Genomic DNA, 143728 nt, shown 5'->3' with positions numbered 1-143728 from the left:
GGGTTGCAGGAGACACTTTTTCTCTGCTTTCTCAGTCTGTTTCCTAGTGCCGGTTTGAAGTTCCTGCAGTTTTCACTGTCAAACCGAGTTGGAGCTAGTTCCTCCCCATATATATGTATGGAATGGAGTTTGCAACTGAAAAGAAACTTTGTGTTCCCAACAAGCTATGTGAAGGACGGCTTTCACACACACTTATCTCTCAGAACTGAGCAAGTGGAGAGACGTTCTTTCATCTAGCACCAAGGGAACGGGTTGCAGGAGACACTTTTTCTCTGCTTTCTCAGTCTGTTACCTAGTGCCGGTTTGAAGTTCCTGCAGTTTTCACTGTCAAACCGAGTTGGAGCTAGTACCTCCTCATATATATGTATGGAATGGAGTTTGCAACTGAAAAGAAACTTTGTGTTCCCAACAAGCTAGGTGAAGGACGGCTTTCACACACACTTATCTCTCAGAACTGAGCAAGTGGAGAGACGTTCGTTCATCTAGCACCAAGGGAACGGGTTGCAGGAGACACTTTTTCTCTGCTTTCTCAGTCTGTTTCCTAGTGCCGGTTTGAAGTTCCTGCAGTTTTCACTGTCAAACCGAGTTGGAGCTAGTACCTCCCCATATATATGTATGGAATGGAGTTTGCAACTGAAAAGAAACTTTGTGTTCCCAACAAGCTAGGTGAAGGACGGCTTTCACACACACTTATCTCTCAGAACTGAGCAAGTGGAGAGACGTTCGTTCATCTAGCACCAAGGGAACGGGTTGCAGGAGACACTTTTTCTCTGCTTTCTCAGTCTGTTTCCTAGTGCCGGTTTGAAGTTCCTGCAGTTTTCACTGTCAAACCGAGTTGGAGCTAGTACCTCCCCATATAAATGTATGGAATGGAGTTTGCAACTGAAAAGAAACTTTGTGTTCCCAACAAGCTAGGTGAAGGACGGCTTTCACACACACTTATCTCTCAGAACTGAGCAAGTGGAGAGACGTTCGTTCATCTAGCACCAAGGGAACGGGTTGCAGGAGACACTTTTTCTCTGCTTTCTCAGTCTGTTTCCTAGTGCCGGTTTGAAGTTCCTGCAGTTTTCACTGTCAAACCGAGTTGGAGCTAGTTCCTACCCATATATATGTATGGAATGGAGTTTGCAACTAAAAAGAAACTTTGTGTTCCCAACAAGCTAGGTGAAGGACGGCTTTCACACACACTTATCTCTCAGAACTGAGCAAGTGGAGAGACGTTCGTTCATCTAGCACCAAGGGAACGGGTTGCAGGAGACACTTTTTCTCTGCTTTCTCAGTCTGTTTCCTAGTGCCGGTTTGAAGTTCCTGCCGTTTTCACTGTCAAACCGAGTTGGAGCTAGTACCTCCCCATATATATGTATGGAATGGAGTTTGCAACTGAAAAGAAACTTTGTGTTCCCAACAAGCTAGGTGAAGGACGGCTTTCACACACACTTATCTCTCAGAACTGAGCAAGTGGAGAGACGTTCGTTCATCTAGCACCAAGGGAACGGGTTGCAGGAGACACTTTTTCTCTGCTTTCTCAGTGTGTTTCCTAGTGCCGGTTTGAAGTTCCTGCATTTTCACTGTCAAACCGAGTTGGAGCTAGTTCCTCCCCATATATATGTATGGAATGGAGTTTGCAACTGAAAAGAAACTTTGTGTTCCCAACAAGCTAGGTGAAGGACGGCTTTCACACACACTTATCTCTCAGAATTGAGCAAGTGGAGAGACGTTCGTTCATCTAGCACCAAGGGAACGGGTTGCAGGAGACACTTTTTCTCTGCTTTCTCAGTCTGTTTCCTAGTGCCGGTTTGAAGTTCCTGCAGTTTTCACTGTCAAACCGAGTTGGAGCTAGTACCTCCCCATATAAATGTATGGAATGGAGTTTGCAACTGAAAAGAAACTTTGTGTTCCCAACAAGCTAGGTGAAGGACGGCTTTCACACACACTTATCTCTCAGAACTGAGCAAGTGGAGAGACGTTCGTTCATCTAGCACCAAGGGAACGGGTTGCAGGAGACACTTTTTCCCTGCTTTCTCAGTCTGTTTCCTAGTGCCGGTTTGAAGTTCCTGCAGTTTTCACTGTCAAACCGAGTTGGAGCTAGTACCTCCCCATATATATGTATGGAATGGAGTTTGCAACTGAAAAGAAACTTTGTGTTCCCAACAAGCTAGGTGAAGGACGGCTTTCACACACACTTATCTCTCAGAACTGAGCAAGTGGAGAGACGTTCGTTCATCTAGCACCAAGGGAACGGGTTGCAGGAGACACTTTTTCTCTGCTTTCTCAGTCTGTTTCCTAGTGCCGGTTTGAAGTTCCTGCAGTTTTCACTGTCAAACCGAGTTGGAGCTAGTACCTCCCCATATAAATGTATGGAATGGAGTTTGCAACTGAAAAGAAACTTTGTGTTCCCAACAAGCTAGGTGAAGGACGGCTTTCACACACACTTATCTCTCAGAACTGAGCAAGTGGAGAGACGTTCGTTCATCTAGCACCAAGGGAACGGGTTGCAGGAGACACTTTTTCTCTGCTTTCTCAGTCTGTTTCCTAGTGCCGGTTTGAAGTTCCTGCATTTTCACTGTCAAACCGAGTTGGAGCTAGTTCCTCCCCATATATATGTATGGAATGGAGTTTGCAACTGAAAAGAAACTTTGTGTTCCCAACAAGCTAGGTGAAGGACGGCTTTCACACACACTTATCTCTCAGAATTGAGCAAGTGGAGAGACGTTCGTTCATCTAGCACCAAGGGAACGGGTTGCAGGAGACACTTTTTCTCTGCTTTCTCAGTCTGTTTCCTAGTGCCGGTTTGAAGTTCCTGCAGCTTTCACTGTCAAACCGAGTTGGAGCTAGTACCTCCCCATATAAATGTATGGAATGGAGTTTGCAACTGAAAAGAAACTTTGTGTTCCCAACAAGCTAGGTGAAGGACGGCTTTCACACACACTTATCTCTCAGAACTGAGCAAGTGGAGAGACGTTCGTTCATCTAGCACCAAGGGAACGGGTTGCAGGAGACACTTTTTCCCTGCTTTCTCAGTCTGTTTCCTAGTGCCGGTTTGAAGTTCCTGCAGTTTTCACTGTCAAACCGAGTTGGAGCTAGTACCTCCCCATATATATGTATGGAATGGAGTTTGCAACTGAAAAGAAACTTTGTGTTCCCAACAAGCTAGGTGAAGGACGGCTTTCACACACACTTATCTCTCAGAACTGAGCAAGTGGAGAGACGTTCGTTCATCTAGCACCAAGGGAACGGGTTGCAGGAGACACTTTTTCTCTGCTTTCTCAGTCTGTTTCCAAGTGCCGGTTTGAAGTTCCTGCAGTTTTCACTGTCAAACCGAGTTGGAGCTAGTACCTCCCCATATAAATGTATGGAATGGAGTTTGCAACTGAAAAGAAACTTTGTGTTCCCAACAAGCTAGGTGAAGGACGGCTTTCACACACACTTATCTCTCAGAACTGAGCAAGTGGAGAGACGTTCGTTCATCTAGCACCAAGGGAACGGGTTGCAGGAGACACTTTTTCTCTGCTTTCTCAGTCTGTTTCCTAGTGCCGGTTTGAAGTTCCTGCAGTTTTCACTGTCAAACCGAGTTGGAGCTAGTTCCTACCCATATATATGTATGGAATGGAGTTTGCAACTGAAAAGAAACTTTGTGTTCCCAACAAGCTAGGTGAAGGACGGCTTTCACACACACTTATCTCTCAGAACTGAGCAAGTGGAGAGACGTTCGTTCATCTAGCACCAAGGGAACGGGTTGCAGGAGACACTTTTTCTCTGCTTTCTCAGTCTGTTTCCTAGTGCCGGTTTGAAGTTCCTGCAGTTTTCACTGTCAAACCGAGTTGGAGCTAGTTCCTCCCCATATATATGTATGGAATGGAGTTTGCAACTGAAAAGAAACTTTGTGTTCCCAACAAGCTAGGTGAAGGACGGCTTTCACACACACTTATCTCTCAGAACTGAGCAAGTGGAGAGACGTTCGTTCATCTAGCACCAAGGGAACGGGTTGCAGGAGACACTTTTTCTCTGCTTTCTCAGTCTGTTTCCTAGTGCCGGTTGGAAGTTCCTGCAGTTTTTACTGTCAAACCGAGTTGGAGCTAGTACCTCCCCATATAAATGTATGGAATGGAGTTTGCAACTGAAAAGAAACTTTGTGTTCCCAACAAGCTAGGTGAAGGTCGGCTTTCACACACACTTATCTCTCAGAACTGAGCAAGTGGAGAGACGTTCGTTCATTTAGCACCAAATGAACGGGTTGCAGGAGACACTTTTTCTCTGCTTTCTCAGTCTGTTTCCTAGTGCCGGTTTGAAGTTCCTGCAGTTTTCACTGTCAAACCGAGTTGGAGCTAGTACCTCCCCATATAAATGTATGGAATGGAGTTTGCAACTGAAAAGAAACTTTGTGTTCCCAACAAGCTAGGTGAAGGACGGCTTTCACACACACTTATCTCTCAGAACTGAGCAAGTGGAGAGACGTTCGTTCATCTAGCACCAAGGGAACGGGTTGCAGGAGACACTTTTTCTCTGCTGTCTCAGTCTGTTTCCTAGTGCCGGTTTGAAGTTCGTGCAGTTTTCACTGTCAAACCGAGTTGGAGCTAGTACCTCCCCATATATATGTATGGAATGGAGTTTGCAACTGAAAAGAAACTTTGTGTTCCCAACAAGCTAGGTGAAGGACGGCTTTCACACACACTTATCTCTCAGAACTGAGCAAGTGGAGAGACGTTCGTTCATCTAGCACCAAGGGAACGGGTTGCAGTAGACACTTTTTCTCTGCTTTCTCAGTCTGTTTCCTAGTGCCGGTTTGAAGTTCCTGCAGTTTTCACTGTCAAACCGAGTTGGAGCTAGTACCTCCCCATATATATGTATGGAATGGAGTTTGCAACTGAAAATAAACTTTGTGTTCCCAACAAGCTAGGTGAAGGACGGGTTTCACACACACATACCTCTCCGAACTGAGCAAGTGGAGAGACGTTCGTTTATGTAGCACCAAGGGAACGGGTTGCAGGTGACAATTTTTCCCTGCTTTCTCAGTCTGTTTCCTAGTGCCGGTTTGTAGTTCCTGCAGTTTTCACTGTCAAACCGAGTTGGAGCTAGTACCTCCCCATATATATCTATGGAATGGAGTTTGCAACTGAAAAGAAACTTTGTGTTCCCAACAAACTAGGTGAAGGACGGCTTTCACACACACTTATCTCTCAGAACTGAGCAAGTGGAGAGACGTTCGTTCATCTAGCACCAAGGGAACGGGTTGCAGGAGACACTTTTTCTCTGCTTTCTCACTCTGTTACCTAGTGCCGGTTTGAAGTTCCTGCAGTTTTCACTTTAAAACTGAGTTGGAGCTAGTACCTCCCCATATATATGTATGGAATGGAGTTTGCAACTGAAATAAACTTTGTGTTCCCAACAAGCTAGGTGAAGGACGGCTTTCACACACACTTATCTCTCAGAACTGAGCAAGTGGAGAGACGTTCGTTCATCTAGCACCAAATGAACGGGTTGCAGGAGACACTTTTTCTCTGCTTTCTCAGTCTGTTTCCTAGTGCCGGTTTGAAGTTCCTGCAGTTTTCACTGTCAAACTGAGTTGGAGCTTGTACCTCCCCATATATATGTATGGAATGGAGTTTGCAACTGAAAAGAAACTTTGTGTTCCCAAAAAGCTAGGTGAAGGACGGCTTTCACACACACTTATCTCTCAGAACTGAGCAAGTGGAGAAACGTTCGTTCATCTAGCACCAAGGGAACGGGTTGCAGGAGACACTTTTTCTCTGCTTTCTCAGTCTGTTTCCTAGTGCCGGTTTGAAGTTCCTGCAGTTTTCACTGTAAAACCGATTTGGAGCTAGTACCTCCCCATATATATGTATGGAATGGAGTTTGCAACTGAAAAGAAACTTTGTGTTCCCAACAAGCTAGGTGAAGGACGGCTTTCACACACACTTATCTCTCAGAACTGAGCAAGTGGAGAGACGTTCGTTCATCTAGCACCAAGGGAACGGGTTGCAGGAGACACTTTTTCTCTGCTTTCTCACTCTGTTACCTAGTGCCGGTTTGAAGTTCCTGCCGTTTTCACTGTCAAACCGAGTTGGAGCTAGTACCTCCCCATATATATGTATGGAATGGAGTTTGCAACTGAAAAGAAACTTTGTGTTCCCAACAAGCTAGGTGAAGGACGGGTTTCACACACACTTATCTCTCAGAACTGAGCAAGTGGAGAGACGTTCGTTCATCTAGCACCAAGGGAACGGGTTGCAGGAGACACTTTTTCTCTGCTTTCTCAGTCTGTTTCCTAGTGCCGGTTTGAAGTTCCTGCAGTTTTCACTGTCAAAACGAGTTGGAGCTATTACCTCCCCATATAAATGTATGGAATGGAGTTTGCAACTGAAAAGAAACTTTGTGTTCCCAACAAGCTAGGTGAAGGACGGCTTTCACACACACATACCTCTCCGAACTGAGCAAGTGGAGAGACGTTCGTTTATGTAGCAACAAGGGAACGGGTTGAAGGAGACAATTTTTCCCTGCTTTCTCAGTCTGTTTCCTAGTGCCGGTTTGAAGTTCCTGCATTTTTCACTGTCAAACCGAGTTGGAGCTTGTACCTCCCCATATATATGTATGGAATGGAGTTTGCAACTGAAAAGAAACTTTGTGTTCCCAACAAGCTAGGTGAAGTACGGCTTTCACACACACTTATCTCTCAGAACTGAGCAAGTGGAGAGACGTTCGTTCATCTAGCACCAAGGGAACGGGTTGCAGGAGACACTTTTTCTCTGCTTTCTCAGTCTGTTTGCTAGTGCCGGTTTGAAGTTCCTGCAGTTTTCACTGTCAAACCGAGTTGGAGCTAGTACCTCCCCATATATATGTATGGAATGGAGTTTGCAACTGAAAAGAAACTTTGTGTTCCCAACAAGCTAGGTGAAGGACGGCTTTCACACACACTTATCTCTCAGAACTGAGCAAGTGGAGAGACGTTCGTTCATCTAGCACCAAGGGAACGGGTTGCAGGAGACACTTTTTCTCTGCTTTCTCAGTCTGTTTCCTAGTGCCGGTTTGAAGTTCCTGCAGTTTTCACTGTCAAAACGAGTTGGAGCTAGTACCTCCCCATATAAATGTATGGAATGGAGTTTGCAACTGAAAAGAAACTTTGTGTTCCCAACAAGCTAGGTGAAGGACGGCTTTCACACACACTTATCTCTCAGAACTGAGCAAGTGGAGAGACGTTCGTTCATCTAGCACCAAGGGAACGGGTTGCAGGAGACACTTTTTCTCTGCTTTCTCAGTCTGTTTCCTAGTGCCGGTTTGAAGTTCCTGCAGTTTTCACTGTCAAACCGAGTTGGAGCTAGTTCCTCCCCATATATATGTATGGAATGGAGTTTGCAACTGAAAAGAAACTTTGTGTTCCCAACAAGCTATGTGAAGGACGGCTTTCACACACACTTATCTCTCAGAACTGAGCAAGTGGAGAGACGTTCTTTCATCTAGCACCAAGGGAACGGGTTGCAGGAGACACTTTTTCTCTGCTTTCTCAGTCTGTTACCTAGTGCCGGTTTGAAGTTCCTGCAGTTTTCACTGTCAAACCGAGTTGGAGCTAGTACCTCCTCATATATATGTATGGAATGGAGTTTGCAACTGAAAAGAAACTTTGTGTTCCCAACAAGCTAGGTGAAGGACGGCTTTCACACACACTTATCTCTCAGAACTGAGCAAGTGGAGAGACGTTCGTTCATCTAGCACCAAGGGAACGGGTTGCAGGAGACACTTTTTCTCTGCTTTCTCAGTCTGTTTCCTAGTGCCGGTTTGAAGTTCCTGCAGTTTTCACTGTCAAACCGAGTTGGAGCTAGTACCTCCCCATATATATGTATGGAATGGAGTTTGCAACTGAAAAGAAACTTTGTGTTCCCAACAAGCTAGGTGAAGGACGGCTTTCACACACACTTATCTCTCAGAACTGAGCAAGTGGAGAGACGTTCGTTCATCTAGCACCAAGGGAACGGGTTGCAGGAGACACTTTTTCTCTGCTTTCTCAGTCTGTTTCCTAGTGCCGGTTTGAAGTTCCTGCAGTTTTCACTGTCAAACCGAGTTGGAGCTAGTACCTCCCCATATAAATGTATGGAATGGAGTTTGCAACTGAAAAGAAACTTTGTGTTCCCAACAAGCTAGGTGAAGGACGGCTTTCACACACACTTATCTCTCAGAACTGAGCAAGTGGAGAGACGTTCGTTCATCTAGCACCAAGGGAACGGGTTGCAGGAGACACTTTTTCTCTGCTTTCTCAGTCTGTTTCCTAGTGCCGGTTTGAAGTTCCTGCAGTTTTCACTGTCAAACCGAGTTGGAGCTAGTTCCTACCCATATATATGTATGGAATGGAGTTTGCAACTAAAAAGAAACTTTGTGTTCCCAACAAGCTAGGTGAAGGACGGCTTTCACACACACTTATCTCTCAGAACTGAGCAAGTGGAGAGACGTTCGTTCATCTAGCACCAAGGGAACGGGTTGCAGGAGACACTTTTTCTCTGCTTTCTCAGTCTGTTTCCTAGTGCCGGTTTGAAGTTCCTGCCGTTTTCACTGTCAAACCGAGTTGGAGCTAGTACCTCCCCATATATATGTATGGAATGGAGTTTGCAACTGAAAAGAAACTTTGTGTTCCCAACAAGCTAGGTGAAGGACGGCTTTCACACACACTTATCTCTCAGAACTGAGCAAGTGGAGAGACGTTCGTTCATCTAGCACCAAGGGAACGGGTTGCAGGAGACACTTTTTCTCTGCTTTCTCAGTGTGTTTCCTAGTGCCGGTTTGAAGTTCCTGCATTTTCACTGTCAAACCGAGTTGGAGCTAGTTCCTCCCCATATATATGTATGGAATGGAGTTTGCAACTGAAAAGAAACTTTGTGTTCCCAACAAGCTAGGTGAAGGACGGCTTTCACACACACTTATCTCTCAGAATTGAGCAAGTGGAGAGACGTTCGTTCATCTAGCACCAAGGGAACGGGTTGCAGGAGACACTTTTTCTCTGCTTTCTCAGTCTGTTTCCTAGTGCCGGTTTGAAGTTCCTGCAGTTTTCACTGTCAAACCGAGTTGGAGCTAGTACCTCCCCATATAAATGTATGGAATGGAGTTTGCAACTGAAAAGAAACTTTGTGTTCCCAACAAGCTAGGTGAAGGACGGCTTTCACACACACTTATCTCTCAGAACTGAGCAAGTGGAGAGACGTTCGTTCATCTAGCACCAAGGGAACGGGTTGCAGGAGACACTTTTTCCCTGCTTTCTCAGTCTGTTTCCTAGTGCCGGTTTGAAGTTCCTGCAGTTTTCACTGTCAAACCGAGTTGGAGCTAGTACCTCCCCATATATATGTATGGAATGGAGTTTGCAACTGAAAAGAAACTTTGTGTTCCCAACAAGCTAGGTGAAGGACGGCTTTCACACACACTTATCTCTCAGAACTGAGCAAGTGGAGAGACGTTCGTTCATCTAGCACCAAGGGAACGGGTTGCAGGAGACACTTTTTCTCTGCTTTCTCAGTCTGTTTCCTAGTGCCGGTTTGAAGTTCCTGCAGTTTTCACTGTCAAACCGAGTTGGAGCTAGTACCTCCCCATATAAATGTATGGAATGGAGTTTGCAACTGAAAAGAAACTTTGTGTTCCCAACAAGCTAGGTGAAGGACGGCTTTCACACACACTTATCTCTCAGAACTGAGCAAGTGGAGAGACGTTCGTTCATCTAGCACCAAGGGAACGGGTTGCAGGAGACACTTTTTCTCTGCTTTCTCAGTCTGTTTCCTAGTGCCGGTTTGAAGTTCCTGCAGTTTTCACTGTCAAACCGAGTTGGAGCTAGTACCTCCCCATATAAATGTATGGAATGGAGTTTGCAACTGAAAAGAAACTTTGTGTTCCCAACAAGCTAGGTGAAGGACGGCTTTCACACACACTTATCTCTCAGAACTGAGCAAGTGGAGAGACGTTCGTTCATCTAGCACCAAGGGAACGGGTTGCAGGAGACACTTTTTCTCTGCTGTCTCAGTCTGTTTCCTAGTGCCGGTTTGAAGTTCGTGCAGTTTTCACTGTCAAACCGAGTTGGAGCTAGTACCTCCCCATATATATGTATGGAATGGAGTTTGCAACTGAAAAGAAACTTTGTGTTCCCAACAAGCTAGGTGAAGGACGGCTTTCACACACACTTATCTCTCAGAACTGAGCAAGTGGAGAGACGTTCGTTCATCTAGCACCAAGGGAACGGGTTGCAGTAGACACTTTTTCTCTGCTTTCTCAGTCTGTTTCCTAGTGCCGGTTTGAAGTTCCTGCAGTTTTCACTGTCAAACCGAGTTGGAGCTAGTACCTCCCCATATATATGTATGGAATGGAGTTTGCAACTGAAAATAAACTTTGTGTTCCCAACAAGCTAGGTGAAGGACGGGTTTCACACACACATACCTCTCCGAACTGAGCAAGTGGAGAGACGTTCGTTTATGTAGCACCAAGGGAACGGGTTGCAGGTGACAATTTTTCCCTGCTTTCTCAGTCTGTTTCCTAGTGCCGGTTTGTAGTTCCTGCAGTTTTCACTGTCAAACCGAGTTGGAGCTAGTACCTCCCCATATATATCTATGGAATGGAGTTTGCAACTGAAAAGAAACTTTGTGTTCCCAACAAACTAGGTGAAGGACGGCTTTCACACACACTTATCTCTCAGAACTGAGCAAGTGGAGAGACGTTCGTTCATCTAGCACCAAGGGAACGGGTTGCAGGAGACACTTTTTCTCTGCTTTCTCACTCTGTTACCTAGTGCCGGTTTGAAGTTCCTGCAGTTTTCACTTTAAAACTGAGTTGGAGCTAGTACCTCCCCATATATATGTATGGAATGGAGTTTGCAACTGAAAAGAAACTTTGTGTTCCCAACAAGCTAGGTGAAGGACGGCTTTCACACACACTTATCTCTCAGAACTGAGCAAGTGGAGAGACGTTCGTTCATCTAGCACCAAATGAACGGGTTGCAGGAGACACTTTTTCTCTGCTTTCTCAGTCTGTTTCCTAGTGCCGGTTTGAAGTTCCTGCAGTTTTCACTGTCAAACTGAGTTGGAGCTTGTACCTCCCCATATATATGTATGGAATGGAGTTTGCAACTGAAAAGAAACTTTGTGTTCCCAAAAAGCTAGGTGAAGGACGGCTTTCACACACACTTATCTCTCAGAACTGAGCAAGTGGAGAAACGTTCGTTCATCTAGCACCAAGGGAACGGGTTGCAGGAGACACTTTTTCTCTGCTTTCTCAGTCTGTTTCCTAGTGCCGGTTTGAAGTTCCTGCAGTTTTCACTGTAAAACCGATTTGGAGCTAGTACCTCCCCATATATATGTATGGAATGGAGTTTGCAACTGAAAAGAAACTTTGTGTTCCCAACAAGCTAGGTGAAGGACGGCTTTCACACACACTTATCTCTCAGAACTGAGCAAGTGGAGAGACGTTCGTTCATCTAGCACCAAGGGAACGGGTTGCAGGAGACACTTTTTCTCTGCTTTCTCACTCTGTTACCTAGTGCCGGTTTGAAGTTCCTGCCGTTTTCACTGTCAAACCGAGTTGGAGCTAGTACCTCCCCATATATATGTATGGAATGGAGTTTGCAACTGAAAAGAAACTTTGTGTTCCCAACAAGCTAGGTGAAGGACGGGTTTCACACACACTTATCTCTCAGAACTGAGCAAGTGGAGAGACGTTCGTTCATCTAGCACCAAGGGAACGGGTTGCAGGAGACACTTTTTCTCTGCTTTCTCAGTCTGTTTCCTAGTGCCGGTTTGAAGTTCCTGCAGTTTTCACTGTCAAAACGAGTTGGAGCTATTACCTCCCCATATAAATGTATGGAATGGAGTTTGCAACTGAAAAGAAACTTTGTGTTCCCAACAAGCTAGGTGAAGGACGGCTTTCACACACACATACCTCTCCGAACTGAGCAAGTGGAGAGACGTTCGTTTATGTAGCAACAAGGGAACGGGTTGAAGGAGACAATTTTTCCCTGCTTTCTCAGTCTGTTTCCTAGTGCCGGTTTGAAGTTCCTGCATTTTTCACTGTCAAACCGAGTTGGAGCTTGTACCTCCCCATATATATGTATGGAATGGAGTTTGCAACTGAAAAGAAACTTTGTGTTCCCAACAAGCTAGGTGAAGTACGGCTTTCACACACACTTATCTCTCAGAACTGAGCAAGTGGAGAGACGTTCGTTCATCTAGCACCAAGGGAACGGGTTGCAGGAGACACTTTTTCTCTGCTTTCTCAGTCTGTTTGCTAGTGCCGGTTTGAAGTTCCTGCAGTTTTCACTGTCAAACCGAGTTGGAGCTAGTACCTCCCCATATATATGTATGGAATGGAGTTTGCAACTGAAAAGAAACTTTGTGTTCCCAACAAGCTAGGTGAAGGACGGCTTTCACACACACTTATCTCTCAGAACTGAGCAAGTGGAGAGACGTTCGTTCATCTAGCACCAAGGGAACGGGTTGCAGGAGACACTTTTTCTCTGCTTTCTCAGTCTGTTTCCTAGTGCCGGTTTGAAGTTCCTGCAGTTTTCACTGTCAAAACGAGTTGGAGCTAGTACCTCCCCATATAAATGTATGGAATGGAGTTTGCAACTGAAAAGAAACTTTGTGTTCCCAACAAGCTAGGTGAAGGACGGCTTTCACACACACTTATCTCTCAGAACTGAGCAAGTGGAGAGACGTTCGTTCATCTAGCACCAAGGGAACGGGTTGCAGGAGACACTTTTTCTCTGCTTTCTCAGTCTGTTTCCTAGTGCCGGTTTGAAGTTCCTGCAGTTTTCACTGTCAAACCGAGTTGGAGCTAGTTCCTCCCCATATATATGTATGGAATGGAGTTTGCAACTGAAAAGAAACTTTGTGTTCCCAACAAGCTATGTGAAGGACGGCTTTCACACACACTTATCTCTCAGAACTGAGCAAGTGGAGAGACGTTCTTTCATCTAGCACCAAGGGAACGGGTTGCAGGAGACACTTTTTCTCTGCTTTCTCAGTCTGTTACCTAGTGCCGGTTTGAAGTTCCTGCAGTTTTCACTGTCAAACCGAGTTGGAGCTAGTACCTCCTCATATATATGTATGGAATGGAGTTTGCAACTGAAAAGAAACTTTGTGTTCCCAACAAGCTAGGTGAAGGACGGCTTTCACACACACTTATCTCTCAGAACTGAGCAAGTGGAGAGACGTTCGTTCATCTAGCACCAAGGGAACGGGTTGCAGGAGACACTTTTTCTCTGCTTTCTCAGTCTGTTTCCTAGTGCCGGTTTGAAGTTCCTGCAGTTTTCACTGTCAAACCGAGTTGGAGCTAGTACCTCCCCATATATATGTATGGAATGGAGTTTGCAACTGAAAAGAAACTTTGTGTTCCCAACAAGCTAGGTGAAGGACGGCTTTCACACACACTTATCTCTCAGAACTGAGCAAGTGGAGAGACGTTCGTTCATCTAGCACCAAGGGAACGGGTTGCAGGAGACACTTTTTCTCTGCTTTCTCAGTCTGTTTCCTAGTGCCGGTTTGAAGTTCCTGCAGTTTTCACTGTCAAACCGAGTTGGAGCTAGTACCTCCCCATATAAATGTATGGAATGGAGTTTGCAACTGAAAAGAAACTTTGTGTTCCCAACAAGCTAGGTGAAGGACGGCTTTCACACACACTTATCTCTCAGAACTGAGCAAGTGGAGAGACGTTCGTTCATCTAGCACCAAGGGAACGGGTTGCAGGAGACACTTTTTCTCTGCTTTCTCAGTCTGTTTCCTAGTGCCGGTTTGAAGTTCCTGCAGTTTTCACTGTCAAACCGAGTTGGAGCTAGTTCCTACCCATATATATGTATGGAATGGAGTTTGCAACTAAAAAGAAACTTTGTGTTCCCAACAAGCTAGGTGAAGGACGGCTTTCACACACACTTATCTCTCAGAACTGAGCAAGTGGAGAGACGTTCGTTCATCTAGCACCAAGGGAACGGGTTGCAGGAGACACTTTTTCTCTGCTTTCTCAGTCTGTTTCCTAGTGCCGGTTTGAAGTTCCTGCCGTTTTCACTGTCAAACCGAGTTGGAGCTAGTACCTCCCCATATATATGTATGGAATGGAGTTTGCAACTGAAAAGAAACTTTGTGTTCCCAACAAGCTAGGTGAAGGACGGCTTTCACACACACTTATCTCTCAGAACTGAGCAAGTGGAGAGACGTTCGTTCATCTAGCACCAAGGGAACGGGTTGCAGGAGACACTTTTTCTCTGCTTTCTCAGTGTGTTTCCTAGTGCCGGTTTGAAGTTCCTGCATTTTCACTGTCAAACCGAGTTGGAGCTAGTTCCTCCCCATATATATGTATGGAATGGAGTTTGCAACTGAAAAGAAACTTTGTGTTCCCAACAAGCTAGGTGAAGGACGGCTTTCACACACACTTATCTCTCAGAATTGAGCAAGTGGAGAGACGTTCGTTCATCTAGCACCAAGGGAACGGGTTGCAGGAGACACTTTTTCTCTGCTTTCTCAGTCTGTTTCCTAGTGCCGGTTTGAAGTTCCTGCAGTTTTCACTGTCAAACCGAGTTGGAGCTAGTACCTCCCCATATAAATGTATGGAATGGAGTTTGCAACTGAAAAGAAACTTTGTGTTCCCAACAAGCTAGGTGAAGGACGGCTTTCACACACACTTATCTCTCAGAACTGAGCAAGTGGAGAGACGTTCGTTCATCTAGCACCAAGGGAACGGGTTGCAGGAGACACTTTTTCCCTGCTTTCTCAGTCTGTTTCCTAGTGCCGGTTTGAAGTTCCTGCAGTTTTCACTGTCAAACCGAGTTGGAGCTAGTACCTCCCCATATATATGTATGGAATGGAGTTTGCAACTGAAAAGAAACTTTGTGTTCCCAACAAGCTAGGTGAAGGACGGCTTTCACACACACTTATCTCTCAGAACTGAGCAAGTGGAGAGACGTTCGTTCATCTAGCACCAAGGGAACGGGTTGCAGGAGACACTTTTTCTCTGCTTTCTCAGTCTGTTTCCTAGTGCCGGTTTGAAGTTCCTGCAGTTTTCACTGTCAAACCGAGTTGGAGCTAGTACCTCCCCATATAAATGTATGGAATGGAGTTTGCAACTGAAAAGAAACTTTGTGTTCCCAACAAGCTAGGTGAAGGACGGCTTTCACACACACTTATCTCTCAGAACTGAGCAAGTGGAGAGACGTTCGTTCATCTAGCACCAAGGGAACGGGTTGCAGGAGACACTTTTTCTCTGCTTTCTCAGTCTGTTTCCTAGTGCCGGTTTGAAGTTCCTGCAGTTTTCACTGTCAAACCGAGTTGGAGCTAGTTCCTACCCATATATATGTATGGAATGGAGTTTGCAACTAAAAAGAAACTTTGTGTTCCCAACAAGCTAGGTGAAGGACGGCTTTCACACACACTTATCTCTCAGAACTGAGCAAGTGGAGAGACGTTCGTTCATCTAGCACCAAGGGAACGGGTTGCAGGAGACACTTTTTCTCTGCTTTCTCAGTCTGTTTCCTAGTGCCGGTTTGAAGTTCCTGCCGTTTTCACTGTCAAACCGAGTTGGAGCTAGTACCTCCCCATATATATGTATGGAATGGAGTTTGCAACTGAAAAGAAACTTTGTGTTCCCAACAAGCTAGGTGAAGGACGGCTTTCACACACACTTATCTCTCAGAACTGAGCAAGTGGAGAGACGTTCGTTCATCTAGCACCAAGGGAACGGGTTGCAGGAGACACTTTTTCTCTGCTTTCTCAGTCTGTTTCCTAGTGCCGGTTTGAAGTTCCTGCATTTTCACTGTCAAACCGAGTTGGAGCTAGTTCCTCCCCATATATATGTATGGAATGGAGTTTGCAACTGAAAAGAAACTTTGTGTTCCCAACAAGCTAGGTGAAGGACGGCTTTCACACACACTTATCTCTCAGAATTGAGCAAGTGGAGAGACGTTCGTTCATCTAGCACCAAGGGAACGGGTTGCAGGAGACACTTTTTCTCTGCTTTCTCAGTCTGTTTCCTAGTGCCGGTTTGAAGTTCCTGCAGCTTTCACTGTCAAACCGAGTTGGAGCTAGTACCTCCCCATATAAATGTATGGAATGGAGTTTGCAACTGAAAAGAAACTTTGTGTTCCCAACAAGCTAGGTGAAGGACGGCTTTCACACACACTTATCTCTCAGAACTGAGCAAGTGGAGAGACGTTCGTTCATCTAGCACCAAGGGAACGGGTTGCAGGAGACACTTTTTCCCTGCTTTCTCAGTCTGTTTCCTAGTGCCGGTTTGAAGTTCCTGCAGTTTTCACTGTCAAACCGAGTTGGAGCTAGTACCTCCCCATATATATGTATGGAATGGAGTTTGCAACTGAAAAGAAACTTTGTGTTCCCAACAAGCTAGGTGAAGGACGGCTTTCACACACACTTATCTCTCAGAACTGAGCAAGTGGAGAGACGTTCGTTCATCTAGCACCAAGGGAACGGGTTGCAGGAGACACTTTTTCTCTGCTTTCTCAGTCTGTTTCCAAGTGCCGGTTTGAAGTTCCTGCAGTTTTCACTGTCAAACCGAGTTGGAGCTAGTACCTCCCCATATAAATGTATGGAATGGAGTTTGCAACTGAAAAGAAACTTTGTGTTCCCAACAAGCTAGGTGAAGGACGGCTTTCACACACACTTATCTCTCAGAACTGAGCAAGTGGAGAGACGTTCGTTCATCTAGCACCAAGGGAACGGGTTGCAGGAGACACTTTTTCTCTGCTTTCTCAGTCTGTTTCCTAGTGCCGGTTTGAAGTTCCTGCAGTTTTCACTGTCAAACCGAGTTGGAGCTAGTTCCTACCCATATATATGTATGGAATGGAGTTTGCAACTGAAAAGAAACTTTGTGTTCCCAACAAGCTAGGTGAAGGACGGCTTTCACACACACTTATCTCTCAGAACTGAGCAAGTGGAGAGACGTTCGTTCATCTAGCACCAAGGGAACGGGTTGCAGGAGACACTTTTTCTCTGCTTTCTCAGTCTGTTTCCTAGTGCCGGTTTGAAGTTCCTGCAGTTTTCACTGTCAAACCGAGTTGGAGCTAGTTCCTCCCCATATATATGTATGGAATGGAGTTTGCAACTGAAAAGAAACTTTGTGTTCCCAACAAGCTAGGTGAAGGACGGCTTTCACACACACTTATCTCTCAGAACTGAGCAAGTGGAGAGACGTTCGTTCATCTAGCACCAAGGGAACGGGTTGCAGGAGACACTTTTTCTCTGCTTTCTCAGTCTGTTTCCTAGTGCCGGTTGGAAGTTCCTGCAGTTTTTACTGTCAAACCGAGTTGGAGCTAGTACCTCCCCATATAAATGTATGGAATGGAGTTTGCAACTGAAAAGAAACTTTGTGTTCCCAACAAGCTAGGTGAAGGACGGCTTTCACACACACTTATCTCTCAGAACTGAGCAAGTGGAGAGACGTTCGTTCATTTAGCACCAAATGAACGGGTTGCAGGAGACACTTTTTCTCTGCTTTCTCAGTCTGTTTCCTAGTGCCGGTTTGAAGTTCCTGCAGTTTTCACTGTCAAACCGAGTTGGAGCTAGTACCTCCCCATATAAATGTATGGAATGGAGTTTGCAACTGAAAAGAAACTTTGTGTTCCCAACAAGCTAGGTGAAGGACGGCTTTCACACACACTTATCTCTCAGAACTGAGCAAGTGGAGAGACGTTCGTTCATCTAGCACCAAGGGAACGGGTTGCAGGAGACACTTTTTCTCTGCTGTCTCAGTCTGTTTCCTAGTGCCGGTTTGAAGTTCGTGCAGTTTTCACTGTCAAACCGAGTTGGAGCTAGTACCTCCCCATATATATGTATGGAATGGAGTTTGCAACTGAAAAGAAACTTTGTGTTCCCAACAAGCTAGGTGAAGGACGGCTTTCACACACACTTATCTCTCAGAACTGAGCAAGTGGAGAGACGTTCGTTCATCTAGCACCAAGGGAACGGGTTGCAGTAGACACTTTTTCTCTGCTTTCTCAGTCTGTTTCCTAGTGCCGGTTTGAAGTTCCTGCAGTTTTCACTGTCAAACCGAGTTGGAGCTAGTACCTCCCCATATATATGTATGGAATGGAGTTTGCAACTGAAAATAAACTTTGTGTTCCCAACAAGCTAGGTGAAGGACGGGTTTCACACACACATACCTCTCCGAACTGAGCAAGTGGAGAGACGTTCGTTTATGTAGCACCAAGGGAACGGGTTGCAGGTGACAATTTTTCCCTGCTTTCTCAGTCTGTTTCCTAGTGCCGGTTTGTAGTTCCTGCAGTTTTCACTGTCAAACCGAGTTGGAGCTAGTACCTCCCCATATATATCTATGGAATGGAGTTTGCAACTGAAAAGAAACTTTGTGTTCCCAACAAACTAGGTGAAGGACGGCTTTCACACACACTTATCTCTCAGAACTGAGCAAGTGGAGAGACGTTCGTTCATCTAGCACCAAGGGAACGGGTTGCAGGAGACACTTTTTCTCTGCTTTCTCACTCTGTTACCTAGTGCCGGTTTGAAGTTCCTGCAGTTTTCACTTTAAAACTGAGTTGGAGCTAGTACCTCCCCATATATATGTATGGAATGGAGTTTGCAACTGAAAAGAAACTTTGTGTTCCCAACAAGCTAGGTGAAGGACGGCTTTCACACACACTTATCTCTCAGAACTGAGCAAGTGGAGAGACGTTCGTTCATCTAGCACCAAATGAACGGGTTGCAGGAGACACTTTTTCTCTGCTTTCTCAGTCTGTTTCCTAGTGCCGGTTTGAAGTTCCTGCAGTTTTCACTGTCAAACTGAGTTGGAGCTTGTACCTCCCCATATATATGTATGGAATGGAGTTTGCAACTGAAAAGAAACTTTGTGTTCCCAAAAAGCTAGGTGAAGGACGGCTTTCACACACACATTCCTCTCCGAACTGAGCAAGTGGAGAGACGTTCGTTCATCTAGCACCAAGGGAACGGGTTGCAGGAGACACTTTTTCCCTGCTTTCTCAGTCTGTTACCTAGTGCCGGTTTGTAGTTCCTGCAGTTTTCACTGTCAAACCGAGTTGGAGCTAGTACCTCCCCATATATATGTATGGAATGGAGTTTGCAACTGAAAAGAAACTTTGTGTTCCCAACAAGCTAGGTGAAGGACGGCTTTCACACACACTTATCTCTCAGAACTGAGCAAGTGGAGAGACGTTCGGTCATCTAGCACCAAGGGAACGGGTTGCAGGAGACACTTTTTCTCTGCTTTCTCAGTCTGTTTCCTAATGCCGGTTTGAAGTTCCTGCAGTTTTCACTGTAAAACCGATTTGGAGCTAGTACCTCCTCATATATATGTATGGAATGGAGTTTGCAACTGAAAAGAAACTTTGTGTTCCCAACAAGCTAGGTGAAGGACGGCTTTCACACACACTTATCTCTCAGAACTGAGCAAGTGGAGAGACGTTCGTTCATCTAGCACCAAGGGAACGGGTTGCAGGAGACACTTTTTCTCTGCTTTCTCAGTCTTTTACCTAGTGCCGGTTTGAAGTTCCTGCAGTTTTCACTGTCAAACCGAGTTGGAGCTAGTACCTCCCCATATATATGTATGGAATGGAGTTTGCAACTGAAAAGAATCTTTGTGTTCCCAACAAGCTAGGTGAAGGACGGCTTTCACACACACTTATCTCTCAGAACTGAGCAAGTTGAGAGACGTTCGTTCATCTAGCACCAAGGGAACGGGTTGCAGGAGACACTTTTTCTCTGCTTTCTCAGTCTGTTTCCTAGTGCCGGTTTGAAGTTCCTGCAGTTTTCACTGTCAAACCGAGTTGGAGCTAGTACCTCCCCATATAAATGTATGGAACGGAGTTTGCAACTGAAAAGAAACTTTGTGTTCCCAACAAGCTAGGTGAAGGACGGCTTTCACACACACATACCTCTCCGAACTGAGCAAGTGGAGAGACGTTCGTTCATGTAGCACCAAGGGAACGGGTTGCAGGAGACACTTTTTCCCTGCTTTCTCAGTCTGTTTCCTAGTGCCGGTTTGAAGTTCCTGCAGTTTTCACTGTCAAACCGAGTTGGAGCTAGTACCTCCCCATATATATGTATGGAATGGAGTTTGCAACTGAAAAGAAACTTTGTGTTCCCAACAAGCTAGGTGAAGGACGGCTTTCACACACACTTATCTCTCAGAACTGAGCAAGTGGAGAGACGTTCGTTCATCTAGCACCAAGGGAACGGGTTGCAGGAGACAGTTTTTCTCTGCTTTCTCAGTCTGTTTCCTAGTGCCGGTTTGAAGTTCCTGCAGTTTTCACTGTCAAACTGAGTTGGAGCTTGTACCTCCCCATATATATGTATGGAATGGAGTTTGCAACTGAAAAGAAACTTTGTGTTCCCAAAAAGCTAGGTGAAGGACGGCTTTCACACACACATACCTCTCCGAACTGAGCAAGTGGAGAGACGTTCGTTCATCTAGCACCAAGGGAACGGGTTGCAGGAGACACTTTTTCCCTGCTTTCTCAGTCTGTTACCTAGTGCCGGTTTGCAGTTCCTGCAGTTTTCACTGTCAAACCGAGTTGGAGCTAGTACCTCCCCATATATATGTATGGAATGGAGTTTGCAACTGAAAAGAAACTTTGTGTTCCCAACAAGCTAGGTGAAGGACGGCTTTCACACACACTTATCTCTCAGAACTGAGCAAGTGGAGAGACGTTCGTTCATCTAGCACCAAGGGAACGGGTTGCAGGAGACACTTTTTCTCTGCTTTCTCAGTCTGTTTCCTAATGCCGGTTTGAAGTTCCTGCAGTTTTCACTGTAAAACCGATTTGGAGCTAGTACCTCCTCATATATATGTATGGAATGGAGTTTGCAACTGAAAAGAAACTTTGTGTTCCCAACAAGCTAGGTGAAGGACGGCTTTCACACACACTTATCTCTCAGAACTGAGCAAGTGAAGAGACGTTCGTTCATCTAGCACCAAGGGAACGGGTTGCAGGAGACACTTTTTCTCTGCTTTCTCAGTCTTTTACCTAGTGCCGGTTTGAAGTTCCTGCAGTTTTCACTGTCAAACCGAGTTGGAGCTAGTACCTCCCCATATATATGTATGGAATGGAGTTTGCAACTGAAAAGAATCTTTGTGTTCCCAACAAGCTAGGTGAAGGACGGCTTTCACACACACTTATCTCTCAGAACTGAGCAAGTTGAGAGACGTTCGTTCATCTAGCACCAAGGGAACGGGTTGCAGGAGACACTTTTTCTCTGCTTTCTCAGTCTGTTTCCTAGTGCCGGTTTGAAGTTCCTGCAGTTTTCACTGTCAAACCGAGTTGGAGCTAGTACCTAACCATATAAATGTATGGAACGGAGTTTGCAACTGAAAAGAAACTTTGTGTTCCCAACAAGCTAGGTGAAGGACGGCTTTCACACACACATACCTCTCCGAACTGAGCAAGTGGAGAGACGTTCGTTCATGTAGCACCAAGGGAACGGGTTGCAGGAGACACTTTTTCCCTGCTTTCTCAGTCTGTTTCCTAGTGCCGGTTTGAAGTTCCTGCAGTTTTCACTGTCAAACCGAGTTGGAGCTAGTACCTCCCCATATATATGTATGGAATGGAGTTTGCAACTGAAAAGAAACTTTGTGTTCCCAACAAGCTAGTTGAAGGACGGCTTTCACACACACTTATCTCTCAGAACTGAGCAAGTGGAGAGACGTTCGTTCATCTAGCACCAAGGGAACGGGTTGCAGGAGACACTTTTTCTCTGCTTTCTCAGTCTGTTTCCTAGTGCCGGTTTGAAGTTCCTGCAGTTTTCACTGTCAAACCGAGTTGGAGCTAGTACCTCCCCATATAAATGTATGGAATGGAGTTTGCAACTGAAAAGAAACTTTGTGTTCCCAACAAGCTAGGTGAAGGACGGCTTTCACACACACTTATCTCTCAGAACTGAGCAAGTGGAGAGACGTTCGTTCATCTAGCACCAAGGGAACGGGTTGCAGGAGACACTTTTTCTCTGCTTTCTCAGTCTGTTTCCTAGTGCCGGTTTGAAGTTCCTGCAGTTTTCACTGTCAAACCGAGTTGGAGCTAGTTCCTACCCATATATATGTATGGAATGGAGTTTGCAACTGAAAAGAAACTTTGTGTTCCCAACAAGCTAGGTGAAGGACGGCTTTCACACACACTTATCTCTCAGAATTGAGCAAGTGGAGAGACGTTCATTCATCTAGCACCAAGGGAACGGGTTGCAGGAGACACTTTTTCTCTGCTTTCTCAGTCTGTTTCCTAGTGCCGGTTTGAAGTTCCTGCAGTTTTCACTGTCAAACCGAGTTGGAGCTAGTTCCTCCCCATATATATGTATGGAATGGAGTTTGCAACTGAAAAGAAACTTTGTGTTCCCAACAAGCTAGGTGAAGGACGGCTTTCACACACACTTATCTCTCAGAACTGAGCAAGTGGAGAGACGTTCGTTCATCTAGCACCAAGGGAACGGGTTGCAGGAGACACTTTTTCTCTGCTTTCTCAGTCTGTTACCTAGTGCCGGTTGGAAGTTCCTGCAGTTTTCACTGTCAAACCGAGTTGGAGCTAGTACCTCCCCATATAAATGTATGGAATGGAGTTTGCAACTGAAAAGAAACTTTGTGTTCCCAACAAGCTAGGTGAAGGACGGCTTTCACACACAATTATCTCTCAGAACTGAGCAAGTGGAGAGACGTTCGTTCATTTAGCACCAAATGAACGGGTTGCAGGAGACACTTTTTCTCTGCTTTCTCAGTCTGTTTCCTAGTGCCGGTTTGAAGTTCCTGCAGTTTTCACTGTCAAACCGAGTTGGAGCTAGTACCTCCCCATATAAATGTATGGAATGGAGTTTGCAACTGAAAAGAAACTTTGTGTTCCCAACAAGCTAGGTGAAGGACGGCTTTCACACACACTTATCTCTCAGAACTGAGCAAGTGGAGAGACGTTCGTTCATCTAGCACCAAGGGAACGGGTTGCAGGAGACACTTTTTCTCTGCTTTCTCAGTCTGTTTCCTAGTGCCGGTTTGAAGTTCCTGCAGTTTTCACTGTCAAACCGAGTTGGAGCTAGTACCTCCCCATATATATGTATGGAATGGAGTTTGCAACTGAAAAGAAACTTTGTGTTCCCAACAAGCTAGGTGAAGGACGGCTTTCACACACACTTATCTCTCAGAACTGAGCAAGTGGAGAGACGTTCGTTCATCTAGCACCAAGGGAACGGGTTGCAGGAGACACTTTTTCTCTGCTTTCTCAGTCTGTTTCCTAGTGCCGGTTTGAAGTTCCTGCAGTTTTCACTGTCAAACCGAGTTGGAGCTAGTTCCTACCCATATATATGTATGGAATGGAGTTTGCAACTAAAAAGAAACTTTGTGTTCCCAACAAGCTAGGTGAAGGACGGCTTTCACACACACTTATCTCTCAGAACTGAGCAAGTGGAGAGACGTTCGTTCATCTAGCACCAAGGGAACGGGTTGCAGGAGACAATTTTTCTCTGCTTTCTCAGTCTGTTTCCTAGTGCCGGTTTGAAGTTCCTGCCGTTTTCACTGTCAAACCGAGTTGGAGCTAGTACCTCCCCATATATATGTATGGAATGGAGTTTGCAACTGAAAAGAAACTTTGTGTTCCCAACAAGCTAGGTGAAGGACGGCTTTCACACACACTTATCTCTCAGAACTGAGCAAGTGGAGAGACGTTCGTTCATCTAGCACCAAGGGAACGGGTTGCAGGAGACACTTTTTCTCTGCTTTCTCAGTCTGTTTCCTAGTGCCGGTTTGAAGTTCCTGCATTTTCACTGTCAAACCGAGTTGGAGCTTGTTCCTCCCCATATATATGTATGGAATGGAGTTTGCAACTGAAAAGAAACTTTGTGTTCCCAACAAGCTAGGTGAAGGACGGCTTTCACACACACTTATCTCTCAGAATTGAGCAAGTGGAGAGACGTTCGTTCATCTAGCACCAAATGAACGGGTTGCAGGAGACACTTTTTCTCTGCTTTCTCAGTCTGTTTCCTAGTGCCGGTTTGAAGTTCCTGCAGCTTTCACTGTCAAACCGAGTTGGAGCTAGTACCTCCCCATATAAATGTATGGAATGGAGTTTGCAACTGAAAAGAAACTTTGTGTTCCCAACAAGCTAGGTGAAGGACGGCTTTCACACACACTTATCTCTCAGAACTGAGCAAGTGGAGAGACGTTCGTTCATCTAGCACCAAGGGAACGGGTTGCAGGAGACACTTTTTCCCTGCTTTCTCAGTCTGTTTCCTAGTGCCGGTTTGAAGTTCCTGCAGTTTTCACTGTCAAACCGAGTTGGAGCTAGTACCTCCCCATATATATGTATGGAATGGAGTTTGCAACTGAAAAGAAACTTTGTGTTCCCAACAAGCTAGGTGAAGGACGGCTTTCACACACACTTATCTCTCAGAACTGAGCAAGTGGAGAGACGTTCGTTCATCTAGCACCAAGGGAACGGGTTGCAGGAGACACTTTTTCTCTGCTTTCTCAGTCTGTTTCCAAGTGCCGGTTTGAATTTCCTGCAGTTTTCACTGTCAAACCGAGTTGGAGCTAGTACCTCCCCATATAAATGTATGGAATGGAGTTTGCAACTGAAAAGAAACTTTGTGTTCCCAACAAGCTAGGTGAAGGACGGCTTTCACACACACTTATCTCTCAGAACTGAGCAAGTGGAGAGACGTTCGTTCATCTAGCACCAAGGGAACGGGTTGCAGGAGACACTTTTTCTCTGCTTTCTCAGTCTGTTTCCTAGTGCCGGTTTGAAGTTCCTGCAGTTTTCACTGTCAAACCGAGTTGGAGCTAGTTCCTACCCATATATATGTATGGAATGGAGTTTGCAACTGAAAAGAAACTTTGTGTTCCCAACAAGCTAGGTGAAGGACGGCTTTCACACACACTTATCTCTCAGAACTGAGCAAGTGGAGAGACGTTCGTTCATCTAGCACCAAGGGAACGGGTTGCAGGAGACACTTTTTCTCTGCTTTCTCAGTCTGTTTCCTAGTGCCGGTTTGAAGTTCCTGCAGTTTTCACTGTCAAACCGAGTTGGAGCTAGTTCCTCCCCATATATATGTATGGAATGGAGTTTGCAACTGAAAAGAAACTTTGTGTTCCCAACAAGCTAGGTGAAGGACGGCTTTCACACACACTTATCTCTCAGAACTGAGCAAGTGGAGAGACGTTCGTTCATCTAGCACCAAGGGAACGGGTTGCAGGAGACACTTTTTCTCTGCTTTCTCAGTCTGTTTCCTAGTGCCGGTTGGAAGTTCCTGCAGTTTTCACTGTCAAACCGAGTTGGAGCTAGTACCTCCCCATATAAATGTATGGAATGGAGTTTGCAACTGAAAAGAAACTTTGTGTTCCCAACAAGCTAGGTGAAGGACGGCTTTCACACACACTTATCTCTCAGAACTGAGCAAGTGGAGAGACGTTCGTTCATTTAGCACCAAATGAACGGGTTGCAGGAGACACTTTTTCTCTGCTTTCTCAGTCTGTTTCCTAGTGCCGGTTTGAAGTTCCTGCAGTTTTCACTGTCAAACCGAGTTGGAGCTAGTACCTCCCCATATAAATGTATGGAATGGAGTTTGCAACTGAAAAGAAACTTTGTGTTCCCAACAAGCTAGGTGAAGGACGGCTTTCACACACACTTATCTCTCAGAACTGAGCAAGTGGAGAGACGTTCGTTCATCTAGCACCAAGGGAACGGGTTGCAGGAGACACTTTTTCTCTGCTGTCTCAGTCTGTTTCCTAGTGCCGGTTTGAAGTTCCTGCAGTTTTCACTGTCAAACCGAGTTGGAGCTAGTACCTCCCCATATATATGTATGGAATGGAGTTTGCAACTGAAAAGAAACTTTGTGTTCCCAACAAGCTAGGTGAAGGACGGCTTTCACACACACTTATCTCTCAGAACTGAGCAAGTGGAGAGACGTTCGTTCATCTAGCACCAAGGGAACGGGTTGCAGTAGACACTTTTTCTCTGCTTTCTCAGTCTGTTTCCTAGTGCCGGTTTGAAGTTCCTGCAGTTTTCACTGTCAAACCGAGTTGGAGCTAGTACCTCCCCATATATATGTATGGAATGGAGTTTGCAACTGAAAATAAACTTTGTGTTCCCAACAAGCTAGGTGAAGGACGGGTTTCACACACACATACCTCTCCGAACTGAGCAAGTGGAGAGACGTTCGTTTATGTAGCACCAAGGGAACGGGTTGCAGGTGACAATTTTTCCCTGCTTTCTCAGTCTGTTTCCTAGTGCCGGTTTGTAGTTCCTGCAGTTTTCACTGTCAAACCGAGTTGGAGCTAGTACCTCCCCATATATATCTATGGAATGGAGTTTGCAACTGAAAAGAAACTTTGTGTTCCCAACAAACTAGGTGAAGGACGGCTTTCACACACACTTATCTCTCAGAACTGAGCAAGTGGAGAGACGTTCGTTCATCTAGCACTAAGGGAACGGGTTGCAGGAGACACTTTTTCTCTGCTTTCTCACTCTGTTACCTAGTGCCGGTTTGAAGTTCCTGCAGTTTTCACTTTAAAACTGAGTTGGAGCTAGTACCTCCCCATATATATGTATGGAATGGAGTTTGCAACTGAAAAGAAACTTTGTGTTCCCAACAAGCTAGGTGAAGGACGGCTTTCACACACACTTATCTCTCAGAACTGAGCAAGTGGAGAGACGTTCGTTCATCTAGCACCAAATGAACGGGTTGCAGGAGACACTTTTTCTCTGCTTTCTCAGTCTGTTTCCTAGTGCCGGTTTGAAGTTCCTGCAGTTTTCACTGTCAAACTGAGTTGGAGCTTGTACCTCCCCATATATATGTATGGAATGGAGTTTGCAACTGAAAAGAAACTTTGTGTTCCCAAAAAGCTAGGTGAAGGAAGGCTTTCACACACACATTCCTCTCCGAACTGAGCAAGTGGAGAGACGTTCGTTCATCTAGCACCAAGGGAACGGGTTGCAGGAGACACTTTTTCCCTGCTTTCTCAGTCTGTTACCTAGTGCCGGTTTGTAGTTCCTGCAGTTTTCACTGTCAAACCGAGTTGGAGCTAGTACCTCCCCATATATATGTATGGAATGGAGTTTGCAACTGAAAAGAAACTTTGTGTTCCCAACAAGCTAGGTGAAGGACGGCTTTCACACACACTTATCTCTCAGAACTGAGCAAGTGGAGAGACGTTCGGTCATCTAGCACCAAGGGAACGGGTTGCAGGAGACACTTTTTCTCTGCTTTCTCAGTCTGTTTCCTAATGCCGGTTTGAAGTTCCTGCAGTTTTCACTGTAAAACCGATTTGGAGCTAGTACCTCCTCATATATATGTATGGAATGGAGTTTGCAACTGAAAAGAAACTTTGTGTTCCCAACAAGCTAGGTGAAGGACGGCTTTCACACACACTTATCTCTCAGAACTGAGCAAGTGGAGAGACGTTCGTTCATCTAGCACCAAGGGAACGGGTTGCAGGAGACACTTTTTCTCTGCTTTCTCAGTCTTTTACCTAGTGCCGGTTTGAAGTTCCTGCAGTTTTCACTGTCAAACCGAGTTGGAGCTAGTACCTCCCCATATATATGTATGGAATGGAGTTTGCAACTGAAAAGAATCTTTGTGTTCCCAACAAGCTAGGTGAAGGACGGCTTTCACACACACTTATCTCTCAGAACTGAGCAAGTTGAGAGACGTTCGTTCATCTAGCACCAAGGGAACGGGTTGCAGGAGACACTTTTTCTCTGCTTTCTCAGTCTGTTTCCTAGTGCCGGTTTGAAGTTCCTGCAGTTTTCACTGTCAAACCGAGTTGGAGCTAGTACCTCCCCATATAAATGTATGGAACGGAGTTTGCAACTGAAAAGAAACTTTGTGTTCCCAACAAGCTAGGTGAAGGACGGCTTTCACACACACATACCTCTCCGAACTGAGCAAGTGGAGAGACGTTCGTTCATGTAGCACCAAGGGAACGGGTTGCAGGAGACACTTTTTCCCTGCTTTCTCAGTCTGTTTCCTAGTGCCGGTTTGAAGTTCCTGCAGTTTTCACTGTCAAACCGAGTTGGAGCTAGTACCTCCCCATATATATGTATGGAATGGAGTTTGCAACTGAAAAGAAACTTTGTGTTCCCAACAAGCTAGGTGAAGGACGGCTTTCACACACACTTATCTCTCAGAACTGAGCAAGTGGAGAGACGTTCGTTCATCTAGCACCAAGGGAACGGGTTGCAGGAGACAGTTTTTCTCTGCTTTCTCAGTCTGTTTCCTAGTGCCGGTTTGAAGTTCCTGCAGTTTTCACTGTCAAACTGAGTTGGAGCTTGTACCTCCCCATATATATGTATGGAATGGAGTTTGCAACTGAAAAGAAACTTTGTGTTCCCAAAAAGCTAGGTGAAGGACGGCTTTCACACACACATACCTCTCCGAACTGAGCAAGTGGAGAGACGTTCGTTCATCTAGCACCAAGGGAACGGGTTGCAGGAGACACTTTTTCCCTGCTTTCTCAGTCTGTTACCTAGTGCCGGTTTGCAGTTCCTGCAGTTTTCACTGTCAAACCGAGTTGGAGCTAGTACCTCCCCATATATATGTATGGAATGGAGATTGCAACTGAAAAGAAACTTTGTGTTCCCAACAAGCTAGGTGAAGGACGGCTTTCACACACACTTATCTCTCAGAACTGAGCAAGTGGAGAGACGTTCGTTCATCTAGCACCAAGGGAACGGGTTGCAGGAGACACTTTTTCTCTGCTTTCTCAGTCTGTTTCCTAATGCCGGTTTGAAGTTCCTGCAGTTTTCACTGTAAAACCGATTTGGAGCTAGTACCTCCTCATATATATGTATGGAATGGAGTTTGCAACTGAAAAGAAACTTTGTGTTCCCAACAAGCTAGGTGAAGGACGGCTTTCACACACACTTATCTCTCAGAACTGAGCAAGTGAAGAGACGTTCGTTCATCTAGCACCAAGGGAACGGGTTGCAGGAGACACTTTTTCTCTGCTTTCTCAGTCTTTTACCTAGTGCCGGTTTGAAGTTCCTGCAGTTTTCACTGTCAAACCGAGTTGGAGCTAGTACCTCCCCATATATATGTATGGAATGGAGTTTGCAACTGAAAAGAATCTTTGTGTTCCCAACAAGCTAGGTGAAGGACGGCTTTCACACACACTTATCTCTCAGAACTGAGCAAGTTGAGAGACGTTCGTTCATCTAGCACCAAGGGAACGGGTTGCAGGAGACACTTTTTCTCTGCTTTCTCAGTCTGTTTCCTAGTGCCGGTTTGAAGTTCCTGCAGTTTTCACTGTCAAACCGAGTTGGAGCTAGTACCTAACCATATAAATGTATGGAACGGAGTTTGCAACTGAAAAGAAACTTTGTGTTCCCAACAAGCTAGGTGAAGGACGGCTTTCACACACACATACCTCTCCGAACTGAGCAAGTGGAGAGACGTTCGTTCATGTAGCACCAAGGGAACGGGTTGCAGGAGACACTTTTTCCCTGCTTTCTCAGTCTGTTTCCTAGTGCCGGTTTGAAGTTCCTGCAGTTTTCACTGTCAAACCGAGTTGGAGCTAGTACCTCCCCATATATATGTATGGAATGGAGTTTGCAACTGAAAAGAAACTTTGTGTTCCCAACAAGCTAGTTGAAGGACGGCTTTCACACACACTTATCTCTCAGAACTGAGCAAGTGGAGAGACGTTCGTTCATCTAGCACCAAGGGAACGGGTTGCAGGAGACACTTTTTCTCTGCTTTCTCAGTCTGTTTCCTAGTGCCGGTTTGAAGTTCCTGCAGTTTTCACTGTCAAACCGAGTTGGAGCTAGTACCTCCCCATATAAATGTATGGAATGGAGTTTGCAACTGAAAAGAAACTTTGTGTTCCCAACAAGCTAGGTGAAGGACGGCTTTCACACACACTTATCTCTCAGAACTGAGCAAGTGGAGAGACGTTCGTTCATCTAGCACCAAGGGAACGGGTTGCAGGAGACACTTTTTCTCTGCTTTCTCAGTCTGTTTCCTAGTGCCGGTTTGAAGTTCCTGCAGTTTTCACTGTCAAACCGAGTTGGAGCTAGTTCCTACCCATATATATGTATGGAATGGAGTTTGCAACTGAAAAGAAACTTTGTGTTCCCAACAAGCTAGGTGAAGGACGGCTTTCACACACACTTATCTCTCAGAATTGAGCAAGTGGAGAGACGTTCGTTCATCTAGCACCAAGGGAACGGGTTGCAGGAGACACTTTTTCTCTGCTTTCTCAGTCTGTTTCCTAGTGCCGGTTTGAAGTTCCTGCAGTTTTCACTGTCAAACCGAGTTGGAGCTAGTTCCTCCCCATATATATGTATGGAATGGAGTTTGCAACTGAAAAGAAACTTTGTGTTCCCAACAAGCTAGTTGAAGGACGGCTTTCACACACACTTATCTCTCAGAACTGAGCAAGTGGAGAGACGTTCGTTCATCTAGCACCAAGGGAACGGGTTGCAGGAGACACTTTTTCTCTGCTTTCTCAGTCTGTTACCTAGTGCCGGTTGGAAGTTCCTGCAGTTTTCACTGTCAAACCGAGTTGGAGCTAGTACCTCCCCATATAAATGTATGGAATGGAGTTTGCAACTGAAAAGAAACTTTGTGTTCCCAACAAGCTAGGTGAAGGACGGCTTTCACACACAATTATCTCTCAGAACTGAGCAAGTGGAGAGACGTTCGTTCATTTAGCACCAAATGAACGGGTTGCAGGAGACACTTTTTCTCTGCTTTCTCAGTCTGTTTCCTAGTGCCGGTTTGAAGTTCCTGCAGTTTTCACTGTCAAACCGAGTTGGAGCTAGTACCTCCCCATATAAATGTATGGAATGGAGTTTGCAACTGAAAAGAAACTTTGTGTTCCCAACAAGCTAGGTGAAGGACGGCTTTCACACACACTTATCTCTCAGAACTGAGCAAGTGGAGAGACGTTCGTTCATCTAGCACCAAGGGAACGGGTTGCAGGAGACACTTTTTCTCTGCTTTCTCAGTCTGTTTCCTAGTGCCGGTTTGAAGTTCCTGCAGTTTTCACTGTCAAACCGAGTTGGAGCTAGTACCTCCCCATATATATGTATGGAATGGAGTTTGCAACTGAAAAGAAACTTTGTGTTCCCAACAAGCTAGGTGAAGGACGGCTTTCACACACACTTATCTCTCAGAACTGAGCAAGTGGAGAGACGTTCGTTCATCTAGCACCAAGGGAACGGGTTGCAGGAGACACTTTTTCTCTGCTTTCTCAGTCTGTTTCCTAGTGCCGGTTTGAAGTTCCTGCAGTTTTCACTGTCAAACCGAGTTGGAGCTAGTACCTCCCCATATATATGTATGGAATGGAGTTTGCAACTGAAAATAAACTTTGTGTTCCCAACAAGCTAGGTGAAGGACGGCTTTCACACACACATACCTCTCCGAACTGAGCAAGTGGAGAGACGTTCGTTTATGTAGCACCAAGGGAACGGGTTGCTGGAGACACTTTTTCCCTGCTTTCTCAGTCTGTTTCCTAGTGCCGGTTTGTAGTTCCTGCAGTTTTCACTGTCAAACCGAGTTGGAGCTAGTACCTCCCCATATATATGTATGGAATGGAGTTTGCAACTGAAAAGAAACTTTGTGTTCCCAACAAACTAGGTGAAGGACGGCTTTCACACACACTTATCTCTCAGAACTGAGCAAGTGGAGAGACGTTCGTTCATCTAGCACCAAGGGAACGGGTTGCAGGAGACACTTTTTCTCTGCTTTCTCACTCTGTTACCTAGTGCCGGTTTGAAGTTCCTGCAGTTTTCACTTTAAAACTGAGTTGGAGCTAGTACCTCCCCATATATATGTATGGAATGGAGTTTGCAACTGAAAAGAAACTTTGTGTTCCCAACAAGCTAGGTGAAGGACGGCTTTCACACACACTTATCTCTCAGAACTGAGCAAGTGGAGAGACGTTCGTTCATCTAGCACCAAGGGAACGGGTTGCAGGAGACACTTTTTCTCTGCTTTCTCAGTCTGTTTCCTAGTGCCGGTTTGAAGTTCCTGCAGTTTTCACTGTCAAACTGAGTTGGAGCTTGTACCTCCCCATATATATGTATGGAATGGAGTTTGCAACTGAAAAGAAACTTTGTGTTCCCAAAAAGCTAGGTGAAGGACGGCTTTCACACACACATACCTCTCCGAACTGAGCAAGTGGAGAGACGTTCGTTCATCTAGCACCAAGGGAACGGGTTGCAGGAGACACTTTTTCCCTGCTTTCTCAGTCTGTTACCTAGTGCCGGTTTGTAGTTCCTGCAGTTTTCACTGTCAAACCGAGTTGGAGCTAGTACCTCCCCATATATATGTATGGAATGGAGTTTGCAACTGAAAAGAAACTTTGTGTTCCCAACAAGCTAGGTGAAGGACGGCTTTCACACACACTTTTCTCTCAGAACTGAGCAAGTGGAGAGACGTTCGTTCATCTAGCACCAAGGGAACGGGTTGCAGGAGACACTTTTTCTCTGCTTTCTCAGTCTGTTTCCTAATGCCGGTTTGAAGTTCCTGCAGTTTTCACTGTAAAACCGATTTGGAGCTAGTACCTCCTCATATATATGTATGGAATGGAGTTTGCAACTGAAAAGAAACTTTGTGTTCCCAACAAGCTAGGTGAAGGACGGCTTTCACACACACTTATCTCTCAGAACTGAGCAAGTGGAGAGACGTTGGTTCATCTAGCACCAAGGGAACGGGTTGCAGGAGACACTTTTTCTCTGCTTTCTCAGTCTTTTACCTAGTGCCGGTTTGAAGTTCCTGCAGTTTTCACTGTCAAACCGAGTTGGAGCTAGTACCTCCCCATATATATGTATGGAATGGAGTTTGCAACTGAAAAGAATCTTTGTGTTCCCAACAAGCTAGGTGAAGGACGGCTTTCACACACACTTATCTCTCAGAACTGAGCAAGTTGAGAGACGTTCGTTCATCTAGCACCAAGGGAACGGGTTGCAGGAGACACTTTTTCTCTGCTTTCTCAGTCTGTTTCCTAGTGCCGGTTTGAAGTTCCTGCAGTTTTCACTGTCAAACCGAGTTGGAGCTAGTACCTCCCCATATATATGTATGGAATGGAGTTTGCAACTGAAAATAAACTTTGTGTTCCCAACAAGCTAGGTGAAGGATGGCTTTCACACACAAATACCTCTCCGAACTGAGCAAGTGGAGAGACGTTCGTTTATGTAGCACCAAGGGAACGGGTTGCAGGAGACACTTTTTCCCTGCTTTCTCAGTCTGTTTCCTAGTGCCGGTTTGTAGTTCCTGCAGTTTTCACTGTCAAACCGAGTTGGAGCTAGTACCTCCCCATATATATGTATGGAATGGAGTTTGCAACTGAAAAGAAACTTTGTGTTCCCAACAAACTAGGTGAAGGACGGCTTTCACACACACTTATCTCTCAGAACTGAGCAAGTGGAGAGACGTTCGTTCATCTAGCACCAAGGGAACGGGTTGCAGGAGACACTTTTTCTCTGCTTTCTCACTCTGTTACCTAGTGCCGGTTTGAAGTTCCTGCAGTTTTCACTTTAAAACTGAGTTGGAGCTAGTACCTCCCCATATATATGTATGGAATGGAGTTTGCAACTGAAAAGAAACTTTGTGTTCCCAACAAGCTAGGTGAAGGACGGCTTTCACACACACTTATCTCTCAGAACTGAGCAAGTGGAGAGACGTTCGTTCATCTAGCACCAAGGGAACGGGTTGCAGGAGACACTTTTTCTCTGCTTTCTCAGTCTGTTTCCTAGTGCCAGTTTGAAGTTCCTGCAGTTTTCACTGTCAAACTGTGTTGGAGCTTGTACCTCCCCATATATATGTATGGAATGGAGTTTGCAACTGAAAAGAAACTTTGTGTTCCCAAAAAGCTAGGTGAAGGACGGCTTTCACACACACATACCTCTCCGAACTGAGCAAGTGGAGAGACGTTCGTTCATCTAGCACCAAGGGAACGGGTTGCAGGAGACACTTTTTCCCTGCTTTATCAGTCTGTTACCTAGTGCCGGTTTGTAGTTCCTGCAGTTTTCACTGTCAAACCGAGTTGGAGCTAGTACCTCCCCATATATATGTATGGAATGGAGTTTGCAACTGAAAAGAAACTTTGTGTTACCAACAAGCTAGGTGAAGGACGGCTTTCACACACACTTATCTCTCAGAACTGAGCAAGTGGAGAGACGTTCGTTCATCTAGCACCAAGGGAACGGGTTGCAGGAGACACTTTTTCTCTGCTTTCTCAGTCTGTTTCCTAATGCCGGTTTGAAGTTCCTGCAGTTTTCACTGTAAAACCGATTTGGAGCTAGTACCTCCTCATATATATGTATGGAATGGAGTTTGCAACTGAAAAGAAACTTTGTGTTCCCAACAAGCTAGGTGAAGGACGGCTTTCACACACACTTATCTCTCAGAACTGAGCAAGTGGAGAGACGTTCGTTCATCTAGCACCAAGGGAACGGGTTGCAGGAGTCACTTTTTCTCTGCTTTCTCAGTCTTTTACCTAGTGCCGGTTTGACGTTCCTGCAGTTTTCACATTAAAACCGAGTTGGAGCTAGTACCTCCCCATATATATGTATGGAATGGAGTTTGCAACTGAAAAGAATCTTTGTGTTCCCAACAAGCTAGGTGAAGGACGGCTTTCACACACACTTATCTCTCAGAACTGAGCAAGTTGAGAGACGTTCGTTCATCTAGCACCAAGGGAACGGGTTGCAGGAGACACTTTTTCTCTGCTTTCTCAGTCTCTTTCCTAGTGCCGGTTTGAAGTTCCTGCAGTTTTCACTGTCAAACCGAGTTGGAGCTAGTACCTCCCCATATAAATGTATGGAACGGAGTTTGCAACTGAAAAGAAACTTTGTGTTCCCAACAAGCTAGGTGAAGGACGGCTTTCACACACACATACCTCTCCGAACTGAGCAAGTGGAGAGACGTTCGTTTATGTAGCACCAAGGGAACGGGTTGCAGGAGACACTTTTTCCCTGCTTTCTCAGTCTGTTACCTAGTGCCGGTTTGTAGTTCCTGCAGTTTTCACTGTCAAACCGAGTTGGAGCTAGTACCTCCCCATATATATGTATGGAATGGAGTTTGCAACTGAAAAGAAACTTTGTGTTACCAACAAGCTAGGTGAAGGACGGCTTTCACACACACTTATCTCTCAGAACTGAGCAAGTGGAGAGACGTTCGTTCATCTAGCACCAAGGGAACGGGTTGCAGGAGACACTTTTTCCCTGCTTTCTCAGTCTGTTACCTAGTGCCGGTTTGTAGTTCCTGCAGTTTTCACTGTCAAACCGAGTTGGAGCTAGTACCTCCCCATATATATGTATGGAATGGAGTTTGCAACTGAAAAGAAACTTTGTGTTCCCAACAAGCTAGGTGAAGGACGGCTTTCACACACACTTTTCTCTCAGAACTGAGCAAGTGGAGAGACGTTCGTTCATCTAGCACCAAGGGAACGGGTTGCAGGAGACACTTTTTCTCTGCTTTCTCAGTCTGTTTCCTAATGCCGGTTTGAAGTTCCTGCAGTTTTCACTGTAAAACCGATTTGGAGCTAGTACCTCCTCATATATATGTATGGAATGGAGTTTGCAACTGAAAAGAAACTTTGTGTTCCCAACAAGCTAGGTGAAGGACGGCTTTCACACACACTTATCTCTCAGAACTGAGCAAGTGGAGAGACGTTCGTTCATCTAGCACCAAGGGAACGGGTTGCAGGAGACACTTTTTCTCTGCTTTCTCAGTCTTTTACCTAGTGCCGGTTTGAAGTTCCTGCAGTTTTCACTGTCAAACCGAGTTGGAGCTAGTACCTCCCCATATATATGTATGGAATGGAGTTTGCAACTGAAAAGAATCTTTGTGTTCCCAACAAGCTAGGTGAAGGACGGCTTTCACACACACTTATCTCTCAGAACTGAGCAAGTTGAGAGACGTTCGTTCATCTAGCACCAAGGGAACGGGTTGCAGGAGACACTTTTTCTCTGCTTTCTCAGTCTGTTTCCTAGTGCCGGTTTGAAGTTCCTGCAGTTTTCACTGTCAAACCGAGTTGGAGCTAGTACCTCCCCATATATATGTATGGAATGGAGTTTGCAACTGAAAATAAACTTTGTGTTCCCAACAAGCTAGGTGAAGGACGGCTTTCACACACAAATACCTCTCCGAACTGAGCAAGTGGAGAGACGTTCGTTTATGTAGCACCAAGGGAACGGGTTGCAGGAGACACTTTTTCCCTGCTTTCTCAGTCTGTTTCCTAGTGCCGGTTTGTAGTTCCTGCAGTTTTCACTGTCAAACCGAGTTGGAGCTAGTACCTCCCCATATATATGTATGGAATGGAGTTTGCAACTGAAAAGAAACTTTGTGTTCCCAACAAACTAGGTGAAGGACGGCTTTCACACACACTTATCTCTCAGAACTGAGCAAGTGGAGAGACGTTCGTTCATCTAGCACCAAGGGAACGGGTTGCAGGAGACACTTTTTCTCTGCTTTCTCACTCTGTTACCTAGTGCCGGTTTGAAGTTCCTGCAGTTTTCACTTTAAAACTGAGTTGGAGCTAGTACCTCCCCATATATATGTATGGAATGGAGTTTGCAACTGAAAAGAAACTTTGTGTTCCCAACAAGCTAGGTGAAGGACGGCTTTCACACACACTTATCTCTCAGAACTGAGCAAGTGGAGAGACGTTCGTTCATCTAGCACCAAGGGAACGGGTTGCAGGAGACACTTTTTCTCTGCTTTCTCAGTCTGTTTCCTAGTGCCAGTTTGAAGTTCCTGCAGTTTTCACTGTCAAACTGTGTTGGAGCTTGTACCTCCCCATATATATGTATGGAATGGAGTTTGCAACTGAAAAGAAACTTTGTGTTCCCAAAAAGCTAGGTGAAGGACGGCTTTCACACACACATACCTCTCCGAACTGAGCAAGTGGAGAGACGTTCGTTCATCTAGCACCAAGGGAACGGGTTGCAGGAGACACTTTTTCCCTGCTTTCTCAGTCTGTTACCTAGTGCCGGTTTGTAGTTCCTGCAGTTTTCACTGTCAAACCGAGTTGGAGCTAGTACCTCCCCATATATATGTATGGAATGGAGTTTGCAACTGAAAAGAAACTTTGTGTTACCAACAAGCTAGGTGAAGGACGGCTTTCACACACACTTATCTCTCAGAACTGAGCAAGTGGAGAGACGTTCGTTCATCTAGCACCAAGGGAACGGGTTGCAGGAGACACTTTTTCTCTGCTTTCTCAGTCTGTTTCCTAATGCCGGTTTGAAGTTCCTGCAGTTTTCACTGTAAAACCGATTTGGAGCTAGTACCTCCTCATATATATGTATGGAATGGAGTTTGCAACTGAAAAGAAACTTTGTGTTCCCAACAAGCTAGGTGAAGGACGGCTTTCACACACACTTATCTCTCAGAACTGAGCAAGTGGAGAGACGTTCGTTCATCTAGCACCAAGGGAACGGGTTGCAGGAGACACTTTTTCTCTGCTTTCTCAGTCTTTTACCTAGTGCCGGTTTGACGTTCCTGCAGTTTTCACATTAAAACCGAGTTGGAGCTAGTACCTCCCCATATATATGTATGGAATGGAGTTTGCAACTGAAAAGAATCTTTGTGTTCCCAACAAGCTAGGTGAAGGACGGCTTTCACACACACTTATCTCTCAGAACTGAGCAAGTGGAGAGACGTTCGTTCATCTAGCACCAAGGGAACGAGTTGCAGGAGACACTTTTTCTCTGCTTTCTCAGTCTCTTTCCTAGTGCCGGTTTGAAGTTCCTGCAGTTTTCACTGTCAAACCGAGTTGGAGCTAGTACCTCCCCATATAAATGTATGGAACGGAGTTTGCAACTGAAAAGAAACTTTGTGTTCCCAACAAGCTAGGTGAAGGACGGCTTTCACACACACATACCTCTCCGAACTGAGCAAGTGGAGAGACGTTCGTTTATGTAGCACCAAGGGAACGGGTTGCAGGAGACACTTTTTCCCTGCTTTCTCAGTCTGTTACCTAGTGCCGGTTTGTAGTTCCTGCAGTTTTCACTGTCAAACCGAGTTGGAGCTAGTACCTCCCCATATATATGTATGGAATGGAGTTTGCAACTGAAAAGAAACTTTGTGTTACCAACAAGCTAGGTGAAGGACGGCTTTCACACACACTTATCTCTCAGAACTGAGCAAGTGGAGAGACGTTCGTTCATCTAGCACCAAGGGAACGGGTTGCAGGAGACACTTTTTCTCTGCTTTCTCAGTCTGTTTCCTAATGCCGGTTTGAAGTTCCTGCAGTTTTCACTGTAAAACCGATTTGGAGCTAGTACCTCCTCATATATATGTATGGAATGGAGTTTGCAACTGAAAAGAAACTTTGTGTTCCCAACAAGCTAGGTGAAGGACGGCTTTCACACACACTTATCTCTCAGAACTGAGCAAGTGGAGAGACGTTCGTTCATCTAGCACCAAGGGAACGGGTTGCAGGAGACACTTTTTCCCTGCTTTCTCAGTCTGTTTCCTAGTGCCGGTTTGAAGTTCCTGCAGTTTTCACTGTCAAACCGAGTTGGAGCTAGTACCTCCCCATATATATGTATGGAATGGAGTTTGCAACTGAAAAGAAACTTTGTGTTCCCAACAAGCTAGGTGAAGGACGGCTTTCACACACACTTATCTCTCAGAACTGAGCAAGTGGAGAGACGTTCGTTCATCTAGCACCAAGGGAACGGGTTGCAGGAGACACTTTTTCTCTGCTTTCTCAGTCTGTTTCCTAGTGCCGGTTTGAAGTTCCTGCAGTTTTCACTGTCAAACCGAGTTGGAGCTAGTACCTCCCCATATATATGTATGGAATGGAGTTTGCAACTGAAAAGAAACTTTGTGTTCCCAACAAGCTAGGTGAAGGACGGCTTTCACACACACTTATCTCTCAGAACTGAGCAAGTGGAGAGACGTTCGTTCATCTAGCACCAAGGGAACGGGTTGCAGGAGACACTTTTTCTCTGCTTTCTCAGTCTGTTTCCTAGTGCCGGTTTGAAGTTCCTGCAGTTTTCACTGTCAAACCGAGTTGGAGCTAGTACCTCCCCATATAAATGTATGGAATGGAGTTTGCAACTGAAAAGAAACTTTGTGTTCCCAACAAGCTAGGTGAAAGACGGCTTTCACACACACTTATCTCTCAGAACTGAGCAAGTGGAGAGACGTTCGTTCATCTAGCACCAAGGGAACGGGTTGCAGGAGACACTTTTTCTCTGCTTTCTCAGTCTGTTTCCTAGTGCCGGTTTGAAGTTCCTGCAGTTTTCACTGTCAAACCGAGTTGGAGCTAGTACCTCCCCATATAAATGTATGGAATGGAGTTTGCAACTGAAAAGAAACTTTGTGTTCCCAACAAGCTAGGTGAAGGACGGCTTTCACACACACTTATCTCTCCGAACTGAGCAAGTGGAGAGACGTTCGTTCATCTAGCACCAAGGGAACGGGTTGCAGGAGACACTTTTTCCCTGCTTTCTCAGTCTGTTACCTAGTGCCGGTTTGTAGTTCCTGCAGTTTTCACTGTCAAACCGAGTTGGAGCTAGTACCTCCCCATATATATGTATGGAATGGAGTTTGCAACTGAAAAGAAACTTTGTGTTCCCAACAAGCTAGGTGAAGGACGGCTTTCACACACACTTTTCTCTCAGAACTGAGCAAGTGGAGAGACGTTCGTTCATCTAGCACCAAGGGAACGGGTTGCAGGAGACACTTTTTCTCTGCTTTCTCAGTCTGTTTCCTAATGCCGGTTTGAAGTTCCTGCAGTTTTCACTGTAAAACCGATTTGGAGCTAGTACCTCCTCATATATATGTATGGAATGGAGTTTGCAACTGAAAAGAAACTTTGTGTTCCCAACAAGCTAGGTGAAGGACGGCTTTCACACACACTTATCTCTCAGAACTGAGCAAGTGGAGAGACGTTGGTTCATCTAGCACCAAGGGAACGGGTTGCAGGAGACACTTTTTCTCTGCTTTCTCAGTCTTTTACCTAGTGCCGGTTTGAAGTTCCTGCAGTTTTCACTGTCAAACCGAGTTGGAGCTAGTACCTCCCCATATATATGTATGGAATGGAGTTTGCAACTGAAAAGAATCTTTGTGTTCCCAACAAGCTAGGTGAAGGACGGCTTTCACACACACTTATCTCTCAGAACTGAGCAAGTTGAGAGACGTTCGTTCATCTAGCACCAAGGGAACGGGTTGCAGGAGACACTTTTTCTCTGCTTTCTCAGTCTGTTTCCTAGTGCCGGTTTGAAGTTCCTGCAGTTTTCACTGTCAAACCGAGTTGGAGCTAGTTCCTCCCCATATATATGTATGGAATGGAGTTTGCAACTGAAAATAAACTTTGTGTTCCCAACAAGCTAGGTGAAGGACGGCTTTCACACACACATACCTCTCCGAACTGAGCAAGTGGAGAGACGTTCGTTTATGTAGCACCAAGGGAACGGGTTGCAGGAGACACTTTTTCCCTGCTTTCTCAGTCTGTTTCCTCGTGCCGGTTTGTAGTTCCTGCAGTTTTCACTGTCAAACCGAGTTGGAGCTAGTACCTCCCCATATATATGTATGGAATGGAGTTTGCAACTGAAAAGAAACTTTGTGTTCCCAACAAACTAGGTGAAGGACGGCTTTCACACACACTTATCTCTCAGAACTGAGCAAGTGGAGAGACGTTCGTTCATCTAGCACCAAGGGAACGGGTTGCAGGAGACACTTTTTCTCTGCTTTCTCACTCTGTTACCTAGTGCCGGTTTGAAGTTCCTGCAGTTTTCACTTTAAAACTGAGTTGGAGCTAGTACCTCCCCATATATATGTATGGAATGGAGTTTGCAACTGAAAAGAAACTTTGTGTTCCCAACAAGCTAGGTGAAGGACGGCTTTCACACACACTTATCTCTCAGAACTGAGCAAGTGGAGAGACGTTCGTTCATCTAGCACCAAGGGAACGGGTTGCAGGAGACACTTTTTCTCTGCTTTCTCAGTCTGTTTCCTAGTGCCAGTTTGAAGTTCCTGCAGTTTTCACTGTCAAACTGTGTTGGAGCTTGTACCTCCCCATATATATGTATGGAATGGAGTTTGCAACTGAAAAGAAACTTTGTGTTCCCAAAAAGCTAGGTGAAGGACGGCTTTCACACACACATACCTCTCCGAACTGAGCAAGTGGAGAGACGTTCGTTCATCTAGCACCAAGGGAACGGGTTGCAGGAGACACTTTTTCCCTGCTTTCTCAGTCTGTTACCTAGTGCCGGTTTGTAGTTCCTGCAGTTTTCACTGTCAAACCGAGTTGGAGCTAGTACCTCCCCATATATATGTATGGAATGGAGTTTGCAACTGAAAAGAAACTTTGTGTTCCCAACAAGCTAGGTGAAGGACGGCTTTCACACACACTTATCTCTCAGAACTGAGCAAGTGGAGAGACGTTCGTTCATCTAGCACCAAGGGAACGGGTTGCAGGAGACACTTTTTCTCTGCTTTCTCAGTCTGTTTCCTAGTGCCGGTTTGAAGTTCCTGCAGTTTTCACTGTAAAACCGATTTGGAGCTAGTACCTCCTCATATATATGTATGGAATGGAGTTTGCAACTGAAAAGAAACTTTGTGTTCCCAACAAGCTAGGTGAAGGACGGCTTTCACACACACTTATCTCTCAGAACTGAGCAAGTGGAGAGACGTTCGTTCATCTAGCACCAAGGGAACGGGTTGCAGGAGACACTTTTTCTCTGCTTTCTCAGTCTTTTACCTAGTGCCGGTTTGACGTTCCTGCAGTTTTCACATTAAAACCGAGTTGGAGCTAGTACCTCCCCATATATATGTATGGAATGGAGTTTGCAACTGAAAAGAATCTTTGTGTTCCCAACAAGCTAGGTGAAGGACGGCTTTCACACACACTTATCTCTCAGAACTGAGCAAGTTGAGAGACGTTCGTTCATCTAGCACCAAGGGAACGGGTTGCAGGAGACACTTTTTCTCTGCTTTCTCAGTCTCTTTCCTAGTGCCGGTTTGAAGTTCCTGCAGTTTTCACTGTCAAACCGAGTTGGAGCTAGTACCTCCCCATATAAATGTATGGAACGGAGTTTGCAACTGAAAAGAAACTTTGTGTTCCCAACAAGCTAGGTGAAGGACGGCTTTCACACACACATACCTCTCCGAACTGAGCAAGTGGAGAGACGTTCGTTTATGTAGCACCAAGGGAACGGGTTGCAGGAGACACTTTTTCCCTGCTTTCTCAGTCTGTTACCTAGTGCCGGTTTGTAGTTCCTGCAGTTTTCACTGTCAAACCGAGTTGGAGCTAGTACCTCCCCATATATATGTATGGAATGGAGTTTGCAACTGAAAAGAAACTTTGTGTTACCAACAAGCTAGGTGAAGGACGGCTTTCACACACAATTATCTCTCAGAACTGAGCAAGTGGAGAGACGTTCGTTCATCTAGCACCAAGGGAACGGGTTGCAGGAGACACTTTTTCTCTGCTTTCTCAGTCTGTTTCCTAATGCCGGTTTGAAGTTCCTGCAGTTTTCACTGTAAAACCGATTTGGAGCTAGTACCTCCTCATATATATGTATGGAATGGAGTTTGCAACTGAAAAGAAACTTTGTGTTCCCAACAAGCTAGGTGAAGGACGGCTTTCACACACACTTATCTCTCAGAACTGAGCAAGTGGAGAGACGTTCGTTCATCTAGCACCAAGGGAACGGGTTGCAGGAGACACTTTTTCCCTGCTTTCTCAGTCTGTTTCCTAGTGCCGGTTTGAAGTTCCTGCAGTTTTCACTGTCAAACCGAGTTGGAGCTAGTACCTCCCCATATATATGTATGGAATGGAGTTTGCAACTGAAAAGAAACTTTGTGTTCCCAACAAGCTAGGTGAAGGACGGCTTTCACACACACTTATCTCTCAGAACTGAGCAAGTGGAGAGACGTTCGTTCATCTAGCACCAAGGGAACGGGTTGCAGGAGACACTTTTTCTCTGCTTTCTCAGTCTGTTTCCTAGTGCCGGTTTGAAGTTCCTGCAGTTTTCACTGTCAAACCGAGTTGGAGCTTGTACCTCCCCATATATATGTATGGAATGGAGTTTGCAACTGAAAAGAAACTTTGTGTTCCCAACAAGCTAGGTGAAGGACGGCTTTCACACACACTTATCTCTCAGAACTGAGCAAGTGGAGAGACGTTCGTTCATCTAGCACCAAGGGAACGGGTTGCAGGAGACACTTTTTCTCTGCTTTCTCAGTCTGTTTCCTAGTGCCGGTTTGAAGTTCCTGCAGTTTTCACTGTCAAACCGAGTTGGAGCTAGTACCTCCCCATATAAATGTATGGAATGGAGTTTGCAACTGAAAAGAAACTTTGTGTTCCCAACAAGCTAGGTGAAAGACGGCTTTCACACACACTTATCTCTCAGAACTGAGCAAGTGGAGAGACGTTCGTTCATCTAGCACCAAGGGAACGGGTTGCAGGAGACACTTTTTCTCTGCTTTCTCAGTCTGTTTCCTAGTGCCGGTTTGAAGTTCCTGCAGTTTTCACTGTCAAACCGAGTTGGAGCTAGTACCTCCCCATATAAATGTATGGAATGGAGTTTGCAACTGAAAAGAAACTTTGTGTTCCCAACAAGCTAGGTGAAGGACGGCTTTCACACACACTTATCTCTCAGAACTGAGCAAGTGGAGAGACGTTCGTTCATCTAGCACCAAGGGAACGGGTTGCAGGAGACACTTTTTCTCTGCTTTCTCAGTCTGTTTCCTAGTGCCCGTTTGAAGTTCCTGCAGTTTTCACTGTCAAACCGAGTTGGAGCTAGTACCTCCCCATATAAATGTATGGAATGGAGTTTGCAACTGAAAAGAAACTTTGTGTTCCCAACAAGCTAGGTGAAGGACGGCTTTCACACACACATACCTCTCCGAACTGAGCAATTGGAGAGACGTTCGTTTATGTAGCACCAAGGGAACGGGTTGCAGGAGACACTTTTTCCCTGCTTTCTCAGTCTGTTTCCTAGTGCCGGTTTGAAGTTCCTGCAGTTTTCACTGTCAAACCGAGTTGGAGCTAGTACCTCCCCATATATATGTATGGAATGGAGTTTGCAACTGAAAAGAAACTTTGTGTTCCCAACAAGCTAGGTGAAGGACGGCTTTCACACACACATATCTCTCAGAACTGAGCAAGTGGAGAGACGTTCGTTCATCTAGCACCAAGGGAACGGGTTGCAGGAGACACTTTTTCTCTGCTTTCTCAGTCTGTTTCCTAGTGCCGGTTTGAAGTTCCTGCAGTTTTCACTGTCAAACCGAGTTGGAGCTAGTTCCTCCCCATATATATGTATGGAATGGGGTTTGCAACTGAAAAGAAACTTTGTGTTCCCAACAAGCTAGGTGAAGGACGGCTTTCACACACACTTATCTCTCAGAACTGAGCAAGTGGAGAGACGTTCGTTCATCTAGCACCAAGGGAACGGGTTGCAGGAGACACTTTTTCTCTGCTTTCTCAGTCTGTTTCCTAGTGCCGGTTTGAAGTTCCTGCAGTTTTCACTGTCAAACCGAGTTGGAGCTAGTACCTCCCCATATAAATGTATGGAATGGAGTTTGCAACTGAAAAGAAACTTTGTGTTCCCAACAAGCTAGGTGAAGGACGGCTTTCACACACACTTATCTCTCAGAAGTGAGCAAGTGGAGAGACGTTCGTTCATCTAGCACCAAGGGAACGGGTTGCAGGAGACACTTTTTCTCTGCTTTCTCAGTCTGTTTCCTAGTGCCGGTTTGAAGTTCCTGCAGTTTTCACTGTCAAACCGAGTTGGAGCTAGTTCCTCCCCATATATATGTATGGAATGGAGTTTGCAACTGAAAAGAAACTTTGTGTTCCCAACAAGCTAGGTGAAGGACGGCTTTCACGCACACTTATCTCTCAGAACTGAGCAAGTGGAGAGACGTTCGTTCATCTAGCACCAAGGGAACGGGTTGCAGGAGACACTTTTTCTCTGCATTCTCAGTCTGTTTCCTAGTGCCGGTTTGAAGTTCCTGCAGTTTTCACTGTCAAACCGAGTTGGAGCTAGTTCCTCCCCATATATATGTATGGAATGGGGTTTGCAACTGAAAAGAAACTTTGTGTTCCCAACAAGCTAGGTGAAGGACGGCTTTCACACACACTTATCTCTCAGAACTGAGCAAGTGGAGAGACGTTCGTTCATCTAGCACCAAGGGAACGGGTTGCAGGGGACACTTTTTCTCTGCTTTCTCAGTCTGTTTCCTAGTGCCGGTTTGAAGTTCCTGCAGTTTTCACTGTCAAACCGAGTTGGAGCTAGTACCTCCCCATATAAATGTATGGAATGGAGTTTGCAACTGAAAAGAAACTTTGTGTTCCCAACAAGCTAGGTGAAGGACGGCTTTCACACACAATTATCTCTCAGAAGTGAGCAAGTGGAGAGACGTTCGTTCATCTAGCACCAAGGGAACGGGTTGCAGGAGACACTTTTTCTCTGCTTTCTCAGTCTGTTTCCTAGTGCCGGTTTGAAGTTCCTGCAGTTTTCACTGTCAAACCGAGTTGGAGCTAGTTCCTCCCCATATATATGTATGGAATGGAGTTTGCAACTGAAAAGAAACTTTGTGTTCCCAACAAGCTAGGTGAAGGACGGCTTTCACACACACTTATCTCTCAGAACTGAGCAAGTGGAGAGACGTTCGTTCATCTAGCACCAAGGGAACGGGTTGCAGGAGACACTTTTTCTCTGCTTTCTCAGTCTGTTTCCTAGTGCCGGTTTGAAGTTCCTGCAGTTTTCACTGTCAAACCGAGTTGGAGCTAGTACCTCCCCATATATATGTATGGAATGGAGTTTGCAACTGAAAAGAAACTTTGTGTTCCCAACAAGCTAGGTGAAGGACGGCTTTCACACACACTTATCTCTCAGAACTGAGCAAGTGGAGAGACGTTCGTTCATCTAGCACCAAGGGAACGGGTTGCAGGAGACACTTTTTCTCTGCTTTCTCAGTCTGTTTCCTAGTGCCGGTTTGAAGTTCCTGCAGTTTTCACTGTCAAACCGAGTTGGAGCTAGTTCCTCCCCATATATATGTATGGAATGGAGTTTGCAACTGAAAAGAAACTTTGTGTTCCCAACAAGCTAGGTGAAGGACGGCTTTCACACAGACTTATCTCTCAGAACTGAGCAAGTGGAGAGACGTTCGTTCATCTAGCACCAAGGGAACGGGTTGCAGGAGACACTTTTTCTCTGCTTTCTCAGTCTGTTTCCTAGTGCCGGTTTGAAGTTCCTGCAGTTTTCACTGTAAAACCGAGTTGGAGCTGGTACCTCCCCATATATATGTATGGAATGGAGTTTGCAACTGAAAAGAAACTTTGTGTTCCCAACAAGCTATGTGAAGGACGGCTTTCACACACACTTATCTCTCAGAACTGAGCAAGTGGAGAGACGTTCGTTCATCTAGCACCAAGGGAACGGGTTGCAGGAGACACTTTTTCTCTGCTTTCTCAGTCTGTTACCTAGTGCCGGTTTGAAGTTCCTGCAGTTTTCACTGTCAAACCGAGTTGGAGCTAGTTCCTCCCCATATATATGTATGGAATGGAGTTTGCAACTGAAAAGAAACTTTGTGTTCCCAACAAGCTAGGTGAAGGACGGCTTTCACACACACTTATCTCTCAGAACTGAGCAAGTGGAGAGACGTTCGTTCATCTAGCACCAAGGGAACGGGTTGCAGGAGACACTTTTCCTCTGCTTTCTCAGTCTGTTACCTAGTGCCGGTTTGAAGTTCCTGCAGTTTTCACTGTAAAACCGAGTTGGAGCTGGTAGCTCCCCATATATATGTATGGAATGGAGTTTGCAACTGAAAAGAAACTTTGTGTTCCCAACAAGCTAGGTGAAGGACGGCTTTCACACACAATTATCTCTCAGAACTGAGCAAGTGGAGAGACGTTCGTTCATCTAGCACCAAGGGAAAGGGATGCAGGAGACACGTTTTCTCTGCTTTCTCAGTCTGTTTCCTAGTGCCGGTTTGAAGTTCCTGCAGTTTTCACTGTCAAACCGAGTTGGAGCTAGTACCTCCCCATATATATGTATGGAATGGAGTTTGCAACTGAAAAGAAACTTTGTGTTCCCAACAAGCTAGGTGAAGGACGGCTTTCACACACACATATCTCTCAGAACTGAGCAAGTGGAGAGACGTTCGTTCATCTAGCACCAAGGGAATGGGTTGCAGGAGACACTTTTCCTCTGCTTTCTCAGTCTGTTTCCTAGTGCCGGTTTGAAGTTCCTGCAGTTTTCACTGTCAAACCGAGTTGGAGCTAGTACCTCCCCATATATATGTATGGAATGGAGTTTGCAACTGAAAAGAAACTTTGTGTTCCCAACAAGCTATGTGAAGGACGGCTTTCACACACACTTATCTCTCAGAACTGAGCAAGTGGAGAGACGTTCGTTCATCTAGCACCAAGGGAACGGGTTGCAGGAGACACTTTTCCTCTGCTTTCTTAGTCTGTTACCTAGTGCCGGTTTGAAGTTCCTGCAGTTTTCACTGTCAAACCGAGTTGGAGCTAGTACCTCCCCATATATATGTATGGAATGGAGTTTGCAACTGAAAAGAAACTTTGTGTTCCCAACAAGCTAGGTGAAGGACGGCTTTCACACACAATTATCTCTCAGAACTGAGCAAGTGGAGAGACGTTCGTTCATCTAGCACCAAGGGAACGGGTTGCAGGAGACACTTTTTCTCTGCTTTCTCAGTCTGTTTCCTAGTGCCGGTTTGAAGTTCCTGCAGTTTTCACTGTCAAACCGAGTTGGAGCTAGTACCTCCCCATATATATGTATGGAATGGAGTTTGCAACTGAAAAGAAACTTTGTGTTCCCAACAAGCTAGGTGAAGGACGGCTTTCACACACACATATCTCTCAGAACTGAGCAAGTGGAGAGACGTTCGTTCATCTAGCACCAAGGGAACGGGTTGCAGGAGACACTTTTTCTCTGCTTTCTCAGTCTGTTTCCTAGTGCCGGTTTGAAGTTCCTGCAGTTTTCACTGTCAAACCGAGTTGGAGCTAGTACCTCCCCATATATATGTATGGAATGGAGTTTGCAACTGAAAATAAACTTTGTGTTCCCAACAAGCTAGGTGAAGGACGGCTTTCACACACACATACCTCTCCGAACTGAGCAAGTGGAGAGACGTTCGTTTATGTAGCACCAAAGGAACGGGTTGCAGGAGACACATTTTCCCTGCTTTCTCAGTCTGTTTCCTAGTGCCTGTTTGATGTTCCTGCAGTTTTCACTGTCAAACCGAGTTGGAGCTAGTACCTCCCCATATATATGTATGGAATGGAGTTTGCAACTGAAAAGAAACTTTGTGTTCCCAACAAGCTAGGTGAAGGACGGCTTTCACACACACTTATCTCTCAGAACTGAGCAAGTGGAGAGACGTTCGTTCATCTAGCACCAAGGGAACGGGTTGCAGGAGACACTTTTTCTCTGCTTTCTCAGTCTGTTTCCTAGTGCCCGTTTGAAGTTCCTGCAGTTTTCACTGTAAAACCGAGTTGGAGCTGGTAGCTCCCCATATATATGTATGGAATGGAGTTTGCAACTGAAAAGAAACTTTGTGTTCCCAACAAGCTAGGTGAAGGACGGCTTTCACACACAATTATCTCTCAGAACTGAGCAAGTGGAGAGACGTTCGTTCATCTAGCACCAAGGGAAAGGGATGCAGGAGACACGTTTTCTCTGCTTTCTCAGTCTGTTTCCTAGTGCCGGTTTGAAGTTCCTGCAGTTTTCACTGTCAAACCGAGTTGGAGCTAGTACCTCCCCATATATATGTATGGAATGGAGTTTGCAACTGAAAAGAAACTTTGTGTTCCCAACAAGCTAGGTGAAGGACGGCTTTCACACACACATATCTCTCAGAACTGAGCAAGTGGAGAGACGTTCGTTCATCTAGCACCAAGGGAATGGGTTGCAGGAGACACTTTTCCTCTGCTTTCTCAGTCTGTTTCCTAGTGCCGGTTTGAAGTTCCTGCAGTTTTCACTGTCAAACCGAGTTGGAGCTAGTACCTCCCCATATATATGTATGGAATGGAGTTTGCAACTGAAAAGAAACTTTGTGTTCCCAACAAGCTATGTGAAGGACGGCTTTCACACACACTTATCTCTCAGAACTGAGCAAGTGGAGAGACGTTCGTTCATCTAGCACCAAGGGAACGGGTTGCAGGAGACACTTTTCCTCTGCTTTCTTAGTCTGTTACCTAGTGCCGGTTTGAAGTTCCTGCAGTTTTCACTGTCAAACCGAGTTGGAGCTAGTACCTCCCCATATATATGTATGGAATGGAGTTTGCAACTGAAAAGAAACTTTGTGTTCCCAACAAGCTAGGTGAAGGACGGCTTTCACACACAATTATCTCTCAGAACTGAGCAAGTGGAGAGACGTTCGTTCATCTAGCACCAAGAGAACGGGTTGCAGGAGACACTTTTCTCTGCTTTCTCAGTCTGTTTCCTAGTGCCGGTTTGAAGTTCCTGCAGTTTTCACTGTCAAACCGAGTTGGAGCTAGTACCTCCCCATATATATGTATGGAATGGAGTTTGCAACTGAAAAGAAACTTTGTGTTCCCAACAAGCTAGGTGAAGGACGGCTTTCACACACACATATCTCTCAGAACTGAGCAAGTGGAGAGACGTTCGTTCATCTAGCACCAAGGGAACGGGTTGCAGGAGACACTTTTTCTCTGCTTTCTCAGTCTGTTTCCTAGTGCCGGTTTGAAGTTCCTGCAGTTTTCACTGTCAAACCGAGTTGGAGCTAGTACCTCCCCATATATATGTATGGAATGGAGTTTGCAACTGAAAATAAACTTTGTGTTCCCAACAAGCTAGGTGAAGGACGGCTTTCACACACACATACCTCTCCGAACTGAGCAAGTGGAGAGACGTTCGTTTATGTAGCACCAAAGGAACGGGTTGCAGGAGACACATTTTCCCTGCTTTCTCAGTCTGTTTCCTAGTGCCTGTTTGATGTTCCTGCAGTTTTCACTGTCAAACCGAGTTGGAGCTAGTACCTCCCCATATATATGTATGGAATGGAGTTTGCAACTGAAAAGAAACTTTGTGTTCCCAACAAGCTAGGTGAAGGACGGCTTTCACACACACTTATCTCTCAGAACTGAGCAAGTGGAGAGACGTTCGTTCATCTAGCACCAAGGGAACGGGTTGCAGGAGACACTTTTTCTCTGCTTTCTCAGTCTGTTTCCTAGTGCCCGTTTGAAGTTCCTGCAGTTTTCACTGTCAAACCGAGTTGGAGCTAGTACCTCCCCATATAAATGTATGGAATGGAGTTTGCAACTGAAAAGAAACTTTGTGTTCCCAACAAGCTAGGTGAAGGACGGCTTTCACACACACTTATCTCTCAGAAGTGAGCAAGTGGAGAGACGTTCGTTCATCTAGCACCAAGGGAACGGGTTGCAGGAGACTCTTTTTCTCTGCTTTCTCAGTCTGTTTCCTAGTGCCGGTTTGAAGTTCCTGCAGTTTTCACTGTCAAACCGAGTTGGAGCTAGTACCTCCCCATATATATGTATGGAATGGAGTTTGCAACTGAAAAGAAACTTTGTGTTCCCAACAAGCTAGGTGAAGGACGGCTTTCACACACACTTATCTCTCAGAACTGAGCAAGTGGAGAGACGTTCGTTCATCTAGCACCAAGGGAACGGGTTGCAGGAGACACTTTTTCTCTGCTTTCTCAGTCTGTTTCCTAGTGCCGGTTTGAAGTTCCTGCAGTTTTCACTGTCAAACCGAGTTGGAGCTAGTACCTCCCCATATATATGTATGGAATGGAGTTTTCAACTGAAAAGAAACTTTGTGTTCCCAACAAGCTAGGTGAAGGACGGCTTTCACACACACTTATCTCTCAGAACTGAGCAAGTGGAGAGACGTTCGTTCATCTAGCACCAAGGGAACGGGTTGCAGGAGACACTTTTTCTCTGCTTTCTCAGTCTGTTTCCTAGTGCCGGTTTGAAGTTCCTGCAGTTTTCACTGTCAAACCGAGTTGGAGCTAGTACCTCCAAATATATACGTATGGAATGGAGTTTGCAACTGAAAAGAAACTTTGTGTTCCCAACAAGCTAGGTGAAGGACGGCTTTCACACACACTTATCTCTCAGAACTGAGCAAGTGGAGAGACGTTCGTTCATCTAGCACCAAGGGAACGGGTTGCAGGAGACACTTTTTCTCTGCTTTGTCAGTCTGTTTCCTAGTGCCGGTGTGAAGTTCCTGCAGTTTTCACTGTAAAACCGAGTTGGAGCTGGTAGCTCCCCATATATATGTATGGAATGGAGTTTGCAACTGAAAAGAAACTTTGTGTTCCCAACAAGCTAGGTGAAGGACGGCTTTCACACACACTTATCTCTCAGAACTGAGCAAGTGGAGAGACGTTCGTTCATCTAGCACCAAGGGAACGGGTTGCAGGAGACACTTTTTCTCTGCTTTCTCAGTCTGTTTCCTAGTGCCGGTTTGAAGTTCCTGCAGTTTTCACTGTAAAACCGAGTTGGAGCTAGTACCTCCCCATATATATGTATGGAATGGAGTTTGCAACTGAAAAGAAACTTTGTGTTCCCAACAAGCTAGGTGAAGGACGGCTTTCACACACACTTATCTCTCAGAACTGAGCAAGTGGAGAGACGTTCGTTCATCTAGCACCAAGGGAACGGGTTGCAGGAGACACTTTTTCTCTGCTTTCTCAGTCTGTTTCCTAGTGCCGGTTTGAAGTTCCTGCAGTTTTCACTGTCAAACCGAGTTGGAGCTAGTACCTCCCCATATATATGTATGGAATGGAGTTTGCAACTGAAAAGAAACTTTGTGTTCCCAACAAGCTAGGTGAAGGACGGCTTTCACACACACTTATCTCTCAGAACTGAGCAAGTGGAGAGACGTTCGTTCATCTAGCACCAAGGGAACGGGTTGCAGGAGACACTTTTTCTCTGCTTTCTCAGTCTGTTTCCTAGTGACGGTTTGAAGTTCCTGCAGTTTTCACTGTAAAACCGAGTTGGAGCTGGTAGCTCCCCATATATATGTATGGAATGGAGTTTGCAACTGAAAAGAAACTTTGTGTTCCCAACAAGCTAGGTGAAGGACGGCTTTCACACACACTTATCTCTCAGAACTGAGCAAGTGGAGAGACGTTCGTTCATCTAGCACCAAGGGAACGGGTTGCAGGAGACACTTTTTCTCTGCTTTCTCAGTCTGTTTCCTAGTGCCGGTTTGAAGTTCCTGCAGTTTTCACTGTAAAACCGAGTTGGAGCTAGTACCTCCCCATATATATGTATGGAATGGAGTTTGCAACTGAAAAGAAACTTTGTGTTCCCAACAAGCTAGGTGAAGGACGGCTTTCACACACACTTATCTCTCAGAACTGAGCAAGTTGAGAGACGTTCGTTCATCTAGCACCAAGGGAACGGGTTGCAGGAGACACTTTTCCTCTGCTTTCTCAGTCTGTTACCTAGTGCCGGTTTGAAGTTCCTGCAGTTTTCACTGTCAAACCGAGTTGGAGCTAGTTCCTCCCCATATATATGTATGGAATGGAGTTTGCAACTGAAAAGAAACTTTGTGTTCCCAACAAGCTAGGTGAAGGACGGCTTTCACACACACTTATCTCTCAGCACTGAGCAAGTGGAGAGACGTTCGTTCATCTAGCACCAAGGGAACGGGTTGCAGGAGACACTTTTTCTCTGCTTTCTCAGTCTGTTTCCTAGTGCCGGTTTGAAGTTCCTGCAGTTTTCACTGTCAAACCGAGTTGGAGCTAGTACCTCCCCATATATATGTATGGAATGGAGTTTGCAACTGAAAAGAAACTTTGTGTTCCCAACAAGCTAGGTGAAGGACGGCTTTCACACACACATATCTCTCAGAACTGAGCAAGTGGAGAGACGTTCGTTCATCTAGCACCAAGGGAACGGGTTGCAGGAGACACTTTTTCTCTGCTTTCTCAGTCTGTTTCCTAGTGCCGGTTTGAAGTTCCTGCAGTTTTCACTGTCAAACCGAGTTGGAGCTAGTACCTCCCCATATATATGTATGGAATGGAGTTTGCAACTGAAAATAAACTTTGTGTTCCCAACAAGCTAGGTGAAGGACGGCTTTCACACACACATACCTCTCCGAACTGAGCAAGTGGAGAGACGTTCGTTTATGTAGCACCAAAGGAACGGGTTGCAGGAGACACTTTTTCCCTGCTTTCTCAGTCTGTTTCCTAGTGCCGGTTTGAAGTTCCTGCAGTTTTCACTGTCAAACCGAGTTGGAGCTAGTACCTCCCCATATAAATGTATGGAATGGAGTTTGCAACTGAAAAGAAACTTTGTGTTCCCAACAAGCTAGGTGAAGGACGGCTTTCACACACACTTATCTCTCAGAACTGAGCAAGTGGAGAGACGTTCGTTCATCTAGCACCAAGGGAACGGGTTGCAGGAGACACTTTTTCTCTGCTTTCTCAGTCTGTTTCCTAGTGCCGGTTTGAAGTTCCTGCAGTTTTCACTGTCAAACCGAGTTGGAGCTAGTTCCTCCCCATATAAATGTATGGAATGGAGTTTGCAACTGAAAAGAAACTTTGTGTTCCCAACAAGCTAGGTGAAGGACGGCTTTCACACACACTTATCTCTCAGAACTGAGCAAGTGGAGAGACGTTCGTTCATCTAGCACCAAGGGAACGGGTTGCAGGAGACACTTTTTCTCTGCTTTCTCAGTCTGTTTCCTAGTGCCGGTTTGAAGTTCCTGCAGTTTTCACTGTCAAACCGAGTTGGAGCTAGTTCCTCCCCATATATATGTATGGAATGGAGTTTGCAACTGAAAAGAAACTTTGTGTTCCCAACAAGCTAGGTGAAGGACGGCTTTCACACACACTTATCTCTCAGAACTGAGCAAGTGGAGAGACGTTCGTTCATCTAGCACCAAAGGAACGGGTTGCAGGAGACACTTTTTCTCTGCTTTCTCAGTCTGTTACCTAGTGCCGGTTTGAAGTTCCTGCAGTTTTCACTGTCAAACCGAGTTGGAGCTAGTACCTCCCCATATATATGTATGGAATGGAGTTTGCAACTGAAAAGAAACTTTGTGTTCCCAACAAGCTAGGTGAAGGACGGCTTTCACACACACTTATCTCTCAGAACTGAGCAAGTGGAGAGACGTTCGTTCATCTAGCACCAAGGGAACGGGTTGCAGGAGACACTTTTTCTCTGCTTTCTCAGTCTGTTTCCTAGTGCCGGTTTGAAGTTCCTGCAGTTTTCACTGTCAAACCGAGTTGGAGCTAGTACCTCCCCATATATATGTATGGAATGGAGTTTGCAACTTAAAAGAAACTTTGTGTTCCCAACAAGCTAGGTGAAGGACGGCTTTCACACACACTTATCTCTCAGAACTGAGCAAGTGGAGAGACGTTCGTTCATCTAGCACCAAGGGAACGGGTTGCAGGAGACACTTTTTCTCTGCTTTCTCAGTCTGTTACCTAGTGCCGGTTTGAAGTTCCTGCAGTTTTCACTGTCAAACCGAGTTGGAGCTAGTTCCTCCCCATATATATGTATGGAATGGAGTTTGCAACTGAAAAGAAACTTTGTGTTCCCAACAAGCTAGGTGAAGGACGGCTTAGACACACACTTATCTCTCAGAACTGAGCAAGTGGAGAGACGTTCGTTCATCTAGCACCAAGGGAACGGGTTGCAGGAGACACTTTTTCTCTGCTTTCTCAGTCTGTTTCCTAGTGCCGGTTTGAAGTTCCTGCAGTTTTCACTGTCAAACCGAGTTGTAGCTAGTAACTCCCCATATAAATGTATGGAATGGAGTTTGCAACTGAAAAGAAACTTTGTGTTCCCAACAAGCTAGGTGAAGGACGGCTTTCACACACACTTATCTCTCAGAACTGAGCAAGTGGAGAGACGTTCGTTCATCTAGCACCAAGGGAACGGGTTGCAGGAGACACTTTTTCTCTGCTTTCTCAGTCTGTTTCCTAGTGCCGGTTTGAAGTTCCTGCAGTTTTCACTGTCAAACAGAGTTGGAGCTAGTACCTCCCCATATAAATGTATGGAATGGTTTTTGCAACTGAAAAGAAACTTTGTGTTCCCAACAAGCTAATTGAAGGACGGCTTTCACACACACTTATCTCTCAGAACTGAGCAAGTGGAGAGACGTTCGTTCATCTAGCACCAAGGGAACGGGTTGCAGGAGACACTTTTTCTCTGCTTTCTCAGTCTGTTTCCTAGTGCCGGTTTGAAGTTCCTGCAGTTTTCACTGTCAAACCGAGTTGGAGCTAGTACCTCCCCATATATATGTATGGAATGGAGTTTGCAACTGAAAAGAAACTTTGTGTTCCCAACAAGCTAGGTGAAGGACGGCTTTCACACACACTTATCTCTCAGAACTGAGCAAGTGGAGAGACGTTCGTTCATCTAGCACCAAGGGAACGGGTTGCAGGAGACACTTTTTCTCTGCTTTCTCAGTCTGTTTCCTAGTGCCGGTTTGAAGTTCCTGCAGTTTTCACTGTCAAACCGAGTTGGAGCTAGTACCTCCCCATATATATGTATGGAATGGAGTTTGCAACTGAAAAGAAACTTTGTGTTCCCAACAAGCTAGGTGAAGGACGGCTTTCACACACACTTATCTCTCAGAACTGAGAAAGTAGAGAGACGTTCGTTCATCTAGCACCAAGGGAACGGGTTGCAGGAGACACTTTTTCTCTGCTTTCTCAGTCTGTTTCCTAGTGCCGGTTTGAAGTTCCTGCAGTTTTCACTGTCAAACCGAGTTGGAGCTAGTACCTCCCCATATATATGTATGGAATGGAGTTTGCAACTGAAAAGAAACTTTGTGTTCCCAACAAGCTAGGTGAAGGACGGCTTTCACACACACTTATCTCTCAGAACTGAGCAAGTGGAGAGACGTTCGTTCATCTAGCACCAAGGGAACGGGTTGCAGGAGACACTTTTTCTCTGCTTTCTCAGTCTGTTTCCTAGTGCCGGTTTGAAGTTCCTGCAGTTTTCACTGTCAAACCGAGTTGGAGCTAGTTCCTCCCCATATATATGTATGGAATGGAGTTTGCAACTGAAAAGAAACTTTGTGTTCCCAACAAGCTAGGTGAAGGACGGCTTTCACACACACTTATCTCTCAGAACTGAGCAAGTGGAGAGACGTTCGTTCATCTAGCACCAAGGGAACGGGTTACAGGAGACACTTTTTCTCTGCTTTCTCAGTCTGTTTCCTAGTGCCGGTTTGAAGTTCCTGCAGTTTTCACTGTAAAACCGAGTTGGAGCTAGTACCTCCCCATATATATGTATGGAATGGAGTTTGCAACTGAAAAGAAACTTTGTGTTCCCAACAAGCTAGGTGAAGGACGGCTTTCACACACACAAATCTCTCAGAAATGAGCAAGTGGAGAGACGTTCGTTCATCTAGCACCAAGGGAAAGGGTTGCGGGAGACACTTTTTCTCTGCTTTCTCAGTCTGTTACCTAGTGCCGGTTTGAAGTTCCTGCAGTTTTCACTGTCAAACCGAGTTGGAGCTAGTTCCTCCCCATATATATGTATGGAATGGAGTTTGCAACTGAAAAGAAACTTTGTGTTCCCAACAAGCTAGGTGAAGGACGGCTTTCACACACACTTATCTCTCAGAACTGAGCAAGTGGAGAGACGTTCGTTCATCTAGCACCAAGGGAACGGGTTGCAGGAGACACTTTTTCTCTGCTTTCTCAGTCTGTTTCCTAGTGCCGGTTTGAAGTTCCTGCAGTTTTCACTGTAAAACCGAGTTGGAGCTAGTTCCTCCCCATATATATGTATGGAATGGAGTTTGCAACTGAAAAGATACTTTGTGTTCCCAACAAGCTATGTGAAGGACGGATTTCACACACACTTATCTCTCAGAACTGAGCAAGTGGAGAGACGTTCGTTCATCTAGCACCAAGGGAACGGGTTGCAGGAGACACTTTTTCTCTGCTTTCTCAGTATTTTTCCTAGTGCCGGTTTGAAGTTCCTGCAGTTTTCACTGTCAAACCGAGTTGGAGCTAGTACCTCCCCATATAAATGTATGGAATGGAGTTTGCAACTGAAAAGAAACTTTGTGTTCCCAACAAGCTAGGTGAAGGACGGCTTTCACACACACTTATCTCTCAGAACTGAGCAAGTGGAGAGACGTTCGTTCATCTAGCACCAAGGGAACGGGTTGCAGGAGACACTTTTTCTCTGCTTTCTCAGTCTGTTTCCTAGTGCCGGTTTGAAGTTCCTGCAGTTTTCACTGTCAAACCGAGTTGGAGCTAGTACCTCCCCATATATATGTATGGAATGGAGTTTGCAACTGAAAAGAAACTTTGTGTTACCAACAAGCTATGTGAAGGACGGCTTTCACACACACTTATCTCTCAGAACTGAGCAAGTGGAGAGACGTTCGTTCATCTAGCACCAAGGGAACGGGTTGCAGGAGACACTTTTTCTCTGCTTTCTCAGTCTGTTACCTAGTGCCGGTTTGAAGTTCCTGCAGTTTTCACTGTCAAACCGAGTTGGAGCTAGTTCCTCCCCATATATATGTATGGAATGGAGTTTGCAACTGAAAAGAAACTTTGTGTTCCCAACAAGCTAGGTGAAGGACGGCTTTCACACACACTTATCTCTCAGAACTGAGCAAGTGGAGAGACGTTCGTTCATCTAGCACCAAGGGAACGGGTTGCAGGAGACACTTTTTCTCTGCTTTCTCAGTCTGTTACCTAGTGCCGGTTTGAAGTTCCTGCAGTTTTCACTGTCAAACCGAGTTGGAGCTAGTTCCTCCCCATATATATGTATGGAATGGAGTTTGCAACTGAAAAGAAACTTTGTGTTCCCAACAAGCTAGGTGAAGGACGGCTTTCACACACACTTATCTCTCAAAACTGAGCAAGTGGAGAGACGTTCGTTCATCTAGCACCAAGGGAACGGTTTGCAGGAGACACTTTTTCTCTGCTTTCTCAGTCTGTTTCCTAGTGCCGGTTTGAAGTTCCTGCAGTTTTCACTGTCAAACCGAGTTGGAGCTAGTTCCTCCCCATATATATGTATGGAATGGAGTTTGCAACTGAAAAGAAACTTTGTGTTCCCAACAAGCTAGGTGAAGGACGGCTTTCACACACACTTATCTCTCAGAACTGAGCAAGTGGAGAGACGTTCGTTCATCTAGCACCAAGGGAACGGGTTACAGGAGACACTTTTTCTCTGCTTTCTCAGTCTGTTTCCTAGTGTCGGTTTGAAGTTCCTGCAGTTTTCACTGTCAAACCGAGTTGGAGCTAGTACCTCCCCATATATATGTATGGAATGGAGTTTGCAACTGAAAAGAAACTTTGTGTTCCCAACAAGATAGGTGAAGGACGGCTTTCACACACACTTATCTTAAGAACTGAGCAAGAGGAGAGACGTTCGTTCATCTAGCACCAAGGGAACGGGTTGCAGGAGACACTTTTTCTCTGCTTTCTCAGTCTGTTTCCTAGTGCCGGTTTGAAGTTCCTGCAGTTTTCACTCTAAAACCGAGTTGGAGCTAGTACCTCCCCATATATATGTATGGAATGGAGTTTGCAACTGAAAAGAAACTTTGTGTTCCCAACAAGCTAGGTGAAGGAGGGCTTTCACACACACTTATCTCTCAGAACTGAGCAAGTGGAGAGACGTTCGTTCATCTAGCACCAAGGGAACGGGTTGCGGGAGACACTTTTTCTCTGCTTTCTCAGTCTGTTACCTAGTGCCGGTTTGAAGTTCCTGCAGTTTTCACTGTCAAACCGAGTTGGAGCTAGTTCCTCCCCATATATATGTATGGAATGGAGTTTGCAACTGAAAAGAAACTTTGTGTTCCCAACAAGCTAGGTGAAGGACGGCTTTCACACACACTTATCTCTCAGAACTGAGCAAGTGGAGAGACGTTCGTTCATCTAGCACCAAGGGAACGGGTTGCAGGAGACACTTTTTCTCTGCTTTCTCAGTCTTTTTCCTAGTGCCGGTTTGAAGTTCCTGCAGTTTTCACTGTCAAACCGAGTTGGAGCTAGTTCCTCCCCATATATATGTATGGAATGGAGTTTGCAACTGAAAAGAAACTTTGTGTTCCCAACAAGCTAGGTGAAGGACGGCTTTCACACACACTTATCTCTCAGAACTGAGCAAGTGGAGAGACGTTCGTTCATCTAGCACCAAGGGAACGGGTTGCAGGAGACACTTTTTCTCTGCTTTCTCAGTCTGTTACCTAGTGCCGGTTTGAAGTTCCTGCAGTTTTCACTGTCAAACCGAGTTGGAGCTAGTTCCTCCCCATATATATGTATGGAATGGAGTTTGCAACTGAAAAGAAACTTTGTGTTCCCAACAAGCTAGGTGAAGGACGGCTTTCACACACACTTATCTCTCAAAACTGAGCAAGTGGAGAGACGTTCGTTCATCTAGCACCAAGGGAACGGTTTGCAGGAGACACTTTTTCTCTGCTTTCTCAGTCTGTTTCCTAGTGCCGGTTTGAAGTTCCTGCAGTTTTCACTGTCAAACCGAGTTGGAGCTAGTTCCTCCCCATATATATGTATGGAATGGAGTTTGCAACTGAAAAGAAACTTTGTGTTCCCAACAAGCTAGGTGAAGGACGGCTTTCACACACACTTATCTCTCAGAACTGAGCAAGTGGAGAGACGTTCGTTCATCTAGCACCAAGGGAACGGGTTACAGGAGACACTTTTTCTCTGCTTTCTCAGTCTGTTTCCTAGTGTCGGTTTGAAGTTCCTGCAGTTTTCACTGTCAAACCGAGTTGGAGCTAGTACCTCCCCATATATATGTATGGAATGGAGTTTGCAACTGAAAAGAAACTTTGTGTTCCCAACAAGATAGGTGAAGGACGGCTTTCACACACACTTATCTTCAGAACTGAGCAAGAGGAGAGACGTTCGTTCATCTAGCACCAAGGGAACGGGTTGCAGGAGACACTTTTTCTCTGCTTTCTCAGTCTGTTTCCTAGTGCCGGTTTGAAGTTCCTGCAGTTTTCACTCTAAAACCGAGTTGGAGCTAGTACCTCCCCATATATATGTATGGAATGGAGTTTGCAACTGAAAAGAAACTTTGTGTTCCCAACAAGCTAGGTGAAGGAGGGCTTTCACACACACTTATCTCTCAGAACTGAGCAAGTGGAGAGACGTTCGTTCATCTAGCACCAAGGGAACGGGTTGCGGGAGACACTTTTTCTCTGCTTTCTCAGTCTGTTACCTAGTGCCGGTTTGAAGTTCCTGCAGTTTTCACTGTCAAACCGAGTTGGAGCTAGTTCCTCCCCATATATATGTATGGAATGGAGTTTGCAACTGAAAAGAAACTTTGTGTTCCCAACAAGCTAGGTGAAGGACGGCTTTCACACACACTTATCTCTCAGAACTGAGCAAGTGGAGAGACGTTCGTTCATCTAGCACCAAGGGAACGGGTTGCAGGAGACACTTTTTCTCTGCTTTCTCAGTCTGTTTCCTAGTGCCGGTTTGAAGTTCCTGCAGTTTTCACTGTCAAACCGAGTTGGAGCTAGTTCCTCCCCATATATATGTATGGAATGGAGTTTGCAACTGAAAAGAAACTTTGTGTTCCCAACAAGCTAGGTGAAGGACGGCTTTCACACACACTTATCTCTCAAAACTGAGCAAGTGGAGAGACGTTCGTTCATCTAGCACCAAGGGAACGGGTTGCAGGAGACACTTTTTCTCTGCTTTCTCAGTCTGTTTCCTAGTGCCGGTTTGAAGTTCCTGCAGTTTTCACTGTCAAACCGAGTTGGAGCTAGTACCTCCCCATATATATGTATGGAATGGAGTTTGCAACTGAAAAGAAACTTTGTGTTCCCAACAAGCTAGGTGAAGGAGGGCTTTCACACACACTTATCTCTCAGAACTGAGCAAGTGGAGAGACGTTCGTTCATGTAGCACCAAGGGAACGGGTTGCAGGAGAAACTTTTTCCCTGCTTTCTCAGTCTGTTACCTAGTGCCGGTTTGAAGTTCCTGCAGTTTTCACTGTCAAACCGAGTTGGAGCTAGTACCTTCCCATATATATGTATGGAATGTAGTTTGCAACTGAAAAGAAACTTTGTGTTCCCAACAAGCTAGGTGAAGGACGGCTTTCACACACACTTATCTCTCAGAACTGAGCAAGTGGAGAGACGTTCGTTCATCTAGCACCAAGGGAACGGTTTGCAGGAGACACTTTTTCTCTGCTTTCTCAGTCTGTTTCCTAGTGCCGGTTTGAAGTTCCTGCAGTTTTCACTGTCAAACCGAGTTGGAGCTAGTACCTCCCCATATATATGTATGGAATGGAGTTTGCAACTGAAAAGAAACTTTGTGTTCCCAACAAGCTAGGTGAAGGACGGCTTTCACACACACTTATCTCTCAGAACTGAGCAAGTGGAGAGACGTTCGTTCATCTAGCACCAAGGGAACGGGTTGCAGTAGACACTTTTTCTCTGCTTTCTCAGTCTGTTTCCTAGTGCCGGTTTGAAGTTCCTGCAGTTTTCACTGTCAAACCGAGTTGGAGCTAGTACCTCCCCATATATATGTATGGAATGGAGTTTGCAACTGAAAATAAACTTTGTGTTCCCAACAAGCTAGGTGAAGGACGGCTTTCACACACACATACCTCTCCGAACTGAGCAAGTGGAGAGACGTTCGTTTATGTAGCACCAAGGGAACGGGTTGCAGGAGACACTTTTTCCCTGCTTTCTCAGTCTGTTTCCTAGTGCCGGTTTGAAGTTCCTGCAGTTTTCACTGTCAAACCGAGTTGGAGCTAGTACCTCCCCATATATATGTATGGAATGGAGTTTGCAACTGAAAAGAAACTTTGTGTTCCCAACAAGCTAGGTGAAGGACGGCTTTCACACACCCTTATCTCTCAGAACTGAGCAAGTGGAGAGACGTTCGTTCATCTAGCACCAAGGGAACGGGTTGCAGGAGACACTTTTTCTCTGCTTTCTCACTCTGTTACCTAGTGCCGGTTTGAAGTTCCCGCAGTTTTCACATTAAAACCGAGTTGGAGCTAGTACCTCCCCATATATATGTATGGAATGGAGTTTGCAACTGAAAAGAAACTTTGTGTTCCCAACAAGCTAGGTGAAGGACGGCTTTCACACACACTTATCTCTCAGAACTGAGCAAGTGGAGAGACGTTCGTTCATCTAGCACCAAGGGAACGGGTTGCAGGAGACACTTTTTCTCTGCTTTCTCAGTCTGTTTCCTAGTGCCGGTTTGAAGTTCCTGCAGTTTTCACTGTCAAACCGAGTTGGAGCTAGTACCTCCCCATATATATGTATGGAATGGAGTTTGCAACTGAAAAGAAACTTTGTGTTCCCAACAAGCTAGGTGAAGGACGGCTTTCACACACACTTATCTCTCAGAACTGAGCAAGTGGAGAGACGTTCGTTCATCTAGCACCAAGGGAACGGGTTGCAGGAGACACTTTTTTCTGCTTTCACAGTCTGTTACCTAGTGCCGGTTTGAAGTTCCTGCAGTTTACACTTTAAAACCGAGTTGGAGCTAGTACCTCCCCATATATATGTATGGAATGGAGTTTGCAACTGAAAAGAAACTTTGTGTTCCCAACAAGCTAGGTGAATGACGGCTTTCACACACACTTATCTCTCAGAACTGAGCAAGTGGAGAGACGTTCGTTCATCTAGCACCAAGGGAACGGTTTGCAGGAGACACTTTTTCTCTGCTTTCTCAGTCTGTTTCCTAGTGCCGGTTTGAAGTTCCTGCAGTTTTCACTGTCAAACCGAGTTGGAGCTAGTACCTCCCCATATATATGTATGGAATGGAGTTTGCAACTGAAAAGAAACTTTGTGTTCCCAACAAGCTAGGTGAAGGACGGCTTTCACACACACTTATCTCTCAGAACTGAGCAAGTGGAGAGACGTTCGTTCATCTAGCACCAAGGGAACGGGTTGCAGGAGACACTTTTTCTCTGCTTTCTCAGTCTGTTTCCTAGTGCCGGTTTGAAGTTCCTGCAGTTTTCACTGTCAAACCGAGTTGACCGAGTTGGAGCTAGTACCTCCCCATATATATGTATGGAATGGAGTTTGCAACTGAAAATAAACTTTGTGTTCCCAACAAGCTAGGTGAAGGACGGCTTTCACACACACATACCTCTCCGAACTGAGCAAGTGGAGAGACGTTCGTTTATGTAGCACCAAGGGAACGGGTTGCAGGAGACACTTTTTCCCTGCTTTCTCAGTCTGTTTCCTAGTGCCGGTTTGAAGTTCCTGCAGTTTTCACTGTCAAACCGAGTTGGAGCTAGTACCTCCCCATATATATGTATGGAATGGAGTTTGCAACTGAAAAGAAACTTTGTGTTCCCAACAAGCTAGGTGAAGGACGGCTTTCACACACCCTTATCTCTCAGAACTGAGCAAGTGGAGAGACGTTCGTTCATCTAGCACCAAGGGAACGGGTTGCAGGAGACACTTTTTCTCTGCTTTCTCACTCTGTTACCTAGTGCCGGTTTGAAGTTCCTGCAGTTTTCACATTAAAACCGAGTTGGAGCTAGTACCTCCCCATATATATGTATGGAATGGAGTTTGCAACTGAAAAGAAACTTTGTGTTCCCAACAAGCTAGGTGAAGGACGGCTTTCACACACACTTATCTCTCAGAACTGAGCAAGTGGAGAGACGTTCGTTCATCTAGCACCAAGGGAACGGGTTGCAGGAGACACTTTTTCTCTGCTTTCTCAGTCTGTTTCCTAGTGCCGGTTTGAAGTTCCTGCAGTTTTCACTGTCAAACCGAGTTGGAGTTAGTACCTCCCCATATATATGTATGGAATGGAGTTTGCAACTGAAAAGAAACTTTGTGTTCCCAACAAGCTAGGTGAAGGACGGCTTTCACACACACTTATCTCTCAGAACTGAGCAAGTGGAGAGACGTTCGTTCATCTAGCACCAAGGGAACGGGTTGCAGGAGACACTTTTTTCTGCTTTCACAGTCTGTTACCTAGTGCCGGTTTGAAGTTCCTGCAGTTTACACTTTAAAACCGAGTTGGAGCTAGTACCTCCCCATATATATGTATGGAATGGAGTTTGCAACTGAAAAGAAACTTTGTGTTCCCAACAAGCTAGGTGAAGGACGGCTTTCACACACACTTATCTCTCAGAACTTAGCAAGTGGAGAGACGTTCGTTCATCTAGCACCAAGGGAACGTTTTGCAGGAGACACTTTTTCTCTGCTTTCTCAGTCTGTTTCCTAGTGCCGGTTTGAAGTTCCTGCAGTTTTCACTGTAAAACCGAGTTGGAGCTAGTACCTCCCCATATATATGTATGGAATGGAGTTTGCAACTGAAAAGAAACTTTGTGTTCCCAACAAGCTAGGTGAAGGACGGCTTTCACACACACTTATCTCTCAGAACTGAGCAAGTGGAGAGACGTTCGTTCATCTAGCACCAAGGGAACGGGTTGCAGGAGACACTTTTTCTCTGCTTCCTCAGTCTTTTACCTAGTGCCGGTTTGAAGTTCCTGCAGTTTTCACTGTCAAACCGAGTTGGAGCTAGTTCCTCCCCATATATATGTATGGAATGGAGTTTGCAACTGAAAAGAAACTTTGTGTTCCCAACAAGCTAGGTGAAGGACGGCTTTCACACACACTTATCTCTCAGAACTGAGCAAGTGGAGAGACTTTCGTTCATCTAGCACCAAGGGAACGGGTTGCAGGAGACACTTTTTCTCTGCTTTCTCAGTCTGTTTCCTAGTGCCGGTTTGAAGTTCCTGCAGTTTTCACTGTCAAACCGAGTTGGAGCTAGTACCTCCCCATATAAATGTATGGAATGGAGTTTGCAACTGAAAAGAAACTTTGTGTTCCCAACAAGCTAGGTGAAGGACGGCTTTCACACACACATACATCTCCGAACTGAGCAAGTGGAGAGACTTTCGTTTATGTAGCACCAAGGGAACGGGTTACAGGAGACACTTTTTCTCTGCTTTCTCAGTCTGTTTCCTAGTGCCGGTTTGAAGTTCCTGCAGTTTTCACTGTCAAACCGAGTTGGAGCTAGTACCTCCCCATATATATGTACGGAATGGAGTTTGCAACTGAAAAGAAACTTTGTGTTCCCAACAAGCTAGGTGAAGGACGGCTTTCACACACACTTATCTCTCAGAACTGAGCAAGAGGAGAGACGTTCGTTCATCTAGCACCAAGGGAACGGGTTGCAGGAGACACTTTTTCTCTGCTTTCTCAGTCTGTTTCCTAGTGCCGGTTTGAAGTTCCTGCAGTTTTCACTGTCAAACCGAGTTGGAGCTAGTTCCTCCCCATATATATGTATGGAATGGAGTTTGCAACTGAAAAGAAACTTTGTGTTCCCAACAAGCTAGGTGAAGGACGGCTTTCACACACACTTATCTCTCAGAACTGAGCAAGTGGAGAGACGTTCGTTCATCTAGCACCAAGGGAACGGGTTGCAGGAGACACTTTTTCTCTGCTTTCTCAGTCTGTTACCTAGTGCCGGTTTGAAGTTCCTGCAGTTTTCACTGTCAAACCGAGTTGGAGCTAGTACCTCCCCATATATATGTATGGAATGGAGTTTGCAACTGAAAAGAAACTTTGTGTTCCCAACAAGCTAGGTGAAGGACGGCTTTCACACACACTTATCTCTCAGAACTGAGCAAGTGGAGAGACGTTCGTTCATCTAGCACCAAGGGAACGGGTTGCAGGAGACACTTTTTCTCTGCTTTCTCAGTCTGTTTCCTAGTGCCGGTTTGAAGTTCCTGCAGTTTTCACTCTAAAACCGAGTTGGAGCTAGTACCTCCCCATATATATGTATGGAATGGAGTTTGCAACTGAAAAGAAACTTTGTGTTCCCAACAAGCTAGGTGAAGGAGGGCTTTCACACACACTTATCTCTCAGAACTGAGCAAGTGGAGAGACGTTCGTTCATCTAGCACCAAGGGAACGGGTTGCAGGAGACACTTTTTCTCTGCTTTCTCAGTCTGTTACCTAGTGCCGGTTTGAAGTTCCTGCAGTTTTCACTGTCAAACCGAGTTTGAGCTAGTTCCTCCCCATATATATGTATGGAATGGAGTTTGCAACTGAAAAGAAACTTTGTGTTCCCAACAAGCTAGGTGAAGGACGGCTTTCACACACACTTATCTCTCAGAACTGAGCAAGTGGAGAGACGTTCGTTCATCTAGCACCAAGGGAACGGGTTGCAGGAGACACTTTTTCTCTGCTTTCTCAGTCTGTTTCCTAGTGCCGGTTTGAAGTTCCTGCAGTTTTCACTGTCAAACCGAGTTGGAGCTAGTTCCTCCCCATATATATGTATGGAATGGAGTTTGCAACTGAAAAGAAACTTTGTGTTCCCAACAAGCTAGGTGAAGGACGGCTTTCACACACACTTATCTCTCAAAACTGAGCAAGTGGAGAGACGTTCGTTCATCTAGCACCAAGGGAACGGGTTGCAGGAGACACTTTTTCTCTGCTTTCTCAGTCTGTTTCCTAGTGCCGGTTTGAAGTTCCTGCAGTTTTCACTCTAAAACCGAGTTGGAGCTAGTACCTCCCCATATATATGTATGGAATGGAGTTTGCAACTGAAAAGAAACTTTGTGTTCCCAACAAGCTAGGTGAAGGAGGGCTTTCACACACACTTATCTCTCAGAACTGAGCAAGTGGAGAGACGTTCGTTCATCTAGCACCAAGGGAACGGGTTGCAGGAGACACTTTTTCTCTGCTTTCTCAGTCTGTTACCTAGTGCCGGTTTGAAGTTCCTGCAGTTTTCACTGTCAAACCGAGTTGGAGCTAGTACCTCCCCATATAAATGTATGGAAAGGAGTTTGCAACTGAAAAGAAACTTTGTGTTCCCAACAAGCTAGGTGAAGGACGGCTTTCACACACACTTATCTCTCAGAACTGAGCAAGTGGAGAGACGTTCGTTCATCTAGCACCAAGGGAACGGGTTGCAGGAGACACTTTTTCTCTGCTTTCTCAGTCTGTTTCCTAGTGCCGGTTTGAAGTTCCTGCAGTTTTCACTGTCAAACCGAGTTGGAGCTAGTTCCTCCCCATATATATGTATGGAATGGAGTTTGCAACTGAAAAGAAACTTTGTGTTCCCAACAAGCTAGGTGAAGGACGGCTTTCACACACACTTATCTCTCAAAACTGAGCAAGTGGAGAGACTTTCGTTCATCTAGCACCAAGGGAACGGGTTGCAGGAGACACTTTTTCTCTGCTTTCTCAGTCTGTTTCCTAGTGCCGGTTTGAAGTTCCTGCAGTTTTCACTCTAAAACCGAGTTGGAGCTAGTACCTCCCCATATATATGTATGGAATGGAGTTTGCAACTGAAAAGAAACTTTGTGTTCCCAACAAGCTAGGTGAAGGAGGGCTTTCACACACACTTATCTCTCAGAACTGAGCAAGTGGAGAGACGTTCGTTCATCTAGCACCAAGGGAACGGTTTGCAGGAGACACTTTTTCTCTGCTTTCTCAGTCTGTTACCTAGTGCCGGTTTGAAGTTCCTGCAGTTTTCACTGTCAAACCGAGTTTGAGCTAGTTCCTCCCCATATATATGTATGGAATGGAGTTTGCAACTGAAAAGAAACTTTGTGTTCCCAACAAGCTAGGTGAAGGACGGCTTTCACACACACTTATCTCTCAGAACTGAGCAAGTGGAGAGACGTTCGTTCATCTAGCACCAAGGGAACGGGTTGCAGGAGACACTTTTTCTCTGCTTTCTCAGTCTGTTTCCTAGTGCCGGTTTGAAGTTCCTGCAGTTTTCACTGTCAAACCGAGTTGGAGCTAGTTCCTCCCCATATATATGTATGGAATGGAGTTTGCAACTGAAAAGAAACTTTGTGTTCCCAACAAGCTAGGTGAAGGACGGCTTTCACACACACTTATCTCTCAAAACTGAGCAAGTGGAGAGACGTTCGTTCATCTAGCACCAAGGGAACGGGTTGCAGGAGACACTTTTTCTCTGCTTTCTCAGTTTGTTTCCTAGTGCCGGTTTGAAGTTCCTGCAGTTTTCACTCTAAAACCGAGTTGGAGCTAGTACCTCCCCATATATATGTATGGAATGGAGTTTGCAACTGAAAAGAAACTTTGTGTTCCCAACAAGCTAGGTGAAGGAGGGCTTTCACACACACTTATCTCTCAGAACTGAGCAAGTGGAGAGACGTTCGTTCATCTAGCACCAAGGGAACGGGTTGCAGGAGACACTTTTTCTCTGCTTTCTCAGTCTGTTACCTAGTGCCGGTTTGAAGTTCCTGCAGTTTTCACTGTCAAACCGAGTTGGAGCTAGTACCTCCCCATATAAATGTATGGAATGGAGTTTGCAACTGAAAAGAAACTTTGTGTTCCCAACAAGCTAGGTGAAGGACGGCTTTCACACACAATTATCTCTCAGAACTGAGCAAGTGGAGAGACGTTCGTTCATCTAGCACCAAGGGAACGGGTTGCAGGAGACACTTTTTCTCTGCTTTCTCAGTCTGTTTCCTAGTGCCGGTTTGAAGTTCCTGCAGTTTTCACTGTCAAACCGAGTTTGAGCTAGTTCCTCCCCATATATATGTATGGAATGGAGTTTGCAACTGAAAAGAAACTTTGTGTTCCCAACAAGCTAGGTGAAGGACGGCTTTCACACACACTTATCTCTCAGAACTGAGCAAGTGGAGAGACGTTCGTTCATCTAGCACCAAGGGAACGGGTTGCAGGAGACACTTTTTCTCTGCTTTCTCAGTCTGTTTCCTAGTGCCGGTTTGAAGTTCCTGCAGTTTTCACTGTCAAACCGAGTTGGAGCTAGTTCCTCCCCATATATATGTATGGAATGGAGTTTGCAACTGAAAAGAAACTTTGTGTTCCCAACAAGCTAGGTGAAGGACGGCTTTCACACACACTTATCTCTCAAAACTGAGCAAGTGGAGAGACGTTCGTTCATCTAGCACCAAGGGAACGGGTTGCAGGAGACACTTTTTCTCTGCTTTCTCAGTCTGTTTCCTAGTGCCGGTTTGAAGTTCCTGCAGTTTTCACTCTAAAACCGAGTTGGAGCTAGTACCTCCCCATATATATGTATGGAATGGAGTTTGCAACTGAAAAGAAACTTTGTGTTCCCAACAAGCTAGGTGAAGGAGGGCTTTCACACACACTTATCTCTCAGAACTGAGCAAGTGGAGAGACGTTCGTTCATCTAGCACCAAGGGAACGGGTTGCAGGAGACACTTTTTCTCTGCTTTCTCAGTCTGTTACCTAGTGCCGGTTTGAAGTTCCTGCAGTTTTCACTGTCAAACCGAGTTGGAGCTAGTACCTCCCCATATAAATGTATGGAAAGGAGTTTGCAACTGAAAAGAAACTTTGTGTTCCCAACAAGCTAGGTGAAGGACAGCTTTCACACACACTTATCTCTCAGAACTGAGCAAGTGGAGAGACGTTCGTTCATCTAGCACCAAGGGAACGGGTTGCAGGAGACACTTTTTCTCTGCTTTCTCAGTCTGTTTCCTAGTGCCGGTTTGAAGTTCCTGCAGTTTTCACTGTCAAACCGAGTTGGAGCTAGTTCCTCCCCATATATATGTATGGAATGGAGTTTGCAACTGAAAAGAAACTTTGTGTTCCCAACAAGCTAGGTGAAGGACGGCTTTCACACACACTTATCTCTCAAAACTGAGCAAGTGGAGAGACTTTCGTTCATCTAGCACCAAGGGAACGGGTTGCAGGAGACACTTTTTCTCTGCTTTCTCAGTCTGTTTCCTAGTGCCGGTTTGAAGTTCCTGCAGTTTTCACTCTAAAACCGAGTTGGAGCTAGTACCTCCCCATATATATGTATGGAATGGAGTTTGCAACTGAAAAGAAACTTTGTGTTCCCAACAAGCTAGGTGAAGGAGGGCTTTCACACACACTTATCTCTCAGAACTGAGCAAGTGGAGAGACGTTCGTTCATCTAGCACCAAGGGAACGGTTTGCAGGAGACACTTTTTCTCTGCTTTCTCAGTCTGTTACCTAGTGCCGGTTTGAAGTTCCTGCAGTTTTCACTGTCAAACCGAGTTTGAGCTAGTTCCTCCCCATATATATGTATGGAATGGAGTTTGCAACTGAAAAGAAACTTTGTGTTCCCAACAAGCTAGGTGAAGGACGGCTTTCACACACACTTATCTCTCAGAACTGAGCAAGTGGAGAGACGTTCGTTCATCTAGCACCAAGGGAACGGGTTGCAGGAGACACTTTTTCTCTGCTTTCTCAGTCTGTTTCCTAGTGCCGGTTTGAAGTTCCTGCAGTTTTCACTGTCAAACCGAGTTGGAGCTAGTTCCTCCCCATATATATGTATGGAATGGAGTTTGCAACTGAAAAGAAACTTTGTGTTCCCAACAAGCTAGGTGAAGGACGGCTTTCACACACACTTATCTCTCAAAACTGAGCAAGTGGAGAGACGTTCGTTCATCTAGCACCAAGGGAACGGGTTGCAGGAGACACTTTTTCTCTGCTTTCTCAGTCTGTTTCCTAGTGCCGGTTTGAAGTTCCTGCAGTTTTCACTGTCAAACCGAGTTTGAGCTAGTTCCTCCCCATATATATGTATGGAATGGAGTTTGCAACTGAAAAGAAACTTTGTGTTCCCAACAAGCTAGGTGAAGGACGGCTTTCACACACACTTATCTCTCAGAACTGAGCAAGTGGAGAGACGTTCGTTCATCTAGCACCAAGGGAACGGGTTGCAGGAGACACTTTTTCTCTGCTTTCTCAGTCTGTTTCCTAGTGCCGGTTTGAAGTTCCTGCAGTTTTCACTGTCAAACCGAGTTGGAGCTAGTTCCTCCCCATATATATGTATGGAATGGAGTTTGCAACTGAAAAGAAACTTTGTGTTCCCAACAAGCTAGGTGAAGGACGGCTTTCACACACACTTATCTCTCAAAACTGAGCAAGTGGAGAGACGTTCGTTCATCTAGCACCAAGGGAACGGGTTGCAGGAGACACTTTTTCTCTGCTTTCTCAGTCTGTTTCCTAGTGCCGGTTTGAAGTTCCTGCAGTTTTCACTCTAAAACCGAGTTGGAGCTAGTACCTCCCCATATATATGTATGGAATGGAGTTTGCAACTGAAAAGAAACTTTGTGTTCCCAACAAGCTAGGTGAAGGAGGGCTTTCACACACACTTATCTCTCAGAACTGAGCAAGTGGAGAGACGTTCGTTCATGTAGCACCAAGGGAACGGGTTGCAGGAGAAACTTTTTCCCTGCTTTCTCAGTCTGTTACCTAGTGCCGTTTTGAAGTTCCTGCAGTTTTCACTGTCAAACCGTGTTGGAGCTAGTTCCTCCCCATATATATGTATGGAATGGAGTTTGCAACTGAAAAGAAACTTTGTGTTCCCAACAAGCTAGGTGAAGGACGGCTTTCACACACACTTATCTCTCAAAACTGAGCAAGTGGAGAGACTTTCGTTCATCTAGCACCAAGGGAACGGGTTGCAGGAGACACTTTTTCTCTGCTTTCTCAGTCTGTTTCCTAGTGCCGGTTTGAAGTTCCTGCAGTTTTCACTCTAAAACCGAGTTGGAGCTAGTACCTCCCCATATATATGTATGGAATGGAGTTTGCAACTGAAAAGAAACTTTGTGTTCCCAACAAGCTAGGTGAAGGAGGGCTTTCACACACACTTATCTCTCAGAACTGAGCAAGTGGAGAGACGTTCGTTCATCTAGCACCAAGGGAACGGGTTGCAGGAGACACTTTTTCTCTGCTTTCTCAGTCTGTTACCTAGTGCCGGTTTGAAGTTCCTGCAGTTTTCACTGTCAAACCGAGTTTGAGCTAGTTCCTCCCCATATATATGTATGGAATGGAGTTTGCAACTGAAAAGAAACTTTGTGTTCCCAACAAGCTAGGTGAAGGACGGCTTTCACACACACTTATCTCTCAGAACTGAGCAAGTGGAGAGACGTTCGTTCATCTAGCACCAAGGGAACGGGTTGCAGGAGACACTTTTTCTCTGCTTTCTCAGTCTGTTTCCTAGTGCCGGTTTGAAGTTCCTGCAGTTTTCACTGTCAAACCGAGTTGGAGCTAGTTCCTCCCCATATATATGTATGGAATGGAGTTTGCAACTGAAAAGAATCTTTGTGTTCCCAACAAGCTAGGTGAAGGACGGCTTTCACACACACTTATCTCTCAAAACTGAGCAAGTGGAGAGACGTTCGTTCATCTAGCACCAAGGGAACGGGTTGCAGGAGACACTTTTTCTCTGCTTTCTCAGTCTGTTTCCTAGTGCCGGTTTGAAGTTCCTGCAGTTTTCACTCTAAAACCGAGTTGGAGCTAGTACCTCCCCATATATATGTATGGAATGGAGTTTGCAACTGAAAAGAAACTTTGTGTTCCCAACAAGCTAGGTGAAGGAGGGCTTTCACACACACTTATCTCTCAGAACTGAGCAAGTGGAGAGACGTTCGTTCATCTAGCACCAAGGGAACGGGTTGCAGGAGACACTTTTTCTCTGCTTTCTCAGTCTGTTTCCTAGTGCCGGTTTGAAGTTCCTGCAGTTTTCACTGTCAAACCGAGTTGGAGCTAGTTCCTCCCCATATATATGTATGGAATGGAGTTTGCAACTGAAAAGAAACTTTGTGTTCCCAACAAGCTAGGTGAAGGACGGCTTTCACACACACTTATCTCTCAAAACTGAGCAAGTGGAGAGACGTTCGTTCATCTAGCACCAAGGGAACGGGTTGCAGGAGACACTTTTTCTCTGCTTTCTCAGTCTGTTTCCTAGTGCCGGTTTGAAGTTCCTGCAGTTTTCACTGTCAAACCGAGTTTGAGCTAGTTCCTCCCCATATATATGTATGGAATGGAGTTTGCAACTGAAAAGAAACTTTGTGTTCCCAACAAGCTAGGTGAAGGACGGCTTTCACACACACTTATCTCTCAGAACTGAGCAAGTGGAGAGACGTTCGTTCATCTAGCACCAAGGGAACGGGTTGCAGGAGACACTTTTTCTCTGCTTTCTCAGTCTGTTTCCTAGTGCCGGTTTGAAGTTCCTGCAGTTTTCACTGTCAAACCGAGTTGGAGCTAGTTCCTCCCCATATATATGTATGGAATGGAGTTTGCAACTGAAAAGAAACTTTGTGTTCCCAACAAGCTAGGTGAAGGACGGCTTTCACACACACTTATCTCTCAAAACTGAGCAAGTGGAGAGACGTTCGTTCATCTAGCACCAAGGGAACGGGTTGCAGGAGACACTTTTTCTCTGCTTTCTCAGTCTGTTTCCTAGTGCCGGTTTGAAGTTCCTGCAGTTTTCACTCTAAAACCGAGTTGGAGCTAGTACCTCCCCATATATATGTATGGAATGGAGTTTGCAACTGAAAAGAAACTTTGTGTTCCCAACAAGCTAGGTGAAGGAGGGCTTTCACACACACTTATCTCTCAGAACTGAGCAAGTGGAGAGACGTTCGTTCATGTAGCACCAAGGGAACGGGTTGCAGGAGAAACTTTTTCCCTGCTTTCTCAGTCTGTTACCTAGTGCCGTTTTGAAGTTCCTGCAGTTTTCACTGTCAAACCGTGTTGGAGCTAGTTCCTCCCCATATATATGTATGGAATGGAGTTTGCAACTGAAAAGAAACTTTGTGTTCCCAACAAGCTAGGTGAAGGACGGCTTTCACACACACTTATCTCTCAAAACTGAGCAAGTGGAGAGACTTTCGTTCATCTAGCACCAAGGGAACGGGTTGCAGGAGACACTTTTTCTCTGCTTTCTCAGTCTGTTTCCTAGTGCCGGTTTGAAGTTCCTGCAGTTTTCACTCTAAAACCGAGTTGGAGCTAGTACCTCCCCATATATATGTATGGAATGGAGTTTGCAACTGAAAAGAAACTTTGTGTTCCCAACAAGCTAGGTGAAGGAGGGCTTTCACACACACTTATCTCTCAGAACTGAGCAAGTGGAGAGACGTTCGTTCATCTAGCACCAAGGGAACGGGTTGCAGGAGACACTTTTTCTCTGCTTTCTCAGTCTGTTACCTAGTGCCGGTTTGAAGTTCCTGCAGTTTTCACTGTCAAACCGAGTTTGAGCTAGTTCCTCCCCATATATATGTATGGAATGGAGTTTGCAACTGAAAAGAAACTTTGTGTTCCCAACAAGCTAGGTGAAGGACGGCTTTCACACACACTTATCTCTCAGAACTGAGCAAGTGGAGAGACGTTCGTTCATCTAGCACCAAGGGAACGGGTTGCAGGAGACACTTTTTCTCTGCTTTCTCAGTCTGTTTCCTAGTGCCGGTTTGAAGTTCCTGCAGTTTTCACTGTCAAACCGAGTTGGAGCTAGTTCCTCCCCATATATATGTATGGAATGGAGTTTGCAACTGAAAAGAAACTTTGTGTTCCCAACAAGCTAGGTGAAGGACGGCTTTCACACACACTTATCTCTCAAAACTGAGCAAGTGGAGAGACGTTCGTTCATCTAGCACCAAGGGAACGGGTTGCAGGAGACACTTTTTCTCTGCTTTCTCAGTCTGTTTCCTAGTGCCGGTTTGAAGTTCCTGCAGTTTTCACTGTCAAACCGAGTTTGAGCTAGTTCCTCCCCATATATATGTATGGAATGGAGTTTGCAACTGAAAAGAAACTTTGTGTTCCCAACAAGCTAGGTGAAGGACGGCTTTCACACACACTTATCTCTCAGAACTGAGCAAGTGGAGAGACGTTCGTTCATCTAGCACCAAGGGAACGGGTTGCAGGAGACACTTTTTCTCTGCTTTCTCAGTCTGTTTCCTAGTGCCGGTTTGAAGTTCCTGCAGTTTTCACTGTCAAACCGAGTTGGAGCTAGTTCCTCCCCATATATATGTATGGAATGGAGTTTGCAACTGAAAAGAAACTTTGTGTTCCCAACAAGCTAGGTGAAGGACGGCTTTCACACACACTTATCTCTCAGAACTGAGCAAGTGGAGAGACGTTCGTTCATCTAGCACCAAGGGAACGGGTTGCAGTAGACACTTTTTCTCTGCTTTCTCAGTCTGTTTCCTAGTGCCGGTTTGAAGTTCCTGCAGTTTTCACTGTCAAACCGAGTTGGAGCTAGTACCTCCCCATATATATGTATGGAATGGAGTTTGCAACTGAAAATAAACTTTGTGTTCCCAACAAGCTAGGTGAAGGACGGCTTTCACACACACATACCTCTCCGAACTGAGCAAGTGGAGAGACGTTCGTTTATGTAGCACCAAGGGAACGGTTTGCAGGAGACACTTTTTCCCTGCTTTCTCAGTCTGTTTCCTAGTGCCGGTTTGAAGTTCCTGCAGTTTTCACTGTCAAACCGAGTTGGAGCTAGTACCTCCCCATATATATGTATGGAATGGAGTTTGCAACTGAAAAGAAACTTTGTGTTCCCAACAAGCTAGGTGAAGGACGGCTTTCACACACACTTATCTCTCAGAACTGAGCAAGTGGAGAGACGTTCGTTCATCTAGCACCAAGGGAACGGGTTGCAGGAGACACTTTTTCTCTGCTTTCTCACTCTGTTACCTAGTGCCGGTTTGAAGTTCCTGCAGTTTTCACATTAAAACCGAGTTGGAGCTAGTACCTCCCCATATATATGTATGGAATGGAGTTTGCAACTGAAAAGAAACTTTGTGTTCCCAACAAGCTAGGTGAAGGACGGCTTTCACACACACTTATCTCTCAGAACTGAGCAAGTGGAGAGACGTTCGTTCATCTAGCACCAAGGGAACGGGTTGCAGGAGACACTTTTTCTCTGCTTTCTCAGTCTGTTTCCTAGTGCCGGTTTGAAGTTCCTGCAGTTTTCACTGTCAAACCGAGTTGGAGCTAGTACCTCCCCATATATATGTATTAAATGGAGTTTGCAACTGAAAAGAAACTTTGTGTTCCCAACAAGCTAGGTGAAGGACGGCTTTCACACACACTTATCTCTCAGAACTGAGCAAGTGGAGAGACGTTCGTTCATCTAGCACCAAGGGAACGGGTTGCAGGAGACACTTTTTCTCTGCTTTCACAGTCTGTTACCTAGTGCCGGTTTGAAGTTCCTGCAGTTTTCACTGTAAAACCGATTTGGAGCTAGTACCTCCCCATATATATGTATGGAATGGAGTTTGCAACTGAAAAGAAACTTTGTGTTCCCAACAAGCTAGGTGAAGGACGGCTTTCACACACATTTATCTCTCAGAACTGAGCAAGTGGAGAGACGTTCGTTCATCTAGCACCAAGGGAACGGGTTGCAGGAGACACTTTTTCTCTGCTTTCTCAGTCTGTTTCCTAGTGCCGGTTTGAAGTTCCTGCAGTTTTCACTCTAAAACCGAGTTGGAGCTAGTACCTCCCCATATATATGTATGGAATGGAGTTTGCAACTGAAAAGAAACTTTGTGTTCCCAACAAGCTAGGTGAAGGAGGGCTTTCACACACACTTATCTCTCAGAACTGAGCAAGTGGAGAGACGTTCGTTCATCTAGCACCAAGGGAACGGGTTGCAGGAGACACTTTTTCTCTGCTTTCTCAGTCTGTTACCTAGTGCCGGTTTGAAGTTCCTGCAGTTTTCACTGTCAAACCGAGTTGGAGCTAGTACCTCCCCATATAAATGTATGGAATGGAGTTTGCAACTGAAAAGAAACTTTGTGTTCCCAACAAGCTAGGTGAAGGACGGCTTTCACACACACTTATCTCTCAGAACTGAGCAAGTGGAGAGACGTTCGTTCATCTAGCACCAAGGGAACGGGTTGCAGGAGACACTTTTTCTCTGCTTTCTCAGTCTGTTTCCTAGTGCCGGTTTGAAGTTCCTGCAGTTTTCACTGTCAAACCGAGTTGGAGCTAGTTCCTCCCCATATATATGTATGGAATGGAGTTTGCAACTGAAAAGAAACTTTGTGTTCCCAACAAGCTAGGTGAAGGACGGCTTTCACACACACTTATCTCTCAAAACTGAGCAAGTGGAGAGACTTTCGTTCATCTAGCACCAAGGGAACGGGTTGCAGGAGACACTTTTTCTCTGCTTTCTCAGTCTGTTTCCTAGTGCCGGTTTGAAGTTCCTGCAGTTTTCACTCTAAAACCGAGTTGGAGCTAGTACCTCCCCATATATATGTATGGAATGGAGTTTGCAACTGAAAAGAAACTTTGTGTTCCCAACAAGCTAGGTGAAGGAGGGCTTTCACACACACTTATCTCTCAGAACTGAGCAAGTGGAGAGACGTTCGTTCATCTAGCACCAAGGGAACGGGTTGCAGGAGACACTTTTTCTCTGCTTTCTCAGTCTGTTACCTAGTGCCGGTTTGAAGTTCCTGCAGTTTTCACTGTCAAACCGAGTTTGAGCTAGTTCCTCCCCATATATATGTATGGAATGGAGTTTGCAACTGAAAAGAAACTTTGTGTTCCCAACAAGCTAGGTGAAGGACGGCTTTCACACACACTTATCTCTCAGAACTGAGCAAGTGGAGAGACGTTCGTTCATCTAGCACCAAGGGAACGGGTTGCATGAGACACTTTTTCTCTGCTTTCTCAGTCTGTTTCCTAGTGCCGGTTTGAAGTTCCTGCAGTTTTCACTGTCAAACCGAGTTGGAGCTAGTTCCTCCCCATATATATGTATGGAATGGAGTTTGCAACTGAAAAGAAACTTTGTGTTCCCAACAAGCTAGGTGAAGGACGGCTTTCACACACACTTATCTCTCAAAACTGAGCAAGTGGAGAGACGTTCGTTCATCTAGCACCAAGGGAACGGGTTGCAGGAGACACTTTTTCTCTGCTTTCTCAGTCTGTTTCCTAGTGCCGGTTTGAAGTTCCTGCAGTTTTCACTCTAAAACCGAGTTGGAGCTAGTACCTCCCCATATATATGTATGGAATGGAGTTTGCAACTGAAAAGAAACTTTGTGTTCCCAACAAGCTAGGTGAAGGAGGGCTTTCACACACACTTATCTCTCAGAACTGAGCAAGTGGAGAGACGTTCGTTCATCTAGCACCAAGGGAACGGGTTGCAGGAGACACTTTTTCTCTGCTTTCTCAGTCTGTTACCTAGTGCCGGTTTGAAGTTCCTGCAGTTTTCACTGTCAAACCGAGTTGGAGCTAGTACCTCCCCATATAAATGTATGGAATGGAGTTTGCAACTGAAAAGAAACTTTGTGTTCCCAACAAGCTAGGTGAAGGACGGCTTTCACACACACTTATCTCTCAGAACTGAGCAAGTGGAGAGACGTTCGTTCATCTAGCACCAAGGGAACGGGTTGCAGGAGACACTTTTTCTCTGCTTTCTCAGTCTGTTTCCTAGTGCCGGTTTGAAGTTCCTGCAGTTTTCACTGTCAAACCGAGTTGGAGCTAGTTCCTCCCCATATATATGTATGGAATGGAGTTTGCAACTGAAAAGAAACTTTGTGTTCCCAACAAGCTAGGTGAAGGACGGCTTTCACACACACTTATCTCTCAAAACTGAGCAAGTGGAGAGACTTTCGTTCATCTAGCACCAAGGGAACGGGTTGCAGGAGACACTTTTTCTCTGCTTTCTCAGTCTGTTTCCTAGTGCCGGTTTGAAGTTCCTGCAGTTTTCACTCTAAAACCGAGTTGGAGCTAGTACCTCCCCATATATATGTATGGAATGGAGTTTGCAACTGAAAAGAAACTTTGTGTTCCCAACAAGCTAGGTGAAGGAGGGCTTTCACACACACTTATCTCTCAGAACTGAGCAAGTGGAGAGACGTTCGTTCATCTAGCACCAAGGGAACGGGTTGCAGGAGACACTTTTTCTCTGCTTTCTCAGTCTGTTACCTAGTGCCGGTTTGAAGTTCCTGCAGTTTTCACTGTCAAACCGAGTTTGAGCTAGTTCCTCCCCATATATATGTATGGAATGGAGTTTGCAACTGAAAAGAAACTTTGTGTTCCCAACAAGCTAGGTGAAGGACGGCTTTCACACACACTTATCTCTCAGAACTGAGCAAGTGGAGAGACGTTCGTTCATCTAGCACCAAGGGAACGGGTTGCAGGAGACACTTTTTCTCTGCTTTCTCAGTCTGTTTCCTAGTGCCGGTTTGAAGTTCCTGCAGTTTTCACTGTCAAACCGAGTTGGAGCTAGTTCCTCCCCATATATATGTATGGAATGGAGTTTGCAACTGAAAAGAAACTTTGTGTTCCCAACAAGCTAGGTGAAGGACGGCTTTCACACACACTTATCTCTCAAAACTGAGCAAGTGGAGAGACGTTCGTTCATCTAGCACCAAGGGAACGGGTTGCAGGAGACACTTTTTCTCTGCTTTCTCAGTCTGTTTCCTAGTGCCGGTTTGAAGTTCCTGCAGTTTTCACTCTAAAACCGAGTTGGAGCTAGTACCTCCCCATATATATGTATGGAATGGAGTTTGCAACTGAAAAGAAACTTTGTGTTCCCAACAAGCTAGGTGAAGGAGGGCTTTCACACACACTTATCTCTCAGAACTGAGCAAGTGGAGAGACGTTCGTTCATGTAGCACCAAGGGAACGGGTTGCAGGAGAAACTTTTTCCCTGCTTTCTCAGTCTGTTACCTAGTGCCGGTTTGAAGTTCCTGCAGTTTTCACTGTCAAACCGAGTTGGAGCTAGTACCTCCCCATATATATGTATGGAATGTAGTTTGCAACTGAAAAGAAACTTTGTGTTCCCAACAAGCTAGGTGAAGGACGGCTTTCACACACACTTATCTCTCAGAACTGAGCAAGTGGAGAGACGTTCGTTCATCTAGCACCAAGGGAACGGTTTGCAGGAGACACTTTTTCTCTGCTTTCTCAGTCTGTTTCCTAGTGCCGGTTTGAAGTTCCTGCAGTTTTCACTGTCAAACCGAGTTGGAGCTAGTACCTCCCCATATATATGTATGGAATGGAGTTTGCAACTGAAAAGAAACTTTGTGTTCCCAACAAGCTAGGTGAAGGACGGCTTTCACACACACTTATCTCTCAGAACTGAGCAAGTGGAGAGACGTTCGTTCATCTAGCACCAAGGGAACGGGTTGCAGTAGACACTTTTTCTCTGCTTTCTCAGTCTGTTTCCTAGTGCCGGTTTGAAGTTCCTGCAGTTTTCACTGTCAAACCGAGTTGGAGCTAGTACCTCCCCATATATATGTATGGAATGGAGTTTGCAACTGAAAATAAACTTTGTGTTCCCAACAAGCTAGGTGAAGGACGGCTTTCACACACACATACCTCTCCGAACTGAGCAAGTGGAGAGACGTTCGTTTATGTAGCACCAAGGGAACGGGTTGCAGGAGACACTTTTTCCCTGCTTTCTCAGTCTGTTTCCTAGTGCCGGTTTGAAGTTCCTGCAGTTTTCACTGTCAAACCGAGTTGGAGCTAGTACCTCCCCATATATATGTATGGAATGGAGTTTGCAACTGAAAAGAAACTTTGTGTTCCCAACAAGCTAGGTGAAGGACGGCTTTCACACACACTTATCTCTCAGAACTGAGCAAGTGGAGAGACGTTCGTTCATCTAGCACCAAGGGAACGGGTTGCAGGAGACACTTTTTCTCTGCTTTCTCACTCTGTTACCTAGTGCCGGTTTGAAGTTCCTGCAGTTTTCACTGTAAAACCGAGTTGGAGCTAGTACCTCCCCATATATATGTATGGAATGGAGTTTGCAACTGAAAAGAAACTTTGTGTTCCCAACAAGCTAGGTGAAGGACGGCTTTCACACACACTTATCTCTCAGAACTGAGCAAGTGGAGAGACGTTCGTTCATCTAGCACCAAGGGAACGGGTTGCAGGAGACACTTTTTCTCTGCTTTCTCAGTCTGTTACCTAGTGCCGGTTTGAAGTTCCTGCAGTTTTCACTGTCAAACCGAGTTTGAGCTAGTTCCTCCCCATATATATGTATGGAATGGAGTTTGCAACTGAAAAGAAACTTTGTGTTCCCAACAAGCTAGGTGAAGGACGGCTTTCACACACACTTATCTCTCAGAACTGAGCAAGTGGAGAGACGTTCGTTCATCTAGCACCAAGGGAACGGGTTGCAGGAGACACTTTTTCTCTGCTTTCTCAGTCTGTTTCCTAGTGCCGGTTTGAAGTTCCTGCAGTTTTCACTGTCAAACCGAGTTGGAGCTAGTTCCTCCCCATATATATGTATGGAATGGAGTTTGCAACTGAAAAGAAACTTTGTGTTCCCAACAAGCTAGGTGAAGGACGGCTTTCACACACACTTATCTCTCAAAACTGAGCAAGTGGAGAGACGTTCGTTCATCTAGCACCAAGGGAACGGGTTGCAGGAGACACTTTTTCTCTGCTTTCTCAGTCTGTTTCCTAGTGCCGGTTTGAAGTTCCTGCAGTTTTCACTCTAAAACCGAGTTGGAGCTAGTACCTCCCCATATATATGTATGGAATGGAGTTTGCAACTGAAAAGAAACTTTGTGTTCCCAACAAGCTAGGTGAAGGAGGGCTTTCACACACACTTATCTCTCAGAACTGAGCAAGTGGAGAGACGTTCGTTCATGTAGCACCAAGGGAACGGGTTGCAGGAGAAACTTTTTCCCTGATTTCTCAGTCTGTTACCTAGTGCCGGTTTGAAGTTCCTGCAGTTTTCACTGTCAAACCGAGTTGGAGCTAGTACATCCCCATATATATGTATGGAATGTAGTTTGCAACTGAAAAGAAACTTTGTGTTCCCAACAAGCTAGGTGAAGGACGGCTTTCACACACACTTATCTCTCAGAACTGAGCAAGTGGAGAGACGTTCGTTCATCTAGCACCAAGGGAACGGTTTGCAGGAGACACTTTTTCTCTGCTTTCTCAGTCTGTTTCCTAGTGCCGGTTTGAAGTTCCTGCAGTTTTCACTGTCAAACCGAGTTGGAGCTAGTACCTCCCCATATATATGTATGGAATGGAGTTTGCAACTGAAAAGAAACTTTGTGTTCCCAACAAGCTAGGTGAAGGACGGCTTTCACACACACTTATCTCTCAGAACTGAGCAAGTGGAGAGACGTTCGTTCATCTAGCACCAAGGGAACGGGTTGCAGTAGACACTTTTTCTCTGCTTTCTCAGTCTGTTTCCTAGTGCCGGTTTGAAGTTCCTGCAGTTTTCACTGTCAAACCGAGTTGGAGCTAGTACCTCCCCATATATATGTATGGAATGGAGTTTGCAACTGAAAAGAAACTTTGTGTTCCCAACAAGCTAGGTGAAGGACGGCTTTCACACACACATACCTCTCCGAACTGAGCAAGTGGAGAGACGTTCGTTTATGTAGCACCAAGGGAACGGGTTGCAGGAGACACTTTTTCCCTGCTTTCTCAGTCTGTTTCCTAGTGCCGGTTTGAAGTTCCTGCAGTTTTCACTGTCAAACCGAGTTGGAGCTAGTACCTCCCCATATATATGTATGGAATGGAGTTTGCAACTGAAAAGAAACTTTGTGTTCCCAACAAGCTAGGTGAAGGACGGCTTTCACACACACTTATCTCTCAGAACTGAGCAAGTGGAGAGACGTTCGTTCATCTAGCACCAAGGGAACGGGTTGCAGGAGACACTTTTTCTCTGCTTTCTCACTCTGTTACCTAGTGCCGGTTTGAAGTTCCTGCAGTTTTCACATTAAAACCGAGTTGGAGCTAGTACCTCCCCATATATATGTATGGAATGGAGTTTGCAACTGAAAAGAAACTTTGTGTTCCCAACAAGCTAGGTGAAGGACGGCTTTCACACACACTTATCTCTCAGAACTGAGCAAGTGGAGAGACGTTCGTTCATCTAGCACCAAGGGAACGGGTTGCAGGAGACACTTTTTCTCTGCTTTCTCAGTCTGTTTCCTAGTGCCGGTTTGAAGTTCCTGCAGTTTTCACTGTCAAACCGAGTTGGAGCTAGTACCTCCCCATATATATGTATGGAATGGAGTTTGCAACTGAAAAGAAACTTTGTGTTCCCAACAAGCTAGGTGAAGGACGGCTTTCACACACACTTATCTCTCAGAACTGAGCAAGTGGAGAGACGTTCGTTCATCTAGCACCAAGGGAACGGATTGCAGGAGACACTTTTTCTCTGCTTTCACAGTCTGTTACCTAGTGCCGGTTTGAAGTTCCTGCAGTTTACACTTTAAAACCGAGTTGGAGCTAGTACCTCCCCATATATATGTATGGAATGGAGTTTGCAACTGAAAAGAAACTTTGTGTTCCCAACAAGCTAGGTGAAGGACGGCTTTCACACACACTTATCTCTCAGAACTTAGCAAGTGGAGAGACGTTCGTTCATCTAGCACCAAGGGAACGGGTTGCAGGAGACACTTTTTCTCTGCTTTCTCAGTCTGTTTCCTAGTGCCGGTTTGAAGTTCCTGCAGTTTTCACTGTAAAACCGAGTTGGAGCTAGTACCTCCCCATATATATGTATGGAATGGAGTTTGCAACTGAAAAGAAACTTTGTGTTCCCAACAAGCTAGGTGAAGGACGGCTTTCACACACACTTATCTCTCAGAACTGAGCAAGTGGAGAGACGTTCGTTCATCTAGCACCAAGGGAACGGGTTGCAGGAGACACTTTTTCTCTGCTTCCTCAGTCTTTTACCTAGTGCCGGTTTGAAGTTCCTGCAGTTTTCACTGTCAAACCGAGTTGGAGCTAGTTCCTCCCCATATATATGTATGGAATGGAGTTTGCAACTGAAAAGAAACTTTGTGTTCCCAACAAGCTAGGTGAAGGACGGCTTTCACACACATTTATCTCTCAGAACTGAGCAAGTGGAGAGACGTTCGTTCATCTAGCACCAAGGGAACGGGTTGCAGGAGACACTTTTTCTCTGCTTTCTCAGTCTGTTTCCTAGTGCCGGTTTGAAGTTCCTGCAGTTTTCACTGTCAAACCGAGTTGGAGCTAGTACCTACCCATATAAATGTATGGAATGGAGTTTGCAACTGAAAAGAAACTTTGTGTTCCCAACAAGCTAGGTGAAGGACGGCTTTCACACACACATACCTCTCCGAACTGAGCAAGTGGAGAGACTTTCGTTTATGTAGCACCAAGGGAACGGGTTGCAGGAGACACTTTTTTCCTGCTTTCTCAGTCTGTTTCCTAGTGCCGGTTTGAAGTTCCTGAAGTTTTCACTGTCAAACCGAGTTGGAGCTAGTACCTCCCCATATATATGTATGGAATGGAGTTTGCAACTGAAAAGAAACTTTGTGTTCCCAACAAGCTAGTTGAAGGACGGCTTTCACACACACTTATCTCTCAAAACTGAGCAAGTGGAGAGACGTTCGTTCATCTAGCACCAAGGGAACGGGTTGCAGGAGACACTTTTTCTCTGCTTTCTCAGTCTGTTTCCTAGTGCCGGTTTGAAGTTCCTGCAGTTTTCACTGTAAAACCGAGTTGGAGCTAGTACCTCCCCATATATATGTATGGAATGGAGTTTGCAACTGAAAAGAAACTTTGTGTTCCCAACAAGCTAGGTGAAGGACGGCTTTCACACACACTTATCTCTCAGAACTAAGCAAGTGGAGAGACGTTCGTTCATCTAGCACCAAGGGAACGGGTTGCAGGAGACACTTTTTCTCTGCTTTCTCAGTCTGTTTCCTAGTGCTGGTTTGAAGTTCCTGCAGTTTTAACTGTCAAACCGAGTTGGAGCTAGTACCTCCCCATATAAATGTATGGAATGGAGTTTGCAACTGAAAAGAAAGTTTGTGTTCCCAACAAGCTAGGTGAAGGACGGCTTTCACACACACTTATCTCTCAGAACTGAGCAAGTGGAGAGACGTTCGTTCATCTAGCACCAAGGGAACGGGTTGCAGGAGACACTTTTTCTCTGCTTTCTCAGTCTGTTTCCTAGTGCCGGTTTGAAGTTCCTGCATTTTTCACTGTCAAACCGAGTTGGAGCTAGTACCTCCCCATATAAATGTATGGAATGGAGTTTGCAACTGAAAAGAAACTTTGTGTTCCCAACAAGCTAGGTGAAGGACGGCTTTCACACACACTTATCTCTCAAAACTGAGCAAGTGGAGAGACGTTCGTTCATCTAGCACCAAGGGAACGGGTTGCAGGAGACACTTTTTCTCTGCTTTCTCAGTCTGTTTCCTAGTGCCGGTTTGAAGTTCCTTCAGTTTTCACTGTCAAACCGAGTTGGAGCTAGTACCTCCCCATATATATGTATGGAATGGAGTTTGCAACTGAAAAGAAACTTTGTGTTCCCAACAAGCTAGGTGAAGGACGGCTTTCACACACACATACCTCTCCGAACTGAGCAAGTGGAGAGACGTTCGTTTATGTAGCACCAAGGGAACGGGTTGCAGGAGACACTTTTTCCCTGCTTTCTCAGTCTGTTTCCTAGTGCCGGTTTGAAGTTCCTGCAGTTTTCACTGTCAAACCGAGTTGGAGCTAGTACCTCCCCATATATATGTATGGAATGGAGTTTGCAACTGAAAAGAAACTTTGTGTTCCCAACAAGCTAGGTGAAGGACGGCTTTCACACACACTTATCTCTCAGAACTGAGCAAGTGGAGAGACGTTCGTTCATCTAGCACCAAGGGAACGGGTTGCAGGAGACACTTTTTCTCTGCTTTCTCACTCTGTTACCTAGTGCCGGTTTGAAGTTCCTGCAGTTTTCACATTAAAACCGAGTTGGAGCTAGTACCTCCCCATATATATGTATGGAATGGAGTTTGCAACTGAAAAGAAACTTTGTGTTCCCAACAAGCTAGGTGAAGGACGGCTTTCACACACACTTATCTCTCAGAACTGAGCAAGTGGAGAGACGTTCGTTCATCTAGCACCAAGGGAACGGGTTGCAGGAGACACTTTTTCTCTGCTTTCTCAGTCTGTTTCCTAGTGCCGGTTTGAAGTTCCTGCAGTTTTCACTGTCAAACCGAGTTGGAGCTAGTACCTCCCCATATATATGTATGGAATGGAGTTTGCAACTGAAAAGAAACTTTGTGTTCCCAACAAGCTAGGTGAAGGACGGCTTTCACACACACTTATCTCTCAGAACTGAGCAAGTGGAGAGACGTTCGTTCATCTAGCACCAAGGGAACGGATTGCAGGAGACACTTTTTCTCTGCTTTCACAGTCTGTTACCTAGTGCCGGTTTGAAGTTCCTGCAGTTTACACTTTAAAACCGAGTTGGAGCTAGTACCTCCCCATATATATGTATGGAATGGAGTTTGCAACTGAAAAGAAACTTTGTGTTCCCAACAAGCTAGGTGAAGGACGGCTTTCACACACACTTATCTCTCAGAACTTAGCAAGTGGAGAGACGTTCGTTCATCTAGCACCAAGGGAACGGGTTGCAGGAGACACTTTTTCTCTGCTTTCTCAGTCTGTTTCCTAGTGCCGGTTTGAAGTTCCTGCAGTTTTCACTGTAAAACCGAGTTGGAGCTAGTACCTCCCCATATATATGTATGGAATGGAGTTTGCAACTGAAAAGAAACTTTGTGTTCCCAACAAGCTAGGTGAAGGACGGCTTTCACACACACTTATCTCTCAGAACTGAGCAAGTGGAGAGACGTTCGTTCATCTAGCACCAAGGGAACGGGTTGCAGGAGACACTTTTTCTCTGCTTCCTCAGTCTTTTACCTAGTGCCGGATTGAAGTTCCTGCAGTTTTCACTGTCAAACCGAGTTGGAGCTAGTTCCTCCCCATATATATGTATGGAATGGAGTTTGCAACTGAAAAGAAACTTTGTGTTCCCAACAAGCTAGGTGAAGGACGGCTTTCACACACATTTATCTCTCAGAACTGAGCAAGTGGAGAGACGTTCGTTCATCTAGCACCAAGGGAACGGGTTGCAGGAGACACTTTTTCTCTGCTTTCTCAGTCTGTTTCCTAGTGCCGGTTTGAAGTTCCTGCAGTTTTCACTGTCAAACCGAGTTGGAGCTAGTACCTACCCATATAAATGTATGGAATGGAGTTTGCAACTGAAAAGAAACTTTGTGTTCCCAACAAGCTAGGTGAAGGACGGCTTTCACACACACATACCTCTCCGAACTGAGCAAGTGGAGAGACTTTCGTTTATGTAGCACCAAGGGAACGGGTTGCAGGAGACACTTTTTTCCTGCTTTCTCAGTCTGTTTCCTAGTGCCGGTTTGAAGTTCCTGAAGTTTTCACTGTCAAACCGAGTTGGAGCTAGTACCTCCCCATATATATGTATGGAATGGAGTTTGCAACTGAAAAGAAACTTTGTGTTCCCAACAAGCTAGGTGAAGGACGGCTTTCACACACACTTATCTCTCAAAACTGAGCAAGTGGAGAGACGTTCGTTCATCTAGCACCAAGGGAACGGGTTGCAGGAGACACTTTTTCTCTGCTTTCTCAGTCTGTTTCCTAGTGCCGGTTTGAAGTTCCTGCAGTTTTCACTGTAAAACCGAGTTGGAGCTAGTACCTCCCCATATATATGTATGGAATGGAGTTTGCAACTGAAAAGAAACTTTGTGTTCCCAACAAGCTAGGTGAAGGACGGCTTTCACACACACTTATCTCTCAGAACTGAGCAAGTGGAGAGACGTTCGTTCATCTAGCACCAAGGGAACGGGTTGCAGGAGACACTTTTTCTCTGCTTTCTCACTCTGTTACCTAGTGCCGGTTTGAAGTTCCTGCAGTTTTCACATTAAAACCGAGTTGGAGCTAGTACCTCCCCATATATATGTATGGAATGGAGTTTGCAACTGAAAAGAAACTTTGTGTTCCCAACAAGCTAGGTGAAGGACGGCTTTCACACACACTTATCTCTCAGAACTGAGCAAGTGGAGAGACGTTCGTTCATCTAGCACCAAGGGAACGGGTTGCAGGAGACACTTTTTCTCTGCTTTCTCAGTCTGTTTCCTAGTGCCGGTTTGAAGTTCCTGCAGTTTTCACTGTCAAACCGAGTTGGAGCTAGTACCTCCCCATATATATGTATGGAATGGAGTTTGCAACTGAAAAGAAACTTTGTGTTCCCAACAAGCTAGGTGAAGGACGGCTTTCACACACACTTATCTCTCAGAACTGAGCAAGTGGAGAGACGTTCGTTCATCTAGCACCAAGGGAACGGATTGCAGGAGACACTTTTTCTCTGCTTTCACAGTCTGTTACCTAGTGCCGGTTTGAAGTTCCTGCAGTTTACACTTTAAAACCGAGTTGGAGCTAGTACCTCCCCATATATATGTATGGAATGGAGTTTGCAACTGAAAAGAAACTTTGTGTTCCCAACAAGCTAGGTGAAGGACGGCTTTCACACACACTTATCTCTCAGAACTTAGCAAGTGGAGAGACGTTCGTTCATCTAGCACCAAGGGAACGGGTTGCAGGAGACACTTTTTCTCTGCTTTCTCAGTCTGTTTCCTAGTGCCGGTTTGAAGTTCCTGCAGTTTTCACTGTAAAACCGAGTTGGAGCTAGTACCTCCCCATATATATGTATGGAATGGAGTTTGCAACTGAAAAGAAACTTTGTGTTCCCAACAAGCTAGGTGAAGGACGGCTTTCACACACACTTATCTCTCAGAACTGAGCAAGTGGAGAGACGTTCGTTCATCTAGCACCAAGGGAACGGGTTGCAGGAGACACTTTTTCTCTGCTTCCTCAGTCTTTTACCTAGTGCCGGATTGAAGTTCCTGCAGTTTTCACTGTCAAACCGAGTTGGAGCTAGTTCCTCCCCATATATATGTATGGAATGGAGTTTGCAACTGAAAAGAAACTTTGTGTTCCCAACAAGCTAGGTGAAGGACGGCTTTCACACACATTTATCTCTCAGAACTGAGCAAGTGGAGAGACGTTCGTTCATCTAGCACCAAGGGAACGGGTTGCAGGAGACACTTTTTCTCTGCTTTCTCATTCTGTTTCCTAGTGCCGGTTTGAAGTTCCTGCAGTTTTCACTGTCAAACCGAGTTGGAGCTAGTACCTACCCATATAAATGTATGGAATGGAGTTTGCAACTGAAAAGAAACTTTGTGTTCCCAACAAGCTAGGTGAAGGACGGCTTTCACACACACATACCTCTCCGAACTGAGCAAGTGGAGAGACTTTCGTTTATGTAGCACCAAGGGAACGGGTTGCAGGAGACACTTTTTTCCTGCTTTCTCAGTCTGTTTCCTAGTGCCGGTTTGAAGTTCCTGAAGTTTTCACTGTCAAACCGAGTTGGAGCTAGTACCTCCCCATATATATGTATGGAATGGAGTTTGCAACTGAAAAGAAACTTTGTGTTCCCAACAAGCTAGGTGAAGGACGGCTTTCACACACACTTATCTCTCAAAACTGAGCAAGTGGAGAGACGTTCGTTCATCTAGCACCAAGGGAACGGGTTGCAGGAGACACTTTTTCTCTGCTTTCTCAGTCTGTTTCCTAGTGCCGGTTTGAAGTTCCTGCAGTTTTCACTGTAAAACCGAGTTGGAGCTAGTACCTCCCCATATATATGTATGGAATGGAGTTTGCAACTGAAAAGAAACTTTGTGTTCCCAACAAGCTAGGTGAAGGACGGCTTTCACACACATTTATCTCTCAGAACTAAGCAAGTGGAGAGACGTTCGTTCATCTAGCACCAAGGGAACGGGTTGCAGGAGACACTTTTTCTCTGCTTTCTCAGTCTGTTTCCTAGTGCCGGTTTGAAGTTCCTGCAGTTTTAACTGTCAAACCGAGTTGGAGCTAGTACCTCCCCATATAAATGTATGGAATGGAGTTTGCAACTGAAAAGAAAGTTTGTGTTCCCAACAAGCTAGGTGAAGGACGGCTTTCACACACACTTATCTCTCAGAACTGAGCAAGTGGAGAGACGTTCGTTCATCTAGCACCAAGGGAACGGGTTGCAGGAGACACTTTTTCTCTGCTTTCTCAGTCTGTTTCCTAGTGCCGGTTTGAAGTTCCTGCATTTTTCACTGTCAAACCGAGTTGGAGCTAGTACCTCCCCATATAAATGTATGGAATGGAGTTTGCAACTGAAAAGAAACTTTGTGTTCCCAACAAGCTAGGTGAAGGACGGCTTTCACACACACTTATCTCTCAAAACTGAGCAAGTGGAGAGACGTTCGTTCATCTAGCACCAAGGGAACGGGTTGCAGGAGACACTTTTTCTCTGCTTTCTCAGTCTGTTTCCTAGTGCCGGTTTGAAGTTCCTTCAGTTTTCACTGTCAAACCGAGTTGGAGCTAGTACCTCCCCATATATATGTATGGAATGGAGTTTGCAACTGAAAAGAAACTTTGTGTTCCCAACAAGCTAGTTGAAGGGCGGCTTTCAAACACACTTATCTCTCAAACTGAGCAAGTGGAGAGACGTTCGTTCATCTAGCACCAAGGGAACGGGTTGCAGGAGACACTTTTTCTCTGCTTTCTCAGTCTGTTTCCTAGTGCCGGTTTGAAGTTCCTGCAGTTTTCACTGTCAAACCGAGTTGGAGCTAGTACCTCCCCATATAAATGTATGGAATGGAGTTTGCAACTGAAAAGAAACTTTGTGTTCCCAACAAGCTAGTTGAAGGACGGCTTTCACACACACTTATCTCTCAGAACTGAGCAAGTGGAGAGACGTTCGTTCATCTAGCACCAAGGGAACGGTTTGCAGGAGACACTTTTTCTCTGCTTTCTCAGTCTGTTTCCTAGTGCCGGTTTGAAGTTCCTGCAGTTTTCACTGTCAAACCGAGTTGGAGCTAGTACCTCCCCATATAAATGTATGGAATGGAGTTTGCAACTGAAAAGAAACTTTGTGTTCCCAACAAGCTAGGTGAAGGACGGCTTTCACACACACTTATCTCTCAAAACTGAGCAAGTGGAGAGACGTTCGTTCATCTAGCACCAAGGGAACGGGTTCCAGGAGACACTTTTTCTCTGCTTTCTCAGTCTGTTTCATAGTGCCGGTTTGAAGTTCCTTCAGTTTTCACTGTCAAACCGAGTTGGAGCTAGTACCTCCCCATATAAATATATGGAATGGAGTTTGCAACTGAAAAGAAACTTTGTGTTCCCAACAAGCTAGGTGAAGGACGGCTTTCACACACACTTATCTCTCAAAACTGAGCAAGTGGAGAGACGTTCGTTCATCTAGCACCAAGGGAACGGGTTGCAGGAGACACTTTTTCTCTGCTTTCTCAGTCTCTTTCCTAGTGCCGGTTTGAAGTTCCTGCAGTTTTCACTGTCAAACCGAGTTGGAGCTAGTACCCCCCCATATAAATGTATGGAATGGAGTTTGCAACTGAAAAGAAACTTTGTGTTCCCAACAAGCTAGTTGAAGGACGGCTTTCACACACACTTATCTCTCAGAACTGAGCAAGTGGAGAGACGTTCGTTCATCTAGCACCAAGGGAACGGTTTGCAGGAGACACTTTTTCTCTGCTTTCTCAGTCTGTTTCATAGTGCCGGTTTGAAGTTCCTGCAGTTTTCACTGTCAAACCGAGTTGGAGCTAGTACCTCCCAATATAAATGTATGGAATGGAGTTTGCAACTGAAAAGAAACTTTGTGTTCCCAACAAGCTAGGTGAAGGACGGCTTTCACACACACTTATCTCTCAAAACTGAGCAAGTGGAGAGACGTTCGTTCATCTAGCACCAAGGGAACGGGTTGCAGGAGACACTTTTTCTCTGCTTTCTCAGTCTGTTTCCTAGTGCCGGTTTGAAGTTCCTGCAGTTTTCACTGTCAAACCGAGTTGGAGCTAGTACCTCCCCATATAAATGTATGGAATGGAGTTTGCAACTGAAAAGAAACTTTGTGTTCCCAACAAGCTAGGTGAAGGACGGCTTTCACACACACATATCTCTCAGAACATAGCAAGTGGAGAGATGTTCGTTCATCTAGCACCAAGGGAACGGGTTGCAGGAGACACTTTTTCTCTGCTTTCTCAGTCTGTTTCCTAGTGCCGGTTTGAAGTTCCTGCAGTTTTCACTGTCAAACCGAGTTGGAGCTAGTTCCTCCCCATATATATGTATGGATTGGAGTTTGCAACTGAAAAGAAACTTTGTGTTCCCAACAAGCTAGGTGAAGGACGGCTTTCACACACACTTATCTCTCAAAACTGAGCAAGTGGAGAGACGTTCGTTCATCTAGCACCAAGGGAACGGGTTACAGGAGACACTTTCTCTCTGCTTTCTCAGTCTGTTTCCTAGTGCCGGTTTGAAGTTCCTGCAGTTTTCACTGTCAAACCGAGTTGGAGCTAGTACCTCCCCATATAAATGTATGGAATGGAGTTTGCAACTGAAAAGAAACTTTGTGTTCCCAACAAGCTAGGTGAAGGACGGCTTTCACACACACTTATCTCTCAGAACTGAGCAAGTGGAGAGACGTTCGTTCATCTAGCACCAAGGGAACGGGTTGCAGGAGACACTTTTTCTCTGCTTTCTCAGTCTGTTTCCTAGTGCCGGTTTGAAGTTCCTGCAGTTTTCACTGTCAAACCGAGTTGGAGCTAGTACCTCCCCATATAAATGTATGGAATGGAGTTTGCAACTGAAAAGAAACTTTGTGTTCCCAACAAGCTAGGTGAAGGACGGCTTTCACACACACATATCTCTCAGAACTGAGCAAGTGGAGAGATGTTCGTTCATCTAGCACCAAGGGAACGGGTTGCAGGAGACACTTTTTCTCTGCTTTCTCAGTCTGTTTCCTAGTGCCGGTTTGAAGTTCCTGCAGTTTTCACTGTCAAACCGAGTTGGAGCTAGTTCCTCCCCATATATATGTATGGAATGGAGTTTGCAACTGAAAAGAAACTTTGTGTTCCCAACAAGCTAGGTGAAGGATGGCTTTCACACACACTTATCTCTCAGAACTGAGCAAGTGGAGAGACGTTCGTTCATCTAGCACCAAGGGAACGGGTTGCAGGAGACACTTTTTCTCTGCTTTCTCAGTCTGTTACCTAGTGCCGGTTTGAAGTTCCTGCAGTTTTCACTGTCAAACCGAGTTGGAGCTAGTTCCTCCCCATATATATGTATGGAATGGAGTTTGCAACTGAAAAGAAACTTTGTGTTCCCAACAAGCTAGGTGAAGGACGGCTTTCACACACACTTATCTCTCAAAACTGAGCAAGTGGAGAGACGTTCGTTCATCTAGCACCAAGGGAACGGGTTGCAGGAGACACTTTTTCTCTGCTTTCTCAGTCTGTTTCCTAGTGCCGGTTTGAAGTTCCTGCAGTTTTCACTGTCAAACCGAGTTGGAGCTAGTACCTCCCCATATAAATGTATGGAATGGAGTTTGCAACTGAAAAGAAACTTTGTGTTCCCAACAAGCTAGGTGAAGGACGGCTTTCACACACACTTATCTCTCAAAACTGAGCAAGTGGAGAGACGTTCGTTCATCTAGCACCAAGGGAACGGGTTGCAGGAGACACTTTTTCTCTGCTTTCTCAGTCTGTTTCCTAGTGCCGGTTTGAAGTTCCTTCAGTTTTCACTGTAAAACCGAGTTGGAGCTAGTACCTCCCCATATATATGTATGGAATGGAGTTTGCAACTGAAAAGAAACTTTGTGTTCCCAACAAGCTAGGTGAAGGACGGCTTTCACACACACATACCTCTCCGAACTGAGCAAGTGGAGAGACGTTCGTTCATCTAGCACCAAGGGAACGGGTTGCAGGAGACACTTTTTCCCTGCTTTCTCAGTCTGTTTCCTAGTGCCGTTTTGAAGTTCCTGCAGTTTTCACTGTCAAACCGAGTTGGAGCTAATACCTCCCCATATATATGTATGGAATGGAGTTTGCAACTGAAAAGAAACTTTGTGTTCCCAACAAGCTAGGTGAAGGACGGCTTTCACACACACTTATCTCTCAGAACTGAGCAAGTGGAGAGACGTTCGTTCATCTAGCACCAAGGGAACGGGTTGCAGGAGACACTTTTTCTCTGCTTTCTCAGTCTGTTTCCTAGTGCCGGTTTGAAGTTCCTGCAGTTTTCACTGTCAAACCGAGTTGGAGCTAGTACCTCCCCATATAAATGTATGGAATGGAGTTTGCAACTGAAAAGAAACTTTGTGTTCCCAACAAGCTAGGTGAAGGACGGCTTTCACACACACTTATCTCTCAGAACTGAGCAAGTGGAGAGACGTTCGTTCATCTAGCACCAAGGGAACGGGTTGCAGGAGACACTTTTTCTCTGCTTTCTCAGTCTGTTTCCTATTGCCGGTTTGAAGTTCCTGCAGTTTTCACTGTCAAACCGAGTTGGAGCTAGTACCTCCCCATATAAATGTATGGAATGGATTTTGCAACTGAAAAGAAACTTTGTGTTCCCAACAAGCTAGGTGAAGGACGGCTTTCACACACACATATCTCTCAGAACTGAGCAAGTGGAGAGATGTTCGTTCATCTAGCACCAAGGGAACGGGTTGCAGGAGACACTTTTTCTCTGCTTTCTCAGTCTGTTTCCTAGTGCCGGTTTGAAGTTCCTGCAGTTTTCACTGTCAAACCGAGTTGGAGCTAGTACCTCCCCATATATATGTATGGAATGGGGTTTGCAACTGAAAAGAAACTTTGTGTTCCCAACAAGCTAGGTGAAGGACGGCTTTCACACACACTTATCTCTCAGAACTGAGCAAGTGGAGAGACGTTCGTTCATCTAGCACCAAGGGAACGGGTTGCAGGAGACACTTTTTCTCTGCTTTCTCAGTCTTTTACCTAGTGCCGGTTTGAAGTTCCTGCAGTTTTCACTGTCAAACCGAGTTGGAGCTAGTTCCTCCCCATATATATGTATGGAATGGAGTTTGCAACTGAAAAGAAACTTTGTGTTCCCAACAAGCTAGGTGAAGGACGGCTTTCACACACACTTATCTCTCAAAACTGAGCAAGTGGAGAGACGTTCGTTCATCTAGCACCAAGGGAACGGGTTGCAGGAGACACTTTTTCTCTGCTTTCTCAGTCTGTTTCCTAGTGCCGGTTTGAAGTTCCTGCAGTTTTCACTGTAAAACCGAGTTGGAGCTAGTACCTCCCCATATATATGTATGGAATGGAGTTTGCAACTGAAAAGAAACTTTGTGTTCCCAACAAGCTAGGTGAAGGACGGCTTTCACACACACTTATCTCTCAGAACTGAGCAAGTGGAGAGACGTTCGTTCATCTAGCACCAAGGGAACGGGTTGCAGGAGACACTTTTTCTCTGCTTTCTCAGTCTGTTACCTAGTGCCGGTTTGAAGTTCCTGCAGTTTTCACTGTCAAACCGAGTTGGAGCTAGTTCCTCCCCATATATATGTATGGAATGGAGTTTGCAACTGAAAAGAAACTTTGTGTTCCCAACAAGCTAGGTGAAGGACGGCTTTCACACACACTTATCTCTCAGAACTGAGCAAGAGGAGAGACGTTCGTTCATCTAGCACCAAGGGAACGGGTTGCAGGAGACACTTTTTCTCTGCTTTCTCAGTCTGTTACCTAGTGCCGGTTTGAAGTTCCTGCAGTTTTCACTGTCAAACCGAGTTGGAGCTAGTTCCTCCCCATATATATGTATGGAATGGAGTTTGCAACTGAAAAGAAACTTTCTGTTCCCAACAAGCTAGGTGAAGGACGGCTTTCACACACACTTATCTCTCAAAACTGAGCAAGTGGAGAGACGTTCGTTCATCTAGCACCAAGGGAACGGGTTGCAGGAGACACTTTTTCTCTGCTTTCTCAGTCTGTTTCCTAGTGCCGGTTTGAAGTTCCTGCAGTTTTCACTGTAAAACCGATTTGGAGCTAGTACCTCCCCATATATATGTATGGAATGGAGTTTGCAACTGAAAAGAAACTTTGTGTTCCCAACAAGCTAGGTGAAGGACGGCTTTCACACACACTTATCTCTCAGAACTGAGCAAGTGGAGAGACGTTCGTTCATCTAGCACCAAGGGAACGGGTTGCAGGAGACACTTTTTCTCTGCTTTCTCAGTCTGTTACCTAGTGCCGGTTTGAAGTTCCTGCAGTTTTCACTGTCAAACCGAGTTGGAGCTAGTTCCTCCCCATATATATGTATGGAATGGAGTTTGCAACTGAAAAGAAACTTTGTGTTCCCAACAAGCTAGGTGAAGGACGGCTTTCACACACACTTATCTCTCAGAACTGAGCAAGAGGAGAGACGTTCGTTCATCTAGCACCAAGGGAACGGGTTGCAGGAGACACTTTTTCTCTGCTTTCTCAGTCTGTTTCCTAGTGCCGGTTTGAAGTTCCTGCAGTTTTCACTGTCAAACCGAGTTGGAGCTAGTACCTCCCCATATATATGTATGGAATGGAGTTTGCAACTGAAAAGAAACTTTGTGTTCCCAACAAGCTAGGTGAAGGACGGCTTTCACACACACTTATCTCTCAGAACTGAGCAAGTGGAGAGACGTTCGTTCATCTAGCACCAAGGGAACGGGTTGCAGGAGACACTTTTTCTCTGCTTTCTCAGTCTGTTTCCTAGTGCCGGTTTGAAGTTCCTGCAGTTTTCAATGTCAAACCGAGTTGGAACTAGTACCTCCCCATATAAATGTATGGAATGGAGTTTGCAACTGAAAAGAAACTTTGTGTTCCCAACAAGCTAGGTGAAGGACGGCTTTCACACACACTTATCTCTCAGAACTGAGCAAGTGGAGAGACGTTCGTTCATCTAGCACCAAGGGAACGGGTTGCAGGAGACACTTTTTCTCTGCTTTCTCAGTCTGTTTCCTAGTGCCGGTTTGAAGTTCCTGCAGTTTTCACTGTCAAACCGAGTTGGAGCTAGTACCTCCCCATATAAATGTATGGAATGGAGTTTGCAACTGAAAAGAAACTTTGTGTTCCCAACAAGCTAGGTGAAGGACGGCTTTCACACACACATATCTCTCAGAACTGAGCAAGTGGAGAGACGTTCGTTCATCTAGCACCAAGGGAACGGGTTGCAGGAGACACTTTTTCTCTGCTTTCTCAGTCTGTTTCCTAGTGCCGGTTTGAAGTTCCTGCAGTTTTCACTGTAAAACCGAGTTGGAGCTAGTTCCTCCCCATATATATGTATGGAATGGAGTTTGCAACTGAAAAGAAACTTTGTGTTCCCAACAAGCTAGGTGAAGGACGGCTTTCACACACACTTATCTCTCAGAACTGAGCAAGTGGAGAGACGTTCGTTCATCTAGCACCAAGGGAACGGGTTGCAGGAGACACTTTTTCTCTGCTTTCTCAGTCTGTTTCCTAGTGCCGGTTTGAAGTTCCTGCAGTTTTCACTGTCAAACCGAGTTGGAGCTAGTACCTCCCCATATAAATGTATGGAATGGAGTTTGCAACTGAAAAGAAACTTTGTGTTCCCAACAAGCTAGGTGAAGGACGGCTTTCACACACACTTATCTCTCAGAACTGAGCAAGTGGAGAGACGTTCGTTCATCTAGCACCAAGGGAACGGGTTGCAGGAGACACTTTTTCTCTGCTTTCTCAGTCTGTTTCCTAGTGCCGGTTTCAAGTTCCTGCAGTTTTCACTGTCAAACCGAGTTGGAGCTAGTACCTCCCCATATAAATGTATGGAATGGAGTTTGCAACTGAAAAGAAACTTTGTGTTCCCAACAAGCTAGGTGAAGGACGGCTTTCACACACACTTATCTCTCAGAACTGAGCAAGTGGAGAGACGTTCGTTCATCTAGCACCAAGGGAACGGGTTGCAGGAGACACTTTTTCTCTGCTTTCTCAGTCTGTTTCCTAGTGCCGGTTTGAAGTTCCTGCAGTTTTCACTGTCAAACCGAGTTGGAGCTAGTTCCTCCCCATATATATGTATGGAATGGAGTTTGCAACTGAAAAGAAACTTTGTGTTCCCAACAAGCTAGGTGAAAGACGGCTTTCACACACACTTATCTCTCAGAACTTAGCAAGTGGAGAGACTTTCGTTCATCTAGCACCAAGGGAACGGGTTGCAGGAGACACTTTTTCTCTGCTTTCTCAGTGTGTTTCCTAGTGCCGGTTTGAAGTTCCTGCAGTTTTCACTGTAAAACCGATTTGGAGCTAGTACCTCCCCATATATATGTATGGAATGGAGTTTGCAACTGAAAAGAAACTTTGTGTTCCCAACAAGCTAGGTGAAGGACGGCTTTCACACACACTTATCTCTCAGAACTGAGCAAGTGGAGAGACGTTCGTTCATCTAGCACCAAGGGAACGGGTGGCAGGAGACACTTTTTCTCTGCTTCCTCAGTCTTTTACCTAGTGCCGGTTTGAAGTTCCTGCAGTTTTCACTGTCAAACCGAGTTGGAGCTAGTCCCTCCCCATATATATGTATGGAATGGAGTTTGCAACTGAAAAGAAACTTTGTGTTCCCAACAAGCTAGGTGAAGGACGGCTTTCACACACACTTATCTCTCAGAACTGAGCAAGTGGAGAGACGTTCGTTCATCTAGCACCAAGGGAACGGGTTGCAGGAGACACTTTTTCTCTGCTTTCTCAGTCTGTTTCCTAGTGCCGGTTTGAAGTTCCTGCAGTTTTCACTGTCAAACCGAGTTGGAGCTAGTACCTCCCCATATAAATGTATGGAATGGAGTTTGCAACTGAAAAGAAACTTTGTGTTCCCAACAAGCTAGGTGAAGGACGGCTTTCACACACACTTATCTCTCAGAACTGAGCAAGTGGAGAGACGTTCGTTCATCTAGCACCAAGGGAACGGGTTGCAGGAGACACTTTTTCTCTGCTTTCTCAGTCTGTTTCCTAGTGCCGGTTTCAAGTTCCTGCAGTTTTCACTGTCAAACCGAGTTGGAGCTAGTACCTCCCCATATAAATGTATGGAATGGAGTTTGCAACTGAAAAGAAACTTTGTGTTCCCAACAAGCTAGGTGAAGGACGGCTTTCACACACACTTATCTCTCAGAACTGAGCAAGTGGAGAGACGTTCGTTCATCTAGCACCAAGGGAACGGGTTGCAGGGGACACTTTTTCTCTGCTTTCTCAGTCTGTTTCCTAGTGCCGGTTTGAAGTTCCTGCAGTTTTCACTGTCAAACCGAGTTGGAGCTAGTTCCTCCCCATATATATGTATGGAATGGAGTTTGCAACTGAAAAGAAACTTTGTGTTCCCAACAAGCTAGGTGAAAGACGGCTTTCACACACACATATCTCTCAGAACTTAGCAAGTGGAGAGACTTTCGTTCATCTAGCACCAAGGGAACGGGTTGCAGGAGACACTTTTTCTCTGCTTTCTCAGTGTGTTTCCTAGTGCCGGTTTGAAGTTCCTGCAGTTTTCACTGTAAAACCGAGTTGGAGCTAGTACCTCCCCATATATATGTATGGAATGGAGTTTGCAACTGAAAAGAAACTTTGTGTTCCCAACAAGCTAGGTGAAGGACGGCTTTCACACACACTTATCTCTCAGAACTGAGCAAGTGGAGAGACGTTCGTTCATCTAGCACCAAGGGAACGGGTGGCAGGAGACACTTTTTCTCTGCTTCCTCAGTCTTTTACCTAGTGCCGGTTTGAAGTTCCTGCAGTTTTCACTGTCAAACCGAGTTGGAGCTAGTTCCTCCCCATATATATGTATGGAATGGAGTTTGCAACTGAAAAGAAACTTTGTGTTCCCAACAAGCTAGGTGAAGGACGGCTTTCACACACACTTATCTCTCAGAACTGAGCAAGTGGAGAGACGTTCGTTCATCTAGCACCAAGGGAACGGGTTGCAGGAGACACTTTTTCTCTGCTTTCTCAGTCTGTTTCCTAGTGCCGGTTTGAAGTTCCTGCAGTTTTCACTGTCAAACCGAGTTGGAGCTAGTACCTCCCCATATAAATGTATGGAATGGAGTTTGCAACTGAAAAGAAACTTTGTGTTCCCAACAAGCTAGGTGAAGGACGGCTTTCACACACACATACCTCTCCGAACTGAGCAAGTGGAGAGACTTTCGTTTATGTAGCACCAAGGGAACGGGTTGCAGGAGACACTTTTTTCCTGCTTTCTCAGTCTGTTTCCTAGTGCCGGTTTGAAGTTCCTGAAGTTTTCACTGTAAAACCGAGTTGGAGCTAGTACCTCCCCATATATATGTATGGAATGGAGTTTGCAACTGAAAAGAAACTTTGTGTTCCCAACAAGCTAGGTGAAGGACGGCTTTCACACACACTTATCTCTCAGAACTGAGCAAGTGGAGAGACGTTCGTTCATCTAGCACCAAGGGAACAGGTTGCAGGAGACACTTTTTCTCTGCTTCCTCAGTCTGTTTCCTAGTGCCGGTTTGAAGTTCCTGCAGTTTTCACTGTCAAACCGAGTTGGAGCTAGTTCCTCCCCATATATATGTATGGAATGGAGTTTGCAACTGAAAAGAAACTTTGTGTTCCCAACAAGCTAGGTGAAGGACGGCTTTCACACACACTTATCTCTCAGAACTGAGCAAGTGGAGAGACGTTCGTTCATCTAGCACCAAGGGAACGGGTTGCAGGAGACACTTTTTCTCTGCTTTCTCAGTCTGTTTCCTAGTGCCGGTTTGAAGTTCCTGCAGTTTTCACTGTCAAACCGAGTTGGAGCTAGTACCTCCCCATATAAATGTATGGAATGGAGTTTGCAAGTGAAAAGAAACTTTGTGTTCCCAACAAGCTAGGTGAAGGACGGCTTTCACACACACATACCTCTCCGAACTGAGCAAGTGGAGAGACTTTCGTTTATGTAGCACCAAGGGAACGGGTTGCAGGAGACACTTTTTTCCTGCTTTCTCAGTCTGTTTCCTAGTGCCGGTTTGAAGTTCCTGAAGTTTTCACTGTCAAACCGAGTTGGAGCTAGTACCTCCCCATATATATGTATGGAATGGAGTTTGCAACTGAAAAGAAACTTTGTGTTCCCAACAAGCTAGGTGAAGGACGGCTTTCACACACACTTATCTCTCAGAACTGAGCAAGTGGAGAGACGTTCGTTCATCTAGCACCAAGGGAACGGGTTGCAGGAGACACTTTTTCTCTGCTTTCTCAGTCTGTTTCCTAGTGCCGGTTTGAAGTTCCTGCAGTTTTCACTGTCAAACCGAGTTGGAGCTAGTACCTCCCCATATAAATGTATGGAATGGAGTTTGCAACTGAAAAGAAACTTTGTGTTCCCAACAAGCTAGGTGAAGGACGGCTTTCACACACAATTATCTCTCAGAACTAAGCAAGTGGAGAGACGTTCGTTCATCTAGCACCAAGGGAACGGGTTGCAGGAGACACTTTTTCTCTGCTTTCTCAGTCTGTTTCCTAGTGCCGGTTTGAAGTTCCTGCAGTTTTCACTGTCAAACCGAGTTGGAGCTAGTACCTCCCCATATAAATGTATGGAATGGAGTTTGCAACTGAAAAGAAACTTTGTGTTCCCAACAAGCTAGGTGAAGGACGGCTTTCACACACACTTATCTCTCAGAACTGAGCAAGTGGAGAGACGTTCGTTCATCTAGCACCAAGGGAACGGGTTGCAGGAGACACTTTTTCTCTGCTTTCTCAGTCTGTTTCCTAGTGCCGGTTTGAAGTTCCTGCAGTTTTCACTGTCAAACCGAGTTGGAGCTAGTACCTCCCCATATAAATGTATGGAATGGAGTTTGCAAGTGAAAAGAAACTTTGTGTTCCCAACAAGCTAGGTGAAGGACGGCTTTCACACACACATACCTCTCCGAACTGAGCAAGTGGAGAGACTTTCGTTTATGTAGCACCAAGGGAACGGGTTGCAGGAGACACTTTTTTCCTGCTTTCTCAGTCTGTTTCCTAGTGCCGGTTTGAAGTTCCTGAAGTTTTCACTGTCAAACCGAGTTGGAGCTAGTACCTCCCCATATATATGTATGGAATGGAGTTTGCAACTGAAAAGAAACTTTGTGTTCCCAACAAGCTAGGTGAAGGACGGCTTTCACACACACTTATCTCTCAGAACTGAGCAAGTGGAGAGACGTTCGTTCATCTAGCACCAAGGGAACGGGTTGCAGGAGACACTTTTTCTCTGCTTTCTCAGTCTGTTTCCTAGTGCCGGTTTGAAGTTCCTGCAGTTTTCACTGTCAAACCGAGTTGGAGCTAGTACCTCCCCATATAAATGTATGGAATGGAGTTTGCAACTGAAAAGAAACTTTGTGTTCCCAACAAGCTAGGTGAAGGACGGCTTTCACACACAATTATCTCTCAGAACTAAGCAAGTGGAGAGACGTTCGTTCATCTAGCACCAAGGGAACGGGTTGCAGGAGACACTTTTTCTCTGCTTTCTCAGTCTGTTTCCTAGTGCCGGTTTGAAGTTCCTGCAGTTTTCACTGTCAAACCGAGTTGGAGCTAGTACCTCCCCATATAAATGTATGGAATGGAGTTTGCAACTGAAAAGAAACTTTGTGTTCCCAACAAGCTAGGTGAAGGACGGCTTTCACACACACTTATCTCTCAGAACTGAGCAAGTGGAGAGACGTTCGTTCATCTAGCACCAAGGGAACGGGTTGCAGGAGACACTTTTTCTCTGCTTTCTCAGTCTGTTTCCTAGTGCCGGTTTGAAGTTCCTGCAGTTTTCACTGTCAAACCGAGTTGGAGCTAGTACCTCCCCATATAAATGTATGGAATGGAGTTTGCAACTGAAAAGAAACTTTGTGTTCCCAACAAGCTAGGTGAAGGACGGCTTTCACACACACTTATCTCTCAGAACTGAGCAAGTGGAGAGACGTTCGTTCATCTAGCACCAAGGGAACGGTTTGCAGGAGACACTTTTTCTCTGCTTTCTCAGTCTGTTTCATAGTGCCGGTTTGAAGTTCCTGCAGTTTTCACTGTCAAACCGAGTTGGAGCTAGTACCTCCCCATATAAATGTATGGAATGGAGTTTGCAACTGAAAAGAAACTTTGTGTTCCCAACAAGCTAGGTGAAGGACGGCTTTCACACACACATACCTCTCCAAACTGAGCAAGTGGAGAGACGTTCGTTTATGTAGCACCAAGGGAACGGGTTGCAGGAGACACCTTTTCCCTGCTTTCTCAGTCTGTTTCCTAGTGCCGTTTTGAAGTTCCTGCAGTTTTCACTTCAAACCGAGTTGGAGCTAGTACCTCCCCATATATATGTATGGAATGGAGTTTGCAACTGAAAAGAAACTTTGTGTTCCCAACAAGCTAGGTGAAGGACGGCTTTCACACACTCTTATCTCTCAGAACTGAGCAAGTGGAGAGACGTTCGTTCATCTAGCACCAAGGGAACGGGTTGCAGGAGACACTTTTTCTCTGCTTTCTCAGTCTGTTTCCTAGTGCCGGTTTGAAGTTCCTGCAGTTTTCACTGTCAAACCGAGTTGGAGCTAGTACCTCCCCATATAAATGTATGGAATGGAGTTTGCAACTGAAAAGAAACTTTGTGTTCCCAACAAGCTAGTTGAAGGACGGCTTTCACACACACTTATCTCTCAGAACTGAGCAAGTGGAGAGACGTTCGTTCATCTAGCACCAAGGGAACGGTTTGCAGGAGACACTTTTTCTCTGCTTTCTCAGTCTGTTTCCTAGTGCCGGTTTGAAGTTCCTTCAGTTTTCACTGTAAAACCGAGTTGGAGCTAGTACCTCCCCATATATATGTATGGAATGGAGTTTGCAACTGAAAAGAAACTTTGTGTTCCCAACAAGCTAGGTGAAGGACGGCTTTCACACACACATACCTCTCCGAACTGAGCAAGTGGAGAGACGTTCGTTTATGTAGCACCTAGGGAACGGGTTGCAGGAGACACTTTTTCCCTGCTTTCTCAGTCTGTTTCCTAGTGCCGTTTTGAAGTTCCTGCAGTTTTCACTTCAAACCGAGTTGGAGCTAGTACCTCCCCATATATATGTATGGAATGGAGTTTGCAACTGAAAAGAAACTTTGTGTTCCCAACAATCTAGGTGAAGGACGGCTTTCACACACACTTATCTCTCAGAACTGAGCAAGTGGAGAGACGTTCGTTCATCTAGCACCAAGGGAACGGGTTGCAGGAGACACTTTTTCTCTGCTTTCTCAGTCTGTTTCCTAGTGCCGGTTTGAAGTTCCTGCAGTTTTCACTGTCAAACCGAGTTGGAGCTAGTACCTCCCCATATAAATGTATGGAATGGAGTTGGCAACTGAAAAGAAACTTTGTGTTCCCAACAAGCTAGTTGAAGGACGGCTTTCACACACACTTATCTCTCAGAACTGAGCAAGTGGAGAGACGTTCGTTCATCTAGCACCAAGGGAACGGTTTGCAGGAGACACTTTTTCCCTGCTTTCTCAGTCTGTTTCCTAGTGCCGGTTTGAAGTTCCTGCAGTTTTCACTGTCAAACCGAGTTGGAGCTAGTACCTCCCCATATAAATGTATGGAATGGAATTTGCAACTGAAAAGAAACTTTGTGTTCCCAACAAGCTAGGTGAAGGACGGCTTTCACACACACTTATCTCTCAGAACTGAGCAAGTGGAGAGACGTTCGTTCATCTAGCACCAAGGGAACGGGTTGCAGGAGACACTTTTTCTCTGCTTTCTCAGTCTGTTTCCTAGTGCCGGTTTGAAGTTCCTGCAGTTTTCACTGTCAAACCGAGTTGGAGCTAGTTCCTCCCCATATAAATGTATGGAATGGAGTTTGCAACTGAAAAGAAACTTTGTGTTCCCAACAAGCTAGGTGAAGGACGGCTTTCACACACAATTATCTCTCAGAACTGAGCAAGTGGAGAGACGTTCGTTCATCTAGCACCAAGGGAACGTTTTGCAGGAGACACTTTTTCTCTGCTTTCTCAGTCTGTTTCCTAGTGCCGGTTTGAAGTTCCTGCAGTTTTCACTGTCAAACCGAGTTGGAGCTAGTACCTCCCCATATAAATGTATGGAATGGAGTTTGCAACTGAAAAGAAACTTTGTGTTCCCAACAAGCTAGTTGAAGGACGGCTTTCACACACACTTATCTCTCAGAACTGAGCAAGTGGAGAGACGTTCGTTCATCTAGCACCAAGGGAACGGGTTGCAGGAGACACTTTTTCTCTGCTTTCTCAGTCTGTTTCCTAGTGCCGGTTTGAAGTTCCTGCAGTTTTCACTGTCAAACCGAGTTGGAGCTAGTACCTCCCCATATAAATGTATGGAATGGAGTTTGCAACTGAAAAGAAACTTTGTGTTCCCAACAAGCTAGGTGAAGGACGGCTTTCACACACACTTATCTCTCAGAACTGAGCAAGTGGAGAGACGTTCGTTCATCTAGCACCAAGGGAACGGTTTGCAGGAGACACTTTTTCTCTGCTTTCTCAGTCTGTTTCCTAGTGCCGGTTTGAAGTTCCTGCAGTTTTCACTGTCAAACCGAGTTGGAGCTAGTACCTCCCCATATAAATGTATGGAATGGAGTTTGCAACTGAAAAGAAACTTTGTGTTCCCAACAAGCTAGGTGAAGGACGGCTTTCACACACACATACCTCTCCGAACTGAGCAAGTGGAGAGACGTTCGTTTATGTAGCACCAAGGGAACGGGTTGCAGGAGACACTTTTTCCCTGCTTTCTCAGTCTGTTTCCTAGTGCCGTTTTGAAGTTCCTGCAGTTTTCACTTCAAACCGAGTTGGAGCTTGTACCTCCCCATATATATGTATGGAATGGAGTTTGCAACTGAAAAGAAACTTTGTGTTCCCAACAAGCTAGGTGAAGGACGGCTTTCACACACACTTATCTCTCAGAACTGAGCAAGTGGAGAGACGTTCGTTCATCTAGCACCAAGGGAACGGGTTGCAGGAGACACTTTTTCTCTGCTTTCTCAGTCTGTTTCCTAGTGCCGGTTTGAAGTTCCTGCAGTTTTCACTGTCAAACCGAGTTGGAGCTAGTACCTCCCCATATAAATGTATGGAATGGAGTTTGCAACTGAAAAGAAACTTTGTGTTCCCAACAAGCTAGTTGAAGGACGGCTTTCACACACACTTATCTCTCAGAACTGAGCAAGTGGAGAGACGTTCGTTCATCTAGCACCAAGGGAACGGTTTGCAGGAGACACTTTTTCTCTGCTTTCTCAGTCTGTTTCATAGTGCCGGTTTGAAGTTCCTGCAGTTTTCACTGTCAAACCGAGTTGGAGCTAGTACCTCCCCATATAAATGTATGGAATGGAGTTTGCAACTGAAAAGAAACTTTGTGTTCCCAACAAGCTAGGTGAAGGACGGCTTTCACACACACTTATCTCTCAAAACTGAGCAAGTGGAGAGACGTTCGTTTATGTAGAACCAAGGGAACGGGTTGCAGGAGACACTTTTTCCCTGCATTCTCAGTCTGTTTCCTAGTGCCGTTTTGAAGTTCCTTCAGTTTTCACTGTAAAACCGAGTTGGAGCTAGTACCTCCCCATATATATGTATGGAATGGAGTTTGCAACTGAAAAGAAACTTTGTGTTCCCAACAAGCTAGGTGAAGGACGGCTTTCACACACACTTATCTCTCAGAACTGAGCAAGTGGAGAGACGTTCGTTCATCTAGCACCAAGGGAACGGGTTGCAGGAGACACTTTTTCTCTGCTTTCTCAGTCTGTTTCCTAGTGCCGGTTTGAAGTTCCTGCAGTTTTCACTGTCAAACCGAGTTGGAGCTAGTACCTACAGTCGAGCGCTGCGTGAATGGAGTTTGCAACTGAAAAGAAACTTTGTGTTCCCAACAAGCTAGTTGAAGGACGGCTTTCACACACACTTATCTCTCAGAACTGAGCAAGTGGAGAGACGTTCGTTCATCTAGCACCAAGGGAACGGTTTGCAGGAGACACTTTTTCTCTGCTTTCTCAGTCTGTTTCATAGTGCCGGTTTGAAGTTCCTGCAGTTTTCACTGTCAAACCGATTTGGAGCTATTACCTCCCCATATAAATGTATGGAATGGAGTTTGCAACTGAAAAGAAACTTTGTGTTCCCAACAAGCTAGGTGAAGGACGGCTTTCACACACACTTATCTCTCAAAACTGAGCAAGTGGAGAGACGTTCGTTCATCTAGCACCAATTGAACGGGTTGCAGGAGACACTTTTTCTCTGCTTTCTCAGTCTGTTTCCTAGTGCCGGTTTGAAGTTCCTTCAGTTTTCACTGTAAAACCGAGTTGGAGCTAGTACCTCCCCATATATATGTATGGAATGGAGTTTGCAACTGAAAAGAAACTTTGTGTTCCCAACAAGCTAGGTGAAGGACGGCTTTCACACACACATACCTCTCCGAACTGAGCAAGTGGAGAGACGTTCGTTTATGTAGCACCAAGGGAACGGGTTGCAGGAGACACTTTTTCCCTGCTTTCTCAGTCTGTTTCCTAGTGCCGTTTTGAAGTTCCTGCAGTTTTCACTTCAAACCGAGTTGGAGCTAGTACCTCCCCATATATATGTATGGAATGGAGTTTGCAACTGAAAAGAAACTTTGTGTTCCCAACAAGCTAGGTGAAGGACGGCTTTCACACACACTTATCTCTCAGAACTGAGCAAGTGGAGAGACGTTCGTTCATCTAGCACCAAGGGAACGGGTTGCAGGAGACACTTTTTCTCTGCTTTCTCAGTCTGTTTCCTAGTGCCGGTTTGAAGTTCCTGCAGTTTTCACTGTCAAACCGAGTTGGAGCTAGTACCTCCCCATATAAATGTATGGAATGGAGTTGGCAACTGAAAAGAAACTTTGTGTTCCCAACAAGCTAGTTGAAGGACGGCTTTCACACACACTTATCTCTCAGAACTGAGCAAGTGGAGAGACGTTCGTTCATCTAGCACCAAGGGAACGGTTTGCAGGAGACACTTTTTCCCTGCTTTCTCAGTCTGTTTCCTAGTGCCGGTTTGAAGTTCCTGCAGTTTTCACTGTCAAACCGAGTTGGAGCTAGTACCTCCCCATATAAATGTATGGAATGGAATTTGCAACTGAAAAGAAAATTTGTGTTCCCAACAAGCTAGGTGAAGGACGGCTTTCACACACACATATCTCTCAGAACTGAGCAAGTGGAGAGACGTTCGTTCATCTAGCACCAAGGGAACGGGTTGCAGGAGACACTTTTTCTCTGCTTTCTCAGTCTGTTTCCTGGTGCCGGTTTGAAGTTCCTGCAGTTTTCACTGTCAAACCGAGTTGGAGCTAGTTCCTCCCCATATAAATGTATGGAATGGAGTTTGCAACTGAAAAGAAACTTTGTGTTCCCAACAAGCTAGGTGAAGGACGGCTTTCACACACACTTATCTCTCAGAACTGAGCAAGTGGAGAGACGTTCGTTCATCTAGCACCAAGGGAACGGGTTGCAGGAGACACTTTTTCTCTGCTTTCTCAGTCTGTTTCCTAGTGCCGGTTTGAAGTTCCTTCAGTTTTCACTGTAAAACCGAGTTGGAGCTAGTACCTCCCCATATATATGTATGGAATGGAATTTGCAACTGAAAAGAAACTTTGTGTTCCCAACAAGCTAGGTGAAGGACGGCTTTCACACACACATATCTCTCCGAACTGAGCAAGTGGAGAGACGTTCGTTTATGTAGCACCAAGGGAACGGGTTGCAGGAGACACTTTTTCTCTGCTTTCTCAGTCTGTTTCCTAGTGCCGGTTTGAAGTTCCTGCAGTTTTCACTGTCAAACCGAGTTGGAGCTAGTACCTCCCCATATATATGTATGGAATGGAGTTTGCAACTGAAAAGAAACTTTGTGTTCCCAACAAGCTAGTTGAAGGATGGCTTTCACACACACTTATCTCTCAGAACTGAGCAAGTGGAGAGACGTTCGTTCATCTAGCACCAAGGGAACGGGTTGCAGGAGACACTTTTTCTCTGCTTTCTCAGTCTGTTTCCTAGTGCCGGTTTGAAGTTCCTGCAGTTTTCACTGTCAAACCGAGTTGGAGCTAGTACCTCCCCATATAAATGTATGGAATGGAGTTTGCAACTGAAAAGAAACTTTGTGTTCCCAACAAACTAGGTGAAGGACGGCTTTCACACACACTTGTCTCTCAAAACTGAGCAAGTGGAGAGACGTTCGTTCATCTAGCACCAAGGGAACGGGTTGCAGGAGACACTTTTTCTCTGCTTTCTCAGTCTGTTTCCTGGTGCCGGTTTGAAGTTCCTTCAGTTTTCACTGTAAAACCGAGTTGGAGCTAGTACCTGCCCATATATATGTATGGAATGGAGTTTGCAACTGAAAAGAAACTTTGTGTTCCCAACAAGCTAGGTGAAGGACGGCTTTCACACACACTTATCTCTCCGAACTGAGCAAGTGGAGAGACGTTCGTTCATCTAGCACCAAGGGAACGGGTTGCAGGAGACACTTTTTCCCTGCTTTCTCAGTCTGTTTCCTAGTGCCGGTTTGAAGTTCCTGCAGTTTTCACTGTCAAACCGAGTTGGAGCTAGTACCTCCCCATATAAATGTATGGAATGGAGTTTGCAACTGAAAAGAAACTTTGTGTTCCCAACAAGCTAGGTGAAGGACGGCTTTCACACACACTTATCTCTCAGAACTGAGCAAGTGGAGAGACGTTCGTTCATCTAGCACCAAGGGAACGGGTTGCAGGAGACACTTTTTCTCTGCTTTCTCAGTCTGTTTCCTAGTGCCGGTTTGAAGTTCCTGCAGTTTTCACTGTCAAACCGAGTTGGAGCTAGTACCTCCCCATATAAATGTATGGAATGGAGTTTGCAACTGAAAAGAAACTTTGTGTTCCCAACAAGCTAGGTGAAGGACGGCTTTCACACACACATACCTCTCCGAACTGAGCAAGTGGAGAGACGTTCGTTCATCTAGCACCAAGGGAACGGGTTGCAGGAGACACTTTTTCTCTGCTTTCTCAGTCTGTTTCCTAGTGCCGGTTTGAAGTTCCTTTAGTTTTCACTGTAAAACCGAGTTGGAGCTAGTACCTGCCCATATATATGTATGAATTTGAGTTTGCAACTGAAAAGAAACTTTGTGTTCCCAACAAGCTAGGTGAAGGACGGCTTTCACACACACTTATCTCTCAGAACTGAGCAAGTGGAGAGACGTTCGTTCATCTAGCACCAAGGGAACGGGTTGCAGGAGACACTTTTTCTCTGCTTTCTCAGTCTGTTTCCTAGTGCCGGTTTGAAGTTCCTGCAGTTTTCACTGTAAAACCGATTTGGAGCTAGTACCTCCCTTTATATATGTATTGAATGGAGTTTGCAACTGAAAAGAAACTTTGTGTTCCCAACAAGCTAGGTGAAGGACGGCTTTCCCACACACTTATCTCTCAGAACTGAGCAAGTGGAGAGACGTTCGTTCATCTAGCACCAAGGGTACGGGTTGCAGGAGACACTTTTTCTCTGCTTTCTCAGTCTGTTTCCTAGTGCCGGTTTGAAGTTCCTTCAGTTTTCACTGTAAAACCGAGTTGGAGCTAGTACCTCCCCATATATATGTATGGAATGGAGTTTGCAACTGAAAAGAAACTTTGTGTTCCCAACAAGCTAGGTGAAGGACGGCTTTAACACACACATACCTCTCCGAACTGAGCAAGTGGAGAGACGTTCGTTTATGTAGCACCAAGGGAACGGGTTGCAGGAGACACTTTTTCCCTGCTTTCTCAGTCTGTTTCCTAGTGCCGGTTTGAAGTTCCTGCAGTTTTCACTTCAAACCGAGTTGGAGCTAGTACCTCCCCATATATATGTATGGAATGGAGTTTGCAACTGAAAAGAAACTTTGTGTTCCCAACAAGCTAGGTGAAGGACGGCTTTCACACACACTTATCTCTCAGAACTGAGCAAGTGGAGAGACGTTCGTTTATGTAGCACCAAGGGAACGGTTTGCAGGAGACACTTTTTCCCTGCTTTCTCAGTCTGTTTCCTAGTGCCGGTTTGAAGTTCCTGCAGTTTTCACTGTCAAACCGAGTTGGAGCTAGTACCTCCCCTAATAAATGTATGGAATGGAGTTTGCAACTGAAAAGAAACTTTGTGTTCCCAACAAGCTAGGTGAAGAACGGCTTTCACACACACTTATCTCTCAGAACTGAGCAAGTGGAGAGACGTCTGTTCATCTAGCACCAAGGGAACGGGTTGCAGGAGACACTTTTTCTCTGCTTTCTCAGTCTGTTTCCTAGTGCCGGTTTGAAGTTCCTGCAGTTTTCACTGTCAAACCGAGTTGGAGCTAGTACCTCCCCATATAAATGTATGGAATGGAGTTTGCAACTGAAAAGAAACTTTGTGTTCCCAACAAGCTAGTTGAAGGACGGCTTTCACACACACTTATCTCTCAGAACTGAGCAAGTGGAGAGACGTTCGTTCATCTAGCACCAAGGGAACGGTTTGCAGGAGACACTTTTTCTCTGCTTTCTCAGTCTGTTTCATAGTGCCGGTTTGAAGTTCCTGCAGTTTTCACTGTCAAACCGAGTTGGAGCTAGTACCTCCCCATATAAATGTATGGAATGGAGTTTGCAACTGAAAAGAAACTTTGTGTTCCCAACAAGCTAGGTGCAGGACGGCTTTCACACACACTTATCTCTCAAACCTGAGCAAGTGGAGAGACGTTCGTTCATCTAGCACCAAGGGAACGGGTTGCAGGAGACACTTTTTCTCTGCTTTCTCAGTCTGTTTCCTAGTGCCGGTTTGAAGTTCCTTCAGTTTTCACTGTAAAACCGAGTTGGAGCTAGTACCTCCCCATATATATGTATGGAATGGAGTTTGCAACTGAAAAGAAACTTTGTGTTCCCAACAAGCTAGGTGAAGGACGGCTTTCACACACACTTATCTCTCAGAACTGAGCAAGTGGAGAGACGTTCGTTCATCTAGCACCAAGGGAACGGGTTGCAGGAGACACTTTTTCTCTGCTTTCTCAGTCTGTTTCCTAGTGCCGGTTTGAAGTTCCTGCAGTTTTCACTGTCAAACCGAGTTGGAGCTATTACCTCCCCATATAAATGTATGGAATGGAGTTTGCAACTGAAAAGAAACTTTGTGTTCCCAACAAGCTAGGTGAAGGACGGCTTTCACACACACTTATCTCTCAGAACTGAGCAAGTGGAGAGACGTTCGTTCATCTAGCACCAAGGGAACGGTTTGCAGGAGACACTTTTTCTCTCCTTTCTCAGTCTGTTTCCTAGTGCCGGTTTGAAGTTCCTTCAGTTTTCACTGTAAAACCGAGTTGGAGCTAGTACCTCCCCATATATATGTATGGAATGGAGTTTGCAACTGAAAAGAAACTTTGTGTTCCCAACAAGCTAGGTGAAGGACGGCTTTCACACACACTTATCTCTCAGAACTGAGCAAGTGGAGAGACGTTCGTTCATCTAGCACCAAGGGAACGGGTTGCAGGAGACACTTTTTCTCTGCTTTCTCAGTCTGTTTCCTAGTGCCGGTTTGAAGTTCCTTCAGTTTTCACTGTCAAACCGAGTTGGAGCTAGTACCTCCCCATATAAATGTATGGAATGGAGTTTGCAACTGAAAAGAAACTTTGTGTTCCCAACAAGCTAGGTGAAGGACGGCTTTCACACACACATATCTCTCAGAACTGAGCAAGTGGAGAGACGTTCGTTCATCTAGCACCAAGGGAACGGGTTGCAGGAGACACTTTTTCTCTGCTTTCTCAGTCTGTTTCCTAGTGCCGGTTTGAAGTTCCTGCAGTTTTCACTGTCAAACCGAGTTGGAGCTATTACCTCCCCATATAAATGTATGGAATGGAGTTTGCAACTGAAAAGAAACTTTGTGTTCCCAACAAGCTAGGTGAAGGACGGCTTTCACACACACTTATCTCTCAGAACTGAGCAAGTGGAGAGACGTTCGTTCATCTAGCACCAAGGGAACGGTTTGCAGGAGACACTTTTTCTCTGCTTTCTCAGTCTGTTTCCTAGTGCCGGTTTGAAGTTCCTTCAGTTTTCACTGTAAAACCGAGTTGGAGCTAGTACCTCCCCATATATATGTATGGAATGGAGTTTGCAACTGAAAAGAAACTTTGTGTTCCCAACAAGCTAGGTGAAGGACGGCTTTCACACACACTTATCTCTCAGAACTGAGCAAGTGGAGAGACGTTCGTTCATCTAGCACCAAGGGAACGGGTTGCAGGAGACACTTTTTCTCTGCTTTCTCAGTCTGTTTCCTAGTGCCGGTTTGAAGTTCCTGCAGTTTTCACTGTCAAACCGAGTTGGAGCTAGTACCTCCCCATATAAATGTATGAAATGGAGTTTGCAACTGAAAAGAAACTTTGTGTTCCCAACAAGCTAGGTGAAGGACGGCTTTCACACACACTTATCTCTCAAAACTGAGCAAGTGGAGAGACGTTCGTTTATGTAGCACCAAGGGAACGGGTTGCAGGAGACACTTTTTCTCTGCTTTCTCAGTCTGTTTCCTAGTGCCGGTTTGAAGTTCCTTCAGTTTTCACTGTAAAACCGAGTTGGAGCTAGTACCTCCCCATATATATGTATGGAATGGAATTTGCAACTGAAAAGAAACTTTGTGTTCCCAACAAGCTAGGTGAAGGACGGCTTTCACACACACATATCTCTCCGAACTGAGCAAGTGGAGAGACGTTCGTTTATGTAGCACCAAGGGAACGGGTTGCAGGAGACACTTTTTCTCTGCTTTCTCAGTCTGTTTCCTAGTGCCGGTTTGAAGTTCCTGCAGTTTTCACTGTCAAACCGAGTTGGAGCTAGTACCTCCCCATATATATGTATGGAATGGAGTTTGCAACTGAAAAGAAACTTTGTGTTCCCAACAAGCTAGTTGAAGGATGGCTTTCACACACACTTATCTCTCAGAACTGAGCAAGTGGAGAGACGTTCGTTCATCTAGCACCAAGGGAACGGGTTGCAGGAGACACTTTTTCTCTGCTTTCTCAGTCTGTTTCCTAGTGCCGGTTTGAAGTTCCTGCAGTTTTCACTGTCAAACCGAGTTGGAGCTAGTACCTCCCCATATAAATGTATGGAATGGAGTTTGCAACTGAAAAGAAACTTTGTGTTCCCAACAAACTAGGTGAAGGACGGCTTTCACACACACTTATCTCTCAAAACTGAGCAAGTGGAGAGACGTTCGTTCATCTAGCACCAAGGGAACGGGTTGCAGGAGACACTTTTTCTCTGCTTTCTCAGTCTGTTTCCTGGTGCCGGTTTGAAGTTCCTTCAGTTTTCACTGTAAAACCGAGTTGGAGCTAGTACCTGCCCATATATATGTATGGAATGGAGTTTGCAACTGAAAAGAAACTTTGTGTTCCCAACAAGCTAGGTGAAGGACGGCTTTCACACACACTTATCTCTCCGAACTGAGCAAGTGGAGAGACGTTCGTTCATCTAGCACCAAGGGAACGGGTTGCAGGAGACACTTTTTCCCTGCTTTCTCAGTCTGTTTCCTAGTGCCGGTTTGAAGTTCCTGCAGTTTTCACTGTCAAACCGAGTTGGAGCTAGTACCTCCCCATATAAATGTATGGAATGGAGTTTGCAACTGAAAAGAAACTTTGTGTTCCCAACAAGCTAGGTGAAGGACGGCTTTCACACACACTTATCTCTCAGAACTGAGCAAGTGGAGAGACGTTCGTTCATCTAGCACCAAGGGAACGGGTTGCAGGAGACACTTTTTCTCTGCTTTCTCAGTCTGTTTCCTAGTGCCGGTTTGAAGTTCCTGCAGTTTTCACTGTCAAACCGAGTTGGAGCTAGTACCTCCCCATATAAATGTATGGAATGGAGTTTGCAACTGAAAAGAAACTTTGTGTTCCCAACAAGCTAGGTGAAGGACGGCTTTCACACACACATACCTCTCCGAACTGAGCAAGTGGAGAGACGTTCGTTCATCTAGCACCAAGGGAACGGGTTGCAGGAGACACTTTTTCTCTGCTTTCTCAGTCTGTTTCCTAGTGCCGGTTTGAAGTTCCTTTAGTTTTCACTGTAAAACCGAGTTGGAGCTAGTACCTGCCCATATATATGTATGAAATTGAGTTTGCAACTGAAAAGAAACTTTGTGTTCCCAACAAGCTAGGTGAAGGACGGCTTTCACACACACTTATCTCTCAGAACTGAGCAAGTGGAGAGACGTTCGTTCATCTAGCACCAAGGGAACGGGTTGCAGGAGACACTTTTTCTCTGCTTTCTCAGTCTGTTTCCTAGTGCCGGTTTGAAGTTCCTGCAGTTTTCACTGTAAAACCGATTTGGAGCTAGTACCTCCCTTTATATATGTATTGAATGGAGTTTGCAACTGAAAAGAAACTTTGTGTTCCCAACAAGCTAGGTGAAGGACGGCTTTCCCACACACTTATCTCTCAGAACTGAGCAAGTGGAGAGACGTTCGTTCATCTAGCACCAAGGGTACGGGTTGCAGGAGACACTTTTTCTCTGCTTTCTCAGTCTGTTTCCTAGTGCCGGTTTGAAGTTCCTTCAGTTTTCACTGTAAAACCGAGTTGGAGCTAGTACCTCCCCATATATATGTATGGAATGGAGTTTGCAACTGAAAAGAAACTTTGTGTTCCCAACAAGCTAGGTGAAGGACGGCTTTAACACACACATACCTCTCCGAACTGAGCAAGTGGAGAGACGTTCGTTTATGTAGCACCAAGGGAACGGGTTGCAGGAGACACTTTTTCCCTGATTTCTCAGTCTGTTTCCTAGTGCCGTTTTGAAGTTCCTGCAGTTTTCACTTCAAACCGAGTTGGAGCTAGTACCTCCCCATATATATGTATGGAATGGAGTTTGCAACTGAAAAGAAACTTTGTGTTCCCAACAAGCTAGGTGAAGGACGGCTTTCACACACACTTATCTCTCAGAACTGAGCAAGTGGAGAGACGTTCGTTTATGTAGCACCAAGGGAACGGTTTGCAGGAGACACTTTTTCCCTGCTTTCTCAGTCTGTTTCCTAGTGCCGGTTTGAAGTTCCTGCAGTTTTCACTGTCAAACCGAGTTGGAGCTAGTACCTCCCCTAATAAATGTATGGAATGGAGTTTGCAACTGAAAAGAAACTTTGTGTTCCCAACAAGCTAGGTGAAGAACGGCTTTCACACACACTTATCTCTCAGAACTGAGCAAGTGGAGAGACGTCTGTTCATCTAGCACCAAGGGAACGGGTTGCAGGAGACACTTTTTCTCTGCTTTCTCAGTCTGTTTCCTAGTGCCGGTTTGAAGTTCCTGCAGTTTTCACTGTCAAACCGAGTTGGAGCTAGTACCTCCCCATATAAATGTATGGAATGGAGTTTGCAACTGAAAAGAAACTTTGTGTTCCCAACAAGCTAGTTGAAGGACGGCTTTCACACACACTTATCTCTCAGAACTGAGCAAGTGGAGAGACGTTCGTTCATCTAGCACCAAGGGAACGGTTTGCAGGAGACACTTTTTCTCTGCTTTCTCAGTCTGTTTCATAGTGCCGGTTTGAAGTTCCTGCAGTTTTCACTGTCAAACCGAGTTGGAGCTAGTACCTCCCCATATAAATGTATGGAATGGAGTTTGCAACTGAAAAGAAACTTTGTGTTCCCAACAAGCTAGGTGCAGGACGGCTTTCACACACACTTATCTCTCAAACCTGAGCAAGTGGAGAGACGTTCGTTCATCTAGCACCAAGGGAACGGGTTGCAGGAGACACTTTTTCTCTGCTTTCTCAGTCTGTTTCCTAGTGCCGGTTTGAAGTTCCTTCAGTTTTCACTGTAAAACCGAGTTGGAGCTAGTACCTCCCCATATATATGTATGGAATGGAGTTTGCAACTGAAAAGAAACTTTGTGTTCCCAACAAGCTAGGTGAAGGACGGCTTTCACACACACTTATCTCTCAGAACTGAGCAAGTGGAGAGACGTTCGTTCATCTAGCACCAAGGGAACGGGTTGCAGGAGACACTTTTTCTCTGCTTTCTCAGTCTGTTTCCTAGTGCCGGTTTGAAGTTCCTGCAGTTTTCACTGTCAAACCGAGTTGGAGCTATTACCTCCCCATATAAATGTATGGAATGGAGTTTGCAACTGAAAAGAAACTTTGTGTTCCCAACAAGCTAGGTGAAGGACGGCTTTCACACACACTTATCTCTCAGAACTGAGCAAGTGGAGAGACGTTCGTTCATCTAGCACCAAGGGAACGGTTTGCAGGAGACACTTTTTCTCTCCTTTCTCAGTCTGTTTCCTAGTGCCGGTTTGAAGTTCCTTCAGTTTTCACTGTAAAACCGAGTTGGAGCTAGTACCTCCCCATATATATGTATGGAATGGAGTTTGCAACTGAAAAGAAACTTTGTGTTCCCAACAAGCTAGGTGAAGGACGGCTTTCACACACACTTATCTCTCAGAACTGAGCAAGTGGAGAGACGTTCGTTCATCTAGCACCAAGGGAACGGGTTGCAGGAGACACTTTTTCTCTGCTTTCTCAGTCTGTTTCCTAGTGCCGGTTTGAAGTTCCTTCAGTTTTCACTGTCAAACCGAGTTGGAGCTAGTACCTCCCCATATAAATGTATGGAATGGAGTTTGCAACTGAAAAGAAACTTTGTGTTCCCAACAAGCTAGGTGAAGGACGGCTTTCACACACACATATCTCTCAGAACTGAGCAAGTGGAGAGACGTTCGTTCATCTAGCACCAAGGGAACGGGTTGCAGGAGACACTTTTTCTCTGCTTTCTCAGTCTGTTTCCTAGTGCCGGTTTGAAGTTCCTGCAGTTTTCACTGTCAAACCGAGTTGGAGCTATTACCTCCCCATATAAATGTATGGAATGGAGTTTGCAACTGAAAAGAAACTTTGTGTTCCCAACAAGCTAGGTGAAGGACGGCTTTCACACACACTTATCTCTCAGAACTGAGCAAGTGGAGAGACGTTCGTTCATCTAGCACCAAGGGAACGGTTTGCAGGAGACACTTTTTCTCTGCTTTCTCAGTCTGTTTCCTAGTGCCGGTTTGAAGTTCCTTCAGTTTTCACTGTAAAACCGAGTTGGAGCTAGTACCTCCCCATATATATGTATGGAATGGAGTTTGCAACTGAAAAGAAACTTTGTGTTCCCAACAAGCTAGGTGAAGGACGGCTTTCACACACACTTATCTCTCAGAACTGAGCAAGTGGAGAGACGTTCGTTCATCTAGCACCAAGGGAACGGGTTGCAGGAGACACTTTTTCTCTGCTTTCTCAGTCTGTTTCCTAGTGCCGGTTTGAAGTTCCTTCAGTTTTCACTGTCAAACCGAGTTGGAGCTAGTACCTCCCCATATAAATGTATGGAATGGAGTTTGCAACTGAAAAGAAACTTTGTGTTCCCAACAAGCTAGGTGAAGGACGGCTTTCACACACACTTATCTCTCAGAACTGAGCAAGTGGAGAGACGTTCGTTCATCTAGCACCAAGGGAACGGGTTGCAGGAGACACTTTTTCTCTGCTTTCTCAGTCTGTTTCCTAGTGCCGGTTTGAAGTTCCTTCAGTTTTCACTGTAAAACCGAGTTGGAGCTAGTACCTCCCCATATATATGTATGGAATGGAGTTTGCAACTGAAAAGAAACTTTGTGTTCCCAACAAGCTAGGTGAAGGACGGCTTTCACACACACTTATCTCTCAGAACTTTGCAAGTGGAGAGACGTTCGTTCATCTAGCACCAAGGGAACGGGTTGCAGGAGACACTTTTTCTCTGCTTTCTCAGTCTTTTACCTAGTGCCGGTTTGAAGTTCCTGCAGTTTTCACTGTCAAACCGAGTTGGAGCTAGTACCTCCCCATATAAATGTATGGAATGGAGTTTGCAACTGAAAAGAAACTTTGTGTTCCCAACAAGATAGGTGAAGGACGGCTTTCACACACACTTATCTCTCAGAACTGAGCAAGTGGAGAGACGTTCGTTCATCTAGCACCAAGGGAACGGGTTGCAGGAGACACTTTTTCTCTGCTTTCTCAGTCTGTTTCCTAGTGCCGGTTTGAAGTTCCTGCAGTTTTCACTGTCAAACCGAGTTGGAGCTAGTACCTCCCCATATAAATGTATGGAATGGAGTTTGCAACTGAAAAGAAACTTTGTGTTCCCAACAAGCTAGGTGAAGGACGGCTTTCACACACACATACCTCTCCGAACTGAGCAAGTGGAGAGACGTTCGTTTATGTAGCACCAAGGGAACGGGTTGCAGGAGACACTTTTTCCCTGCTTTCTCAGTCTGTTTCCTAGTGCCGTTTTGAAGTTCCTGCAGTTTTCACTGTAAAACCGAGTTGGAGCTAGTACCTCCCCATATATATGTATGGAATGGAGTTTGCAACTGAAAAGAAACTTTGTGTTCCCAACAAGCTAGGTGAAGGACGGCTTTCACACACACTTATCTCTCAGAACTGAACAAGTGGAGAGACGTTCGTTCATCTAGCACCAAGGGAACGGGTTGCAGGAGACACTTTTTCTCTGCTTTCTCAGTCTGTTACCTAGTGCCGGTTTGAAGTTCCTGCAGTTTTCACTGTCAAACCGAGTTGGAGCTAATACTTCCCCATATATATGTATGGAATGGAGTTTGCAACTGAAAAGAAACTTTGTGTTCCCAACAAGCTAGGTGAAGGACGGCTTTCACACACACTTATCTCTCAGAACTGAGCAAGTGGAGAGACGTTCGTTCATCTAGCACCAAGGGAACGGGTTGCAGGAGACACTTTTTCTCTGCTTTCTCAGTCTGTTTCCTAGTGCCGGTTGGAAGTTCCTGCAGTTTTCACTGTCAAACCGAGATGGAGCTAGTTCCTCCCCATATATATGTATGGAATGGAGTTTGCAACTGAAAAGAATCTTTGTGTTCCCAACAAGCTAGGTGAAGGGCGGCTTTCACACACACTTATCTCTCAGAACTGAGCAAGTGGAGAGACGTTCGTTCATCTAGCACCAAGGGAACGGGTTGCAGGAGACACTTTTTCTCTGCTTTCTCAGTCTGTTTCCTAGTGCCGGTTGGAAGTTCCTGCAGTTTTCACTGTAAAACCGAGTTGGAGCTAGTACCTCCCCATATATATGTATGGAATGGAGTTTGCAACTGAAATGAAACTTTGTGTTCCCAACAAGCTAGGTGAAGGACGGCTTTCACACACACTTATCTCTCAGAACTGAGCAAGTGGAGAGACGTTCGTTCATCTAGCACCAAGGGAACGGGTTGCAGGAGACACTTTTTCTCTGCTTTCTCAGTCTGTTACCTAGTGCCGGTTTGAAGTTCCTGCAGTTTTCACTGTCAAACCGAGTTGGAGCTAATACTTCCCCATATATATGTATGGAATGGAGTTTGCAACTGAAAAGAAACTTTGTGTTCCCAACAAGCTAGGTGAAGGACGGCTTTCACACACACTTATCTCTCAGAACTGAGCAAGTGGAGAGACGTTCGTTCATCTAGCACCAAGGGAACGGGTTGCAGGAGACACTTTTTCTCTGCTTTCTCAGTCTGTTTCCTAGTGCCGGTTGGAAGTTCCTGCAGTTTTCACTGTCAAACCGAGATGGAGCTAGTTCGTCCCCATGTATATGTATGGAATGGAGTTTGCAACTGAAAAGAATCTTTGTGTTCCCAACAAGCTAGGTGAAGGGCGGCTTTCACACACACTTATCTCTCAGAACTGAGCAAGTGGAGAGACGTTCGTTCATCTAGCACCAAGGGAACGGGTTGCAGGAGACACTTTTTCTCTGCTTTCTCAGTCTGTTACCTAGTGCCGGTTTCAAGTTCCTGCAGTTTTCACTGTCAAACCGAGTTGGAGCTAGTACCTCCCCATATATATGTATGGAATGGAGTTTGCAACTGAAAAGAAACTTTGTGTTCCCAACAAGCTAGGTGAAGGATGGCTTTCACACACACTTATCTCTCAGAACTGAGCAAGTGGAGAGACGTTCGTTCATCTAGCACCAAGGGAACGGGTTGCAGGAGACACATTTTCTCTGCTTTCTCAGTCTGTTACCTAGTGCCGGTTTGAAGTTCCTGCAGTTTTCACTGTCAAACCGAGTTGGAGCTAGTTCGTCCCCATATATATGTATGGAATGGAGTTTGCAACTGAAAAGAAACTTTGTGTTCCCAACAAGCTAGGTGAAGGAAGGCTTTCACACACACTTATCTCTCAGAACTGAGCAAGTGGAGAGACGTTCGTTCATCTAGCACCAAGGGAACGGGTTGCAGGAGACACTTTTTCTCTGCTTTCTCAGTCTGTTTCCTAGTGCCGGTTTGAAGTTCCTGCAGTTTTCACTGTCAAACCGAGTTGGAGCTAGTACCTCCCCATATATATGTATGGAATGGAGTTTGCAACTGAAAAGAAACTTTGTGTTCCCAACAAGCTAGGTGAAGGACGGCTTTCACACACACTTATCTCTCAGAACTGAGCAAGTGGAGAGACGTTCGTTCATCTAGCACCAAGGGAACGGGTTGCAGGAGACACTTTTTCTCTGCTTTCTCAGTCTGTTTCCTAGTGCCGGTTGGAAGTTCCTGCAGTTTTCACTGTCAAACCGAGTTGGAGCTAGTACCACCCCATATATATGTATGGAATGGAGTTTGCAACTGAAAAGAAACTTTGTGTTCCCAACAAGCTAGGTGAAGGACGGCTTTCACACACACTTATCTCTCAGAACTGAGCAAGTGGAGAGACGTTCGTTCATCTAGCACCAAGGGAACGGGTTGCAGGAGACACTTTTTCTCTGCTTTCTCAGTCTGTTTCCTACTGCCGGTTGGAAGTTCCTGCAGTTTTCACTGTCAAACCGAGTTGGAGCTAGTACTTCCCCATATATATGTATGGAATGGAGTTTGCAACTGAAAAGAAACTTTGTGTTCCCAACAAGCTAGGTGAAGGACGGCTTTCACACACACTTATCTCTCAAAACTGAGCAAGTGGAGAGACGTTCGTTCATCTAGCACCAAGGGAACGGGTTGCAGGAGACACTTTTTCTCTGCTTTCTCAGTCTGTTTCCTAGTGCCGGTTGGAAGTTCCTGCAGTTTTCACTGTCAAACCGAGTTGGAGCTAGTACCTCCCCATATATATGTATGGAATGGAGTTTGCAACTGAAAAGAAACTTTGTGTTCCCAACAAGCTAGGTGAAGGACGGCTTTCACACACACTTATCTCTCAGAACTGAGCAAGTGGAGAGACGTTCGTTCATCTAGCACCAAGGGAACGGGTTTCAGGAGACACATTTTCTCTGCTTTCTCAGTCTGTTACCAAGTGCCGGTTTGAAGTTCCTGCAGTTTTCACTGTCAAACCGAGTTGGAGCTAATACTTCCCCATATATATGTATGGAATGGAGTTTGCAACTGAAAAGAAACTTTGTGTTCCCAAAAAGCTAGGTGAAGGACGGCTTTCACACACACTTATCTCTCAGAACTGAGCAAGTGGAGAGACGTTCGTTCATCTAGCACCAAGGGAACGGGTTGCAGGAGACACTTTTTCTCTGCTTTCTCAGTCTGTTTCCTAGTGCCGGTTGGAAGTTCCTGCAGTTTTCACTGTGAAACCGAGTTGGAGCTAGTACCTCCCCATATATATGTATGGAATGGAGTTTGCAACTGAAAAGAAACTTTGTGTTCCCAACAAGCTAGGTGAAGGACGGCTTTCACACACACTTATCTCTCAGAACTGAGCAAGTGGAGAGACGTTCGTTCATCTAGCACCAAGGGAACGGGTTGCAGGAGACACTTTTTCTCTGCTTTCTCAGTCTGTTTCCTAGTGCCGTTTTGAAGTTCCTGCAGTTTTCACTGTCAAACCGAGTTGGAGCTATTACCTCCCCATATAAATGTATGGAATGGAGTTTGCAACTGAAAAGAAACTTTGTGTTCCCAACAAGCTAGGTGAAGGACGGCTTTCACACACACTTATCTCTCAGAACTGAGCAAGTGGAGAGACGTTCGTTCATCTAGCACCAAGGGAACGGTTTGCAGGAGACACTTTTTCTCTGCTTTCTCAGTCTGTTTCCTAGTGCCGGTTTGAAGTTCCTTCAGTTTTCACTGTAAAACCGAGTTGGAGCTAGTACCTCCCCATATATATGTATGGAATGGAGTTTGCAACTGAAAAGAATCTTTGTGTTCCCAACAAGCTAGGTGAAGGACGGCTTTCACACACACTTATCTCTCAGAACTGAGCAAGTGGAGAGACGTTCGTTCATCTAGCACCAAGGGAACGGGTTGCAGGAGACACTTTTTCTCTGCTTTCTCAGTCTGTTTCCTAGTGCCGGTTTGAAGTTCCTTCAGTTTTCACTGTCAAACCGAGTTGGAGCTAGTACCTCCCCATATAAATGTATGGAATGGAGTTTGCAACTGAAAAGAAACTTTGTGTTCCCAACAAGCTAGGTGAAGGACGGCTTTCACACACACTTATCTCTCAGAACTGAGCAAGTGGAGAGACGTTCGTTCATCTAGCACCAAGGGAACGGGTTGCAGGAGACACTTTTTCTCTGCTTTCTCAGTCTGTTTCCTAGTGCCGGTTTGAAGTTCCTGCAGTTTTCACTGTCAAACCGAGTTGGAGCTATTACCTCCCCATATAAATGTATGGAATGGAGTTTGCAACTGAAAAGAAACTTTGTGTTCCCAACAAGCTAGGTGAAGGACGGCTTTCACACACACTTATCTCTCAGAACTGAGCAAGTGGAGAGACGTTCGTTCATCTAGCACCAAGGGAACGGTTTGCAGGAGACACTTTTTCTCTGCTTTCTCAGTCTGTTTCCTAGTGCCGGTTTGAAGTTCCTTCAGTTTTCACTGTAAAACCGAGTTGGAGCTAGTACCTCCCCATATATATGTATGGAATGGAGTTTGCAACTGAAAAGAAACTTTGTGTTCCCAACAAGCTAGGTGAAGGACGGCTTTCACACACACTTATCTCTCAGAACTGAGCAAGTGGAGAGACGTTCGTTCATCTAGCACCAAGGGAACGGGTTGCAGGAGACACTTTTTCTCTGCTTTCTCAGTCTGTTTCCTAGTGCCGGTTTGAAGTTCCTTCAGTTTTCACTGTCAAACCGAGTTGGAGATAGTACCTCCCCATATAAATGTATGGAATGGAGTTTGCAACTGAAAAGAAACTTTGTGTTCCCAACAAGCTAGGTGAAGGACGGCTTTCACACACACTTATCTCTCAGAACTGAGCAAGTGGAGAGACGTTCGTTCATCTAGCACCAAGGGAACGGGTTGCAGGAGACACTTTTTCTCTGCTTTCTCAGTCTGTTTCCTAGTGCCGGTTTGAAGTTCCTTCAGTTTTCACTGTAAAACCGAGTTGGAGCTAGTACCTCCCCATATATATGTATGGAATGGAGTTTGCAACTGAAAAGAAACTTTGTGTTCCCAACAAGCTAGGTGAAGGACGGCTTTCACACACACTTATCTCTCAGAACTTTGCAAGTGGAGAGACGTTCGTTCATCTAGCACCAAGGGAACGGGTTGCAGGAGACACTTTTTCTCTGCTTTCTCAGTCTTTTACCTAGTGCCGGTTTGAAGTTCCTGCAGTTTTCACTGTCAAACCGAGTTGGAGCTAGTACCTCCCCATATAAATGTATGGAATGGAGTTTGCAACTGAAAAGAAACTTTGTGTTCCCAACAAGATAGGTGAAGGACGGCTTTCACACACACTTATCTCTCAGAACTGAGCAAGTGGAGAGACGTTCGTTCATCTAGCACCAAGGGAACGGGTTGCAGGAGACACTTTTTCTCTGCTTTCTCAGTCTGTTTCCTAGTGCCGGTTTGAAGTTCCTGCAGTTTTCACTGTCAAACCGAGTTGGAGCTAGTACCTCCCCATATAAATGTATGGAATGGAGTTTGCAACTGAAAAGAAACTTTGTGTTCCCAACAAGCTAGGTGAAGGACGGCTTTCACACACACATACCTCTCCGAACTGAGCAAGTGGAGAGACGTTCGTTTATGTAGCACCAAGGGAACGGGTTGCAGGAGACACTTTTTCCCTGCTTTCTCAGTCTGTTTCCTAGTGCCGTTTTGAAGTTCCTGCAGTTTTCACTGTAAAACCGAGTTGGAGCTAGTACCTCCCCATATATATGTATGGAATGGAGTTTGCAACTGAAAAGAAACTTTGTGTTCCCAACAAGCTAGGTGAAGGACGGCTTTCACACACACTTATCTCTCAGAACTGAACAAGTGGAGAGACGTTCGTTCATCTAGCACCAAGGGAACGGGTTGCAGGAGACACTTTTTCTCTGCTTTCTCAGTCTGTTACCTAGTGCCGGTTTGAAGTTCCTGCAGTTTTCACTGTCAAACCGAGTTGGAGCTAATACTTCCCCATATATATGTATGGAATGGAGTTTGCAACTGAAAAGAAACTTTGTGTTCCCAACAAGCTAGGTGAAAGACGGCTTTCACACACACTTATCTCTCAGAACTGAGCAAGTGGAGAGACGTTCGTTCATCTAGCACCAAGGGAACGGGTTGCAGGAGACACTTTTTCTCTGCTTTCTCAGTCTGTTTCCTAGTGCCGGTTGGAAGTTCCTGCAGTTTTCACTGTCAAACCGAGATGGAGCTAGTTCCTCCCCATATATATGTATGGAATGGAGTTTGCAACTGAAAAGAATCTTTGTGTTCCCAACAAGCTAGGTGAAGGGCGGCTTTCACACACACTTATCTCTCAGAACTGAGCAAGTGGAGAGACGTTCGTTCATCTAGCACCAAGGGAACGGGTTGCAGGAGACACTTTTTCTCTGCTTTCTCAGTCTGTTTCCTAGTGCCGGTTGGAAGTTCCTGCAGTTTTCACTGTAAAACCGAGTTGGAGCTAGTACCTCCCCATATATATGTATGGAATGGAGTTTGCAACTGAAATGAAACTTTGTGTTCCCAACAAGCTAGGTGAAGGACGGCTTTCACACACACTTATCTCTCAGAACTGAGCAAGTGGAGAGACGTTCGTTCATCTAGCACCAAGGGAACGGGTTGCAGGAGACACTTTTTCTCTGCTTTCTCAGTCTGTTACCTAGTGCCGGTTTGAAGTTCCTGCAGTTTTCACTGTCAAACCGAGTTGGAGCTAATACTTCCCCATATATATGTATGGAATGGAGTTTGCAACTGAAAAGAAACTTTGTGTTCCCAACAAGCTAGGTGAAGGACGGCTTTCACACACACTTATCTCTCAGAACTGAGCAAGTGGAGAGACGTTCGTTCATCTAGCACCAAGGGAACGGGTTGCAGGAGACACTTTTTCTCTGCTTTCTCAGTCTGTTTCCTAGTGCCGGTTGGAAGTTCCTGCAGTTTTCACTGTCAAACCGAGATGGAGCTATTTCGTCCCCATATATATGTATGGAATGGGGTTTGCAACTGAAAAGAATCTTTGTGTTCCCAACAAGCTAGGTGAAGGGCGGCTTTCACACACACTTATCTCTCAGAACTGAGCAAGTGGAGAGACGTTCGTTCATCTAGCACCAAGGGAACGGGTTGCAGGAGACACTTTTTCTCTGCTTTCTCAGTCTGTTTCCTAGTGCCGGTTGGAAGTTCCTGCAGTTTACACTGTAAAACCGAGTTGGAGCTAGTACCTCCCCATATATATGTATGGAATGGAGTTTGCAACTGAAAAGAAACTTTGTGTTCCCAACAAGCTAGGTGAAGGACGGCTTTCACACACACTTATCTCTCAGAACTGAGCAAGTGGAGAGACGTTCGTTCATCTAGCACCAAGGGAACGGGTTGCAGGAGACACTTTTTCTCTGCTTTCTCAGTCTGTTACCTAGTGCCGGTTTCAAGTTCCTGCAGTTTTCACTGTCAAACCGAGTTGGAGCTAGTACCACCCCATATATATGTATGGAATGGAGTTTGCAACTGAAAAGAAACTTTGTGTTCCCAACAAGCTAGGTGAAGGACGGCTTTCACACACACTTATCTCTCAGAACTGAGCAAGTGGAGAGACGTTCGTTCATCTAGCACCAAGGGAACGGGTTGCAGGAGACACAATTTCTCTGCTTTCTCAGTCTGTTACCTAGTGCCGGTTTGAAGTTCCTGCAGTTTTCACTGTCAAACCGAGTTGGAGCTAGTTCGTCCCCATATATATGTATGGAATGGAGTTTGCAACTGAAAAGAAACTTTGTGTTCCCAACAAGCTAGGTGAAGGAAGGCTTTCACACACACTTATCTCTCAGAACTGAGCAAGTGGAGAGACGTTCGTTCATCTAGCACCAAGGGAACGGGTTGCAGGAGACACTTTTTCTCTGCTTTCTCAGTCTGTTTCCTAGTGCCGGTTTGAAGTTCCTGCAGTTTTCACTGTCAAACCGAGTTGGAGCTAGTACCTCCCCATATATATGTATGGAATGGAGTTTGCAACTGAAAAGAAACTTTGTGTTCCCAACAAGCTAGGTGAAGGACGGCTTTCACACACACTTATCTCTCAGAACTGAGCAAGTGGAGAGACGTTCGTTCATCTAGCACCAAGGGAACGGGTTGCAGGAGACACTTTTTCTCTGCTTTCTCAGTCTGTTTCCTAGTGCCGGTTGGAAGTTCCTGCAGTTTTCACTGTCAAACCGAGTTGGAGCTAGTACCACCCCATATATATGTATGGAATGGAGTTTGCAACTGAAAAGAAACTTTGTGTTCCCAACAAGCTAGGTGAAGGACGGCTTTCACACACACTTATCTCTCAGAACTGAGCAAGTGGAGAGACGTTCGTTTATGTAGCACCAAGGGAACGGGTTGCAGGAGACACTTTTTCCCTGCTTTCTCAGTCTGTTTCCTAGTGCCGTTTTGAAGTTCCTGCAGTTTTCACTGTAAAACCGAGTTGGAGCTAGTACCTCCCCATATATATGTATGGAATGGAGTTTGCAACTGAAAAGAAACTTTGTGTTCCCAACAAGCTAGGTGAAGGACGGCTTTCACACACAATTATCTCTCAGAACTGAACAAGTGGAGAGACGTTCGTTCATCTAGCACCAAGGGAACGGGTTGCAGGAGACACTTTTTCTCTGCTTTCTCAGTCTGTTACCTAGTGCCGGTTTGAAGTTCCTGCAGTTTTCACTGTCAAACCGAGTTGGAGCTAATACTTCCCCATATATATGTATGGAATGGAGTTTGCAACTGAAAAGAAACTTTGTGTTCCCAACAAGCTAGGTGAAGGACGGCTTTCACACACACTTATCTCTCAGAACTGAGCAAGTGGAGAGACGTTCGTTCATCTAGCACCAAGGGAACGGGTTGCAGGAGACACTTTTTCTCTGCTTTCTCAGTCTGTTTCCTAGTGCCGGTTGGAAGTTCCTGCAGTTTTCACTGTCAAACCGAGATGGAGCTAGTTCCTCCCCATATATATGTATGGAATGGAGTTTGCAACTGAAAAGAATCTTTGTGTTCCCAACAAGCTAGGTGAAGGGCGGCTTTCACACACACTTATCTCTCAGAACTGAGCAAGTGGAGAGACGTTCGTTCATCTAGCACCAAGGGAACGGGTTGCAGGAGACACTTTTTCTCTGCTTTCTCAGTCTGTTTCCTAGTGCCGGTTGGAAGTTCCTGCAGTTTTCACTGTAAAACCGAGTTGGAGCTAGTACCTCCCCATATATATGTATGGAATGGAGTTTGCAACTGAAATGAAACTTTGTGTTCCCAACAAGCTAGGTGAAGGACGGCTTTCACACACACTTATCTCTCAGAACTGAGCAAGTGGAGAGACGTTCGTTCATCTAGCACCAAGGGAACGGGTTGCAGGAGACACTTTTTCTCTGCTTTCTCAGTCTGTTACCTAGTGCCGGTTTGAAGTTCCTGCAGTTTTCACTGTCAAACCGAGTTGGAGCTAATACTTCCCCATATATATGTATGGAATGGAGTTTGCAACTGAAAAGAAACTTTGTGTTCCCAACAAGCTAGGTGAAGGACGGCTTTCACACACACTTATCTCTCAGAACTGAGCAAGTGGAGAGACGTTCGTTCATCTAGCACCAAGGGAACGGGTTGCAGGAGACACTTTTTCTCTGCTTTCTCAGTCTGTTTCCTAGTGCCGTTTGGAAGTTCCTGCAGTTTTCACTGTCAAACCGAGATGGAGCTAGTTCGTCCCCATATATATGTATGGAATGGAGTTTGCAACTGAAAAGAATCTTTGTGTTCCCAACAAGCTAGGTGAAGGGCGGCTTTCACACACACTTATCTCTCAGAACTGAGCAAGTGGAGAGACGTTCGTTCATTTAGCACCAAGGGAACGGGTTGCAGGAGACACTTTTTCTCTGCTTTCTCAGTCTGTTTCCTAGTGCCGGTTGGAAGTTCCTGCAGTTTTCACTGTAAAACCGAGTTGGAGCTAGTACCTCCCCATATATATGTATGGAATGGAGTTTGCAACTGAAAAGAAACTTTGTGTTCCCAACAAGCTAGGTGAAGGACGGCTTTCACACACACTTATCTCTCAGAACTGAGCAAGTGGAGAGACGTTCGTTCATCTAGCACCAAGGGAACGGGTTGCAGGAGACACTTTTTCTCTGCTTTCTCAGTCTGTTACCTAGTGCCGGTTTCAAGTTCCTGCAGTTTTCACTGTCAAACCGAGTTGGAGCTAGTACCACCCCATATATATGTATGGAATGGAGTTTGCAACTGAAAAGAAACTTTGTGTTCCCAACAAGCTAGGTGAAGGACGGCTTTCACACACACTTATCTCTCAGAACTGAGCAAGTGGAGAGACGTTCGTTCATCTAGCACCAAGGGAACGGGTTGCAGGAGACACATTTTCTCTGCTTTCTCAGTCTGTTACCTAGTGCCGGTTTGAAGTTCCTGCAGTTTTCACTGTCAAACCGAGTTGGAGCTAGTTCGTCCCCATATATATGTATGGAATGGAGTTTGCAACTGAAAAGAAACTTTGTGTTCCCAACAAGCTAGGTGAAGGAAGGCTTTCACACACACTTATCTCTCAGAACTGAGCAAGTGGAGAGACGTTCGTTCATCTAGCACCAAGGGAACGGGTTGCAGGAGACACTTTTTCTCTGCTTTCTCAGTCTGTTTCCTAGTGCCGGTTTGAAGTTCCTGCAGTTTTCACTGTCAAACCGAGTTGGAGCTAGTACCTCCCCATATATATGTATGGAATGGAGTTTGCAACTGAAAAGAAACTTTGTGTTCCCAACAAGCTAGGTGAAGGACGGCTTTCACACACACTTATCTCTCAGAACTGAGCAAGTGGAGAGACGTTCGTTCATCTAGCACCAAGGGAACGGGTTGCAGGAGACACTTTTTCTCTGCTTTCTCAGTCTGTTTCCTAGTGCCGGTTGGAAGTTCCTGCAGTTTTCACTGTCAAACCGAGTTGGAGCTAGTACCACCCCATATATATGTATGGAATGGAGTTTGCAACTGAAAAGAAACTTTGTGTTCCCAACAAGCTAGGTGAAGGACGGCTTTCACACACACTTATCTCTCAGAACTGAGCAAGTGGAGAGACGTTCGTTCATCTAGCACCAAGGGAACGGGTTGCAGGAGACACTTTTTCTCTGCTTTCTCAGTCTGTTTCCTACTGCCGGTTGGAAGTTCCTGCAGTTTTCACTGTCAAACCGAGTTGGAGCTAGTACTTCCCCATATATATTTATGGAATGGAGTTTGCAACTGAAAAGAAACTTTGTGTTCCCAACAAGCTAGGTGAAGGACGGCTTTCACACACACTTATCTCTCAAAACTGAGCAAGTGGAGAGACGTTCGTTCATCTAGCACCAAGGGAACGGGTTGCAGGAGACACTTTTTCTCTGCTTTCTCAGTCTGTTTCCTAGTGCCGGTTGGAAGTTCCTGCAGTTTTCACTGTCAAACCGAGTTGGAGCTAGTACCTCCCCATATATATGTATGGAATGGAGTTTGCAACTGAAAAGAAACTTTGTGTTCCCAACAAGCTAGGTGAAGGACGGCTTTCACACACACTTATCTCTCAGAACTGAGCAAGTGGAGAGACGTTCGTTCATCTAGCACCAAGGGAACGGGTTTCAGGAGACACATTTTCTCTGCTTTCTCAGTCTGTTACCTAGTGCCGGTTTGAAGTTCCTGCAGTTTTCACTGTCAAACCGAGTTGGAGCTAATACTTCCCCATATATATGTATGGAATGGAGTTTGCAACTGAAAAGAAACTTTGTGTTCCCAAAAAGCTAGGTGAAGGACGGCTTTCACACACACTTATCTCTCAGAACTGAGCAAGTGGAGAGACGTTCGTTCATCTAGCACCAAGGGAACGGGTTGCAGGTGACACTTTTTCTCTGCTTTCTCAGTCTGTTTCCTAGTGCCGGTTGGAAGTTCCTGCAGTTTTCACTGTCAAACCGAGTTGGAGCTAGTACCTCCCCATATATATGTATGGAATGGAGTTTGCAACTGAAAAGAAACTTTGTGTTCCCAACAAGCTAGGTGAAGGACGGCTTTCACACACACTTATCTCTCAGAACTGAGCAAGTGGAGAGACGTTCGTTCATCTAGCACCAAGGGAACGGGTTGCAGGAGACACTTTTTCTCTGCTTTCTCAGTCTGTTACCTAGTGCCGGTTTGAAGTTCCTGCAGTTTTCACTGTCAAACCGAGTTGGAGCTAATACTTCCCCATATATATGTATGGAATGGAGTTTGCAACTGAAAAGAAACTTTGTGTTCCCAACAAGCTAGGTGAAGGACGGCTTTCACACACACTTATCTCTCAGAACTGAGCAAGTGGAGAGACGTTCGTTCATCTAGCACCAAGGGAACGGGTTGCAGGAGACACTTTTTCTCTGCTTTCTCAGTCTGTTTCCTAGTGCCGGTTTGAAGTTCCTGCAGTTTTCACTGTCAAACCGAGTTGGAGCTAGTTCGTCCCCATATATATGTATGGAATGGAGTTTGCAACTGAAAAGAAACTTTGTGTTCCCAACAAGCTAGGTGAAGGACGGCTTTCACACACACTTATCTCTCAGAACTGAGCAAGTGGAGAGACGTTCGTTCATCTAGCACCAAGGGAACGGGTTGCAGGAGACACTTTTTCTCTGCTTTCTCAGTCTGTTTCCTAGTGCCGGTTGGATGTTCCTGCAGTTTTCACTGTCAAACCGAGTTGGAGCTAGTACCTCCCCATATATATGTATGGAATGGAGTTTGCAACTGAAAAGAAACTTTGTGTTCCCAACAAGCTAGGTGAAGGACGGCTTTCACACACACTTATCTCTCAGAACTGAGCAAGTGGAGAGACGTTCGTTCATCTAGCACCAAGGGAACGGGTTGCAGGAGACACTTTTTCTCTGCTTTCTCAGTCTGTTTCCTAGTGCCGGTTTGAAGTTCCTGCAGTTTTCACTGTCAAACCGAGTTGGAGCTAGTACCACCCCATATATATGTATGGAATGGAGTTTGCAACTGAAAAGAAACTTTGTGTTCCCAACAAGCTAGGTGAAGGACGGCTTTCACACACACTTATCTCTCAGAACTGAGCAAGTGGAGAGACGTTCGTTCATCTAGCACCAAGGGAACGGGTTGCAGGAGACACATTTTCTCTGCTTTCTCAGTCTGTTACCTAGTGCCGGTTTGAAGTTCCTGCAGTTTTCACTGTCAAACCGAGTTGGAGCTAGTACTTCCCCATATATATGTATGGAATGGAGTTTGCAACTGAAAAGAAACTTTGTGTTCCCAACAAGCTAGGTGAAGGACGGCTTTCACACACACTTATCTCTCAGAACTGAGCAAGTGGAGAGACGTTCGTTCATCTAGCACCAAGGGAACGGGTTGCAGGAGACACTTTTTCTCTGCTTTCTCAGTCTGTTTCCTAGTGCCGGTTTGAAGTTCCTGCAGTTTTCACTGTCAAACCGAGTTGGAGCTAGTACCTCCCCATATATATGTATGGAATGGAGTTTGCAACTGAAAAGAAACTTTGTGTTCCCAACAAGCTAGGTGAAGGACGGCTTTCACACACACTTATCTCTCAGAACTGAGCAAGTGGAGAGACGTTCGTTCATCTAGCACCAAGGGAACGGGTTGCAGGAGACACTATTTCTCTGCTTTCTCAGTCTGTTTCCTAGTGCCGGTTGGAAGTTCCTGCAGTTTTCACTGTCAAACCGAGTTGGAGCTAGTACCACCCCATATATATGTATGGAATGGAGTTTGCAACTGAAAAGAAACTTTGTGTTCCCAACAAGCTAGGTGAAGGACGGCTTTCACACACACTTATCTCTCAGAACTGAGCAAGTGGAGAGACGTTCGTTCATCTAGCACCAAGGGAACGGGTTGCAGGAGACACATTTTCTCTGCTTTCTCAGTCTGTTACCTAGTGCCGGTTTGAAGTTCCTGCAGTTTTCACTGTCAAACCGAGTTGGAGCTAGTACTTCCCCTTATATATGTATGGAATGGAGTTTGCAACTGAAAAGAAACTTTGTGTTCCCAACAAGCTAGGTGAAGGACGGCTTTCACACACACTTATCTCTCAGAACTGAGCAAGTGGAGAGACGTTCGTTCATCTAGCACCAAGGGAACGGGTTGCAGGAGACACTTTTTCTCTGCTTTCTCAGTCTGTTTCCTAGTGCCGGTTTGAAGTTCCTGCAGTTTTCACTGTCAAACCGAGTTGGAGCTAGTACCTCCCCATATATATGTATGGAATGGAGTTTGCAACTTAAAAGAAACTTTGTGTTCCCAACAAGCTAGGTGAAGGACGGCTTTCACACACACTTATCTCTCAGAACTGAGCAAGTGGAGAGACGTTCGTTCATCTAGCACCAAGGGAACGGGTTGCAGGAGACACTTTTTCTCTGCTTTCTCAGTCTGTTACCTAGTGCCGGTTTGAAGTTCCTGCAGTTTTCACTGTCAAACCGAGTTGGAGCTTGTACTTCCCCATATATATGTATGGAATGGAGTTTGCAACTGAAAACAAACTTTGTGTTCCCAACAAGCTAGGTGAAGGACGGCTTTCACACACACTTATCTCTCAGAACTGAGCAAGTGGAGAGACGTTCGTTCATCTAGCACCAAGGGAACGGGTTGCAGGAGACACTTTTTCTCTGCTTTCTCAGTCTGTTTCCTAGTGCCGGTTGGAAGTTCCTGCAGTTTTCACTGTCAAACCGAGTTGGAGCTAGTACCTCCCCATATATATGTATGGAATGGAGTTTGCAACTGAAAAGAAACTTTGTGTTCCCAACAAGCTAGGTTAAGGACGGCTTTCACACACACTTATCTCTCAGAACTGAGCAAGTGGAGAGACGTTCGTTCATCTAGCACCAAGGGAACGGGTTGCAGGAGACACTTTTTCTCTGCTTTCTCAGTCTGTTTCCTAGTGCCGGTTTGAAGTTCCTGCAGTTTTCACTGTCAAACCGAGTTGGAGCTGGTACCTCCCCATATAAATGTATGGAATGGAGTTTGCAACTGAAAAGAAACTTTGTGTTCCCAACAAGCTAGGTGAAGGACGGCTTTCACACACACTTATCTCTCAGAACTGAGCAAGTGGAGAGACGTTCGTTCATCTAGCACCAAGGGAACGGGTTGCAGGAGACACTTTTTCTCTGCTTTCTCAGTCTGATTCCTAGTGCCGGTTTGAAGTTCCTGCAGTTTTCACTGTCAAACCGAGTTGGAGTTAGTACCTCCCCATATATATGTATGGAATGGAGTTTGCAACTGAAAAGAAACTTTGTGTTCCCAACAAGCTAGGTGAAGGACGGCTTTCACACACACTTATCTCTCAGAACTGAGCAAGTGGAGAGACGTTCGTTCATCTAGCACCAAAGGAACGGGTTGCAGGAGACACTTTTTCTCTGCTTTCTCAGTATGTTACCTAGTGCCGGTTTGAAGTTCCTGCAGTTTTCACTGTCAAACCGATTTGGAGCTAGTACTTCCCCATATATATGTATGGAATGGAGTTTGCAACTGAAAAGAAACTTTGTGTTCCCAACAAGCTAGGTGAAGGACGGCTTTCACACACACTTATCTCTCAGAACTGAGCAAGTGGAGAGACGTTCGTTCATCTAGCACCAAGGGAACGGGTTGCAGGAGACACTATTTCTCTGCTTTCTCAGTCTGTTTCCTAGTGCCGGTTGGAAGTTCCTGCAGTTTTCACTGTCAAACCGAGTTGGAGCTAGTACCACCCCATATATATGTATGGAATGGAGTTTGCAACTGAAAAGAAACTTTGTGTTCCCAACAAGCTAGGTGAAGGACGGCTTTCACACACACTTATCTCTCAGAACTGAGCAAGTGGAGAGACGTTCGTTCATCTAGCACCAAGGGAACGGGTTGCAGGAGACACATTTTCTCTGCTTTCTCAGTCTGTTACCTAGTGCCGGTTTGAAGTTCCTGCAGTTTTCACTGTCAAACCGAGTTGGAGCTAGTACTTCCCCTTATATATGTATGGAATGGAGTTTGCAACTGAAAAGAAACTTTGTGTTCCCAACAAGCTAGGTGAAGGACGGCTTTCACACACACTTATCTCTCAGAACTGAGCAAGTGGAGAGACGTTCGTTCATCTAGCACCAAGGGAACGGGTTGCAGGAGACACTTTTTCTCTGCTTTCTCAGTCTGTTTCCTAGTGCCGGTTTGAAGTTCCTGCAGTTTTCACTGTCAAACCGAGTTGGAGCTAGTACCTCCCCATATATATGTATGGAATGGAGTTTGCAACTTAAAAGAAACTTTGTGTTCCCAACAAGCTAGGTGAAGGACGGCTTTCACACACACTTATCTCTCAGAACTGAGCAAGTGGAGAGACGTTCGTTCATCTAGCACCAAGGGAACGGGTTGCAGGAGACACTTTTTCTCTGCTTTCTCAGTCTGTTACCTAGTGCCGGTTTGAAGTTCCTGCAGTTTTCACTGTCAAACCGAGTTGGAGCTTGTACTTCCCCATATATATGTATGGAATGGAGTTTGCAACTGAAAACAAACTTTGTGTTCCCAACAAGCTAGGTGAAGGACGGCTTTCACACACACTTATCTCTCAGAACTGAGCAAGTGGAGAGACGTTCGTTCATCTAGCACCAAGGGAACGGGTTGCAGGAGACACTTTTTCTCTGCTTTCTCAGTCTGTTTCCTAGTGCCGGTTTGAAGTTCCTGCAGTTTTCACTGTCAAACCGAGTTGGAGCTAGTACCTCCCCATATATATGTATGGAATGGAGTTTGCAACTGAAAAGAAACTTTGTGTTCCCAACAAGCTAGGTGAAGGACGGCTTTCACACACACTTATCTCTCAGAAATGAGCAAGTGGAGAGACGTTCGTTCATCTAGCACCAAGGGAACGGGTTGCAGGAGACACTTTTTCTCTGCTTTCTCAGTCTGTTTCCTAGTGCCGGTTTGAAGTTCCTGCAGTTTTCACTGTCAAACCGAGTTGGAGCTGGTACCTCCCCATATAAATGTATGGAATGGAGTTTGCAACTGAAAAGAAACTTTGTGTTCCCAACAAGCTAGGTGAAGGACGGCTTTCACACACACTTATCTCTCAGAACTGAGCAAGTGGAGAGACGTTCGTTCATCTAGCACCAAGGGAACGGGTTGCAGGAGACACTTTTTCTCTGCTTTCTCAGTCTGATTCCTAGTGCCGGTTTGAAGTTCCTGCAGTTTTCACTGTCAAACCGAGTTGGAGTTAGTACCTCCCCATATATATGTATGGAATGGAGTTTGCAACTGAAAAGAAACTTTGTGTTCCCAACAAGCTAGGTGAAGGACGGCTTTCACACACACTTATCTCTCAGAACTGAGCAAGTGGAGAGACGTTCGTTCATCTAGCACCAAAGGAACGGGTTGCAGGAGACACTTTTTCTCTGCTTTCTCAGTATGTTACCTAGTGCCGGTTTGAAGTTCCTGCAGTTTTCACTGTCAAACCGATTTGGAGCTAGTACTTCCCCATATATATGTATGGAATGGAGTTTGCAACTGAAAAGAAACTTTGTGTTCCCAACAAGCTAGGTGAAGGACGGCTTTCACACACAATTATCTCTCAGAACTGAGCAAGTGGAGAGACGTTCGTTCATCTAGCACCAAGGGAACGGGTTGCAGGAGACACTTTTTCTCTGCTTTCTCAGTCTGTTTCCTAGTGCCGGTTGGAAGTTCCTGCAGTTTTCACTGTCAAACCGAGTTGGAGCTAGTACCTCCCCATATATATGTATGGAATGGAGTTTGCAACTGAAAAGAAACTTTGTGTTCCCAACAAGCTAGGTGAAGGACGGCTTTCACACACACTTATCTCTCAGAACTGAGCAAGTGGAGAGACGTTCGTTCATCTAGCACCAAGGGAACGGGTTGCAGGAGACACTTTTTCTCTGCTTTCTCAGTCTGTTTCCTAGTGCCGGTTGGAAGTTCCTGCAGTTTTCACTGTCAAACCGAGTTGGAGCTTGTACCAACCCATATATATGTATGGAATGGAGTTTGCAACTGAAAAGAAACTTTGTGTTCCCAACAAGCTAGGTGAAGGACGGCTTTCACACACACTTATCTCTCAGAACTGAGCAAGTGGAGAGACGTTCGTTCATCTAGCACCAAGGGAACGGGTTGCAGGAGACACTTTTTCTCTGCTTTCTCAGTATGTTACCTAGTGCCGGTTTGAAGTTCCTGCAGTTTTCACTGTCAAACCGATTTGGAGCTAGTACTTCCCCATATATATGTATGGAATGGAGTTTGCAACTGAAAAGAAACTTTGTGTTCCCAACAAGCTAGGTGAAGGACGGCTTTCACACACACTTATCTCTCAGAACTGAGCAAGTGGAGAGACGTTCGTTCATCTAGCACCAAGGGAACGGGTTGCAGGAGACACTTTTTCTCTGCTTTCTCAGTCTGTTACCTAGTGCCGGTTTGAAGTTCCTGCAGTTTTCACTGTCAAACCGAGTTGGAGCTAGTACCTCCCCATATATATGTATGGAATGGAGTTTGCAACTGAAAAGAAACTTTGTGTTCCCAACAAGCTAGGTGAAGGGCGGCTTTCACACACACTTATCTCTCAGTACTGAGCAAGTGGAGAGACGTTCTTTCATCTAGCACCAAGGGAACGGGTTGCAGGAGACACTTTTTCTCTGCTTTCTCAGTCTGTTACCTAGTGCCGGTTTGAAGTTCCTGCAGTTTTCACTGTCAAACCGAGTTGGAGCTAGTACTTCCCCTTATATATGTATGGAATGGAGTTTGCAACTGAAAAGAAACTTTGTGTTCCCAACAAGCTAGGTGAAGGACGGCTTTCACACACACTTATCTCTCAGAACTGAGCAAGTGGAGAGACGTTCGTTCATCTAGCACCAAGGGAACGGGTTGCAGGAGACACTTTTTCTCTGCTTTCTCAGTCTGTTTCCTAGTGCCGGTTTGAAGTTCCTGCAGTTTTCACTGTCAAACGGAGTTGGAGCTAGTACCTCCCCATATATATGTATGGAATGGAGTTTGCAACTTAAAAGAAACTTTGTGTTCCCAACAAGCTAGGTGAAGGACGGCTTTCACACACACTTATCTCTCAGAACTGAGCAAGTGGAGAGACGTTCGTTCATCTAGCACCAAGGGAACGGGTTGCAGGAGACACTTTTTCTCTGCTTTCTCAGTCTGTTACCTAGTGCCGGTTTGAAGTTCCTGCAGTTTTCACTGTCAAACCGAGTTGGAGCTTGTACTTCCCCATATATATGTATGGAATGGAGTTTGCAACTGAAAACAAACTTTGTGTTCCCAACAAGCTAGGTGAAGGAGGGCTTTCACACACACTTATCTCTCAGAACTGAGCAAGTGGAGAGACGTTCGTTCATCTAGCACCAAGGGAACGGGTTGCAGGAGACACTTTTTCTCTGCTTTCTCAGTCTGTTTCCTAGTGCCGGTTGGAAGTTCCTGCAGTTTTCACTGTCAAACCGAGTTGGAGCTAGTACCTCCCCATATATATGTATGGAATGGAGTTTGCAACTGAAAAGAAACTTTGTGTTCCCAACAAGCTAGGTGAAGGACGGCTTTCACACACACTTATCTCTCAGAACTGAGCAAGTGGAGAGACGTTCGTTCATCTAGCACCAAGGGAACGGGTTGCAGGAGACACTTTTTCTCTGCTTTCTCAGTCTGTTTCCTAGTGCCGGTTTGAAGTTCCTGCAGTTTTCACTGTCAAACCGAGTTGGAGCTAGTACCTCCCCATATAAATGTATGGAATGGAGTTTGCAACTGAAAAGAAACTTTGTGTTCCCAACAAGCTAGGTGAAGGACGGCTTTCACACACACTTATCTCTCAGAACTGAGCAAGTGGAGAGACGTTCGTTCATCTAGCACCAAGGGAACGGGTTGCAGGAGACACTTTTTCTCTGCTTTCTCAGTCTGATTCCTAGTGCCGGTTTGAAGTTCCTGCAGTTTTCACTGTCAAACCGAGTTGGAGTTAGTACCTCCCCATATATATGTATGGAATGGAGTTTGCAACTGAAAAGAAACTTTGTGTTCCCAACAAGCTAGGTGAAGGACGGCTTTCACACACATTTATCTCTCAGAACTGAGCAAGTGGAGAGACGTTCGTTCATCTAGCACCAAGGGAACGGGTTGCAGGAGACACTTTTTCTCTTCTTTCTCAGTATGTTACCTAGTGCCGGTTTGAAGTTCCTGCAGTTTTCACTGTCAAACCGATTTGGAGCTTGTACTTCCCCATATATATGTATGGAATGGAGTTTGCAACTGAAAAGAAACTTTGTGTTCCCAACAAGCTAGGTGAAGGACGGCTTTCACACACAATTATCTCTCAGAACTGAGCAAGTGGAGAGACGTTCGTTCATCTAGCACCAAGGGAACGGGTTGCAGGAGACACTTTTTCTCTGCTTTCTCAGTCTGTTTCCTAGTGCCGGTTGGAAGTTCCTGCAGTTTTCACTGTCAAACCGAGTTGGAGCTAGTACCTCCCCATATATATGTATGGAATGGAGTTTGCAACTTAAAAGAAACTTTGTGTTCCCAACAAGCTAGGTGAAGGACGGCTTTCACACACACTTATCTCTCAGAACTGAGCAAGTGGATAGACGTTCGTTCATCTAGCACCAAGGGAACGGGTTGCAGGAGACACTTTTTCTCTGCTTTCTCAGTCTGTTACCTAGTGCCGGTTTGAAGTTCCTGCAGTTTTCACTGTCAAACCGAGTTGGAGCTTGTACTTCCCCATATATATGTATGGAATGGAGTTTGCAACTGAAAACAAACTTTGTGTTCCCAACAAGCTAGGTGAAGGACGGCTTTCACACACACTTATCTCTCAGAACTGAGCAAGTGGAGAGACGTTCGTTCATCTAGCACCAAGGGAACGGGTTGCAGGAGACACTTTTTCTCTGCTTTCTCAGTCTGTTTCCTAGTGCCGGTTGGAAGTTCCTGCAGTTTTCACTGTCAAACCGAGTTGGAGCTAGTACCTCCCCATATATATGTATGGAATGGAGTTTGCAACTGAAAAGAAACTTTGTGTTCCCAACAAGCTAGGTGAAGGACGGCTTTCACACACACTTATCTCTCAGAACTGAGCAAGTGGAGAGACGTTCGTTCATCTAGCACCAAGGGAACGGGTTGCAGGAGACACTTTTTCTCTGCTTTCTCAGTCTGTTTCCTAGTGCCGGTTTGAAGTTCCTGCAGTTTTCACTGTCAAACCGAGTTGGAGCTAGTACCTCCCCATATAAATGTATGGAATGGAGTTTGCAACTGAAAAGAAACTTTGTGTTCCCAACAAGCTAGGTGAAGGACGGCTTTCACACACACTTATCTCTCAGAACTGAGCAAGTGGAGAGACGTTCGTTCATCTAGCACCAAGGGAACGGGTTGCAGGAGACACTTTTTCTCTGCTTTCTCAGTCTGATTCCTAGTGCCGGTTTGAAGTTCCTGCAATTTTCACTGTCAAACCGAGTTGGAGTTAGTACCTCCCCATATATATGTATGGAATGGAGTTTGCAACTGAAAAGAAACTTTGTGTTCCCAACAAGCTAGGTGAAGGACGGCTTTCACACACACTTATCTCTCAGAACTGAGCAAGTGGAGAGACGTTCGTTCATCTAGCACCAAGGGAACGGGTTGCAGGAGACACTTTTTCTCTGCTTTCTCAGTATGTTACCTAGTGCCGGTTTGAAGTTCCTGCAGTTTTCACTGTCAAACCGATTTGGAGCTAGTACTTCCCCATATATATGTATGGAATGGAGTTTGCAACTGAAAAGAAACTTTGTGTTCCCAACAAGCTAGGTGAAGGACGGCTTTCACACACAATTATCTCTCAGAACTGAGCAAGTGGAGAGACGTTCGTTCATCTAGCACCAAGGGAACGGGTTGCAGGAGACACTTTTTCTCTGCTTTCTCAGTCTGTTTCCTAGTGCCGGTTGGAAGTTCCTGCAGTTTTCACTGTCAAACCGAGTTGGAGCTAGTACCTCCCCATATATATGTATGGAATGGAGTTTGCAACTGAAAAGAAACTTTGTGTTCCCAACAAGCTAGGTGAAGGACGGCTTTCACACACACTTATCTCTCAGAACTGAGCAAGTGGAGAGACATTCGTTCATCTAGCACCAAGGGAACGGGTTGCAGGAGACACTTTTTCTCTGCTTTCTCAGTCTGTTTCCTAGTGCCGGTTGGAAGTTCCTGCAGTTTTCACTGTCAAACCGAGTTGGAGCTTGTACCAACCCATATATATGTATGGAATGGAGTTTGCAACTGAAAAGAAACTTTGTGTTCCCAACAAGCTAGGTGAAGGACGGCTTTCACACACACTTATCTCTCAGAACTGAGCAAGTGGAGAGACGTTCGTTCATCTAGCACCAAGGGAACGGGTTGCAGGAGACACTTTTTCTCTGCTTTCTCAGTATGTTACCTAGTGCCGGTTTGAAGTTCCTGCAGTTTTCACTGTCAAACCGATTTGGAGCTAGTACTTCCCCATATATATGTATGGAATGGAGTTTGCAACTGAAAAGAAACTTTGTGTTCCCAACAAGCTAGGTGAAGGACGGCTTTCACACACACTTATCTCTCAGAACTGAGCAAGTGGAGAGACGTTCGTTCATCTAGCACCAAGGGAACGGGTTGCAGGAGACACTTTTTCTCTGCTTTCTCAGTCTGTTACCTAGTGCCGGTTTGAAGTTCCTGCAGTTTTCACTGTCAAACCGAGTTGGAGCTAGTACCTCCCCATATATATGTATGGAATGGAGTTTGCAACTGAAAAGAAACTTTGTGTTCCCAACAAGCTAGGTGAAGGACGGCTTTCACACACACTTATCTCTCAAAACTGAGCAAGTGGAGAGACGTTCGTTCATCTAGCACCAAGGGAACGGGTTGCAGGAGACACTTTTTCTCTGCTTTCTCAGTCTGTTTCCTAGTGCCGGTTGGAAGTTCCTGCAGTTTTCACTGTCAAACCGAGTTGGAGCTAGTACCTCCCCATATATATGTATGGAATGGAGTTTGCAACTGAAAAGAAACTTTGTGTTCCCAACAAGCTAGGTGAAGGGCGGCTTTCACACACACTTATCTCTCAGAACTGAGCAAGTGGAGAGACGTTCGTTCATCTAGCACCAAGGGAACGGGTTGCAGGAGACACTTTTTCTCTGCTTTCTCAGTCTGTTTCCTAGTGCCGGTTTGAAGTTCCTGCAGTTTTCACTCTCAAACCGAGTTGGAGCTAGTACCTCCCCATATATATGTATGGAATGGAGTTTGCAACTGAAAAGAAACTTTGTGTTCCCAACAAGCTAGGTGAAGGACGGCTTTCACACACACTTATCTCTCAGAACTGAGCAAGTGGAGAGACGTTCGTTCATCTAGCACCAAGGGAACGGGTTGCAGGAGACACTTTTTCTCTGCTTTCTCAGTCTGTTTCCTAGTGCCGGTTTGAAGTTCCTGCAGTTTTCACTGTAAAACCGAGTTGGAGCTAGTACCTCCCCATATATATGTATGGAATGGAGTTTGCAAGTGAAAAGAAACTTTGGGTTCCCAACAAGCAAGGTGAAGGACGGCTTTCACACACACTTATCTCTCAGAACTGAGCAAGTGGAGAGACGTTCGTTCATCCAGCACCAAGGGAACGGGTTGCAGGAGACACTTTTTCTCTGCTTTCTCAGTCTGTTTCCTAGTGCCGGTTTGAAGTTCCTGCAGTTTTCACTGTCAAACAGAGTTGGAGCTTGTACCTCCCCATATATATTTATGGAATGGAGTTTGCAACTGAAAAGAAACTTTGTGTTCCCAACAAGCTAGGTGAAGGACGGCTTTCACACACACTTATCCCTCAGAACTGAGCAATTGGAGAGACGTTCGTTCATCTAGCACCAAGGAAACGGGTTGCAGGTGACACTTTTTCTCTGCTTTCTCAGTCTGTTTCCTAGTGCCGGTTTGAAGTTCCTGCAGTTTTCACTGTAAAACCGAGTTGGAGCTAGTACCTCCCCATATATATGTATGGAATGGAGTTTGCAAGTGAAAAGAAACTTTGGGTTCCCAACAAGCAAGGTGAAGGACGGCTTTCACACACACTTATCTGTCAGAACTGAGCAAGTGGAGAGACGTTCGTTCATCCAGCACCAAGGGAACGGGTTGCAGGAGACACTTTTTCTCTGCTTTCTCAGTCTGTTTCCTAGTGCCGGTTTGAAGTTCCTGCAGTTTTCACTGTCAAACCGAGTTGGAGCTTGTACCACCCCATATATATTTATGGAATGGAGTTTGCAACTGAAAAGAAACTTTGTGTTCCCAACAAGCTAGGTGAAGGACGGCTTTCACACACACTTATCCCTCAGAACTGAGCAAGTAGAGAGACGTTCGTTCATCTAGCACCAAGGGAACGGGTTGCAGGAGACACTTTTTCTCTGCTTTGTCAGTCTGTTTCCTAGGGCTGGTTTGAAGTTCCTGCAGTTTTCACTGTCAAACCGAGTTGGAGCTTGTACCTCCCCATATATATGTATGGAATGGAGTTTGCAAGTGAAAAGAAACTTTGGGTTCCCAACAAGCAAGGTGAAGGACGGCTTTCACACACACTTATCTCTCAGAACTGAGCAAGTGGAGAGACGTTCGTTCATCCAGCACCAAGGGAACGGGTTGCAGGAGACACTTTTTCTCTGCTTTCTCAGTCTGTTTCCTAGTGCCGGTTTGAAGTTCCTGCAGTTTTCACTGTAAAACCGAGTTGGAGCTAGTACCTCCCCATATATATGTATGGAATGGAGTTTGCAAGTGAAAAGAAACTTTGGGTTCCCAACAAGCAAGGTGAAGGACGGCTTTCACACACACTTATCTCTCAGAACTGAGCAAGTGGAGAGACGTTCGTTCATCCAGCACCAAGGGAACGGGTTGCAGGAGACACTTTTTCTCTGCTTTCTCTGTCTGTTTCCTAGTGCCGGTTTGAAGTTGCTGCAGTTTTCACTGTCAAACCGAGTTGGAGCTTGTACCTCCCCATATATATTTATGGAATGGAGTTTGCAACTGAAAAGAAACTTTGTGTTCCCAACAAGCTAGGTGAAGGACGGCTTTCACACACACTTATCCCTCAGAACTGAGCAATTGGAGAGACGTTCGTTCATCTAGCACCAAGGAAACGGGTTGCAGGTGACACTTTTTCTCTGCTTTCTCAGTCTGTTTCCTAGTGCCGGTTTGAAGTTCCTGCAGTTTTCACTGTCAAACCGAGTTGGAGCTTGTACCTCCCCATATATATGTATGGAATGGAGTTTGCAACTGAAAAGAAACTTTGTGTTCCCAACAAGCTAGGTGAAGGACGGCTTTCATACACACATTTCTCTCAGAACTGAGCAAGTGGAGAGACGTTCGTTCATCTAGCACCAAGGGAACGGTTTGCAGGAGACACATTTTCTCTGCTTTCTCAGTCTGTTTCCTAGTGCCGTTTTGAAGTTCCT

This window comes from Camelus dromedarius, unplaced genomic scaffold (assembly GCF_036321535.1).
Source record: "Camelus dromedarius isolate mCamDro1 unplaced genomic scaffold, mCamDro1.pat HAP1_SCAFFOLD_158, whole genome shotgun sequence".
NCBI lineage: Eukaryota > Metazoa > Chordata > Mammalia > Artiodactyla > Camelidae > Camelus > Camelus dromedarius.
This window is presented reverse-complemented; position numbering follows the sequence as displayed.